This window comes from Lates calcarifer, linkage group LG10, assembly GCF_001640805.2.
Source record: "Lates calcarifer isolate ASB-BC8 linkage group LG10, TLL_Latcal_v3, whole genome shotgun sequence".
In the NCBI taxonomy this organism is placed as follows: domain Eukaryota; kingdom Metazoa; phylum Chordata; class Actinopteri; family Centropomidae; genus Lates; species Lates calcarifer.
Genome location: NC_066842.1, coordinates 27151377 through 27273924, shown reverse-complemented (window position 1 = coordinate 27273924; position 122548 = coordinate 27151377). Strand labels below are relative to the sequence as shown.

Here is a 122548-nt window from a genome sequence, read left to right as displayed (position 1 = left end):
TCTATTTTCTCTTTCTTCTCAATATCACAGTCAAGCATCACTGTGACAGTCTGAATGGCATATTAATCTAAAACACACCCTAACCATGGAGAAAGCCTTTTAAAAAGTCACATTTGAGATGGCTACAGTTAATGTATTTTGTCATTAGGTGTAAGGCTGAGTAAGTTTTGGATTTTCCTTACCATTCTGAGGCGCTGTAGTTTACAAATATCACAGTAGCAATTTCTACTACCATGTCTGGCACCAACTCTCACACCAAATTTAACATTACTTACACAAATTGTCTTGCTAATTCTAATGTGTGTTAAACACTGAGTGAACCTCTTGACTCTGCCAGCATGATTTACAATGATGAGCCTGCAGCCAAGTGATTCACAGTTTGGAGGAGCTGCCTGTTAAGTGGTTACTGTCACGAAATGTCATAACATACAATTCATTAAAAGGTTGCATCTTTAATGTTAATCTTTGGTTTATATTTGAATTGCTAATCAGGCCTTTAATTTCTTGCCCAGCTCCAATGAAAACTAGCTTGTAATGTGGAGCCTCATCTTGAGGCTGATGTGATACTGGTGGAAGTAAAAGAGGATGTTGTATTTTCGTCAGCCTGGATGTCAAATCACTGTGAGCTGGAAGGATTAAGTTACAATCGGTCGGAGTGTTGTACGAACATGATCTCCCTGCTCTGGTTTGCCTCAGTCTTGTCTTACTGCTGTCAATACAGACCACTGTGGAGGTCTGAATTAGGTTAGAGTGACAGTCATCAATAGATCTTGTACACTATAAACTATTGACCTGTGTGGCTCCATGTATTCAAATAGGGTTTGGTATTACTTAGTGTGTGAGAAATGTATCTTCCAAATGAGGAGGAGTTTCCCCCAAGGGACCAGGGCCGGGTCCTGGTAATATCAGTAGACATATGCTAAATCTTTCTGACAACCAGCTGTCATGGAGCCTGTAAAAGCTTAAACTATTCACCATGTTAACACTCCACTCAGGGTACTGTAGTCCTCTCAAGGTCAAGTCCTGCCTCAAGACAGTCTTTCTGTTGTTTCAGCTATGTCTCACTCTATTTCTTATTTCAGCCAAATGAAACTGAAAGCTGAACTTTACACATTATATTTTATCACCACATAAATCATCCCCTAATGCCCCAGACTGTGATCAACAACACAGACAACTACCAAGTTAGCACTGTATGTCATATCTTTCTGCACTTACAAAGGTGGAATATATTTGACATCACCCCAGGAACTACAGTAATATGGAGCTCAACAGGAAAAATACTCACAAAACCCAGGTCCTAGCAGAGGATAGATAGATAGATAGAACATGCAGGTTATAGCATGCAGAAATCACTACAATCTGTTAGGGCAATTTCAACACCTTAGACTCCACATTTCTACCACCATTTCTACATTTCGACTCTACTGTGGAATGTGAGATACTGTAAACTGCCAAAAATCAGTGGATCCAGAACATGTGGCATTCAATTTGACAGTGAAAAGTAAAATGAGACTTCTATCAGTGAATCAATAGGGCAGTGCATGCTGCAGTGCATGCTACTTCATGTAACTGTAATTGCATGATCAGCACTCAGTCGTAATGAGCCTGAATTACTTAAGCCACATTTGAAGAACGGGGTCCATGTAAGAAAAAAAGATGAAGGAAAATGGCCCATGGTAAAGAAGGGTCTGAAGTTTGAGATGAAGGAAACGTTATGTACATGTAGAAGGAATTGTTAAATGCATCCCACAGTGAAGTCAGTCTGAAAGGAAACTGGGGAAAAGTCTGGTTTTTCTTCCCTGAATTCCCAATTACCTTGAGGTGAGAGTTTGTGAGTGGGGGGCATCAGGGCTTCAGTTTCATCTGCTTTTATATCTGTCTGTGCTGTCCTCAGCATCAAAAGAGATCCAGCAGCAGCAGAGCAGAACAGACCTCTGTTCTTTGAGAAGGCACAGAGGTCTTGCTGAGAAGAAAGAGAATAGGATGTGACTAGTGAGCTATTACAGCATCACTGAAGGGTCCAGGAAAGGTAGATGGAGAGAGGGCCACAATAGGACAGCCTCAGCAGGACACAAAGACATACACCGCAGAGTATGTCAGTCTGGAAATGAGCTTTCATCCTGCATTCAGATTTCCCAAGTTATTTAAAGGGAAATAACACTTTTACGCTGAGCGACAGGCACACTTCTATACAAACAATCTCTCTTTTGCATGATTTTGTAGTCAAGCCTGGTTAAATGAAAATATCTTAAAGATTATCACCTCTCAAGGCTAATTACTGTTATTAAAATTACTTTCTTGAATTATTTGGCTGATTACATGATTTTTTTTAATTCACAGAATAAATTGTATTGGCCAAGTGTATGTATGTTTATATGTTCAGTAAAGAATCCGACCCTGGCACAAAATTCTACAAGGATACAAAATGCAGACATACAGCTAAACAAGATATGCAGTATACAAATATGAACAAACAAAAGCTAAATCTATATCTATATACAACTTACATTGGTACGATATATACATGTTGGGGTAAAAGTAGCACAAATGTACATAACAGAGCAAAGAATGAATAAATAATGAATGAATGAATAAATATTGTGTGGATAATGAGTTACTGTATATAGAGAGGAGGTATGATTTAACTCTATGTGAGTGTGATGCATGAGAAAAGAAACTTCTTGAATCTGCCTGCAGTGTTCAGAGTCTACAAAAAGGGAGAAGCTGGAACTGTTTATGTCCAGGAGTGAGGGGTTTGTAGTGATTAACTCTGCTGTTTCCTGTTTTGAGAGGTGTACTGTACCACCAGACCATGATACAGTAAATGTGTAGGGACCAGACTCAATAACTGCTGTGTTGTAATTCTAGCAATGCAACTCCATGAATAGCAATTGGCCTTTCAGTTAGTTGGCCAATACCGTTGGTCAGTATAAAATGCCTCAACAGTAATTGCTGTTGAGATATTTAGTGTATAGTTAATGTTTTAAATATTTTATTTGGTCAGACTGAAAGTGTGCACCAGCTGAACTGCCACTAATAAGTTGAAACTGGGTTGAAGCTGTCAGCTGATGAATGTTTACAACAGACAGTATGGGTCAGAATTTTGCTCTTCACTCTTTGACCCAAGTCTTAAGACTCAAGTTTGTTAAATATATCTTGAATCAAAAAGATGACAGGTGAGGCACACCTGAGGTCTCCTCAGGTAGCTCCTAAATGTGAAGCTAAAATTCTAACTCTTGCTGGGTTCCTGTGATTATTATGTCATGAAATGAAGAAGCTCCAGCAGCTGTAGTTTGATTATACTCCTTGTGCTTCCCTGCTGGCCTAAAGCAGCGCTCTCTGAAAATTATCACTCACCTATACACATCATTAGCATTTAGAGAGGCTGGGATCATCCTGGGATCCACATCAACACACACACACTTGAAATCCATTAGAGGTCTTAAGACTCTCACAGTCACACACAAAAGCAGAAACAGGAAAAACAGCAGAAATTTCAGATTAAGATTCTATTTCTGTTGGATGACGAGCATATGTCACAGTAGTTTCTTTCAGTCCCCTCCTTCATTTTCTGAACTTACCTCCCCTCTGTCTTCCATCTCTGTAAGATGGAAATGCAGAAATAAAACATCAACAGTATCCAATTTCTGAGGATTTTCTCATTACGACATCAACAGTCTTCATGTTGCCCTATTCTTCACCTCACCCTCCAGGTCTTGTTCCCTCATCCATGTCTTCCTCCCCATGTCTCTCAGCCCGGTATTCCATTTGCAACTTGCATGTATGGCACAGCACCATCTGATTAGTCAAATTATTTGACTAATCAGGTTGATCAATTGGACCAACTAGATTTTAGAAAAACAACTACATAAACCTCATATTAAAAACAGGATGTCAGACTGAATGACTAACTTAAGCAACCTAACTAAACTAGATATTTTCATTTCACTCTAAACTGCATCAATACTATTCAAATGAGTGATTATTATTTACTTACTGTTATTTCTCTCCAGATGTACTTTAAAGTTTATGTCACTATTCTGCTCCTGCATTTTGTGTATATGAAACATGCTTTATTAGTAAAGTACATTAACATTATTTTAAACTTTAAAAATGTTAAATCTCCATGATGACAACATATAAATGATCACATTATCAAGTTCAAAATCAAGATTTTAGAGAGCAAGAAGCAGTCCGGAGTTTGATCATTGAGCTCTCTTTCAGCTAATGGTCATTGCAATCAAACAAAGCAAAACATCAAGTCATTTTACTTGGTTAGTATATTTGATCACAGAGCTAATCGGCTGTCCTCTCCACTAAAGCCAGCAGATGATTAGCACCACTCTGTCACCCACTGCTATTAATAATATGTGCAAATTACACTTAATCACTCATCATTTAGGTCATCTTCAAATGGAGCCTGCACGCCAACCATCTAAACACATTACATTGTGACATGGCAATTATGTGTTATTTGCTAAGAGAAGGTATAATGGCTGCCTCTCTTTATGGGGACATCTCTCTGTGCTTCTTATCATCTACTATCTAATACACTGTCTGTGTTCTTCCTTTAAACTGAGACAAGCAGCTGTGCTTTCCAAGACTTTTGTTTGGGAGACAAATTCAAACTTTGTTATAGACCAACATCTATTTTTGCAACAACTAACTAACTAACTAACAAAAATGGAATCCTAAAACACTCGTCTGGGATATTTGAGGGGGAAAGAAAAACATTTTAGTATTTGTGGAAAAGCAAACAGCTTTTAGGTTTGTTCACAAGATGTCACCTTTCATGTCTCTGGAGTATCTCCAGAATTTATTCACAGTATTATGAACCCTTAAGTGGTATTCCCCTTTTAACCCCCTCTCCCTTTTCCCATTGTTGTTTATTTTTGTCCCTCACCGCTCAACGTGCGTCACAACCAGTAATTTAGCCCTATATAACAACCAAAAACATTCATTAGGTGACTCATATGCACAGACACATGCACACACTCAAGTAGGGGTCCTATACAATCAGTCCTCAGGAGACCTATTTGTTTTATCAAGGTGCCTTCATTTATTTGCCTTGCACTATCTTCACATTTTTCTTCATCTACTTATTATTTCTTTTATGTTTGTCTTGATGATATACATCATATTATAAGCTTTTTTGCACATATTTTTTATATTTTTTTTTTTTTTTTGTTTATATAATCATTCAATATTATCTGTTATTAATCATAGGGCGCTTTCCAAGACTGTGAGATTGATTATTGCTCTGAGCTGGAGAAGAAGATTCAAGGATACATTTGTAAATGTTGGGGACAGATTTTTCAAGCAGCGTCAGCTGAACCATCTTATATTTTATAATGTATGCACTGTATCTATTTTTTTTTTTTTTTTTTTTTTTGGAACTGATAGTTCAAAGTATGAAATCTTAAAAGAAAATAAAATTTATGACTGCACTTACTACAATTTCTCTCCATATCAACAAATTCCATGTATGTTAACCAACAGTGAATGTATCCAACAAATATTGTGTGTGAATGCAAAGTCTGATGTATCTATCAAACTATAAAAGACACATTCATGAGCTATACTGTTGCACTGATTGACATATTCTGTCACACTAGTTTGTTTCCATTCATTCCCACATACAGAACATTCAGTGGCAACCAGTCAGGCTGGGGATGAAAAGGCTTTAACACAGGTTTGAGAGTGGCTTCTCAGGCAGCTGTGTGAGCCTTACAGTGAGCGCTGTGCTCATTATTTGAACTTAAATGGAGAAAGCCAAAGCCAGACTGGACATATATAAATATACCCGACTGTACTTGAAGGTGAGGTGAGAGTCAGTGGACAATAGACTGGCAGAATCAACAAAGAAGAAGAAATGCTGGCAACACACACAGTTTGAAACATCACACAGCACACACATAGGCATATTTTTTAAACATACATACAGAAGCATTGATGAGGTGATGAGGTGCAGCTGATGAGATGAACCCTAGGTACGCAGAGATGAGACTGTGTCCAGCATCTCTCCCTGTTTACTACATTAGGCACTACATTTTACCCACCACCATTTTATTTGAGTGTCCCAGTTCTGAGTGTGAATTTTATGCTATATTTACAGCCCTCAAAAGTTCAAACAATGGAATGGAAAAAATACTGTCTGCTCACATCCTCACAATACAACAGGTCATATTTTATAGAAGCAAAAGCCACTGAGGCAGCCGAGTGGACAGGTGAGGAAGATGATGAACAAGCAGAGAGAGTACTGTGACTGCGTCACTCTGACAAGTCTTGGATAAAGTTTGTCTGTGTGAATTCAGTCACTGCTCCTGTACATAAGAGGCCTTCAGAGAGTCTTATCATTTAATTTGACTTCTATATTATACTAGAAGATAGAGTTTCAGTCTGTTGCCATGGCAAATTATGACACATTTAAATGAATGACATAATATTGATAGACAGAATTAATCAGTAACAATTTCAATGAAATATGTGTAGAAGCAACTTTTTATAATTCGTTGAGTATGACTATTGACTATTTTGGGGGTTTTGTTGGTCAGACAAAACAACACATTTGATGGCATCACCCTTTGCACCAGGAAATTGCGATGGTCATTTTAAACTCTTTTCTGATGATATATACGCTCCAAACATTTTAATTACGCAACAACTAACGGACACGAAAATATAATTCATTTGTAATTTTTACGAATTAGGAAAATAACTAACAACACTAGTAATGTATGTGAGATAATATCTTTGTAAGCAGATATGTAGATGAAACTGTTTGTTTTGAGTGTATTTGTGTCTAACTCCAGTCTCCAGAGGCCCCATCAAGGCTCAGAGCTAATTTAACCAAACAGCACCCTCTGCTGGTCAGGTGGCTTTTCTAAACTCTATACAAAACGTCCGTAGAGCCATAGTTCTAGCCATAGTAGTTGGGACATCCACAGCCAGCTGGTTCTTAAATGCAGTAGATTAGGTTGATTGTAAAGATTACTTCAGTTACTTGTCACACTCAGTACATTGATTAGCACAGCTTTGTCTCATTAGGAGTAATGACAAAACAGTGCACAAAACAAACAGCATCAGCCACTGCCTTCTGCTTTTTTTCACATTGCCACTGGGTCATGAATGATGACCTTTATAGTAAGATAACTGAAAGGGTGTACAGGTCTATAAATGCATATCATAACTGACATGTCTTTATATTGTATCTGTGGATAATACATATGTTTAGAATGATCCTCACCCCCCATGGGTCCTGTATCTGATCTTATACCCTCTGCTTTGATTTTTTCCTGATCATAGTCTTTAGCATCCACTTCTGAATACTGATTCATAATAGACTGATGATCTGAAATGAGGGAAATCAGTTACGTTCTAACATGTTTACTTGAGTGTTGTTGCAGTTATCAGCAGTCACCCTGATCAATATTTGTACATGTAAGTTATTTTAAAAACATGTACTGGAAGGTATGACAAAATTATAAGATATCAGCTGTATGTGACTTTCATTTCATAAAGCCTTTTTAAGGGCAAAACCTCTATATTTCACTGTATTTACAAGGGAGGTAAAGCAATGCTTTAACTTTGTTTGTTTTGTTTTCATTAAGGCAAAAGTTTTAATAACTTGTATTTTGTTTAAGATCTTTATATGAAATGCTACTCCCTCCTTGCCCAAAATCGATCACAATCCAACACATCTAAACTTCTGAAAATCCTTCCCCTATCTAAAAATAATTTATTTTCTCTACTTAACAAATGTATATAAGGGTCAAAGCACCAATAACAGGAAACTATATATTTCTGTCTGAATATAATTTACTCTGGACCCTTTCACAGTTCTTTTTCTTCGTCATTTCAACGGCTTAACTTTCTCAACTTGTATATAATAAGGAAACCATATTGAATTGTAACCTACAAGCACAGAGTTTGTCACTGTGCATCCTCCATGTGTTATAAATAAAGTTGGTTTAAAAAACGCCTAGTGTTCTCTTTTCTTAATTCCTTATCAACTCTCCTTCACATCTTTCCTTGACTTCATGACGTTTTCCATCGAGGTCAAGGAAAAGTTGTTAGAAAGGGAATTTTCTTTACGACTATACGACCGCAGCCTTTGATTTTGGCGCGCGTGCAGAACGGATTGTGCTTCCGGGTGAGGATCGGGCGCCTACAGAGCCAACGCGCTATTAGACATTTTGACCCGTCGAGCTCGCCGTCGCTACAGGAAGTCACATTGTATCCATCGTTTGATTGTTTCCAGACAAGCTACCAAAGTACCGTGTTTCATACATTTCACACACTAAATTTGTTTGTATCTATCACAGAATTGAAAGAGCAGCATTTCAGTGTTGATTTTATATGTAAGGAGGCATTTGTAGCCAGTTCGGGTGACGTCTGACGCTGTAAAAACAGTACATAAGCTGGAAGGAAACATACGGGCGCATTGTAGCCCTGTTTCATATTCATACTTCAATATCAGTCTGAAGCTTCATCTAAAATGATGAACTATTCTGACTACGACTCTGACGGCTATTCGTCTAATGAAGACGCAGACTACGTCCCATCAGGTAAAGGCTGGATTCACCTGGCTCTGTGTTGAATGCAGCAAGTATCGAAAACCAGTTAGAATATCGCCCGAAAGGTTCTATTAACGTAGTTGGTTTAATCATGTGTTGTAGTCAACGTTAATATCGTTGCGCGAACCTTGCATGATAGGCTATAGGTGTAAAATATTCATCATTTACACACGTCCTCATTTATGTGGAGAGACAATTAAGAAAACGATAACTCCAAGTCTGCTGGCAGTTGGCCTTTAATTAAGAATCATCAAGCAGAATTTAGGCTACTATAACACATTTCTGCTTTCTTTAATTGGTTCCTTAATGTCATTTAGTTTATTACTGGTTACAGGACTGTGCTCACAGATTGCCAGGTTAACGTCTCCTTGGCCAGTTCACTCACCTGTCATCTGTGATAAATTTACATGTGATTTACCACCAAATCTTGAAAATCTGGTCAGATTCATAAGTTGTTTGGGGTTTAAGTAAAGTGAAGGTTGATGGACTACATTATATCAAGAGATGTTTAATCTTAGAGTAGGTCTATTAGAAACACCACTGAAAATAGAGCAGCACAACACCTATCATGTTAGCACTAAAACATGAAATTGAATTGAACGGTTCTTTGATATTCTAAAAAAAATCCAGAACATAACAGACATAATAAATGTAAACTTAATGGCTGAACAGTTGGATTGTATTAGACTGTACAGATGAACCAAGGTCTGTCTCTGTCACTCACACAGCCTCATTTAAATGGCCTTACTTTCAACTCTGGGTTCATCAGTGGGACCAGCCACACTGCATTTTGTTGGGACAGGTCCAGGATTCCCTGCAGTTCTCCCAGTGAAACTGCACAAGACACATGTTGCTTTCACACATGCCCCCCCACACTTTCAGGGCCTTTGGCAATGATCCATCTGTACATTCACCACTCAGCAGACAGAATGCCAAATGCACTCTGACTGCCAACTATTTTGTATCTGTGTGCGTATACACAATGTAATGAAGTGACCACAGAGTATACCTTCCCTGGTTGTTTGTTAAATGTGCTTTTCTCCATCATAATGACAGATTATAAGGTCAAGGTAAAGTCCATAAGCCTGATATACCAAAGTGAAACCTGTGTACCTGGTGCTGGTTGAAACAGGTATTATACTCTACTGATATGTCACTGTATGATGAATGTGTGCAAAACCTCCACTAATCAAATTGATGTTGAAAGTCAGCTGTGTCAAACAAAAGCCTGCATAACTATATTTTGTTAGCTTTAGTTTAGATCATCGCACCACAGAATGATTTTTCTGAAATTCAGTAAATTTGACAGTCGATATCTGTATTTTCTATGTATTCACATTCTTTTTATTTCTTCTGCTTCCTGCTCTTTCTCCTTAGATGATAATCTCAGTGAGGATGACATTAATGAGTGTGAAAAGGAAGACCCTCTGCACGAGGATGACGATGTGCCACATCCTGATAATGTCAGCAAGAAGAAGAGAAAGAAGAAGGACATCGGTATGAGGTGAGAGGGTCTGACAGAGAGGACAGGGTCTCTCAGCACGGGGCCAATGAAGCAAAATCAGGATTTCTGGGCTCCTCTGAGGCTGTCGAGAGTTTCAGCATTTTTAACCTTTCACTACAATGTTAGTTTTGGAAAACTTCTAACACAGAATTCTGAGCTGGAACCCACATTGAATCACAGCTAATTTCTGAGATACTTTTAATACTCTTGATATCAAATCATTCATTCATTCATTATCTATACCACTTATCTGTTATGGGTCGATGGGGGGGCTAGAGCCTATCCTGGAAAGAACCCACTTAGGCACAGGGAGACCATGCAGAATCCACACAGAAAAGCACTGGCCTAGAACGGTCTGACTGAACTCTTGCGTGAGTACATGCAACATGTACACTGTGCTTCATATCAATATATTAATATTATCACATATATGTAATCATTTGGGAGCACGCTGCATGCTCTTTAAGGTAGGCCACAAAACAATGTCATACTGCTGGGCATCTTGACAGTTTTGCAACTGCAATAAGGTCATGGGCAGTTATGGAGGTTATGAAGGTCTGACAAAGTAGAACCATGAATCAGAAGCAGAAGCAGCTTTATTGGATGTTTACACATTCAAGGAAATCGACTCTGGTTTCATTGTTTTTTCCTAAACTCTTAAAATAAAAGATCTGTAAGAGAAATATGTGTTGATATAAATAGATAATAATGACATTTATTCACTGGTGTTCTTAAAAAATTTATAGAAAGAGGAAGAAAGGAGTATTGAAAATAGAGAAGGAAGAGAAGGATGGAGGTGAAAAAGAGGAGGCACAGCCACCACGGGAAGAGGAGGTAAAACCCACAGAGGTAGAGGAGGATGATGACGCAAGACAGAAGAAAAAATCAGATGACCTCTGGGCGAGTTTCCTGTCTGATGTTGGATCCAGACCCAAAGAATCCACACCTGCCTCACAGTCAAGTACAACACAGAAGGTAAATATGATTTAAACCCAAATTTCTGATTAAAGATGGTGCCGTGATTTAAAACTTATTCCCCAAACCATAAGTTTTAATGGTGCTTTCAGGTGATCAACCCATAGTGTCAAAATGAAGATTTAACAGGGAACAATGTTCTAAACCTCAACATATGGAGGGTAAAACCCAAACATACAAAATAGTTGTCTGGTTGTTGGACCCACATTCATCTGACCTCTTTGGATACACGTTTACAGTGCATTCAGAAAGTATTCAGACCCCTTCATCAGTCTACACTCAATAGCCCATAATGATAAAACAAAAACAGTATTTTGAAATTCTTTGCAAATTCATTAAAAAGGAAAAGCTGAAATATGACATTGACATACATATTCAGACCCTTTAGTGTCACACTTTTAATTTAGTTCAGGTTCATCCCATTTCTCTTGGTCGTCATTGAAATGTTTCTACACCTTGACTGGAGTCCACCTGTGGTAAAGTCAATTGATTGAATTTTGAAAGGCACACACCTGTCTATATAACACACACAGCTGACAATGCATATCAGAGCCAAAACCAAGCCATGAGGTCAAAGGAAATGCCTGCAGAACTCAGAGACAGGGTTGTGTCAAGGCACAGATCTGGGGAAGGCTACAAAAAAACTCTGCTGCTTTGAAGGTTCCTAAGAGCACAGTGGGCTCTATGATTCTGAAATGGAAGAAGTTTGGAATAACCAGGATTCTTCCTAGAGGTGAGCAATGGGGGGAGACGGCCTTGGTGACAGAGATGACGAAGATTGCCAAAAAGCACCTAAAGGCCCTGCAGACTCTCTGGTCTGATGAAACCAAAATTAAACCGTTTGCCCTCAGTTGTAAAAATCATTTCTGGGGGAAACCATGATGCTTAGAATTGGCTGTGCCTTTCCAAATCATGTCCAATAAGTTGAATTTACTGCAGGACGGACTCCTCAGTTAAATTTCCAGTGTCATAGCAAAGGGTCTGAATACTTGCATCAAATTGATAATTCAGTTTTTCCCTTTTTAATAGATTTGCAAAAAAATCTAAAATGTGAAAAAGTAAAAACACACAGTGTTTTCTGTGTTTGTCATTTTTTTCTGTCTCAGTCAGACTGAATCTTTTGTTTTTGTCCTCAGGCTGATTCCTCAGTGTTGAAAGTCTCTCCTTTAAGAACAGAAACGAAAGCACCAGAACCCGCTAAAGTCACCATCACTAAGGTTTTTGACTTCGCTGGAGAAGAAGTTAGGTATGCCTCTGAATCATCCCCACAAAGTTTGGCTCCCGGTAAAAAAGATTTGTTCTTAGGAACCACAAAGCAGGTCAATAATAAAATCAGAGCTTTTAAGCTCACAGTGAAGCTGCAACATTGAGAGATAGATTAGATAAACATTACAGTTAATAAGAACATTTATTCATGTTGACCTGAGTTACTAACACTCTGTTAATATAAGCCTTTTTTCATCCTTCCCTGCAGTCCCCTTACCACAACATAAATGAATAATTGTATTATATTGTATTGATCACATGTGAATTAATGTACCATTTTTGCATTGACCAGTAGGTGGTGACACACACACACACACACACACATATTCAGTCTGGATGAGTGAACCCCATGAAATACAGGATGAGGCAGTGCTCAGGCTTTACTCAGACAGTTTTGTTAGTGGCACATTTAGCTCTCAAGTTTTAAAGATAGATAATTCAGCTGATCAAAGTTGATGCATATGGATGACGCATATATATATATCCATCTGCTCCTGCAATTTCAGGGTTATTATTCATCTTGAACGAATAAAAGTAGCATAACTTTTACAACAGGTGCAATAACCCAGTCATGATTGGACCATATCGCCATTCCGTCTTCTTATATTGTGACAGGATATTCTGGATGTTTGTATCATGGTTTTCAGTCTCAGTTTCAGAATTGTTATTGCCTTATTAGGCAATAACACGATCCAGGATGAATTCTTTTCACTTTAAAGAACCCTTTAAAATCCCTTCTTTTGTGCCAGCCTCAGGACAGATTTTATAAACTTTCATGGTCTAAGAAAACAGCAAAATCATTCTGTCCAGCATTTAGGTTCATGTCGGGTGGAATGAACATTTTAATGTTCTAATTTAGATTTAAAATCAGTCTCAGCAGCATGTTTGAACTTGTAGGCCAGACCTTTACAACTGATCCTACATTGTAAGCAGTAATACTGTGCTGTAATTATGTATAGCTGACAATGTGAATGGTTTCATGAGCCCCTGGGACAGAGTGAGTTTGCAGTCATATCATAACAAAACCCAAGTAATTATCACAGCTCATGGCATTTCTTCAATAAAAGCTGCACAAATAGCTGAGTGTTTCCCATAAAAACAGTATAATTGTCACTGTGTAAGATGAACATCTTGTATATCACACAGACAGCCACACCCCTGCAGCCAGAAAAGATGCTAGTTATATGGAACAAGTAATGTCTCCTCCTAAGTGTTAGCATGTGACTGGGTTTTATTCAGAAACTAAATATGATCCTGGGTATAATTCATCTGTTTGATTATGCATGAAGCTGTGTGCTCTGTAATTACACCAGCATAAAATTAGTACATGGATGATGGCTGTAGTCAGTCCCCAGAGCCACAATAAATGCTACTGGCTCTAATGTGTGATGTCTGAACATATATTTTTCAGTGAAGTTGGTTAATGGCTCCAAACACTACAACAGTATTTCACATAGTACCTAGACGTCCATCACCTGAGCCTGGTGTTTTGTCTTTTCATTTTTTCTTTTCTTTTTGGAACTCAATATCTTCTCTTCCTGAGACGAGACTCTGTTTTTCAAAATACTATTCCTCATCATCTACAAAGCTGTGTGCTCCGTGTAATTATGGCTGCATATAATTAGCATACATAACAGCGAAAGCCTTTCAGCCCTCATGATGGTGATTGTGGAGTCTGTGCAGTGCTGATGTTCCCAGAGGATGCAGTGGTTTTTCCTCATATAGTCCTCCTATCTAACCCCACAGTGAGATCATGGACAGATGTTGTTCTCTTACTGTGTGTGTGTGTGTGTGCGCGCGCGCGCATGTGCACTTGCATGCACAGGCGCATGCGCATCATTTATTCTTTTTAACACAAAGGCTTAGATGCATTGGGCTGCAGCTGTGTAGATTTGGTGTATGTTGGCTTCTGGATTAAAAACTGTGACAGATATACACTGACATGCACTTTATTAGAAACACCTGTACACCTGCTTATTCATGCAAGTATCTAATCACCAATGCAATGTATAAAATGATACAGATACAGTTAAGGAGCTTCACTTAATGTTCTCATCAAATGTCAGATTGCAGAAAAATGTGATCTCAAGGCTTTGACCTTGACCTTGGTTAGTACCAGACAAGGTGGTTTGAGGATTTTCATGCACAACAGCCTCTAGAGTTTATTCACGTTGCTTCCAAAAACTAAAAAAAAAAAAATCCATTGAGCAGCAGTTCTCACTCCATCACTGACATTAGTTAGATGTGACTCATCCTGGTAATTTACTTGGTGTAGTAAAGTACTGTATCACTAACTTCCAGGCATATTCAAACTGTGCATCCATAAGAAGATTCTTATTGCTCATTATAAGGATTACAAACATTAAAGGAACTCTTGAGGAAAATTAGGCAAAGAGTAGACGTGTGCTGTGGGCCTCCAGATACATAATGGTGGGAATATGCTGGATATGTTTTCTTTTACCAAAATTCAATATTAAGAAGTCATTGCATTGGGAGGAGGTTAGTTACACAAGAGGCTAGTTCACACAAGAGGCTGGTTTTCTTGTCTTGTTTGAACCCAGTTGTTGTTTCTTTTATCCAGAAGTGTTCCACAACCGGTTTTAACCCAAACCACCATCTCAACCACCAAACTGAGACCATTCCACGACTTTAATGGTGTGTTAATTACTGTTACATTGACAACAAAGCTCCTGTATGCCTGTCACTGGTTCAGTCCTATGGGTCATATCTGAGAGTACAAACAACCTCTATGGTTACTAAGGCTAGAGAACTTAACAAGGAAGATGGCCTCACCAGAAGTCTGGTTCCTCGCAAGGTTTCTGCCTCTTAAAAAGGAAGTTTTTCCTTTCCACTGTTGCCTAGTGCTTGGTCATGGTGGGAATTAGTGATAGACCGATATGTTTTTTTCAGGGCAGATACCGATTATTACATTTTTTTTTTTATCTTAGACAATAGACATCTTTGTTTTAAATTTCTGACAAAAAGTGCAGGGAGCTCCCAGGCTCAGCAGCATGTCTTATAAAGTTAAATGAAAACTTAAACAATAATAGCTCCTAAAGTTTTCTACAGTAAATTTTTCCAAAATTTCAATACAACTGAAATGTTATTTTATCTTTCACTTATCTTTGTTTTAAGTTCAAACAAAAACAAAAAGTGCAGGGAGTTCCCAGGGTCAGCAGCATCTCTTATAAAGTTAACTGAAATTTTAAATAAATAAATAAATAGCTTTCTGAAGTTTTATAAAGTAAATAAAACAAAGTTAAATAAAATTTGCACAGAAATGTGAGTCTTAAATCAATTAGTAGTCCCAGTTGAGAAGCACCAGATTGTGGTGCAAAAAGCAGAGTTTGTTCAGCGTGTGTGAGCACTGTGACATGCACCAGCTTTCACTGCTGATTGGCTGTTACCCATGCCGTGGCTGTGTGTGTAACCAATCAGATGGTGCTATGGATGGGACAATGCTGGAGACAGAGTAGTGACTGCAGACAGAGAGGCGCAGCTGCATCAGAGCCAAAATAACCCAGTTTTAAATTGATCTCTTGTCGGCCGTCGGATTAAAAAAAAAAGGCTGATGCCGATATGCGTCAAAATGCCGAATATCGGCGCCGATAATGAGTCGGCCGAAAATCAGTCTATCCCTAGTGGGAATCATTGGGTCTCTCTCTACTATAATATAAAGACGACAGCCTAGACCTCTTCTATATGAAAAGTGCCACGAGATAACTTTTGTTGTGATTTGGTTTGCGACTTCACCTCCACCACTTGCTCTGCAGTAAGCACTGCAGAAAGCTTTAATGGTGTGTTAATTACTGTTACGTTTTTCATCGTAAACTGTAGTAAATCTTCCATCCATGTGCTGTTATCTTTCCATACAGAGTTTAGAGCACTGTGTATCTGTTTCCCTTCGTCAGGGTGAACAAAGAGGTGTCAGCAGACTCCAGGGAAGCTAAGACTTATCTGAAGAGCCTAAACACTGAACAGGAGGTGAATGAAGATGAAGTGAGGAGGTCATCACCCAGTCCACCACCTCTTCCTTGCTCCAGGTACACACACACACTGTCGCAAATTACATTCACTTCCACATCAACATATACACATGAGGATTACAGTGATATGTCGGTCAGCAAATATATGCCACTGCAGTCTGTCTTGTGGTGACAGGTGTGTGTGTGTGTGTTATGTAGGGAAATTATTTTTGTACTTGAGCTTCCATTCAGACATCAATTTCATGGAATTTCCTTTCATATGAGTGTGTGTGTGTGTGTGTGTGTTTTCCCCTGTCTTTTAATACCTTTTGTTACCATGGCAATAAATCATTTGGGATGTGCGCATCTTCCCTCCAAAATCCCAGACAGGAAACAGGAAATCATCTGCCAACAGACAGGAAGTACAGTGTGTCCACAAGCTATTTCCTATTTATCTCAGTCCAGTGTGTGAGTGTGCATGTACATGAGTGCATATGTGCATGTTTGTGTATGTGTGTTTGTGAAGAAGGGACACCCAGCACAACAGGAAAGAGTCATCAGCACCACTCCCTCATTAACTTTGTGTATACACACACACACACACACACACATACAGATAGAGCTTGTGAACTCAGTGTTTGTTTGTTGCGGATTGAGATGATAGTTCAGCTGGTATGTAATGTCACAATAGCAGTGGTTTGTTTACTACAGTACAGAGGGAGGGGTCTAACAGCACATCGTAGTTCAAAGTTTGACTGTGGACTGAAAATGTAGGGATCAGAGTAGAACATCTTCCTTACAGTGTTAAAATTATATAATATTTATGTGGTATAGTATTAAAGTCATTCAGTTGTTGCTAAACTAAATGTACATACAGAATCAGAAGTTTTTTCTATATCCTGTGACCCAACATTAAAAGAAATAGTTTGACTTTGGGAAATACTTATTTCTTCCATTGAAATGTTTTACTAAGATCAGTCTGATGTCTGTATTAAGGATAGAGCTGGAGTGAGCACAGACTGGAGACAGGGAGAGACAGCTTGCTTGGCTCTGTCTGAACTTCAAAAATACATATACCAAAACCTCTGAAGGTTAGTAATTAGCTCATACCTCTTGTCTAATCCATATACCAACAGATATGTAAAAATGTCAGGTTGTGATTTTATGGGGAGTTAAACAGTGTAACAATTTCTTAGCTAACAACACCTGGGTGCTGAATGTGTGCAGTTCCTGAAGTCTTGTCATAAAACTTAGGTTGCCAGGTTTGGTACCACTGTGTCTGTGCAGAGACCAAAAGCTGCGCTCACTGAATGTAACTGGCAACCTGTGCTACAGATGGAGACACTACACATAAGTACTGGGCGACAGTAATTTTCCCATGGTGGGCTGCTGCCACAAATTGTATATTGCGGAAACATTGCAGACATAAAGTTGGCATCTTGGTCATAGCTCAGTTATGAAATTCCACTGCACCAGTGTCTCTCCTACCGGGCTGCTGACAGTGTTGTCAGTCGCTGTTAACTCGCCATAACACCTGTACTTTCTGCTTTAGTTGTGCACATTTCTGCGACAGGCATTACATGCAGCTTTCTCACCTGACACCAGAGCTGAGAGTTTCTGAGGGGCCAACAGAAATGATTCATACTGCCCTGCCTTAAACTGTCTGGTGGTGCTCTGCCTTTCACTTCCATCACTTCTCTACCTCCATGACAGTTAGTTTTGTGGTCCTTTCATTTTAAGACAAGACTTGAATGAAAAGTTTACAGCAGCTAAAAAGAAAAGTGTAATGAGTTGTTGACAGACATTTTGTGCGTTGAATCAGGGCCTTCTGGACAGATGCACTGAATTGTCGACTTTTAGCCCTACTAAAATGGTTAACTGTTCCTTTAATATAATATTCAGCCCCATGTAGAACTTAATGTTGCTCCTAACACAAACATTTTCATCAAATATTTGTGACATAATGTTGCATGACACAGGACTTCAATAAAAGAAACTGAAAATGTTTTAACTGAAACTGACAGTTTCTCAATGCAGTATGATATATAACAGAAGCCACTTGTGCTACCTAAGGTTGCAAAAAATTCTAACGTATAAATGCATTAATAGTGCAGATGAAAAGTCTCAGCTGTGGCTGAAGTGGAAGCTCGCACTTAAGTTATTGGTCTATTCATGGACAGGAAGGAAATCACAGCCTGCACAATGACATGGCTTAGCGAGCACACACACACACGCACACGCACACACACACACACACACACACACACTCACACACTCACACACTCCAGCAGCTGGCTTGGCTGTGTGTGGTGAAGCACTCAGGATACAGCACAGAACAGGAAAGAGATGAAAAGATGGAGAGCTGAGATGTGTGGTGATTGGGGGAGTTTTCACTGGATACTATATATCTGACAGAATCATAAAAATTAGCTTGAGCATATTTGAGTTGTCCCTCTTCAAAGCAGTATTAAAATACTCTAAACAAGTCTGGAATTTGGCCCTTTGGTCGAGCTTCATTGCATGAGCAAACCAAACATCAACACGCTGCAATTTAAATGCATTAATGTGAGGTTCTCATGGCTGTATGTAATTGTGGAATACCAAAATGACTGGTGTTTAAATGGTTCACAGTAATTAACAACGTCTGTGTCCAGTCATGCAGCAGTAAATGAAAAGCTTGGTCTGCTGTGGTCTCTAGTGGAACATCATTATGCTTTCACAGAATGATTTATAGCTTTGTCTTTAAAAGAAACTCTCCTCAAACTATATAAATCACTTCACTTAAGAACTTACTAACTTGTGTATGCTATAGAATTTATATCATAAAATGACCAGTGATGTGTGAGACCAGTGGTGATATGAGAATAAAAATGTGATGATGTGCGGCTGAAAAACAAGCAGATAATAATAACAATTAGATAACACACAAAAAACCATTCTGAGCAGCAAAAATATTTTGCCTTTTCTTCTTCTTTCTTGTAATAAAAAAATTGCACTGTAGTACTAAACAGACCTGTTCCTTATTGTTGTGACATTTAAACCCCATCTCATTATAAAAGCAGTATGTGAAAGGACAGTGAGCGAGAAATTAGCCCACTTGACTGATTGCATTTACTCTTGTTTGTCCTGTGTGTGTGTGTGTGTGTGTGAGAGAGACATTACATCAGCAGCTTGTCATACCAGCCTCTCCACAGAGTGGAACTCCATATAAACAGAATCATTAATCATGTGCTCATCCTCTTAATATCTTTAATGATTGCTGAGTCGGTTGTGTGCCTTAAAATGCCTTACTGTTACGGTGTATATCTACACTTGGCAGTGTCAGGTTTTGTGGAGATTGGAATTTATGTGCTTATTTTTGTCCATGTGCTTAAACCAAAACCCATGGCAGCTAAATGATTAGGCAAGTTTATTTGTATAGAACATTTGGCACTTGACAGATTTAAAGTTAGTCATAGCAAGTCTAATATTTTCTGGCAGTTTGTTCCAGCTCTGTGGTGCAGAGTAACTTAATGCTGCTATGTTAAGTTTCCACTCTGGTGTGATTTTTTTTTGGGAAGAACTGGGGAAAAGTCCGTCACATTAATCAAATTTGTTCCTCCAAGTCCTGACTGGTAAGGCTGAACAATATATGGAAAAAATTATATTATGATAATTCTGACAGATCCATATTGCAATTGCAATATGAGTCATGCATTTAGTCGAAATTATTGAATTTAATTTTACCTGAACTGACTGACTGGGGTCTGTACCAAACAAGCATGTTCCCTAACATCTGGAGAATATGATTTGTAGGCCAGGGCATCTCTGTGAACACCACAACACTTCATTTATGATGGTATGTTGTGACACATTTTATCAAAAAATTGCAATTTGAATATTACACTTAGCCTTGATGAAATTTCTAGATATTATGATTAATTGTTTAATTGTTTTTTGTCCTACTTCCTGGACACGACTCCTCTGATTCTTGCTGTTTGTAAGATGATATATTGTAGACTTTGATTTAACAAGGCTGATAACGTTTAACTAAGATTATATGGAGTCCAAGATTACACCAAGATGTCTGACTTGGTTGTTGGTTTTCACAGACAGAGAGTCAATATGGGTGCCAACTCCAAGCCTTCCTACTTTTGTGCCAAAGATAAGTATCTCAGTTTTGTCTGCATTTAGCTGGAGAAAGTTCCAAAACTCAGAGTTAAGAAGAGATGTCTCTGTACTGTGGTGGGGCTGAAATCCAGATCGAAGTTTATCAAAGTAGCCATTCATTTGAGATCAAAAAGTTACTTAGTTGCTTATAGACAACTTTTTAAATTATTTCACCCACAAAGGGGAGGTTTTACATCGGGCTGTAGTTTGTTATCACAGAGGTGTTCAGGCTACTCCTTCTCAGGAGAGGCTTGATGACTGCAGTTTTCAAGGCTTCAGAAAAATTACTTGATGGCAGAGATGCTCCATGTTAGATTTGCGGAGAAGTGGATTAAGAGCAGAGGAGAAAATATAGTGCAGAAAATGATCAGGTAGCTCTAGGCCAAAATGTATAACTCAAATAGTAGAGGGGCTCATAATCATTGCTTACGATGCTGCACTTCTGCTGCTCTTGAAGGAAAAAAACGTGTCTCTTTATTTGCAACATGCCATAATAGCAACAACACACACAGGCCAATATGTCGTACCCATAATGGAAATAGCTCAGTGCAACGCTAGTGTCAACAATATTAAAATATGCATATACAACACACAACATGTGCACAGGCACATTATATCATAGCATCAGTAGCTTAAATAAGCAAATAAAAGCAAATAAAGCTCAGTCTGTACCTGGTGGGGGAGGGAGGCGGCTACAGGTACAGGGTGACACTTTCCTCACCAATGTCCTCAATGTCCTGATTCTTCAGATCCTGTCTGCAGTTCATATGAGAAAATGGCTCATGAGATGTACAATGATTAAAAGCTTTCTGTCTGAATTTGCTGCCTGTTGATCTCATTAAGATTGTGTTAAACTTAAGTTGCTTAGCAGTGAGACTCCTATCAAACCTGCCACGCAGTGTATTTTGATTTTGAGGCTGTAATGCTCAGCAGTTAGTGCCTAAACTTGCTGCTATCTAGCTACAGGTTTTCTGGGAGAAATGTTGCATGAAATTAGTTCTGATTGTTTCCCAACAAAAATATGCTGTACAACTGAAAGAGAATGTCACCCAGCAACTGTAACACACCTGCCTCCTTACAAGAGACTGAGTTACTCCAACAAAACTAAAGCAATCTCTGACTGTTATGCTGTGACTTTTCTAATATATTACTGATGGCGTACTGTGACAGTGGAGAGGCTTTGAGGTGAACTCATACATTTTCATTACTGCTCTCTTTACCTGCACTTTGCAGTGCCTGCCTGCTGTGTACAGTGCTTGGTGAAGGTAGTTTGCTACAGAAATAGCTGATGCCGCATCACATCTCTGTCTCACACAAAATATAATTCCATGTTTTTCATACTTGTTCACTGTGATGAAGGCATTAGTGATGTGGCTACTGTTGATACTGTATGCATTCAAATGGTTATTGTTTTGTTCATGTGATATTTAAGTGGTAATTTGACTGAGAAGACCAGGCTGAGTACAACAGTACAGACCCTTCATCATAAAGTTTCTGCCATGTGTAGGGGAGACATGCTTCAGCACCTGTAGTGTGTCACCTTAAGTTTGAGTCCTTAGTGTGTCACCTAAAAGTTCCGTCCCTTGTATTTGCAGTGCTAAGCGGCCATCAGGCATGTCGAGCATCCTGAGTCGTATCGGGGGAAAGAAACAGAAGATGAGCACGCTGGAAAAGTCAAAGATGGACTGGGACGCTTTTAAATCAGAGGAGGGCATCACGGAGGAGCTGGCCATCCACAACAGAGGCAAAGAGGGGTAAGAGACTGTTAGTGTGTGCCACAGCATCATAAGGTCTTTCACTAAATTCTAAAACATTTCAGGCAGTAATACAATAACTGGACAGTCCAGCATTCAGATTTGCTGGAGTTTGGATGTCAGCCCTGTTAACAATAGTAATTATTCTGCATCATATCCATCAAATGAGATCAGTAGAGCGTCTACAGTTACTCTGCTGGTCACTGTCTGCATTCCACTAGCTGGGGAAAGCTACCAATACCTACCAGGGAAAACAAAAGCGGCATGCTCTTTCTGTTTTGGTTGTGCAGTGACAAACGTCCTTTGAGCCATAAATTGATCCTTAAATTCACACAGGGTGGCAGACAGTACATAGTGAAAGAAAGGCTTGTAGGGAACCAACTTAAACTTCAGTGGTGACATTATTCTACAGCCATTACATTGTGCACTCACTGTTCATAGTGATTAGTTATGCTTATTGTCACTTTAAATTAAGAGAGAGAAGATTGTCTCTGTATTATTATCCCCAACAGGCATGTGCAGTCACTAAATATGATGGACAAATGACACATGGTGGACATTGGATAAGCTACTGCTAATATGTGATGGACTGTGAAGGGTGTGACTGGATTTTATCAGTGTTTGTGTCCATATCTGACACATGTACCAAGAAAGTCTATTGTCAGATGTTACATTCTGTAGAAGTTTTCCATATTATACAAAATCACACCAGATTTTGATGCCTGTGCATGTTTGTACTTTATTTTTATAGTGCATGTGCATCATGTATAGTGTTCGATCAAAATGCGCCTCTCAGTCAGGGCTGCTTGCTTGGCCTGCGTTAATCCAGCTTGCAGCTTTGTGGTCAGTTGGTCTCATTTGTTACTGCTGGAGTTCACTGCTCCACTCGCTACACTCTAATAGCGTCTGGTGATGGTGTAGAAAGTGCCAATGCAGTCACGTTCCGCCTTTCTTAAAACTCTGGCATGTGCTGTAAATTGTCTAGATGTTGCACTGCTCTCATACTGTATTTCTGCCTTGTTTGTAGCTTTCTCTAAAACCGTTCAGCTAGAACAGTCTACAGTGCACTGCTTTGGGTCCTCAGCAATACATCTGTGAAGTTTGAAGTCGATGGGATGAGCGATTGTCGAGAAAATGGAAATACTGACTGACAGACAGACAAAGATCCGCTTATTCATAGTTCGATCATTTCTATCAAAATGGCCTGTTAATTTGCTCTGCAAAATGGTGACAATTCCATCCTACATTACATTTTTTGTAAAGTCAGTAATCACAAAATGCTTACATGGATCAGCCATAGTGCGCAGGCCCAGTAGAGTTTTTAATTATGAAGAAGTAGCAGCTGGAAAGTATTGAGTGTAAATGGAGAGAAACATATAAGCAGGAATCATACTTCAGTCAGGATGGATGGAGAGAGGGAGCCAATGGAAGACTGGCTACCCCAGGGAAATAATATGGGTCTGCTGTACGTACTCTGTTAGCTCCTTCATTGTCATTCTGTGCCACACACACACACACACACACACACACACAGGCTCTGATACCATAGTTAACATGCACTAACTTCCAACCAAGCAGAAGGATGGGAGCTAATTTAAAAACACTCAGACACAACAGGGACTCAAATCATTCTACTCACAAACACACACATGCACACACACACACACACACACACACACACACACACACACACACACACACACACACACACACTGCAGGAAAAGCTGTGTAACTGCTTCCTGTGCTGAAGTGGAAAATGCAGAGAGAGATGTGGTTTAGTGGTGGGAAAATAAGTGTGCCCTTGCGTGTGTGTATGTGTTTGTGTGTGTGTGTGTGTGTGTGTGTGTGTGAGGGAGAGAAAGAGAGAGAGATGAACACATTGCTTCTGTACTCTTCGTCCTTAGTTGTGTTTTCAGTGTGTGCTTGTACTTGATGATAAAAGTAGGACTAATGTTCTCTCCCTCTCTCTGGGTTTAGGTATGTGGAGCGGAAGAACTTCTTGGAGCGAGTCGACCACCGCCAGTTTGAGTTAGAAAAAGCAGTGCGCATGAGCAACATGAAATGATGACACAGACTGACAGCGCACGCACACGTGCGTGCACACACACACACACACAGAGTGGAACAGATGTTTAGATTGCCTGTTTCTTGCTTTTTCTCTCTCTAATGACAGAGTTGCTATTTCCTCAGTAAAGAGAGCTCAGACTGGTGCTGTGGCTTGAGTCTATTTCAGGATGGGGGTATTAATAGGCTGAGTTTGTGTAATGGTTATGTGTTGAATGTTCTGTCCTTCCATTGCTGTAAGAACCAATTAGATTTTCAAATCTTCACACTGAGGGCATTTTTGGGAAGTGAGGCGATTCATGCCTGTCCTACTTCCTCAATGGGCTGATTTAGGACCAGGCTTTAGGGTTAAAGAACAGTTTGGTTTTTATTACAGCTTTTGTCTTATTTTTGTATTGTCCAGTATTTCTATTCATAATTATAATATCATACTCATTAATTTCATTGCTGAAATCTTGGAACCTGGTGGCGTCACTAAAAAGAAAGATGAGTGGTCAAGAAACACAAGCTGTCAGTCTACAACAATAAGATCCAAGCTGAAATAAATCAGAAGATCAGATCATATGTTTATACAGGGTAGATATGGATAGGTCTAAGGATAACTTCCACTTTTATTAACACAGAAACACAAGATTCTCAGATAGCTGAAGCATAATAAAAGGTTGTGTTCAAGCTATTGCATATAAATAATTTAACTTTTTATTTAACTTGCAAAATTATGCCTGCTCTCTCAGTTTCCACAGTTTTTGTTTAGCAATATGAAGAAGACCACAACCACAGCTGCTGAGGTGATCCAAAATTTGAAAGTGAATTGATTCAAGTTGCTAAATTTATCCAATGAGCTCTACAAAGCTCAACGTCATTCATCCCACATCTGGCTGCATGGCAACAGACTTCAAGGCTCTCTGATGTTTCTTACCTCAATCGCAACATGGTGCTCTTATCCAGTGTTGTACCTGATACTGTTGGAAACATCACAGGACACTGACAGCTGACACTGGCCCGTCCCTCAGGTGTTTTTTTTTGTCCTAGTTATGAACACACATGGGGACAAAGACAGAAGAGGAGTGAGGAGAGGATCAATGCATTGGAAGAGAGACCAGAGGGATATTTGATTTACTGATACAATTCTCTGTTTTTTCATGTACATATTAAATATCCAATAAACACAAACGGATCGTTTTAAGTCTGCTGTTGATTTATTTGTGTTTGCTGAGATGTCAAGGAGTTTATTTTCTGTTTATGAAGATCCTCAACATCTATCATCATTCCTCCATCACCCTGTTGTAATTCCACTGCACTAATCACCTGCTTTGTTTTCTTATAACTTTAGCACCAGCAGTATTTTAGTAACATCACATTCTTGCAAGTAAAGGGCCTGAGATTTTTAGAGTAATTTGTAACACTGTAGTTTCCCATTTAAACTTCTGAACATAAAAATATTAAATTCAATTTAATACATTTATTTAGGTAAGTGCACCTTTAACTCAAGGTCTATTTACTAGCTTTTTCTAGTTTTCAACAGTCTCAATCAAATTGAAGTTGGCTCAGTCACCCTTGATATGGCTCTGTTTTCATCACATGAGCAAACTGCAATTTCACAGCAGATGTAGTTGAAAGCATGAGGAAAACCTGTTGGACCGTGCTTATTTTTGAACTACTCATGACATCGGGACTGAATATTTACAGTCAAATATGATTCTTTGTCAGATTAATGAGATAAAACCTTGAGCCCAAGCCCAAATCTTGTGAAGTTCTCTTGTAGACAGTATTTATATTCAGCAAGCAAACAAGTTAAATGCATGCTCTTCCTCATAAACCATCTGCAAAGCCATTCATTTTTTTAAAGTACGTTTTGAACCCTGCATTGTTTACATTCTTGTGTGTTTATGTTCACCCTCATATGCAAAAAACTATGATCTGCTTATTACAACATGGTCCAAAATTTCACAGAATACCTTTAACCATCTGTGTAGTAAATCCTGAGCTTTTCATCAACATTGCGTATGAATCTGTTCCCTTTGGTGGCTGGAAAAGATGGTAAAATGTTGTGTGCATGTTGAATAAAGCAGATCAGTCTGAAGACAGGGCTGCTTCTGACAGTTGCCTAAAAACAGCATGTGATTCACTACTAAAGTCTCCTTTCCTCACAGATAGTGGGGTTTTATGGCATTAGGGTGACAGGAGATTATCCTCACACATGTTCACACACAGCTTATCATGGCTGAAGGTGTGTGTGTGTGTGTTGCCATAATTTTATTCTTGTCAGGATGGAGGAGTTTGAAACATTTACATCATCATGGGACACTTCAGTTGAAAGGTCTCAGCACAGGCAGTTCACTGTAACGTCCACAGACGACCAGTGCTGTTTGAGGGAATCTCTAAAGATGATGAAATCAATCATTCAGATGCATTTTGTCAGATGTGGACCAGATTAGACTGAACTAAAGGGATATCAGCCATGTACATCAACAAACATGTATGCAGCCTCAGTCTCTCATGTTTTATTTTATTTACATGATAGCCTGAGGGTTGATCATTTTAACATGAAGCTGGTACTGTTATTATTTATAGACACGTGATATCTTAACCATCTCTAAATCTCTGTGTGCTCTGTAGCAGCTCAGTGGAGCAGGGATTTGAGTCTCATTAAAACTGCCAGTCATAAGGGATATCTTTTATTCTGCATACATTGGACAATTTCGCTGATACAGGGTAAAAGACATGCATTACAGTAAAAAATGTATCTCATTATATATGACATCATCTTGTGTGTTTTATAGGGACACATTGAAGTCTGGATCTCACCTTTTGGGCAGAGCTGAGGTGGTCAGAACAAACTTCTTTTTTTAATCATAGGACAAACTAAGTGAAAAACATAAAAAACAACAGCAGCTGCATTTTACTGACCCAATCTAAAGAGAGGCACACATATTGCCATTGTCTAAAGCTCCAGTGTTGTACACATTCACATATATGCATATAAGAGTGTTGCTGACCATCCCTAGCCAGATGTGGGTGTGCATGTGTGACATGGCAGTGTGTGAGGTGTGTGGGTGAAAATAGCTGCAGGGACAGTCAGGGTTCATTTGTACCACACATTATTCTAACAATTTATTCATTCCATCTATTCCAATCAGTATAATAAACCAAGATTTGAAGCAGCTGTCATGGTGCTTCAGGTGTGTTTATGAATAACAAAACTTTGATTTGTGTCAGTGTCGCTGTGACACTGACATGATCAAATCTGGGCCTCATTGTTAAAATGAGCAGAAACATGCAGGGTGTTCTGATAATAATTGCACAAACTCAGATTAGGGAGTGAGTGAGAAAATATGACATATTTATACTGCAGTGAAATGGCACTACATTCACTGTAGACGCTATTCTAGGCAAATTAACATTACAGCTAACCATTTTGCAAATCATGTTGCTGTTTTTTTTAGAAATTACAAAAATGTAACTTTTACTAAATTGAATCAACATATCAGGGTTTATTTGTGTTCCTTGAATTTTTATGTTTAAATTATTTCTAATGAAAGACAAACAAGATGTCATAGGGTGGTATAGAGTATACAGTACAGTACAGTAATAACTGTACAGTGAAACATACAGTAAAGTGTATGTTGAATTCTGCAGAGGATTTGCAAAACAGTTGTCTGCAGGCTATCACAGTAAGATGAACCAGAGTGTAAGTAGTAGATTTGTAGTAGATATGCTAAGACATGCAAAACTACAATATGGTCCTTTAAAGGCTTGTTCCCAAAAATTTCCCTGGAGGTGCCATTCTGTGGATTTTTAAGTGCGTTTAAAATGGTAGGAATTACACGTCCTTGTAGTGAGACGGTCCCTTTAAGGCTGGACTGGCTCGTCCCTGAAGAAGGACGGCAGCAGACAGCGGCAGAGGCGGTGCAGTCCTCCTGTTCACGCAGACCTGTCAACATAACGGTGAAAGCCGCTTGACCTCCCGAATCACCGCTGCTTCGTTTACTGGCTTTTTACTGAAGCACCGCCGAAGGAGTGAGAGAAGGAAACCGTGACAGAAGAGAGGAGTGGCGGAGGGAGCGGGAGGGCAGTGGACGGAGGAGAGACAGCCGGGTGTGCTGGACACTCGGGCGGCCGCACTGCTGCTGTGTTGCCGTAAAACCCTCTTTTGCTGCAGACACATTTTCTAACACTCCCAGTCCAAATTCAGCGAAACCCCGACCTCTTTCTACAGCTGGAAGTTTGCTTTTCCTGTAGAGTTCACCATGGTGTGGATGATGGAGGACTGACACTTTAGGAGACGTGAAGAAAATCTCGTTCTGTTGGAAAAGTAGCATCTGGAAAGAAGACCACCGTGTGTGTTAAAGCCAGGAGACAGGGAGAGTGACAGCGCCAGCAAAATGTCTGTCCCTGTAAGTATGCCAGCCCTGAGGCTCACCAAATGCTTTTACACCCTGTGTGCTTTGTCTGTCTATCAGTGTTTGTTAGCTTTTTACACACAATTCCTCAACATGCTAGAGCAAGACTTGAGGCGCTGAATCAATTGACAGCTCATTTTTAATCCAGCACACACCCAGTTCTACACCGAGCAGCACTTCCATTATTAAAATGCCAACTTTCACAACTGCTGGTCGCCAGCTTGTCACTAAAACATCCAGCCACTGAGTGGTGTAAACCAGCTCTAAAATAAACATTACAGTAGAATAAAGTGCTAATCATGGTTTGTCACAAATTAGATTTGCCGAAGGGACCCACTCACTGAAATGGGTACCAGCTAGCTACTGTGCAGCTCTGCTCATTAGTAAACGAGCATTAATGTGGCAGTTTAGTGAGAGCTCTTTGGTTTGAAGCCACATACCCGGTCTGTAGTGACATAGCTATTCTCGGCAGGCCTGGCCTGTCAACACATTTAGACAGCTGATGTTACTGCTTATGTGTGTTCAAGGGGTGGATTATTATCTATGTTGCTTGGCTCCTGCTGTTGGAAATGGTCTTGATGGAGCTTGTTGTGTTGTCCTTTATCACATTCCTGAGGAGGTGTTTCACAAACTCTGCCTGAAGGGTATAATGGGTGTGTGTGTGTGTGTGTGTGGCTGTTTGTCAGCCTTGCAAACACCTTTTTTTTAATTGAGAATGGGAATGCACAAAATTGATAGTGTACATCACATCTGATAGCTGATGATTTCCACAGTCCTTGTGGTTAGTAATAATAGTACACTTCATTTCATTGTCAGGGGACCATATGTCTAGTTTGCTAGTTTACCTGTTGTGCTGTAACTGTCATGCTTTAATGCACACACAGCTGTGCACTCCATAAAACACTGCCTTATTATGTCCTGATTCATTGGTAATACCACAGTTTTTCCATTGGGATTTCACAATGAATTCTGCACATTTGCTCCTGTATTTTTTTGTTCTGTGGGCTTTTAAAGCTTTTTGTTGCTGTTGTTATTCCTTTGTAAAAGGAAATATTTTCCTTTCATTCACTGCCAGTTTGTAGGAAATGTACAGAAATATAGGTATCACCTAGGTACACTTAGGTAGTTATAAGATTATATATCCACCAAGGCTTACACACTTGAAAAGGACAAGTGAATCATCCACATATGAAACATATACTCAGCATTCTGATTTAGCATACTTTGACTATTAATGTCTCTACACTGGTAAGCTTACCAAAACATTAACATGACTGTTACAACTGTGCTACACGTGCAGTTTGTCATCCTTTGATTTCATCCTACAAAGCATCAGCTCCCCAGACAGAGTGGTGAAACCAGTGATCACTGTTAATTAATGTGTTAAGCATTTTTTTTTTCATGTAGACATTAAGGCTTAAACAGTTATGTTTTGAGGGTGTGGACTGACAGCTATTGCAGTCAACTGTGATGGTTGCTGCTCCCTTGTCTTTGACAGAAAGCAAACAAACCCAGGCTTCAGACTGCCTTTCAGAAGCTTATGGTGGATGCTACAGTTACAAAGTTGTTCCACAGGCTTTGAGACCTTCACAAGAATTAATCTGCATTTTATCAGAACAGTAACTCCTGCACTGTAGCAAGTTTGAATGGTCAAATATTAACACAATCCTTAACAGCTGTTTAACAGAGAGGACCTATACATGTGGCTCCTCTGCATGGCTGTCGTCTCTAGTAATGTATATCAGTTGCTGTGTGAAGAGGTTTCCAGCTACTAAGGTGCAGAGGTGGTGGCTGCTGTTCAACTTCTCACTGTGGCAGGATGTGCTCTGATTTGCTAAACTTGGCATTCACACATGGACCTGCTGCCTCCTGCTATTTGACAAGACACGCTGGAGATTCAGATCTGTGTGTGTGCATGTCATGCATGTGTGTGCATGTCACAGAGGGGGGTGGGGGGGTGGTGGAGGGATTGTGTAACACAAAGGCAGAAACTGTGATGATGAAAGTGATGCACTCAAAGTGTATTGGATGCATGTATTGTCTGTATGTGTGTGTGTGTGTGTGTGTGTGTGTGTGTTCACTAAAAAGAAGACAGGCAGGGGATTCTTTTTCAGTCAGCTCCCATCTTAGAGGAAGCCAGACAGGCAGACAGACTGGCAGCAGGCTGCACAATCTCCTCAGCGGGGAGGACACAAGTAGGTCTGCATTCTCTAAAGTAGTTTGAAAGTAAATATGGTACCAAATGTTCAACTGGGTGCCTCTCAAAATATTTTTTTTTTAAATCCCAGTAGAAAAGTTCACTTTTCAGGATAACCTCAGTCAACCTGAGTCAAATGTATCCAATAAGTCCTTCAAATCTCAGACCCTGATTTCAATTCAGCATCAGTTGAATGGCAATAGAATGGGAAACATGCTGATTGGTCTTTGAATAGGCCAAGAAATACTGAGGATACCCTATTAAAGCTTTTTAGATCTGATAGTATTCACTGATTGCTTCCTGTTCTGAGATATCTTTTATAGAAAGCCTCGGCATAATTGTATATTAAAGCTTCTGGTTCTGCAGAAATGACTAATGTTTTTCAGCTATGCCAGCAGTATGGCTCAGTGAATGCCAGTGTTGATTAGGTTGGCTGATTGGTCGGTCTACCACCTTGGTCCAAACTGAAATATCACTATTATATGGAGTTCTTTTTCAAAGACATTCACTGTGATTTGATGTTGGTGATTTCTTTAGTGCCACAAGCAGGTCAAGGTTCTCACATATCCTTTGTTATACATATACTAGATGAATGATGAATGACAATGGAGACCTGAAGTCATGACATCATGTGCTCTGTTGCAGTAGCTTCACAAACTCAATGCAATCTCTCATTCAGCATATCTTTCATTGGCTTTCCTGAAAAAAAGGAAGCATGTTCCTGGGGTTTTCTTTCCATATTCTAAAACAAATCAACATCCACTGCAGATGTTGTTACTAGAAACTGAAAACCTTTTTTAAATGATTACTTTGTAACCACTTTGAAAACTACAGCTTCCATGATAAAAAATTTGAATGTATTTAAGTAATTGCAACTTTGGTTCATCCATATCCATAAAACTCAGCATAAAAATGATATTTTCAAAAAAGCTGCACTTTCGCATAGGACTGCCTACTGATTGGTCCTGTCCAGTGAAATGCCATTGGTAGTTTGCTATTTATATGTTAATGTTACATTATTTCAGAATAGTGATTGTATGAGTAAATTTAAGGCTGTTAATGATTCATATCTGTAAATGTTAGTCTCCCAAACAGGATTTCATGGTGGTGATAGTGTTGGCTCAGCAGCGTGTTGCCATGGATACAGAGAAATAATGCAAAGTGTTTACCCACCTGAGAGGTAGTGGGGTCACTGCTAGTGTGTGTGTGTGCGTATGCTCTGTGTATTTGCTGTGTGAGTTGGAGAAAGGGTTTACATTGTGCAGTCTGTTTGACTTTGCTCCAATTGTTCTCATGTACTTCTCAGTTATTATTGTTATTGACATCATTACTGACATCATCACACCTGCAGTATCAGCCAGTGACTTCCTAGTTTCCACAGCAACCAATCCCATGATCCATCCTACCTGGTCAATGTTGCTTTCTCTCCCCTGACACACACGCTGATCTCTCTTTTTCACAGCCATGCTTTCCATGACGTACATGAGCATGGCAGGTCAGTTCCTAGACAACGTGTGTACGTGTGTTTGAGAGTTAACTAAGCATGGCTTGATGTGCTGATCCCACTAGAAAAAAAACAGGACATGTTTGAATTTCAGACTGGGATGTGTCTCTGTTTGATTTCTCTGCTTCTGTGTGGAACAAAACCTGCCAGACTGTGGCTGGAGGCACTTCTGCTGTGTGTTATTCTTCACACACACACACACACACACGTGTATACTGTAGCAGCAGAGAGCAGGGATGGGTCAGATATATATAGAATTTGAGGAGAGTAGCCTGATTTTCACAAGCTCAGAACACGATACAAAGTGTTTGTACATCCACGCACAGACATTTATTAATGTGCGTACATAATACACTTTAGACTTTGGTAGCTTTGACACATGATGCTCATTTTCATCTTATCATCTATGTTTTGTTTTATATTTTAGGGCAATGAATATTATTGATTAATATGTCAAATATTTCTTAATTGAACAATTGTTAAGTTTAGGATGGGCATTTAAAAAAAATCAGACATTGTATAATTTTCTTAATCCCATGGTGATGTTATTCACATTCACATGTCTTGTTTGATCTAAACATCAGTCCAAAACCCAGATATCCAGCAGATATCCAGGTTATACACATTTCACACATATAATGAGATTCACAGACAGAAAAATTCTCAATTATAGTTAGTATTCAAAAACAGTGTACATTTAAATGTAGTGTGTAAAAATCCTATATCTTATCTAATCTTCTTATCGCATCAAATTAGTTTTATCTTTCAGCATTTACAAGTAGCTGAATTTATAAATCATAAGACTCAAAGCTTTAATTAAGACCTTTAATAAACTCATATCTAATAGTGCCTGCTTATTGCTGTTCACAAACCTGTAGCTCCAATCTTAAAATGAGATTAGCAGCACAGGATATTAAATATAGTTTAAATATGTATGTGACAGTTTGGAATAACAGCTGTAGCATACTGAGTTATTTTTCACAAGCTGCTTAGACCAAATACTCAGCACTGTTAACATGATCAGTTTAAGTTATTGACATGACAAAATCATCAAAGTGAAACTGGGAAATTCCAATTCCTGAAACTGATGTGACATGATCAGCTGATCTTTTTACAGTTTTGTTGGACTGTCATAACATGTAATCTACTTTACCCTGCAGAGTGCAGACACAGGGATGTAGAAAGCCCTTTTCAAAAAGTTTTCTAAAAATTTCATTTTGGCCCATCGTTAGCTTTCTTTAATTTTAGGCTTTAATTTATTTTAAGTAATAACAATGTTTGTGGTTTAAACAGCTGATAATTGAATGTTTCCCTAAAAGATTAAATAAGACATCTGTCAGCTTTGAAGCCTCGCTTTTGCCAAAAAAGAATTGAATCCAACACAGAATTGGGTATTAGAAGTCGTGTGCGTTAATCATAGATGCAAAAGCATAGTAACAGTAGCACAAGTGATGGAGAGTCATAAAGGCTAAGGGGTGATTCAGTAATGTCAGTTACACTTCAGTATCTCTGTAAAGTTTGCAACCATCAGCTGATGGGGAAAGTAAACTGCTAACAGCTAAAACTGAACTGAGCAAAACTCAGCTCGGCTTTTCATTTGTAACAGAATCAGTGTGCTAATTCTTCTTTCAAGAGTTACATAGTCTCATTTTGATGCAAGTATAAATGAAATATTTTCACTGTCTTGGATGTATAGAGAAATTAAATATAAATAGTATAATAAGGTCTGTATTATCTCATGCTGAAAAAAAAAACAACTAAAACCTCCATACCGCCAAAAAACCTTTTAGAACATTTTATTACAAATGGACATCAAACTAGTATTGTGTACTGATAGCTGAGCCCAAATACTGAGCAGTGTAGAGAACACTGTGTTAGATGACAGGGAGAGGAGGTTAGAGTTAAGTGCTTGTCATGCTGACTGTGTGTTTTCTCCTGTTTGCCTCCTCCATGTTTGTGTGATCTCTAAATGGACACATAACCTCTGTTTTAAAATTTAATGAAGGCTGATGTATTCTCACTGTCATGCATGCATACATGATACAGGTGTGTGTGTGTGTGTGTGTGTGTGTGTGTGTGTGTATGTGTGTGTGTTTCTGCACCCAGTCCTTTGTGCATCTCACCCTATAAATGCATGCATGGCATATACATAAATACATACCTGAGTGTGTGTGTGTGTGTGTTTATTAATGCTAGCTGATGGTGGTTATTTACAATGCTAATTGTGTGTATAACATACATGTTATTTGTGTGTTTGCCCTCATCTGAAGCAGACTGAGTCAGGCATTTGTCCTTATTAATTCCTTTTACCGCCCTCCCCTCACATCCACACGCACATGCCACCCTGTAGTAGGATAGGTGGGGTTTCCTAAGGCTGTGTACAGGGACTGCTTGGTCAGTGCAGTACTAGTGGTATTTGTGTATGTGTGTGCACACAATATTAATCATCACTGCTATGAGAGCTCTTTCTCTAATCCGAAATGCATGTGCGTGCACACACACACACACACACACACACACCCATACACACCTTGCATCTCAATTTCCTCCTGCTCTCCACATTCTCGGCAGGGAGTTGCTAGGGGCAACAGGAGGGTCTGCTGAGTGTGACTGTCACATATAAGGAGCTGTGTGTGTCTGTGTTGTGATATAAGAACAGGTAGGTGTGAGACACAGAAATATTAATCTTGTACGAGAGCAGCATGAGAGACATGTTACTGGAGGCTGCAGTGAAATGCTGTCATCAGGATTCCATCAGTCCCTGTGGTTTATTGGCCACTGAAATCAGCTGCAGTTTTGTGGTAAAATGGTTCCAAAAACTCTTGACCCCTATACAAAACATACTGGTTCAGAAGAAACAGTAGAGAAAACAAAAGGAACATTTTTGTTTTCATGTCATATGTCATTTCTCTGATAATTTGTATTTATCACAATTTGTTTTTTTTTTTTTTTTTGTTGTTGTGCTATTCTTATCAGTAATAACAAAATTACATCACTAAAAATAGGTCCAATGAGTAAAAAAGAAAATGAAGCAAGCAAAACAAGCAAACAAACAGTAGATCTGACAGGTAGGAAACACACCAAACTCATTTCTGTAGAGTTGTGCAGTGAGGGATCATTAGTAACCACTGTGTTAAGTTTCAATTTGACCTTCATAGTGGTTTAGATGTGCTGTGTGACCTGCCTGATCAGCAGTGTTAGCATAAACTCAAGTTGTAATAAATCAGTCTTAACCTTTAGGAACCCAAACTCAGGAATTGACCTGTCAAAGGTCAGTACTAAAGCCACAACAGTTTTTTTTTTACTGAAAGGTTTTACATGCGAAATCGGCTACAGCACCATTGAGTTTGCATGATCACCTTTGACTGAAAAGGAGTTGTCTTTTGTGGACAGGACATGACAGCATCCACACACATACTACATATTTATAACATCATGTCCAGCTTAGATAAACTCCATCCTCTTGAGAGAATAAGATGCAGGAATAAGGGCTTCTCTTTTATCTCCCTTGGTGAAATTGCTGCACTGCAAAGACATGATGTTGCTGTCAACAGCATATGATTGGTTGACATTATGAAAGCTTCTTAGTTGACAACCATCGATTTCTGTGACTAAAACAACAGCTGTCACCAGCAGGTTTTATCAGTTGGAGCTAATCATCATCAATTCAATGAGTTGGCCTGACTAGAAAATAAAATTAATGTTTTTTGTCTAGTGCTGGTTTGTGTATGACACGTTAAAATAGACTTTTTGAGATAGAGAATGGACTGTACCATATCTACATGTCAGAAAATTCTAATAATTTCATTTTAATATTTTGTAGCACACTAGATTATGTTTGATATTTTAGATTATCTTCATGAATGTGACCTGCTGCCAAAGAATACATGTTTATTGTCTGCAATGCATAAGCGGTGACTTTTACAGGTAGTCAGGAGGAGCCTACAGGCGGAGCCTACTACAGCCAACCTACCAACTATCCTCCAGCCCACAAACCACTATCTTAATGCACAACTAAATTCTTCAATTCAGTTTTCAATTTCCAGTCTTTTTCTAAAAGCTGCTCCATACTAAAGCCTAACTCCTCAATCAAGGTGATTGATAAAACAACTTAAACTGATTTCAGATGATACATCATAGGGTAATTTGCTTGTTTACTTGTAATCGCTATCTCTTAAAGCAACACTATATGTAATTATATCTTAAAATAACAGCTTCAGAATCATTTTGATGGTACACTGACTTGTAATACAGGGAGTCGTTCCTCTGTCATTCCCACTCTGCTTCCTGAATGCATGTCCTTATACTGGGTAACCTTGGTGGGTGAGTATGATGTCCTGTGAGAAGTGCATAACTGAGTGATAGTCAGCAGTTTAAGCTGTTGGGCCTAGCAAGTTCAAGAGTAATACTGAACTTCTAAATGGAGATTGGTGTGTTTGCTTCAGTATCAGCACTTCTGGCTCTGGAAGCTGGGGATCATGAGGAATATACACTGGCTGTGCTGCAGTTCAGTGAGTGGCACTAAGCAGTTGGTGCTCTGGTCAAGTGACTGATAGGCTTTGTTTACTGTACATGAAAACTGCTTTACCACTCGGACTCTGATCTCATGACTGCAGAGGCTACTGTTGCTCACCAAAGTCGCATTTTGTTGCTTTAACGTAACAAAATGTACGCTCAATCCGTGGCTAGTTATAGCTCAGCTCAAGTCAAAAAATTGCAAGTTCCTCCTCTACTTGACCCCAGCCTGTGTCAATGAGACAAAGCTACGCTCATGAAAACGACAGAAACGATAAGCACATCAGCTGGTAGTCAGCCTAGCTTCCAGAAACACCAGTGTACTGCGGTCAAAATAGGTAGTAAGTAAGGACAGATATTGCTTCCACTTTGTTATCACTCTAATTGATGTCTGTTTAAGCTTTAACTGGTCAAACACTGCTTGCCTTACTTGTCCTGAAGGTCCACCACTGACTGTCTGAGAATGTGAGCGTGGAAATTTGTGGCTGTTATATGTTTTATGCATAAATGTGTGTTCTGCACAAATTTAATCACAAAAACAGATGGAGGGAAATGTATGTATCCAGCAAAGTGGAATGCAGCAGTTATACCCCAACCCCTCAACCCCACTGTTTGACTATTTGAATGTGTAAAACATATTCCACTGAGTAGCTGTGCTGATGAACTGCTGCAGTCTACAGTTCTCTGTTAGTTCTGTTAAACAGAAGTAGTGGAATACATGCAGAACAAGAGCAGAGTATAAAAACAGAGGTATAAAAGTGCAGGTGAAGAGCTGTCAGTGTTATCAGCCCATTTCACACATTGTCGCATCTGTGTGAACTGTCTGTCTGTTAAACCAGTGTCAGCTGCAGTGTGAGAGCTGACTGTTGCAGTTAGCTGAGCACACCTCGGTGGTCAGCTTCAGTCAGCACAGCAGAACACACGCTGCGCTTCAGAATATTCATTTCTTAGTTTATAATCTTAACAGATGCTTTGTGTATTTGTGTTTATCTGAGACTTAATGTGTCCTGAAACATCTTCAGTAGAGTACCACAGGCAACAGAGCTTCCACAAGGCTCAGTTGAGGGCTCCCTCATCCTCTAGACGAGGATGCTTTGTGCTGTGGTAAACTTTCCCCTAATATAACAACAACCAGCTTAGCTTCTCATTCTCCTCTTCATACACTCAGGTGGATGTATGCATCACTGCTTGACTTGCTGATATCTGTTGGTACATGACAAAATTTTAACCTGTACAAGCCTGAGGTTGTGTTCCTTCAGGACGTAATTTAGTGGAGCAGGTATGACATTTTTGTCTGCCAGCCAGGAAGTTAGCATCACCCTGGTTCCTTCGACTAAAAGCAAATGAGATTTTTTCTCTGACTTTTGGATTATTGCAGAGAATAAGCTCTGTGACCAATAAAAGTTTATGATACATTTTGTTCAGTAAAATAATTTCACAGATGAACACCACTTTTATGATTTTTGAAGCCTAAATACAATCACCAGAAGTAAAAAGATAATGTTAGGCTATAAATAGTAGCATGACTTCAATGTCATCATCACTCAACTTCCAAGTTGTAATTTAATTTAGTATGCTGACCTCCTCTACAAAAGTCTTTCTTTCTAAAAAGTTAGTGATCGTTTGCAGGAGCTTGAATATAAACACAACAAGGCTGTAAAGAAGGACTGGTTTCATATGCGGTGTTATGATGTTGACAATATTTTCATTTGCTACTTGTTAGCAAGCATCTTTTTTAAGACACATAAAACCTTTTAAAAATCACAAGTGGGGTATCTTCTGGTGTATGACATGAAAATGTCTCGAGCCTGTGTTAAAACCACAGACCTTATTTCAGCCATCTAACCACAAACCTGCTCAAAAAGCCCATTGACTTTGAAGGAACCAGAGGTGCTAAAATGCTAACTGATTTCTGGGTTTTAGGACTCATTCCTGCACCACTCTGCAGGAGCCTGTGCTAGCCTGTCATCAGCGTTGACAGTACTATCTGATACAACTCAAACAGCACTGAACCTATGGTCACCTGGACATAGCCACGTCACGTTCACATCTGAATGATAGTGATGCTGTGCTGATTGGTCACCACTTTCATTTACACAACACGCATCAACATCATATTGTTATTGGATTTTTAAAAAATCTTAAATACTGTTATCAGTACTATTCTTAAAATTTTAAAACCCCTTATCCATTAGGCTTTAATTTGAGTTACAGAATGAGCCTTCAAACTCACAGTAGGAACCTTGTTTTTACTGTATATAATACAGTGTGCTTGTTGTGATATTGTGTCATTATCTGTGCCTCCATTAGCCTTAAATGGTTTAGTATTGATTAGACAGAACTTTATTGATGGATGGACATGTAGGCTATATGTAGAGTCAAATACCCTGAAACTGCAGTCTGCTTTCTCTGAAATCTACAGTCCTTATCAGGAGACACTGTCTACTGTCAGTCTCACTGCATTCTCTCGCTCTTTCTCTCTTGCTCTGTGTGTGTGTGTGTGTGTGTTATTAGTTAAGCATTATCCACTATATGTGAATCATTTTGCCCTTTAGTGGCACAGCTATACATCTCATTACTTTCATTGCTGTTCAGTTGTACTACTGCAGCTTTGAGTATGGAAGACAAGTCTAAATGTTGGCAGTGGTCATGTGATCATGCTAGAACACAATGAGCTTGTTTTGTTGAAGGAATAGTTATTTTGGGGGAAAAAAAACCCCATCTGGTTTGTGGTCTTATCCAGATGTGAATATTGATATCAGCTTCATCTCTGCGTGTCCATTACAGCAATGTCTTTAGCCTAGCTTAGCACAAAGACAGGAAGCAGTGGGAAACTGCTAGCCTGGCCCATTCATAGTGAACTGGCACTGACAAAACAACACTCGCAAAACCCTGCTAGCAAATAACAGTTGTTTTGTGCAATGAGGCAATTTATAATATTGAGTGTTCCATTAAATGCAGCTTTAGTGTGTATGCATGTGTGTGTGTGTGTGTGTGTGTGTGTGTTTGTGAGTGTACTCTTTACTTTACTGACATTCATTTAAAAAGGTTTCTTGTGTATTCACATTTTAATAGCATCTCCTCTGATTTACACTTTAATTATTTTTAAAGCAAACACCTGAGACACAGAGATCTGTTAATGAATCCTTCTGTAAATAAGGGAAATTGACCAAATAAATGAAATGTATGCATAAGGGCTAGGTGATTGTGAAAAAGTGGTAGAGTGGTGATCTTTGCTCATGTCTCTGTTCCTTCTTTGTTCTACTTGACCATCTGTCTGCCCTTCACCTCTTCATTACTCCTCTGCAGGCTTTAATCCTTCTGTCTGATTGTCCATCAACAATGGACATGTCCCTCTGCCTGTAAATTAGACTTTGGTATCATCTTAACATCCTTTCCTCTATCTTCTATCTTTCCCTTCTTTCTGCTCTTCCAATGCAGCCCACAGTGTCTACATAAACACAGAAAAAATTCAATGTGGCATGTGGAGCAGTATCAGTTCGACTCTTGATTCAGTTTCATCAGATAAACAACAGAATTTATCCTGGCGCCTTAAATTTTGTCTACAGCTCAACAAGTGAGCAGCACTGTTGTTTCCTTAAAGATAAAATGGTCTAAATTGTGAACAAATTTCTGTGCACATTTCACATTGTCTGCCCAGTGTAATAGTAGTGTTGCGCTTAATTTAGCAACAGCTTGATAACAGCGCATGCTTACATGAAACATACTTTCTCATACGTTACGTCAAGACAGAAGCATGTGCAGAAATGAATCTGGTCAAATCATCTACATGGTACAGTTTTTCTTTTGATCGGTTTATGAAAAGGTTGACATTTCAGGATTATTCTGATTGAAGTGTTTAGATTGTGCTTTTTTTTCTTTGGGCTTTTGAACTGATTATAATCAATTAGAATAAGCTGAATTACTACACATTTGAACTTTAAATTTATTTTGATTTATTATGTTATATGATTTTTTCTCTGTCCCTTCTCTCACGTAAGCCTTGTCTAGTGTTGTATGACAAACTGCTGGTCACTTTTGGTTCAGGGAAATTGTGATGTGTATTTTTCTCTATTCTCTGACATTTTGATAGACTGAACAATTATTCAAGCAATCAGAAAAATAATCAAAAGACTAATCAATAACAAAAATAAGTGTTGATCAAAGTCCTAATCCCATCTTTCATACTGCAAAACCTGGTCTTGCTCTCTCCTTGAATCACTGAATACCTCCATTTATCCAGCCATTTTCCCTCCCTCAATCCATCCTCCTTCAGGCAGACACGCCTCTTCCCAGTTTGTCTACGTTTGGCCTCTGGCCTCTGTCATGATGGGGTCTACATCAGGCCTGATTGGATGATTTACACACTGTGGAGAGGCAGCAGAGGAAGAAGGAGAGAGGGGAGGGGCAGGAGAACGAAATGGAAGGACGGAATGAGAGGGGGATAATGAAATGGTAAATGCATAGAGGAGAAAGGCAAAGACAGTGAGAGATTAATGATGTGAAGAGGTAGATATTACTGTGCCCAGACTGAGAGATGGAGGGCTTGATGTAATTTCCCCTGCAGATACTTTTTCACTCACCTTTCACTACTTCCCTTTTACTTCGCTCCTGCATTACGCGTTTCCATCTTTCAATTCAATCATCTTTCATTTGTGTCTCCTGTCCTCCCTCTTCTTCATATCTCACATCTTAGCAGTCGCCATCACATGTCAAAATCAAATGATGTGTGAGTTCTGACTGACGAGCTATGCCAGAGATTGGAATTTTGTTTTTGTAAAATGGTATTAAGTTTCAATTAACCTAAATTTCATGAAACGAAATGATATTTCCTCTCTTGCCATGGTATCATTCCATGCAGATATACAGGTGAATTAGGGGTTAACTGCTGTGTTACTCTGTGTTATTCACAGCCCTTTTTCAAAGATTTAAATAGGTCTGGTTTGCTTAGTAACATTGTTTATGCCAAGTAAAGAAACAATCAACCAAACTAAAACCACCAGGTTTACTGCTCCCAGATTTTCTGTGCCGACACAAAATGACATTGATGCAAAACATCTCAGTGAACACTTGTTGTGGTTCAACAACTGCATTTTATTGGAGGTGCTGACGTGCAAAATTGCACATTATGATCAGGTATTTCAGTCATTGATAACATTGATTTGATATTATGTAACTGCATGAACACATGTAACAAAGACATCACATAATGACTTCCTACCAGATATAGTTGCAGTGGACACTGGCTCGCTAAAAGTGCAAAATAAACACACAGCTGGCAGACTGAATGGTTTATAAGAGGGCTGTTTAAAGTCAGCAGGGTCACACATCCTAGTTAGTAGAGAATAGTGTCATTTAATGAGGACTTAACCCAGACATGAGCCTGCATGTATAGACCTACAGGAGTACAGGTCCAGCTGCTGTAAATCCTTCTTGTCACAGAAACAAACGTTGGAACATGTCGAGTCCAGTGACGCAACAGTGAAATCTGAATCTGTGAACACAGTCTTTTCATTTGTACCTGGAGTATCAACTGTGTCTGAGTACTCTCAAATATATTGTTGGATGTAGAATTGTTGTGAAATCAGTTTACCTTCTTCTGTACTGTGATACACAGCATGTCAACTTCAATAGAGTTCATTCGAAGGAAACTGAGGTATTTACAGAGGTATCCCAGTGTTGTTTCGACATGATCTTATATAAACGCACTCAGCTCCTGTAATTCAAAGACTGCACTGGTGGCTTTAAGGCTTCAGCTGAAAACACAGCTCCCATCTGAGGTGACTGTGCAAGACATGGCTGACATGCTGGTTAAGGAGAGCAAACTGAGAATGCAGCTCTGGGCATTTGAATTGGAAGACTTTGATGAGGCTGATGCCAAGCTCCTTCTCGAGCTGGTGTGGGAGGTGAACACCAGAGTGTAAGTGAGAAACATTAAGTTTGAGGCTGGTTGACTCACGAGAGGCCATGCTTGTCTTGTTACAGGAAAAGGTGAGGCAGATGTTCCCTCCAATCACTTTGAGGAGGAGTGTGAAGTGCACAGTTCATTTTTGACCATGAAAACAGCAGGTGACAGAAGTCTCTACAGTCCTCGGTGCACTGATACTGTAGCTTTAATGCAGCACATCTCAAACGAAAACATCTCTTGTACCTCACTGCTACATCTAAAGGCCTCAGTCAGCTCTGTGCTACAGTCAGTGAAGCAGCTGGCAAGCAGTGGCTGCTCCCATGGGACAAAATGGTGCTGAGACCTCTGTTACACAGCTCTGAGCTCCCAGCTGACTGTGTGTGAGTGTGTTAGAGAGGCAGACAGTGGACTCCTGAGCCCTGCTGTCTGTACTACACAGACAGAGGAACAGATCACTGGGTATTTTTTGTATTTTTACTGCAGGCACACAGGCATGCAGCCAGCTATCCTACTACTGTCTGTGTCTTCCATACTCTGTCAGTCTGTCTGTGTTATGCCAGTGTGTTGTATATCACTTCATTTCAAGAAAACAGGAGCTAGTAAAGAGTAAGGGTTCAAATTAAGTAAAGGGGTAACATTTTGTAAAAATGGGGTAGCATTGTCCTGCATTCTAATGATAACACATACTAATTACATTTCTATTGTAGGCTCATACTACAATTTTTGAAGGAATATGTTGAAATTGTATGTTTACTGTACACTTTTACACATTTTAAATTAGTTAGTAGTTATTTTGGATAAAAATATGTATATTACGTACAATGTATTTGTGCATTCCTCCCAACCCAAGATGTGCTATACTACTCTTCTTGATAGACACTTGTGTGTCTCAGCTATTCAGTTTGGCTGAAAATCTGTCAGCTAATGTACTTTGTTGTCACGTACTCCCTTCCAGATTCATCCAAGAAGGGTTGCACACTTTCAGACATCTTGCCTGTGGTGTCAGGTAGCTTGATGAAGTGAAAGAACAAAAATGTATCGTTGAATAATTGTATTAATGTTAAAATTTGTCATACGAGATATCTGCATCTCTAATTGCATAATCAAAAGATGCAAATAAAAAGGACACAATAGTGTGTTGTATTATGTTTTGAGTTTTAGTTTTTAACACCGTGTGTAGGACTGGATGACACATAATGTGCTCATATTAGACATGTTTACACATCTTGTTTTAGTATTCCTGGGCTAGCCTGGGTGTGGGAATCTTCACAACATAACTTTATCAGCGTTAATATCAATACTTTAAAAGTGTCTATATGGATCCACCACATGGTGTTAATGTACCTCTTTTTTGAGTTTGCCCTAGGTGAATTTGGATGTGGTTAGCTTTCTAAGGTAAGATGATTGTGTTAAACCACATCAGGAAAAGTATTACAAAAAAAAAAAAATATTACATTTATGCTCAGAATTCACCTTTTTTTTCACCTTTTTGCCAAAATGGCAAGGCTTTAATCGATGGTTTATCAGTAATCACTCATGATGTCACAGTCAGGTCACATTTCACACAAACCAGAATTAAATTAACTCAAGATGCAGTGAGATTTGTAAAATTGTCATCAAGTAGAAATTTAACTGAGCTCAATAAAACAATATGAGACAGAAAATCCAACACTAAGGCCACATCTTGTGATAAGGGTCATGAGTACAAATTTGAGTTACAAAACAAATATCACTGAACTTATTATGTTGAAGTATCTGAGCTGCCTGTAGAAGAGATGTCTTTTGGATCCAATTTGAGGTGCTGTGGACTAAAGGTGAAAAAGCTAAATGTCTGGCCTGAATGTGTGGATGTTGTCTGGTATTATTATATCAGACATTACATTTAGAAGACATGCTGGACAAGTTTAAGGTCAGAAATTGATTATTGCAGTTTTTAAGCAGCGGTCACAGGGAGTCAGTCACAGACCTTATCTATCTACCAGTGTGTGTTCTCTCAGAGGGCAGTGTAACATCAAATGAGCTGAACACCTCCCCATCCCCTCCACCTTTATCTCTCTGTCAAAAGCAATCTGTCCATCTCTCTTCACCTCCCTGTAAATAGTTCCTTTACTTCCTCCCTCTCATTTCCCCTCCCTCAATTCCCAGCATCCCTCTCTCATCAGCTCTCATCCCTCTAGCCCTCTCTCCGTCTGTATCCCCATCACCTATCCAGCCCTCCACATCTTTCTACTGCACCACTCTTATCCCACACATATTCCATCTATTCCTCCCCTCCCGCCCCATCTCAATTCAATCATACTTATACACACACACAACACACAAACACACACACACACATACATACACTGCTCAGTGGTGTGGAATGGCCTTTGTGAGGAGTAAATTGCTTGGCCTCTCAGTTCACAACCAATTCACAGGATGGCAGCTGGGCAGATTAAACTCACAGCTCCCATAGTGTGTGTGTGTGTGTGTGTGTGTGTGTGTATCACTGACCACCCAAGCTGCAGTCACCTTAATGTCTGTTTGTGTGTGCATCTCTCTCTCTCTGTGTAACAGTTGTTTCAGCTCAGAAGATGCTTCCATTAATAGAAAGTGAGTAGCAACATGGAGAGGAGATGGAAATGGAAGTCCCTCCAAGTCATTAAAACAATGCACTGCAGAAACTAGTTTTCACCCTATATAGTTTATTTTGACTCAGCCCCCCTGTATGTTGTCCTGCTGCTGGAAGCACTCACCAGAGCATCAACTGTAGATTATCATCACTGAGAATAGTCCCCAACAAATGCATCGTTTCGTCCTGTTTGAGTAATGTTTGAATTAAAAAAAAACTACAGTGACCAGCTGTTTAAAATTTCTGAGCTAATACATCTTCAGAATCAATGGGATTGGAACTGAGAGACATGCGTACACACACACACAGGGTACAGACATCATAAAGTATTGAGAAATGGACTAACACAATGTTGGATTTAGTGTTTTTATTCTCATGTTGGCCAAAATCTCTGGTTTAGGGCTTTACCTCCAGATAAGTCGTTTTCATTATCTGGATAAACCCTTGGCTTGTTAACAATCTGCCTGAGTTTGATGTAGTGATGTTGAAAGTTGAAACATACTGAACCTGATCCTTTAATATTACAATATGGTTTACAGAATAATACACTACTGCCTAGCATTAAGTTGACTATTGTCATTTTTTATTAACGTGCATGTTTTACTTTGAACTTTAGAGTCAGTCAGATGTGGTGTCAGACATTACAAGACTGGAATGAGATTTGCTGATTGGATAGAAGTGGATATTTCTTTATTGCTTCTTGCAACTAGTGGTGTTGGTCCAGCCTTTCTCAGCTTATGCTTCATCAAACACAGTTCACAAAACCTGTGGGGTAAATTAATACTCAGTCAGTGGCAGTGTGCCAGAGTAGGTGTAGCAGATACATGCATCACTTTGAGAAGTACTCTCAGTTGAAAAGAAATGATTTATACTGCCTGTGCTTTTGCAGCACTAACACTTGGGGTCCTCTTTATCCTGCATCATGCATCACTGCCTTCTGCAAAGCATCTCTTGTTTGGGAGGAAGACAATTTGGGAAATAGTTCCAAAACAACTCTGTTGTCTGAGTGTGAGTGTGTGAAGTGTCTAAATTACAGCCATTTACTCAGACTGTCTTTCTTTTTGCATTATCTGTTCATCATGATCACACTGTGTGTGTGTGAGAGAGAGAGAGAGAGAGAGAGAGAGAGAATGTGTCAGAACCTCTGCTAGGAGTCACACTGACGTAGAAGCTCTGCCTCTCTCAGAGCAGGAGTTCACAGTTATCTTTGAGGTTCATGTAACAGCTCAGAGAAGTTCTCTTTTTAAGGGAATAACATTAAAGTTTTATTACACTATAATCTGTGAAATACAAATAATAATTATTTATTGATAAATTATTATAAATTAAAATTCAAAACTAAAAGTGCATACATAAATAAGAAATTTGGAATTTTGTAGTCTCCCTGAATAGCAATATAAGAACATTTGTATCACAGTTTTGGTCTCTGTTTCAGAATTACACCCCTGCAATATATAGAGAATGACATGATGGTGTTAGCCACAGGTACTTTTTATGGCTTATATTGGGCAGCCAGGTTCACTCTAGCACATACACCGTTTGATCACAACATCAAGGATAGGGAAACCACAGTACAAACAATATTGTATCACAATAAGATGGGACCATGTACAGTCCTGCAGTAAGTTCTCCGTTCATGAACGTTACAATGATCAGTTCTTCTTGTAACTTTTTAAGACAGGTGTTGACTCATCTGTATGGTCATTTTGCAGAATGTTGTTTTTACTGCTGTTGCATTGTATTGTGTTACATGGACAGGTGTTTCTCTTATTTTGTCAGAATCATGTCTCTGTAGAATGTGATACACTTCAGTAAAACCACAAACTACTATAATCATGGACATTTGTCTGGATATTATTTAATATCCTGGCCATACATTTTTTATCCAGATAATACCTTTAAAGAAGCTTCTTATACTGTGTATTTCAGTGCCTCTCTGAATGCACAGCTCTGCAGCTGTCCTAGAGTAAACACTGGAGGAGGCAGCATGATTCTCCTGGTTCTCCTCAACACAAGAACCACACATGTCACTCTGAAAATATCTCACCCTGATCTAAGTAAAATTAAACTGGTCTGGTTTTTATGGTCCAGTCCTATTAAGTTCAAAACTGGACCTTGCCTGGGTCAGATTGCCCAAGCTCTAGATGTGATTTCTGCGTAAATAGAGCTCATCTGTGCAGCTCATGTTGGCAAGCCTTGGCTGAACATTTGGCAAACATGTCCATGTGCTTAATTAATTCATGCCATCTGCAAGAGTACATGAAATATGTTTTGAGGTACAATCCATGCATGGCTTTGAAAGGCAAAGCAGATATTTCTGTTTGTAGACATCCAATTTTCATGCATATATTTAAAAGTCTGGGCTCAAATAATACACACTTTGTGTCATTGCGGTACAAATGGAATGCAACATTAACTTGACATTCATAACATTTATTTGATCTAACAAAATGTTAAGTAAACACACATCAACACAACCCTCTGAAGGCAATTCATTTGACCTCATGGCTTGATTTTGGCTCTGATATGCATTGTCAGCTGTGAGACCATATATAGACACAAAAATTTCTGAAATTCTGTTTTTGAGTTGTCGTTATGGGGTTGATTGAAGAAGGTTTTTTTTTTTTATTATTTTAGCATAAGGCTGCATTCCCCTTTAATATCTTGTGTATTAGGTCATTGTGAGTAGTTATGATCAATGAGCATGACTGTGTCTGTGTCAGTATTAGATTTTTAAATGTTTTTTTTTTTTTTTTTTTTTTTTTGCCAGTTGAGTTTTTGATTTGTCAGATCTGACACTCCTGTTTATTATATCAACAGTTTGTCAGGTGATTTTTACATAAAATTGACCATATTGTGGCATACTGTGTTTTGATATTACAATATGAAATGACATGTTCTGTGATAGATGATTTTATCCATATTGCCTGCTGTGTATGGACTAGTTGAGATTCCTCAGTAAGCCCTGTTTCTGGGACCTGTGTGGCCAGAAGCTTCGTTTTGAGCCACACTGAGCAGGAGGGCAATGGAGACAACATCAGTAGCATTTCTGCTGAGTGAAGCTTTTAACAGAGATTTCTGCTGACTGCTGAAGAGCACTGCACATCAGCTTCAGATGGTACATTCATTAGAACGTGTGTGTGTGTGGGTGTGTGCTATATGTGCGTAACAATGGACAGTGAGAGAGAGGAAGACATAAAAAGAGGGCGTACGCTGATAGAATGATGACTTCAAGAGAATACACTGAGTCAGCGTACTGGCAAACATTTTTTCTGCATAATTTTCCTCACACCAAACACACACACACACACATAGTCAGAATCATTCCCAGTTGATATTTTGATATATTTTTAGCTTCTTGTAAAATTATGTGATGCTTTAAGTAATGTTTCCAAACACTTCTTAAAGAACAGATCTACATGCTGTAATATACAGCTGGAACTAAATTGAATTGGACTATTTAAGGGAATTTGATACTGTATTCCATCCATTCGTTTTTGTCCTCTTATCCGGGATCAGTGGTCTCAGGCTAAGCAGGGAATTTCAGACACCTTTTTCCCCAGCAACGCTTTCCTGCTCCTCCTTGGGGGATCCCAAGACATTCCCAGGCCAGATGGGTATATAATCCCTCCAGTGAGTTCTGGGTCTACTCTGGGGGTCTCCTCCTGCTTGGGCGTGCCCAGATAACCTCCAGAGAAAGGCACCCAGGAAGCATCCTAATCAGATGCCTGAAGCACCTCAGCTCCTTTCGACTCCGAGCACCTCATTCTATCTCCAAGGCTGAGCCCAGACACCCTATGGAGGAAACTCATTTCGGCCACTTGTATTGATCTGATTCTTGTGGTCACTATCAAAAACTCATGACCATAGGTGAGGGTTGGAAAGCAGATCGACTGGTAAATCAAGAGCTTTGCCTTCAATCTTGGTGGAGTCTAACACCCACTGAAAACATGTTTGACTTTGTGCAGAGTACAAAGTATCAATTATATCAAGTACAGAGAACTGTCATATTCACTCTGATCTTGGAGATCAACTCTTGCAGTGTGAATTTTATTAAGATTTCTCAATATATACAATATACACTTCCCATATCAGCAAAACAAAATAAGACCCACCAAACAAATGAAACTATCATCATATCTAATCAGCGTAGATTAAATATGTTAAATGTAGATCAACAGGAACATATGTCATATATAATAAATTATACTTATCCTCTCCATCAAATACTCCCATCTTTTGTCCTTCACCAACTGAAACTTCAATTACAATACCATCCTTTAGATTCTGACCGCTCAGGTGTTATATTCTAGGAGGCATTTTCATCCACCTGTCCTTCATTCTAAGAAAAAACGAACAAAAAAACACAAGTTAACCAAACCAAAAACAGAAAACGACAAAAAACCAAAACCTTGAATCAAGTTTAAGTATAAAAGCCACAGTTTTTATACACTTATTGTGGGTTTTTTTATGCACATCTTTTCCATGTTCACATAATAATACTTTTTTTGAGTGTAGAAGTGTAGGTGGATTTCCAGTGTTTGACCATCATCTTCTTTTTGATTTCTTTTTCATTGATGAAAAAAAAAAAACAACTCACTGTATCTGGTAACACATCTTGAAATATACAAATTGATGGATTGCATTAAGATTTCATCCCGAATGCCTCTGATAATGTTCTATATCAAACCAAATCTTCCAATTTTTTCTAAAGGCCCAAAATGTGTGTATCAGTGAATCTGTAATCCCACATTTACACACTTCCCTGATATATTTGATCATAGTCATTAATTTTACCTCTTGTAGAGTAGGTTCTATACATGTGCAGAGTGGAGACTTCCTGACCACCACATGGTTACGTAATGTAGCCCTGCCTCTCTCCCAATGGCAGCTTGGATTGGCTCCAGCCATATGTGAAGGAGGAGTTGTCCACCCAAAACATGGTGTTTAGCTGCTTCTCAAGCTCCTGGCTTAAAAAATCATACTGCTCTGCCTTGATAGCCTACACAGCCTAGGCAAATACTCAAAGTGATTTCTTATAGTCAACCACAAAGTTAGCCTCTTCTAAACTCTTAGCTAGCATAGTAAACAGAGGGTTTAAGTCCTGCCCCACTCTTCAGCCATCTTTAGGAGTGAATTTCTGCTTTATTTATCTATCATACTTGCTACTGTACATGCTAGAAAATATCTGACCCCTTGCTATTTTTACCAACATAACACTGCTGCTCTATTTTTAACTAAAACTGTAGCTCCCATGAGCATACTTTAGTCGCTGGTGATGTGAGAGAGCTTTTGGTTGGTACTGAAATGAAGATAATCTTTCTAACTGTAAGGAAATAACAGTCTGCATGACTTCCTCACTTAAAGAAAATTAGTTGAATCTTTAGCTTTAATCAGCACCAAATTCACTTCAATTTTCTTCACATCAAGCTGTCTTCTCATGCATTTATACTGTGCGTCACTAAAACACTCATTTACTGGAGTTCTGGGGAAAAAGCATACTTTAAAAATGTTAACAGCAAGACAGGATTGTGTGAAAAGAGTTAAAAATTAGAATGCAGATTTGAATAGGAAACACTGTAGTGGTTTCAGTAGCTGTTGTAGCTACTATCCAGGGAAGACTATTTCCTTATCAAGCTGTTTAGATCTGTTAGAAGGTCCGCTGGGAAACAGTCAATGTGCACTGATCACAACACACAGGAAACGGAGCATTCCTTTGGCCAGACAGAGGGGGAAGTGGGACACAAGCCAGACTGCATTGTGTGTGTATGTGTGTCTGTGTGTATGTGTGTGCAGAGAGAGGTGAGGAGAAAAAATAAGACAGGCCAGACTATGCACCCTTCTGCTGTGTGTACGTTTAGTTCTGTGCATTTGTCCATCGCTCAAACACACTCTTGACCTCGCTGGAGGAGTGTAACAGTGATATTAGGTCAGAATTATTCCAGCTCACATTACAGTAGTATCCCACGAGGCCTTATGTGAGAAGAGGCCGGATTCCTTAAGCTGTTGTAACTTCAAAATAGATCCTTTGCCCCATTTATACTGTAGTTTTAGATCATACGTACTCACACAGTGGTGGAGGACTGAAGCAAAGATGAGGCTTAATCATCAGTGATGTCAGTCGCTCTGTCTGATCCACAGTCAAATTCTGTATCTCATCAACTACTGGCCAGATGTCATGACATTTAGTACAGATACTCATGTTCCCCAGAGGCTGAATCCTGATGATTTTCATGGCCCTGACCTTTCTCAGGTCAAAATGTCAACTTTGCACACAGGCTGAATTGCTATTATAAATGCAATGGATGTTTGTGGTCCCCAGAGGATGAAGACTGTTGACTGTAATGATCATATGCCCTTTACTACAGCACATCTCAGATACAAAATAAATACAAAAATATTTTAATCTAATTGACAGATTGGTATGAATTCTACCTTATCTCATTAATGTTTTCAGGGAATGACTATTCCCGAACAACAAATGTTGGGCATTGTGATGATTCTGACATTGTAGCCACAGTTGGAATTGAAGGAAGTGCAGCATTAAAGCTACATTACTTAGTTTTTCACTACCTGGGCATAACAGAAAAATCTGAATACACAACATTTACATATCATCTTATAGGATTGATATGGTGAACTTTTTAGGAAAATTTGTTTGTGTCTGACTGATGAATGTCTCCATATAGCTTGGGTTCGAGGAAAATATCTGGCTTTTTAGCTGTTAAATACTCCACTATGTTCACCAGCTAGTCTCTTAACTGTGTCTGTGTGCTGTTTGCCACTGAGCACGTCGTGTACAGCGGCTTCATCAGAACTGTTTCACTGAAATCGGCTGCCTGCTGAGGTTGTAATGATGACAGAGCTGAGACACAGTCAGCAAGAGCTAGAGGACCAAAGCACAGCTGAAAGACTCTAAAAAGCTCTGCAGAGTTGGTAATTATTCTCTGTGTGTTTATCTGTAAGACACCTTTCACATTACAGTCATTTAATTCATTCAATTCAATGTTCATATAATCTAAAATTGATGAGTGCAGCTTGGATGACAGTAGTTTATGCTGTAAATCTGTTTCAATAGTGAGACCCTGCAACGGTTAGGTGTCAGTGTATTTTTGAAAGATAAAAAGAACCTCTAATCTTCTCTTCTGAGCTTCCTCTTTTCATTCTTCGATTCAGCATTCAGTTTTCTTCCAGTCTACTGAACCAGCATGAGGACAGGAACCCGCCAAAACCATCCAGTGTTGATGTGTTGAATGTGGTGATATTATAGGCATTAAGATATTACTGAAAAAATGTAATTAAGCAGAAATAAGTAGTATTAAATGTCATCAGCAGTAACTGTAAAGAGAAGCATTTAGCTAATAGCTTAAATTGACTGTAATGGCCAAAGAATCCTAACAGCTTCTTGTTTATAGCGTGGATGAATTGAATATGTAGATGTAAGTGAATGAACAGTATCTAAGATGATAAAGCATTACCGCTCTTTATTTGCTCTTCTTTCCCTCCGGTCCATTGGAATAATGTAGGTCAGTCATGTTACTGTGTGCTTCATCCAGACTGACATGTTGTTTACTCCTCCCTGTCTCCCTTCCTTCCTTCAATTGACTTATTCTAAGTTTTAGCTATTTATTTCTGTTAGTCAGTGAGTGTGAAAGAATTGTACACACAGTAAATGTAACAAATACCATTTAGATTACAGGGTAAACAAAATTATTTTTGATAGTATAAAGTGCTTCTTGGACTGCATATAGCTGTGAACCATAATGAATACTCAAAATGAAACAGGAGTAGGTGGAGGATAATACCATAGTGTTTATAGTGTAGATTAACTTAAATGTAAAGAAATATAGAATGAAAAATATCAGCTAAGCTATCTGTGCTCACTGGCTAAACTGCACCATCATCCTGTTTACATCATCCAAGGCATGATGGGACTAGTCCTGCTCTGAACCACACCCAGACACATTCACTCACAATGTGTTCCAGCCTTTAGAAGCAGCAGTACTGATGGTTCAAGCAGAAATAGCTAGAAGTCTCTAAATATATCCATCCCATTACAAAATGAAAAAACATTGGAGTGACTAAAATCTGTGAAAATGAAATATTAGTCTGTCAGTTTTTCAAATGTGGATCAATTTCTGGCAGAACTAGGGCTCTGAATGTCCCATTGACGGGGTTCGTACCTGGACCACTGACCTTCACATCTGTGCATTCACATATAGATGTTTGTGGTGTGCTGAAATACAACTTTTAAAAAATAAACACTCCTGGAATGTCAATAGCATCACTGGTATGCAAATTTATGTGTGTGTGTGTGTGTGTGTGTGTGTTGCACCTTTGACATCAAGTTGACAACAGAGCAAAGGTCAGACTGCCACCCAAGGTCATTAGAAATGATCCTTCGGGAACCATGAATTTTCCAAGCCAAACTTCATTATAACCTGTCCCTTAGTCAAAATACCCCAGTGAAACATCAGAAGATTATTATGATTGCAGCTCAGACAGTTGTGAGGCTGATGGTGAATGCATCTGTAATCCATATAAGTCTCTTCTAATCTACATACTATGTGGATTAAAGAGCAGTTAATAGGAACTGCTGATCAGGCATTTTTGGAGAGAAATGTCAGTGATGGAGCTTTAAAACTCATCTGTCAATTCTTAATATCAGCTCTGAAGCTAACAGGCACCAGGGGTGAAAACCCTAAACTGAGGCTGAGATGGTCTTTTCTGTGGTGTTGTCTGAAATTTCTGGTATTCCGTCAGCATGCAGCAGAAAGTGCAGAACATGGCCGAGTGTTGTGCTGGTCTATATTAAGGCTGCATGCTAATTAGCCTACTCCACTTCTGATGGCCTATAAAAAGACATTAAACCCTCTGGAGAACTTTGAGAGACTGATCTGTCCTCCTGCTTTGCCTCTGCAATGTGATGATGTAAACGGATCTGTGTATTTACTGGAGTTAGACTTCCAGTAGGCTTTAGGTTACACAAAAAGGATGAGCTGTTAGATGGGCTGTGGCATTCAAACAATGATCAGTTGATATTAAGAGCCCAAAGTGTGCCAAGAAAACACTCCCCACACCATTAAACCACCAGCAGCCTTCTCTGTTGACACAAGGCACGTTGGGTCCATGGATTCATGCTGTTTGATTCCAGATTCTGACCCTGCCTCAGCAGAAATCCAGATTCATCAGACCAGGCTACGTCTTTCCAATCGTCAGCTGTCCAGTTCTGGTGAGCCTGTGTCCACTGCAGCTTCAGATTTCGGCTGACAGGAGTGGAACCTGACGTGGTCTTCTGCTGTTGTAGTCCATCTACAAAGTTGGATGTGTTGTACATTCTCAGATGCTTTTCTGCTCATCACAGTTGTAAAGAATAGTTACCGAATGAGTTACTGTAGCTTTTTGTTAGCTTGAACCAGTCTGACCACTCTCCCCTGACCTCTCAGAACTGCTGCTCACTAGATGTTTTTTTTTGTTGTTGTTTTTGGCAGTACTCTTGAGTAAACTCTAGAGACTGATGTGAATGAAAATGTCAGGAGATCAGCAGTTTCAGAAATACTCAAGCCAAACTGACATCAATAAACATGCAATGGTCAAAGTCACTGAGGTCACATTACTTCCACATTCTGATGCTTGATGTGAACATTAATTGAAGCTCCTTACCTACATCTGCGGGAGGTACACTGCTGCCACATGAATCGCTGATTGGGTAGTTGCATGAATACGCTAAGAGCTCAGTGAGTGTATCTATCCTTTTGTACATTGAACTGTTCTCATGCCTTTATGTTGACCTGTTCATCATTTCTCCTGAACCTGCAGTCTTGTCAGGTTGGAGGGTTGCTGAAAGTACTTATTGCTGTTTTTTTTTTTTTTTTTTTTTTTTTAAAAGAAGCTTATTATGCATTCTTATGTTAAATCTAATTCATTCTAATATAGGTCATGCTCTGCGCACAGACAGTCAGTGTAGTGTTAATAGATGCAGTGAATATGTTACAGTAAATCTGTCCACACACCGTGTATTCCCCATTGCATCAGGTGAATATATTTCAGCTGAACCAGCGTTTCAGTGTGTTGGAACCACAGCAAGCGTGTGTGTCTGCTTTGTTAGCTCCTCCCTGGTTGCATATGTGTGAGTTTGTGTCTGGACATGCAGGTGCAAATGTGCATTTCTGCTTAACCTATGTTTTGTATGAAGAGGTGTGTGCTGTGGAACTGCAAGTGCGTGTGTGTGTGTGTGTGTGTGTGTGTGTCCCTTTTATATGTGTTATCAGCAAATCTAGATCAGTCCAGACTGATTCACTGGCCCTTCAGGCTTGGTTGCCATAGTAACTCCCTCTGTGTGTGTGTGTGTGTGTGAGGGAGATAAGGCAAGATTTCAAATGACATATGATATGAAACTCATTCCGTCAAACACCGTCCTTGTCACCATGAAACAATATATTGTAGAACACGTAAACGTGAAGAAAAGACTTGTTTTCCCTGTGTGCTTTCTCTGCTCATCTGTGTGTTGTGTATCCTGTGGTCCTTCTCTGTCCTCTAGGTATTCTGTAGAATGTTTGACTGCCTGCAGGGGGCACCACAGGTAGAGGTAGGTCTTACAGCATGGAGTGGAGTAGTAACACCTGTACTCTGCACCAAACATCTGATCTAATAAGTCATTTGATGTGTGGAGCTGGAACAGAACCTGACTGAGAGGAGTGATGTTTGAACAGACTGCTACCGAGTTCAGTGACTAACAGGATTTATGTTTTGCACAAGTGTCATGATCTTCATCATTGTGGTACAGTGTGCTGCATTTTGACTCTGTGCCACATGATGTTCATTAATAGTCAATCTGTAGTGATTTTACCTTAAAAAATAAGGAAATTAGAACTGGAGCAGCAGTTTAGTCAGCCTGTGACCCTAACACAGAAAAAATATGGCATGTTTTTAATTTGAGTTTTCTTTTTAGGTTGGTGATCCCAGATAACATGTTTTTATTTAAGAACACAAGTTGATCAAAAGTATAAATAAGTATAAATAAACTGTCAAACATTTTCCATCCACACAGCAGGCATACTAGTGTTTTAGCAAACAGTCATTATAATGAAGCAATCCAGCCTAACTACTTATTAAATGTGGTTCACACTGTGACTTAACTGCAAGCCATGTGCAATGGTGAATAGTAACATCACCACTGAAAGACACTAGTTCATGTGTGCATACTGTATATGTGAATTATTGCTGTGTGTATCTGTTAAACTCTACATATACACATGTAAAATACCTTAAGCTTGGTCCATCTGTTCTATGCTGCCAAAGATGTGCAGTAGCTGTAATTTTCTTTTCAGTTATTTTTAAATATCATAATGTTTTATAAATTTTAGGCTTCAGCAGTTAAGAACATTATAATATTCAAAACTCAGAAATATTTAGGGCTTAGTATATGACAACCAGGTGGATTTTAAATCCAACAAAGCATGTTTTTCAATACTCAGCTGGCACAGTTTTATAATTCCCATGTTGAGAATGAAGTGCTTCAATGTTTAGTGCAATGTTTAGTGCAGCTTCTGGAGAGAAAGGATACGCAGTCAGAACTAGTAAGCTTATCTTGCTCTGCACCAAACCAACTACCATTATCAGCACTACCATTTGTGGGGCCAAAAGTGTGATGTACCATATGGACAGTACAAAAACATATCACACAAATACCCAAAATATATAACAGCAGTGGTTTATGTAAACAAGATGATGTTATGGGGGTTATGGGTAGCAATAAGTCACAGATTGGTACAAATCATGATAATGTGATGGGTAAGTCTAAGTTCTGATGGGAAGGTGGGTTCAAAACAAAATACTGGACACATTTTACACACAGTATATAAAAGGGGGTATAAAATAAAACCACCAGGCGTACGTCTCTGAACCACAGCCTGGCATAATCACTTAAGACATGTTCTGGCCTTTAGAAGCAGCAGTATGGATGGTTCTAGGGGAAATAAGAGAGCTAGAAGTAGAAGTATATGAAGTGGTATAACAGCAATATTTGCTTTTGTAATAGCAGAACTTTACTTAAGTTCTTTTAGTGCTGATTCAAATGTACTGGCTGCACAAAGAGAGACAGCTCACGACATAGATGGAGTGGCAATAGAGTGTGAGACAGAAAGGTGAATAGGTCTGTGCTTGACGCATCCCATAGGCTGTGTGCGTGATGTTCCCTACAGTGGCTGTCATTTTACTTCACTGTCAAAGAGCTGATTGTCTGACACAGTAGAGCAAAGTGTTGCCTCTGGCATGACTGATTCTCCGTTGTGTCAGTCTGTGAGAATGTGGAATATGCTTTTTGAAGCTTCTAGACATAGTTCAGTATAATTAGTATTAGGGCTGCCATTGGTTAAAACATTTACAATATACTTTTTGTAACTTTTTGGTACTTTTACAAGAAAGTATTGAGGTTTGATACCATGTCATAATCACTGCCATCAAATATTGACCTCCAGTTACATGTAAGTAATGCTGTGTCATTCAGACCTCCTTCCATCAGAGTTGGACTAATAACTGCCTGAAACATCAAGACAGTGTGAATTTAGTGTGTATCTCTCTATACTAGGTAGCCAGTGTGTTTTGTCTTCTTTATTTTGCGCTGACAGGATGGCATCATGCCACAGTTTTATGATAATGGCCCAGACAGTGCTGAATGGCTGTTACTGTGCAGTGAATAGGGATGCATTCACAGTGTGCAGTCCCATATTGCAGCTGCAGATTATAGCCGATAAAAAGACTGTTGACCTCTAGGATGGAGGCATGCTGAAACTCAACTGCAGAAGCCTTTTGTATAAAAGCTCCTGAATGATTTTACTTTCATGTTTCAATCATCATAGCAATATTTGTTTATTTCAGTTTCTACTGTTTGATTTTGTGTAACTGTCAGTTCTGCTCTGGGCCTTCTTGTTGTTCAACTTCTGCTTTGAGGGCTACATGGTGTGTGGTGTATGTATGGTATTTCTGTCTGTAGTGTCATTTAATCCACCAGTCATGTCATTTTTTGTGCCTGGCCTGACCTCTGACCTCAGTCAAGTTGTGATATCACACTTACAGAGGGACCGTCCAGATCCCGTTCTCGCTCTTTAGCCCTTTCCATACAGAGATCCCGCTATACTGTCCTTAAGAAGACCCATCATTATGCTGTCTTTGCTTGTTTACACTGAACCAAAGTCAGTATAATGGCACACCAGTGTGCGCTTTTAGATAGCACACCAGCATTATGGAATCAGAGGCGTGACATGTAACACATCAGTGTGTGCGTCTGCACACTTTGGAACTGATATTAAAATGCGATCAAATTCTGGATCCCAGAAGCTTGTCTTCTCTGAAGATGAACTGTAGATAGCAGTAGTATGTGTACTGTGCTCTGTCATTTCTCTTCTGTCAACATAATGTTAGTAACTAATGCAATTTCAAAAACTGATTTTGGACTCTGTGAATTGATTTAGAATTCTATAAGAATTGTAACTTTTATGTGAATCATTTTTCCCCCCAACCCTTCGAAAATAGAACAGATGCATAAAAGATGCTTCAGATTTGTTCTGTGTGTGTGGAACTGCTGTCGTGTCCCACAGTGATGTATTATGGCAAAATATGGGAGGTAATGCTGTACATATATTTAATGCTCATTATTTTCAGTTTTTACTGTTTTTCACTAAGATGTACCAAGATTTTCTAAAAAGAGCAGATCACTGCACAGTAATCAGTGTGTTGCATCAGCACTGCTCAGAAAATGCATCTGGTTTTAGACAGTGAAAAGAAAAATGGAGAGAAAATTCAAATGAGCTGCTGATCACAAACTGTAGCAGGAGCTGCCCTCCCAACCATGATAACACACACACACACACACACACACACACACACTCACTCACATACACACTATGTGTTCGACCTCCTGAGGGCATTAGCTAGATTCCCAAACAGGACCTAACAATACAGTCCCAGTATTAAAAATCACTGACTCAACACGTGCACAATCACAGGAAATGAATTTCATATCTGGACACATACCAATCCTATTATGTTTCTCAGCCTGTGTGTGTGTGTGTGTGTGTGTTGTGCCATTTTGTATCAATACAATGATCCTTTTGTCCTGTCACTGCTGCTTGCTGGAGAATTAAAAATCACTGCCCCAATGTTTGGCCTAATGTATTAGCACCAAATGTCACAGTCATTAGAATTTCTGTGAAACAAGTGCACAGCTCTGCCTGTATGTGCTGAATGGGAATCACTTCACAGTTGTCAAGCGAAAACCTTGTATTTGCAAAATCTCAGCTTTACAAGCATAACAGCCTTGTTTCATTTCCTCTGACTTTATATTTGAGGTGTTAGCGAACGGGTTGTGAGAGCCTATGGGGTTGGAATGGTCATTAGTCTAAGGAGATATCAGTGGTTATTATCTGAAAGCATGAACAACACAAAAATCCGACATACAAGGATTTCACCCAAGAGCAGCCATTTGTATTTTTTGCTCAAGGCTGAGAGAGATCACTTACTGTTATAATACGCAGCCTAAATGATGAACACACAGTCCCTTGCGCACACACACTCTCCAAGCTCATCAATTAGTATGTGTCAGCCACTGGACCAGAGCAGAGAGCTGACAGGGGTTAATGAAGTTATTAACCATGTGTATGGAGGGAGAATGGAGGAAGAGTGAAATGACTGAAGATGGAGGAGAGGAGAGCAGAGGAGAGGAGATGCTCATCCACACACACTGTCAGTCATCTGATTCCACTTTTATTTAATATGAGATTTTAATCTGCACTTTAATGAAGAGCTGAGATGCAGAAGAAAAAGAGGAATTCATTTTAGTCAGGCAAGTGACTTACTGCCACTATGTGCAAGATCTGACAGTTTCCAGTTTAGCAGCCTCACAGCGGTCAACATGAAGGACACAGTAGCCCATTCAGCAGCACAGTGATTATAATTAAACAGATAAACAGTAAGGAAAAACAAATAGGATATCATACTCATAGAAAAAGAAATACAACTTTGTACGTATTAATGCAATTAATCATTTAATGCAGTAAATCATAACTATGAAGTTACTATAGAACACCTGATTCAAAATGATGGTATTAGTAATGACTGTGTATGTCATAATACATCACATCACATAATACCAATATTTTGATTTACATTTTAAAAATTGTTCTGCTTTTCACTTGTCAAATTAAGAACAGTTACCAAAATCTTGTTGCCAAGATTTTGAATTATTATGTTGTGAAATGTGAGTCATGCTTGTTCTATACATATGTTTTTTTTTCTGATTTACCATGTTAAATCCAAAAGGAACAGATTTCATGTTTGACAAAAATGTAGCACATAACAACAGATGATGGTAATATATAGCAGATTTTCTTTGGCATTCTATCTAAGAAAGAATAACATTTTCATTTTCCCATGAGCATCCTATTTTACATTCGTAGACTATTCCTTTCCAGTCAAAACCAGTACAATCACAGTGTGACTAAAAAACTACAAAAACCAAGAGTGCGTGGTGCACTTTTGGTGGGTGGTTGGCAGGAGCATGGTGTTTCAGGTGCTGGTGAGATGATGGAGCCATGAAGAGCAGACACCAAGACACTGCACAGTGGTTTGTTATACTGTGAGACAGTATTTACAGCTCTGGTCTGTTATTAATCACAGCATTCATTTTAACTTCCTCCTCACTGATCAGCAGGTAAACAGCAGAATTTCCTTTTTACACAGTAATCTACCAGGAATGTGTTTTTGGGTGAATTTGATTGGCTGGGTCTTCTCTGACGACATCACACTGTATTATAGCAGGAGCTGAGTCAGGATTAACTTTTTGGCTAGATGACTGCCTTTTGTTTTCTGGAGCACTCCCACTGCATCAATGCAGTGGTCTCAACAAGATGAATTAGAGTGCTGTATTTTTTAATGTAGTGCTGATGTTGATCTCAACATGGCCTTAGTCAGACATTTGATAATCCAATACTGTAACATGTAGAAAAAAAACATGGGTAATGTGATTTTACATGCACATGTGTAAAAGATAATTAGATAATTTGAAAACCTGATCATATACCTGAACAAGAAATTGTCTTTCACCAGGAGAAATCTAGTTGGACAAAGCAGAAATCCGAGTTCTTGTGTATATGATGATTTATAAATCAGATTACTCTAGAAAAGCAACAGTCAAGTGGCTATTTAAAGCACTGTGTGTAACTGACGGTGTCAAAGCTAATTTAAATGTGCTTATCAATCTGAAGGCGCAGCTCAAAACTGAGAATCTTCATCATCATTGTTATGTTATTGTTTATGACACTGGAGTTACAGAAGTTATCCATAATCCACATGACTCTATTATCCTTTTAGTGTGCAGTAACAGTCAGAATTGAATGGGTTTCACAAGGTGCTTCTTCATTGTTCAATCTGTACAAAGATGGCAGCCAGAAATCATAGCTCCTTGGTTGTCCATTTTCCATCTTTGTTTAAGTCCAGGATTGAGGACGCACCTTATAAACACATTCAGATTTGAATTCAGTGGACAGCAGAGGGAGCACTGTAGTTTTAGATAATCTTACCTTTACAAACACAGAAACGTTTTGAAATGAGTGGCATTGCTGAGCCAGAGCTACAGTATGGACATCCTTTAGCTAAACTGAGAGTGAAGTGTTCATGAAGCCACTTCCCCAGCAGAGATCATTACCATATTCAGATTCACATTGACCTACATCTCTTAATCCTCAATGACTGCTTTCTGTTTTTTGTGTGTATGTGTGTGTGTGTGTGTGTGTGTGGCATTCACTTGCCATTTGTAGATCAGTGTAACAGAGGCTGTTGTTACTGAGTGTGGCGGTCAGAGAGGGCAGTGCCCAGGTCATGGGGGGCGAAGTGTGTGTGTAGGTGTGTGGAATGCTCTGTTGGATAGCTGGCATCAGACACAATGTAACAACTGTTCTTCAAATATTAGAGAAGAGGCATGGAGGAGCTGAGGAGTCTATGGCCATATTTGGACATCCTAAATTTAATACAGGCCAAGCCACTAGTAGATAAAACCAGGCTTTATTTAATGAATTTATCTTTATTCTTGCTCATAAATTCATTTCAAATGGTGATAATAGTTGTATAATAAAAATCCAAACTGAGCAGAAATAGCAAATAGAGAGAGTGTCAGAGACCACAATAAGCTCAGAAAATCCAGGAGGACTTCAGAAAAACTTCCTTTCCTTTTATCTTTTATCTCCTTATATCTACACTGAAGCAAGACACACAGTACCTACATTGGTCTGATTGTGATTTGCATGCCACCAGTACTCAGGTTAAATTGGACCGAATCAGCTCTTTTATTATTACATTTGCTACATTGTTGTCCAAAAACTATAAAAAATGCATCAAAGAGCCACACTGTCGCACCGAGTGACATGTTCTTTCATTACCATGAACACACACACTGTAGTGTATTTTGACTTAGTCCCGTATTTAAACTGTCCTGAAACTAAACATGATTGTAAAGACTGTACATGGAGCTGAGAGCCACAGAGAAAATGGAGAAGATAGAAAGTACTGAGATGGAATTGGACATGGGATTTTTGACTATAAGAAAATACAAAATAACACCAGACTTATTATTCAAAAGAATTTTAACATTCCATTCACTGTTTTGTTCAGTTTTTGCCTTTTCTTGGCTCACATTTTCAGTTTAAATATTAATGATACAGTAGAGTAATTGGTTATTGATGGTTCATTGTGTTCTCACAGGATTTGGTTGTTGCCTGTAGTGACACAATCCTAATCAGCTGACCAGTGTGTATTCTTCATATTACCAGTCATTCAGTATAGGATTTTTCTGACTATCGTGTAGTTTTTGCAGTCATCCAATCTGTTCCTAGATCGTCTGTACACCATTCACTCCACAGCACCAAACACCACAGCATCACCCTTGCCTCAGTGGCCCTGGAAAAACGCTGACTCAGTGTAGATGAAAGGCCAAAGTAAGGGGAAGACTTGTAAAACTGATCTATATTATGGCAGGGTGGCTTCAGAAGCTTCAGAAGTCAGTTGATGTTTCATAAAGTCAGAAATTTCCCCCAACAGGACAAACAAGAAAATAAACAAGCCCCACATACAGAGGCAGATGTTGCAAAACTCTTCCACTGTCCTGTGGACGACCCCTTAGAAAGTAGGGTTATGACCTGCTGTGTCTGTGTGTGTGTGTGTCTGTGTGTGTGTGTGTGTAGGTCAGAGATAAGTGCTGATATTGACGTTTGATGATGTTGTTTGTTCTGTGTCTCTTGTCTGGGTGTCATTAAGTCATGAACTCCCATCTCCTGATACAGCAGCCCAACAGCTTCTTCACATGAAACCAGATTTTGCATAACATCAGTCATTTAAGTCTGTGTAACATTGCTAGTTTTATCTATTTGTTGAAGTGGCTTGTTGTCATTCAGACAAGGGAGACATTTATACTACTAATTAATGTTATACTAAGTTTTGGATGTATGGAAAGTTTGGTATGGAAAGAGCCACAGTTCTCACGCTACATTGCACAATATTTGGCACCTGTTGCTAGAAATGCATCCATGTACTTGGAATGAAAATTTCAGATTGAACTGTTGGTCAGATTATTATTGTGGTGGTTGTTGTGATTATTTTAAAACTATTTTGTCCCAGTTGCACTATGAGGAAATAGTTTTTATGGACTTATCTGATCCGAGAAGAATCTCCTCTGTAACAGCTGTAAATAGTTTCTTTTAGTTGAGGCTTGAGGTAATACATTTCTTACAGTGATGCTCAAAGCTGGAACAAGACTAGATTGAATTTCTCTGCATGTTTCACCTTTTGCTGCTTCAGCCTTTACGTTAATCTGACGGCATTCAGGTCAGACTTGTGTCACGTGGGAAGTGTTACAGAAACGTTACTGGTTGGACATAGGAAGATCATTTGTGACTTTGTTGTGACCAGGCTGCTTATTCCAACACGATTAGATTCAGATTAACATGAAGTGGGGCATGTTGGAAGGGGCTGTATTTAGAGTATTTATATGCAGCTTTTGCTTGTAGACTTTTAAATTTGCATTTGCACTGATTCTCTTTTGTAAGTGTCTGTTCATATTAGAGATGACTGACTGAGCTGCATCTTGTCAGGTGGACACGGTTCAAAAGCATATGAAGCACTTTTAACCTGTAAAATGCTTAATGCTTAAGTTATCCTTAAAATTAAAAAGATATACATACACACACATTCTACATCAGCTTTTTCCAACATTCCATTTAAGTTCTACTGTGTGATACTGTGTTCAAATCTAAAGGCCAAGAAAACATATTTTTTAGGATGTTTGTGGGACAGTTTGAGGTCCTGTTGGAAATGTGACCGCTGCATTTGAGGAGGCAGGGGATCCTTTGGCCCAGAGCAGCCTCCGACAGCCTGTGTGATTGCAATGCCTGTATTCACAGTGCATAAGCTCAGAAAAATCGACCTTGCTTTATCGTCATGTAGTATTCATGTTCTATGTTAAAAAAACAGCAAAAAAAAATGTACATGCAAATTAATTAAAATATTAATATATATATATGTATATAAAACGCTCTTAGTGTTAAAAGGCCTTAAGGTGTCATATTTTCTATGTCTTGTTCACCATTTTGTAAACATTTTCCCAAAACTTTATAACAAAACAAATACTTAATACAAGTGGTGGATTCCACAAATTATGCTTCCATGGTTCATTGCATGCCAGGTCTTATTTTTGTAGTTTTGTCTGTGATGTGTAATAACATTGCAATAATTTAATAGCTGTTTGAGTACAGCAACATCACTAAAAAGACTGACATGGCAGAGACACAGACTATGATTGAATTTCTCTGCATAGTTTACACCAGTTTTAGCTGCTTCAGCCTTTACGTTACGCATAGAGACCAGTCAATTATTTATGAAAAAAAGGAATAGCAACTAACAACTAGGTAAAGTTATACAATTCCTAGTACAGTGGTATTCAAACACTGTCAGTCCTTTTTTTTGGTATTCTCTGCAGAATTCTTTGATTTTAACATTCATCAATAAGGACGGATAGAGAAAAATCAAAGCCTTTCAGGGAAAAGGTGGCAGATTCCACATAATAATGTTTTAACTGTAACATGAAGAAAGAGCTAACACGCTCTAAACACCAAACCAAACATTGTCTGTTGACTGTAGCTTCAGGTTAGTCACCAGCTCTCTAAGGCAGGTTGACAAAGGAACAGCAATCTTGAGTTTAAAGAACATGTGATGAGGTAATGATGCCTCATGCTCATGTGCAGTTTACTGTATGAGTGAGTCTCAGCAGCATTTCAAAGTAATGACAGTCTCTCACAGCCAGGGGGACACAGAGAGAGACGTAGGGGTGGGGAGGGTGGGGGGGTGACAGTAGAAGGGCAAAGCTTATTTGCATGAGAAGAGCTCCTCGGGCCAATGGCCAGACTGGATAGAGGGAATATCAGGATCCAACAGGAAGTGACGTGTCAGGTTACACACTCCTCCCTCTTTTCCTCGGGCAAGAGAGAGAGAGGGAGAGAGGGAGAGGGAGACCAAGTGAGAAAGAGGGGCGAGGGGGGTAGAAGTAAATGGGCCAAGCAGCAGTCTCATTCTTGCTGTGTGAGATCACAGAGCGGCAGAATGTGTCGGGATCTGCTTGACTACTGAAAACAAGACCGAACAAGACAGAAGGAGAGACACAGAGAGGAAAAGGTGGGAGGACAGAGGGACACAGGAAGGAAGAAAGGAAGGAAGGAAGGAGGGTGGAAGGGGAGACTTGGAGGAGTTTTGGGACCTTTTGGGATCTACTCGCACAGGATCTAGTCAGCACAGTGTCTCGCAGGGGCTGAGCTACAGCCCTGCCCCGGAGTTACCACATTCACCTCTCTGCAGCAGGGACAAAATGAACTATCTGGTGAGTGTGTGTGTTTGTGTGTGTGTGTGTGTGTGTGTGTGTGTGTGAGAGATTTCAGTGCGTGCATGAAACATCACTGCCTCAGTGGCACTTTGGCTTTTTTAACAATTCTGTCCTTCTTTTGGTGTTCATCTATTCCTTCATCCCCTGTGGTTAAGTACGTGTGTGTATGAGTGCTTTAGCAGGACCTGCTATACCCCAGCTGTGCACAGACTGAGTAGGGAGGGGGGAGAAGTAGTGAGGGAGACTAGAGTATGAAGAAAGGAAAATGTGAAGGGGGAGGAGAGGGGAACTGGAGTTAACATTTTCTCAGTGGATTCCTACCTTTTGTTGGATCTCAGTGGGGATTGTGTGTGTTTGTGTGTGTGTGTGTGTCTGTGTGTGTGTGTGTTTGGGGTAAAGGGTTTAAAGTCAGTACACACTGGTTGAGGAGGCTTCACTGCTCTGTAATGGAATGTGCAGCAACAAAAAGGACAAAGTCACTGAAAATTCCTCCCGCTCCTCGTAGAGTGGTCAGAATAAAACGCTGGATATCTACAGTATTGTTTTGTTTTGAGGGGAAAGAGTTTGTAAGTTAAAGACACTGAAAGACTTTTTTGTCAGGCCGTTGAATATAACAAAAATGGAAAATATATGCTGTAAGAAATAGGTAAAACGTACAAAACAACTTGTGAACAGAGAAAAATAAAGCAGAAATTTCCCAAAACTTTCCCAGGCTGCACTTCTGAATACGCTGATAAGAATTTAGTAAAAGTTTGTCACTTGATGCCTGTAATCCTCTTGAGAGCTTTCCTTATGGAGTCCTAGGGATACACAGTGCGTGTTTTCTTTTAAACTTTCTTCCTTGAATGCATCACTGCACTGCAGAATCAGAGCACACAGCAGATTGCCGTCGTCCTAAACCACATTTAGCTGTTTGGTTTTTCTCTGCTTTCTGCTTGTTGCTCTCCAGCATTCAAACATAAGCCTCAGTGGACTATAGAGGGAGAATTAGGAAGGTTTATGGCTACGGGAAGGACGAAGGCAAGAAAGAAAGAAAGTAAGAAAGGAAGAAAAAAGAAAGAGAGAGAGAAAGAAAGAGAGAGAGAGAAGGAGCGAGGCAGAGCCATGGTCTGTTTTTCTGCTGACTCAGAGGAAAGTGGAGAGAAATGAAGGTTTTATGGCCAGAGGACAGAGGGAGGCGATCAGTCAGCTGAAAGAGAAAAATGCTTCAGTAAAACATGAGCGGAGGGAGAAGGAGAGCAGAAAGAGTGGCCGGACAAGATGATATGTGCAAGTATTGAATATGACATTGATTAAGTTAAACAGAGAGAGATTGGGGGGGGGGAGTAAATGGTTTGTGAGGAGGGAGAGAAAAGTAGTTAGAATGGAAGGAAAAGAGGAGGAAAGATAGAAAGACAAAGAAACTGGCAGTAACAGTCCTACCCTGCTATTGTTTGAAAGGTTTCTGCGTCAGTGTTGGCTCACTGCTCATGTCATACCACTGTGTGTGTGTGTGTGTGTGTGTGTGTGTTTGTGTGTTTGGGTTTACTACACAGTCAGGAACATGGCAGACAGTAAAGCACTGTGGAGCAGATCGCTGTGTGTGTAACGAGTAATTACACGCCAGTAATTAGTGTGTAATTAATATAAAATAACATTCCACTGTTGTGGAACTCAGAGATAGCCATGTCAAAGCTTCCCAATGACTGCACTGTCCTGCCATGTTGAGCTGGCTTGCTTGTGTGTCTATTCAGACATAATGTAAATTTTTCACTTATAGTGGAAGATAAATAGCTTAAATATAGAACTAAGTAAGACTGGAAGTGTTCATGGTTATATTTGTAGCCTCAAAAGCTCTTGCACCCAAGACAGAAATGAAAGAAAAGATCATTGATATATTTTTTTGTGCTGAGGAACAGTTAACAGGGCCAGGAAACAGAGTCGGCTTTAAATAGATGAAGAGGATTCCCTCCATGCCATGGAGGAGTGTGTGTGAGTGTGTGTCAGAGAGAGAATACCAGGTTCACACATTCATCAGAACAACCAGGTTTCCCTGACTCTAATGTGGTCCAGGCTAATTAAAACAAACTGCCTCTTAACCTGTCACATCCAGTAAATATTGAGAGAGGGGTTATCAGATGGAAGTGCAACACTCAGACTCCCCGCAGTTTGGAAGTATAAAGATGCTACAGTAGTATATTGCAATAGGATGGTGTATGTGGGATGGAGTCAAAATAAATTACAGTGGGTGTGCTCATGGTAAGAAAGGAACATGTCATCCAGTGCAACAGTGTGGCTCACTGGTTTAGTGTTTTTGGACTATAGAGCTCTGAGGCACAGGGGAATGAGGTATTATGTTAATCAGAGTGACAGGGTTTCCTGTTTGCATCATGGTCAGCCTACAGCATCTTCCAAACAGAGATCCTGCTTTTCAGCTCTGTGACTATCTCCACTGCTGGTTTAAAGGTAGGACAACTTAAAGAGTATAGTCTAGACCTGCTCTATATGAAAAGTACCTTGAGATAACTGTTGTTGTGAAGTAAAATTGACTTGACTTGACAACAATGTCCCCCAACCCATGTTCATACCTTTTGTACTGTACGGTAGAGAATGACGGCATTACATTCCCATCTTGAACAGACTGTGTAAAAGGGGCTTACACCACACCCTCATCAAAAACCCCATTCACCCAGCTGTCTCCTTCCCCTCATTGTTTTACATTTAGATCGTATTTGCATACAGGTCTGTGGGTCATGCCCTGCAATATAAATGTAAAGATATGAATGACAGTCTCAGTGTTGCAGTAAGAATTCTCTGTGGTCCTCATTGTGTCAGTACACATTTCATTCCCCATGTATTTCTCCTGACTCACTGACTGAGTCATGGAGGCCTAGCTTACAGCAGGAATTTCCCTGTCTCCAGCAGGACACACACACTTGAACACACACACCAGCTCAACATCTCCAGCCCCTTCACCACCCAGGGTGTTTTGGCCCCCGTGATTAGCTGCCCACCCCATATACCAAACCACACACACACACACACACAGCCATTGAACATGGTCGTCTTCACTGACCTCTGAGTTAAAGAACACACAGGTGTCGCCCATAAAGTCAGCCACTCACTGGAGCAGTGAATCAGAACACAAGCCAGCCAGTCAATAGATAGTCCGTAGGTTCTGCACTATATTCTCTCATCAAGACACCTTGAAAAGTGTATTTTCTCCCAGTGTGTATTTTAATTTAGTGTATTCAAGTGTATTTTTACCCGCCAGTTTGTCCCAGTAGCGTATGCACTACTGTGTGACTCATTCAAGCCAGTAAATGTGACTCAGTAGACAGAGTCACCTTTGACCCAGATACCATGTGGTTCTGGAACACTGCACTGAGCACCTGAAAAGGCTTTGGAGACACCGGAGACAGTTTTGGGTGTGACTGCTCACTTCAGTCACCTCAGTGATCACACAGCACAACTTCACAATATCTCTGCCTGATGGTCTTTATCATGTTAGATTCATACCTGTGTTCAGAGGGGGGACACCAGGGTTCAATCGTGTGTTTTGTTACAGACTGAGAAAGGGAAAGTAAAGATGATACAGGTAAATATGCATATGTATATGACTTTTTTGAAATGAACTTGAACAAAGCAAAGTAATGCAGGTTGACACCTGTGTAAATGTGCTGAAATTTGCACATACATGCTCAGCAGAACAGGCTGAGCCCCTCCTGTTGTACCCCTGTTCTTCAGCAGCTAACAGCACAACCTGACCCAGAATTTACTGCTCTGCCTGCTGAAGGTCTAGTGGACACCTCTACCTTGCCTAAACCAGAGCTTATTTTATCCAGTATGCTGTTTTTGAAAGATGTTAAAATAGAGAGAATAGTGTGGACATGGCCAAAACAGTGTCCTGTACCTCATGGTGCTCAGCCCAACAACAAAAATGGTCACAAAACAGCTCATGATGTATACATGTTTAAAGTAAAATTTCTCACTTTATGTTAAATATTGTAGCCTTTTTGCCTTTATGAGATGACTTTATGGTAGACAGAGGTGATGGGAAATCAGATGAGAGAAAGATTTGAACAGGGACGTTATATCTCCTCCAAAACATCAATGTGTGAAAACTGATAATTGTATTGTCTTGTCAAATTTCTTGAGTCTGTGAAATCTGCCAGATAAGTGACCACAGTCATTTAGGACACACATTCTGCAGTGTCTATAGGACACAGATCAGATCAGGACCAGTGCTGAAAAGACCAGGCTTTGTCCTGTTGTGGACTGACTCACACCACACATGAACCGCCCATTTGCGGGAATGTTCCCATGCAAATCAACATTCTTCAGTAGTCATCTCCCAGAACGTGAATAGACTGGATCAAATTGAATCTCTTCGTTCATTAACAAGTCAGGTTGTTTTCCAAGAATGTTTGATTGTGCTGTCTTTAAAATTAGCAGGGATGCTACAAATTACAGCTATTGATTTATCCAGAGATAAGCAGCACTGTGGCTCAGTTGTAAGCACTGTCAAGTCACAGCAAGAAAGCGTCCTGGCTCAAGAGTTTATCCTCTTTTTCATGTGCATGTCTTTCTACAGTCCAAAGACAGAGTATGAGAGTCATTATTAAAAACTGAAACAATTTTCCAAATTTTTTGCAAACAAAATGATCTCAAAGGCCTACTTGGCAGCTTTCTTATCATGTCCTTCTCATGTCCTGTTGAAAACTCAAGCAAAACTCTATGATATGCAACTGAAAGCCTTAAAAATCTTATCTGTTTAAGTACTGGCCCAATTAGACAGAAAAATCTACAGTTTTGAAGGAAATATCAGCTTTTATTTTATGGTTTGTATTTTTTGCAAATAAACAAAACTGGAAACACACATGGCAGATTCAGCAGGCTCATGATGCTACTGTGTAGGCCTTAAATAAAAAAGTCTGGTTCTGCAGCGATGTACATGCACATGTTCAGCACATGCATACCATAAAACAGCTTTGTGAACAGACTGCTTATGCATATTTAAAATTATGTGGTTTAGCCCATTAAACAGGTAAAAGCAGACTGAAAATAACATTTGGAACTTGATTCTGATGATTGTCAAGCTCAGTTATTGTACAACTGTGCAACCATCCTCCACATTTCAACTTAATCCTAACATGATGCATTTAGAGCATTTTAAGGTACAAAATGAAGTAACTCTGTATTATAGTGGTTAAATAAGACTAAAGCTTTTCTCATGTCTCAGAACTTAAATATGCAGCTTTTGCCATCGCCTTCAATATATATCTGTATATTTGCCCTTGTTTTTACAGTACAGTAGAGTACAGTTAGCTGACAAACAACAAGCTATGAATCATTGGATGTTTTTCCCCGATGTTCAGTGCTGAATCATAGAGTCAACACTGCAATTTCAGCTGCAGCTTTCTCAACAGATTTATGTGAGTGTCACAGTTCACCACTGTGGAGATTTATGCCCCTGTGGTTGTGAAACCATTTTAAAACAGACACCTTTAGTTTGTTGTTCTTAGCATTTCTGTAGAGATGTTGCATTACTAAATATTGATGCATTAAAGCTTTTCATGCGGCTTCATGCCCACTGTTGTTCTCAGCAGTGTGTTTTGAATGTTGTATTCCAATGTAAAGATGTAGGCTTCAACTCTTCATTATGAATATGTTTTGAGCAGAGAAATAAAGACTGTAATCTCTGTCACACACTCGCTCATACACACAGTGATCAGAGGGTGTGCCAGCAGATTTTAGCTCAAGTCTTTGCTACCTGTGTAAGTGCAGGTTTGTAAAGCTGTTAAACACAGGTGTGGGCTGCTCTGTGGACATACATTCAGTTCTGCACATAATAATTTCTAAAGGTGTTGGATCACATCCACAGTCCTTGATTTCTGAATCTTCACCCTGTAAATAGAATCTGATAGATTTACCAGCTAGCTTAACAGCTAACAGCTAAGAAAACAACAGTGACAACATTGCATAGAAATTATGAGTTCCTATTTTTTTATGACAGATTGAATTATGACATTAATTTTCTAACCTTCTCTGAAAGCTAACGACATGACAAACTAAAGTTACTCTTGTTGATTTAGGTACCTAGTGCTTGTTAATGCCAGGCTGTTTACTGTTTTAAAAGAATTCACAGAATAAAAAGTTGAACTTTTACACAAAAACAAAGTTTGTCACTGGTGTAAAAATTATTTCACTCTAATTTCAGCATTAGAAGAAACTGTTCTACTCATGGAGGATGTTTTGATTCTTCCTCCTCTGTTTTACGCTGCTCTGTGTGTGTGTCTGGCAGCTATTCATGAGGTCCTACTAGGGTTGTCTGTCAACAGGTTAAGCAACTCAGGCCACACCTACATGAGGCTATCCTTTGCTTGAGGCTACACAATCCCTGCTGTTGTTTCTGCTCTTAGTCATGGCCTCAGGGCAGGAATTCTTCAGCTGGGATCATCACTTGCTAAAGCAGCAGTCTTAACTAGCATTTAGCAGGGCACATAAAGCTGTGACTGTTTGGAAAACCCAGTCTTTGTTGTATTTTTGAGAACCAAAGGTTACAAATGGCAACTACTCAACTAGTCTGTCAAGTAATGAGGTTCGTTTATATAGCTCTATTTAGATATTGTATGTATTTGTTAGTCTGTGAAACTGCCATGTACTCCCTCCTTTCCTCCTCTTCATCTTCTGCATCTTCCATATACAAGCTGCAGCATCAATGTAAAAACAGCAAAAGCGTTCAGTTTGTCCATTCTAGGCTACTGTGTAAACATGGCAGCACAACATGGCGGACTCCATGGAAGAGGACCCGCTCCCCATGTAGATATAAATGAGTCATTCTAAGCCAATTAAAAACAGTCATTAGTTTTAGGTGATTATACACTATTAAAATATACTTGTGTATTGTATATTCTATTTCTTCCAATAGATCCCCATAAATGTTACACACTGGTCCTTTAACACTCCAGCTGTATATTAAAACAAAAATGTGACACATGGTTCTTCAACATTACAGCTCTCGCAGAGTAATAAGTATTATTATCTTTAAAATGATGGGTGACTAATATTCAAAGCCTTCTCAGTGTTGGGCCTGTTGTTAAAATCAGTGTCCTGCAGTAGTGTCATAGATGCTACGCTGGGTGGAGGATTCTTTCTCCTGTTGTACAAATCAGCCACGCACTCACAACTATTTCTCAAGAACAGTCTGACATGCCAAGACAGGAAAAGAAGGGGGTGGGGGTGGTGGGGGGACTGGACTGAAGGAGAAATAGAGGTAGGAAAAAAATGGAGGGTGGGAAAGAGAGAAGGGCAGAGGGAAGGAGTGAAGGAAACAAAGAAAGGGACAAGAGGATTGCTCGACTTTATCTGTTGGTTGCTCATCTTTAGGATGAAATGCAGCCATTTAAACTGTGTGTGTTTAAGTGTGTGTTGGTGTGTCTGTGTGTTGTGACACCTTTGGAATGTGAGGTAATAGCAGAGTTTGGTGTTTGTGTTTAGAGGCTCTGGAATGCTGTAGTAAGTGGGACTGTGTGTGTGAGTAGGTGCATGTGTGCATTTGTGAGGGGGGGGGAGCAGGCCCAGACTCGTTTCAGCAATAGCATAGATGTACACAGAAACACACACACTCCTTTGCTATGCAAAAATACTCACATTTTGTTCACAAAGACACAGTGTCAGGTCGAATCTGCAGGTCCTGGAATTCTAAAAGAATTCAAACAACTGTGTATTTGCACCCGAAAATCTTTTTGTCTCAACTGCAGTTATCAGATGAGTCACATATTTCATGTTTGCTCAACCAACTCAAAACTTTTTGAGCTGTTGTCCTTGTGTTTTCCATAGGCTTTATAGACCTCAGCTCTCATTAACAGGGTTCACTAATCACTGTCAGTGTCACAAATGGGCTGTTCTTGTTTTTCTTCTGTTCTTCTTTAAAATTGTTCTAAATGTTTTACAAGATAGTGCTATTCTGTTACAGAGCATTTTACAGAGGAGAATAATTTTTGAAAAATAATACTGAGGAAGAACATCTAATCTGTATTATCAGTATCAGATATTAGGAGACAAAATTCAGAGGAACTTGTAGAAATAATGGTCAAGTTTAAGACAAATCAGTCAACAGAAAATTAATAATTTTAAAGCAACTGACACAAAGTCACACTATGTACCTATGACTGTATTTCAAAATTTAAAAAAATATATTTGAGGAAAATTTAATTAGAGGACAAACCCCTTTTGATACATCATCTAATTTTCAAGGTGCTCCTCCTTATTTTGCAATGGAAATCTCTAAATATCCAAAAATACCAAATGTTTCTGAATTTTGGATAAATATGTCTTAAATAATGCATGAACTGAGAGTATTTTGATTAGATGGAGTAGTCCAGATATAAAAACAGGGCCTGAATGAATGAATATCGATATGAATGTATATATATATATATTATACACGTATGATATGTTCTTGTAAGACGGAGTGGAAAAGATTATTTTAGAACCCTTAAGGGTACCTTAAGCTATATGTTAAGGGGCTTAACCTGGACCAATTTGGATATTCAGTTAATTGTTTGAATCCCGTAACCAAGTGAAGATGCCAAATATTGTAGCTTCTCTGAGGTGCAAGGATTTGCTGCTTTGCTTTTTTATCATTGTAAACTGAAGATCTTTGTAGCTCTGCTAAAGAGTAAAAAGGTGAATGATACCGTTATCCTGGCTTGGGTCTTCAATGTATTTATTTTGTGATATGCATTTTTTTTGTTTCTAAAATACACATCAGGTCAGACATGCCATTCAAATGACAGTACCTGAGATGGACAAAACCAAGACAGAATTTGCATAGGGATGAAACAAAACCAAAACACAAAGTAAAGCGCACACACACATACACACACAGTTCCTCTCTTGTGCTGTCCTGTCATGTGGAGTCTTGTCCAGAGACAGTTTATGAATGTTTTACCACCATCCTTACACACAGACAAACACACACACACACACACACAGGGCCAATCTCCCCCACACTACTTGTATCTTAATGAGTGTTTTCTATCTTGTGTGTGGGGTGACAGAAACTCTTGCATGTTCTTGCCTTGCTCCTCAGTGTGTGTGTGTGTATGTGTAATGTGTGTTTGTGCAGTATTGAATATTTACCAGTATATACATATGTTTCCAGTTTCTAAAGTAGATTGATATTAGAATAAAATGGTTACCATTCTGGCTTTTGTGGGCAAACAGGTCAGTGACATGATTTCACCTTGATATGTGTGATTTGAGGCAGAGTGATGCCTCTCGCCAGATCAATGCAAATGGTTTGAACTGTGCTTTGACTTGAACATAGTATTTCATCTGCCTGCAGTTTTGCCTTGCTTGCTGCAGGGCCTGAGGATGGTCAAATCTTTTCTTTTTTTCTTTTTTCTCCTAAAAAACTACATGTCCACGTTTCTGGACATCTTTGGCCCCTGTCACCTGTTCGACTATATATGTGATGATGCTGGAAAATAAGAGTACAGTGTTATGTAGTGCACAAATGAAAACACGGTGAAAGAGGTCACTGATGCCGTGAAAGGCTGAAAGTTACAACGGGGCAGGGTTCAACATGTAGTCTGGCATGTCACAGCAGGAACTGAACACACTGTATATGCTAACACAGTGATCTGACAGTGACCATCTTGATAAACGTGTCATGTAGTCTTTCTCAGAGTGAGTGCCTGGAGGATGGCTCAGTGTCTTCAAATAATCATTCTACTGTAGTTAAAGCTGTTCTAATAGACAACCAGTACCTGACAAATTCTTCAAAGCAAACAAATCTCACAAGCACAAATATGGCCCTCAGGATACAGGTAATTTCTCCCCAGATTTTAACCCTGATTTTCCGTGATTAGCACAGGATAAGCCACACCACATTTCATCCTGAATCACACTTCTTCACCTCAGCTAGTCCCACTTTCCACTGCTTAGCTCCAGCTCATCCCAGATAGCCAGACTCACCGGATGAAACTTGGCTCACTAAACTTCACATTAGACTGCAAGGAGAACTGAGTGCCTTATTGCCTTATTGCAAGGGAGTTCAGAGATGGACAGAGCCGACAGATGACTAGAGAGAAGAAAGAGGGAGAGCAGAAATGAATCCATTCTGCCATTTCTCTGCAGAAATGGAGTGGATAGTGGATAGAATAATTGGAGAAAGAGACACACAGAGGAGTGCCTTTAAGTGCCTTATTTCTGTTTTACTTTCCACAGTGTGGTGAATAGGCATAGACAACCACACACACAGTCAGAGACACACTCAGAGACACACAAAACCTCTTGTGGCAGGTTTGTATTTGTCCCAAGGGGTCAAATAGCAGGCAAGAGACAAAGGACATAAAGCTATACACACACACACACACAGACACACACACTTACTCACACAGATGAGCAACCTGTCTATAGTGAGCTCGCTCCACCAGCTGTTCACATTACTTTCTCCTCAGTGAATATCTCTCTGTTTCTCCCTCTCTCTCTTCATTTTCTTTATAGCAGTTGCAGTTGCTGGATGTTCTGACAAAATTTGACAGAAAAAAACATCATGAAACCTGGTTTATTTTAGTCTTGATAATTAAAAAATTATCACACTAGTTGCAGTCCTTACATTGTAAATGCTGAAACTTCCATAGATTATTATCAGTCTAAAGATGTTATTAAACAATAGGTCATTTCTCTGACAGGTTTTCTAACAGTTGTCACAAACAATTCAATTCAGTTAAATTAGGTGATCCATCATAGTAAGCATGTCTGCTGTAACTGCTGTCACTTATGCTAATGGTTCATAATGTAATAATCAGCGGCTGGTTTGCAGTAATGTGCTAAAATGGGCTAAAAAGTCAGTGACATGGTCTTTTAAATAAAACAAAAACATTTCAGATCATTGTGAACTGAGCTAACAATAGCCTCTTATTTTTATTGTTATTATTTATTTATTTATTTATTTTGTAACAGCAGAAAACTAAAGTGGCCAATGTCTATGAAAAGGTTTGACAAAAGGTGTGATGATTGATCAGAATTGTGTTCAAGTGTTCATCTGGTGTTTTCATTAGAGAAAAAATAGCAAAATTCAGTTGTTAATAACATCAATTTTATAATATATAATTCTGTATTTCTCCAGCAGACATAGTTCATTCATCTGTCTCATCTATGCTAATTGCATGCATTGTGTATTAAAATGTTTTGCACCAAGTCCCTGTAGATGAGTTGAGATGAGAGGTTGACTGAAGTATGTGGTTGTTTTTCATCAGGCAGAGAAATCATACTATGCTCTGCTCACAGAAATTGCACAACAGCTGAATGCACCACTTGTAATAGAATATACTGCTTTGGGAGCATTTTAAATCATATGCTCAGTGCTTCACTTAACCTTTAGCCCTCTTTACCGTCTCTTCTGTCAGCTCTCTTTCATCCTCTGTCGCCTCCCTAACGAATGTCGCTGAAGTTTTGGTGTTGGTGGGCTGCAGTTGGTTGTCCTGGTAATGGTTGCCGTGGTAACGTCACATTGTTGGGGCCTGTTGCTGCTGGGATTTATACCAAGAGGTCTGGGTAATGTGATTAGCTCCCACTGTGTTCTCCACACTCCCAGACTGCCTCTGTGGAGTGGATGTACAAGTGTCTGCTTGATGATTTTCTCACGCTGATTAACGGACAAGGATGTTTGAGGGCTTGTAGCCATGTCTACACACAGCTGACTGGGTGTTTTAAAGGTTGAAACTATGGTTATAACCCTCCAAGAATTTAACTAATGTTTACTATTGGAATACACTACCTTTAAATTTGACCAAGTACATGGCAGAATATTAGGTTGTACATTTTCAAATCTAGACAATGAGTACTTTTCTACCTTTTTTATTGACTTATATTGGTCTGTTGGTCTGTCAAGCACTTTCTGGTCCAGAGAAAAATGTCTCAGTTGAGTTCATTCTTCCTCAGATGATCAGTACCCAGTACTGTTTTTTGGTGACTCCCTGCCATTTCTCTTGCCATCTTGGATGGTCTGCAAACTTTTCTTCTTGTATCTTCATCAGGACAAATTGTGTTGTCTTGTGTTGTCCGCAGTGTGACCTGAATGACCCACATTTCAGATCACAAACAAACGTGTCAACTGTAATTGACTCTTAATTGACACTTAGAATGCAGCTTTGCCTTGTGTTGCTGCTTGTGAATGGAACATTGAGCTGTGTCCTAAAGGTCTTCACAGATCTAAGTAGACCAGATAAATATGTTGGTTGGTTCCTGAAGCAAATAAGCATCTCCTCTCTTGACCTGATTAGACTGAAAATCATTTGGGCCTGGCCTGACTCAAGTTTTAGTTTGGGCCTTGGATACTGGAACCCTACTGTGTTAAATTAAAAGTCATGTAAAGTACATGTAATGTAAGACCTAAATGTAGCCGCAGTTCCAGTCTGACATTTACAGCTGATGTTCATGTCTTTTCAGCAAAGCATTCCTAATAAAACCCTGTTCTCCAGCCTCTGTGTAGTGTTTAGACAACGACAGTATGCTGTCCTTAAAATTAAAACTGAATTATTCCTGGATAATTAATCTCCTGTTAAGAATAAAAAACGATTGTTGTTGATGTTGGACAGGAGTTCAGGTGATTTCTTGTTTGAATCGACTAAATTAGAAGCTTAGACTCACAAAGGCACATCCTGGATTCAGTAACATGTCACGATGACATGACCTGACACTGACTGTACTGATGTTTCACTGGAGTAGCTGTTGATCTGCAGCAGCTGTTCAGCAGCAGTCAGAAATGAGAACATGCTCAGAATACTTTTGAAAGAAACTGCATCTGGAACCTTCCTGGAACCTGAAAACCTGTCAGTATCGTTGTTCAGTCATTCAGGTGAGGGATTTAGTCAGTGGTCAAAGAAATATTTAGCAAGAGAATCTCTCTCAGTCTCCTCTGTTTGTTGTGACAACATATTCAGATCCAACACACTGTGGGTTTGATGCTGACACACATGCTGCTGTAGAGAAACTGCTAAGAAGAAGAAATCACTGGGTTGAGTATTGTTTAAAATTTTCCATATTAGTGCCATCAATATCTAAATGATACTGTTTTTAGTACCTTACTTCAAGATGTATGAACCTGTTTTTCTTTATTTTTTGTCATTTAAGAAAAGAAGCTAAAAACTCTCCATACAAGAACATGTTTTAAATAAAATATAACCAAAAACAAATAATAACTTAAAGAATAAGTTAAGAAGACAATCTGATCAGACATTCAGTGTGAACCTCCATTTACTGGCAGTTTTCAATACTCAGTGCCACAGAGATATTATCAAAATACTTTAGAAGTTCAGTAATTTTATAATTTTACATCAAAAAGTCAATTTTAAGAATGCAATTTCCAAATTGCCAGACCCACACATAAGCTTTAAAAAGTTACTGAAGGTATACTCAGTGACTATCAATCTTGACAGCTGTTGCCATCAATAAATTAATGTCAGTTCTGTGAGCTAGCCAAACTGCAAATCAACAGCTAGGTAGTTGTTGAGTGAATGACTGGCAGCTGGTAGATAGTGAACTGTAGTTGGAATGTCCAAGTTAAATTTCTTAGGAGATAATTAGGATTTTAAAGCTTATCTCCATTAAAGAATTCAGAGCTGTGAAGCTAACGTTAGCACAGAAGCACTGTGTGTGTCCGATGTAACTTACTACCTAATTATTATGAAATAAATTATATATTATTGTAGTTTAAATTGTAGTTGTAACATGTACTATAAAACTCTATTTAAACCTATTAAAATATAACTGAAATGATTCTGAGTCATTATAAAACTAACCCGTTTTTATGGACTTATCAAACTTGAATGTTTGATTGGACAAACCCACAAACCCAAAAGGAATTCACAGAGACAGAAACAAAAAGAGCATGAGAATCTATTCAAGGAGATTTCAGACCTGAGGGTCAAGTCACTGACTCATCGTCCAATCAGGAGGGTGTGTGAATCATCTTCATTGCACTTCCTGTTTCTCTGGACACTGGAATGGATTTAAGATTGTTGTGTGTGCGTGAGTGTATGCGTTTTTGTGTGCCTGTCTGTGTGTGTGTGTGTGTGTGTGTGGGCACATATGTGAGAGAGAGTGACCCCAGTCTGTCCTCAGTAGCTGTGTTCATTTCTCTGCAGAGACTTAGCGAGAAAAAGAACAGAGAGCAGACAGAGAAGTGCATTCATCATCCACTCAGCACTCACACGAGAAACGGAGCTGGTGGCCAGCAGCTCTGGAGTGTGTGCACGTACTATACACACTCACTGATACTAGAGAAACCCAGAGGGAGAGTAACACGGAGAGATCAGGCACATACAGTATATTTGAATGAGTGTGTATCACTAACATCCATGTCAGAGTAACCAAGCTGCTGTAGTTGTTATTTGATAGAGGAAACAAATGATGATCCGACTAGTTATCTGTCCTGGCTGATGCTCCTGACAGTTACCTTACAACTGACAAATCTGGTTTGTAGTTGTCAATCAGGACTGGTACAGAATGGTAAGAAAAAAGTCAAGAGAAAATGTTTAAGTATTTTTCAAACTATATCAGTCAGAGTGAAAATATTTCTGTAAGCAACCAAAAGACCCCACGCAACACACTGGGACAGCAGCATGGAGAAATGGGAAATGGTTGTGAATAGCAAACGGCAGAAAATTAAATTTTCACAATGAATATGTTTTGAACATTAAACATTGTAAAGGTTCTATTCAAAGTTCTATTCACAGGCACCAGCTGACCTCATTCAAAATGTAATCACTCATATGATTGACCGTCCATTTTCTTCCAGACCTTAAAAAAGAGAGGGTCAGGGAAAATCTCTGTTTGTTTGTCACTGTAGCGTCACTTACACACAATCACAGTCCCAGTTGTATGTGGCTCCAGATATATTTAGACTGCGACAGTCAAACTCCTTCCCTCCACTGAGATTATGGAAAAGTTGTGTCCCTAATCAGTCTTGGTAATTGTAGCATTTCTGGTGATGACTTAATGTCTTTAGGTGGAGTTTGGCTTTTATGCTCTCCATCAAATATTCACTTTTTAACCATTGTTTGACAGTGGATTTACATTTCTTCATAACACCGTTAGCATCCACATCCTATAGACGGTGTTTCAAATGGAAATGTTTGCAAATGAAACTGTAACAGTTTTAAAAAGGAGATTTGTGATTTTTTCCTCATACAAGAAATACCATGGTTTGTTGTTTGTTGGGAATTTGGTCAACATGACACTTTAAATCAGTTGAAAATAAATGTTCATGTATATCAAAGAGTAAACTGACAGCAGCTTGAAAGCAGTGTTTCACTGACCTCTTTGGTTGAAAGTTTCAAGCAGCCTGTTGCCCTCTGTTGGGTGTAGTTGCTGGGCTGTGAGACACCTATAGTGTGTCATTTCATCCAGTGTATCTCTCCAAACCAGGAGACGGGACTTGTGCTTGGGGTTTGCCTACACTTCAAACCAACCCACAAAAGTCATATTGGCAGACATCCATCGGTTACAACACACTGCTACAATGCATGTGTTTTGACTGGGAACTCTCTGCACTCTGGGAAATGTAGTAAATTATTAAAGATCCTCTCCAGTGATGTAAGACTCTTCCTTGAAGAATTTGTTCAATCACCTTGTTAAAAATGTAAATTCCATCTTCTGTTCCCTCACTGAAGAATCCAGAATCTACAAGTTTGCAAATATTGCTCATTTCTAAACTTGGATAGATACACCCTACTTTCCTAGAATGTCCTTTCTCAGTGTTTGTGTTTTGGAGTTACATACTGGACCGTGATTGGCTCCAAACTAGTTGTGATGTCAGTTGTGAGTCCTGCTGGGGCACATGTATTTAGATTTAGATTGAGACTTAAAGTGAACACAGACAAACTTTCCTCCTTAAGCAGATGAATGTGCAGCAGGCTTCTAGTGTCAAACTTTGCACACATCAATCGGCACAGTGAAGCTCAAACATCCAAGTGTTAGAGCATCAGACAAACCCTTCTTGACTGGAGGGCAACTTTATGTAAAGTGCAGGTCAGGCTGAGGAAAAGTGGGTACTAGAAGAACTTTGGATCGCAAAGTAGCTGAAAAACACAGAGTAAGTGTGTCATGTATATTTTGTCTTCAAACTGGAATCCTTTGTGCATGTTAACACAGCAAGTAAATTAATTTGAGGAAGTGAAAATATTAGGTTCAAGTGTCTTTCTATGGCTCATCCTCGGCCTGCCCTAAACCATAACCTTTTAGTGCAGTGAAAGAAAAGTCCAGCTATAAATCTGGAAGCCAATTACGTGGCCTCATTTAGATGGGCTCTGCTTTGTGCTTAGGTTGGTGTGCATGTGTGTGTGTGTGTGTGTGTGTGTGTGGAGCTGGCATGGGGCCAGTACAGGCTGTACCAGTCTGTGATAGCTGGGGTGGGACTCAGACACAGAGGGAGGAGAGCGAGCTGAGGTCAGACGTGGACGACAAATATTGGTTTAGTTTGAAAGAGTTCCAGAGAGACTGAGGGGAGGTGTTTCTGTTTGCACGCTGGGTTTCAACACAGATGGAGTGTGTGTGTGTGTGTGTGTGTGTGTGTGTGTGTGTGTGTGTGTGGGGGGGGCAAGATTCAACCAAAATGGCGTTTGGAAGACATGATAGGGCTATTTTTTTTTTTTTAACTGAAACTGCCAGCTATATTTTTTGATTATGTGATTGAGTGTTACCATCATGAAGCATATGAAACCTGTTGACCTTACTATGAGTGTACTGCTGTTGATTGTGCTGTGTGTGTGTTTGCTGTTGGTGTGTGGGCAATGAATGGTGATAATATCTGCAAAACCTCAGCAAGCATGATCTCCACTCTGTTCACTAAATGTTGGAAAACTAGAAATCAGATGCTGTTTAAATGAATACATTCACACTTTTAAAACCATTAACTTCATGTTGGTGTGTCCAGATTCAACCCCAACTTTAGTCACGATCAAACAGAAACAGCAGTTCTTGCAGTCCTTGTACTTTGCCCTCTCTTTGGCAGCGTGGTAAATCTTATGTCATGTCACAGCATGTCATTTATGAAAATGAATTGTAATATGACTAGGTGCTGTAGCTGCCATCCTAATTATGTGCACAATTGTGGCTTAGATTGTTCTGTTTTTCTCACATACAAGGACACTCTCTCCATAGCCCACAGCACAAAGACATTTATCATAGCTGCTCTGTTCCAGTTCCATACTGCATATTCACACTGAGCAGGTTTTCAGCGTGTTCACACTGGAAAAGTATCAAAAATAAATATCTTGAGTATGCATTCTCAAAATGCTTTATTTTTGTGTGTGCTGCTGAGGGACACCATTGACTCATAATGTATTGCATGAAAAAGGAAGTGGAGCTACTCATAGCTGTAACATATTAAAACAAAAATGATGGTGGTGGACCCTGCAGTATTAATTCTTTTTTGAAAAAAAGATTTGTTATTGAGACAATAGAGCAGGTGACTCTGACAGGAGAGACCATGGTTTACATCCCATTTGGTACCAGCAGTGATTGTTGGTTTCTCTTAACAATAACCATAAAATTTCACTAATCCTGTAGTTTAGTCCCTACTAAACCTGACTAAACCTTAACCATGAAGGTGGCAGATCAGAAAATGTTCGTGTGTCATTTTAGAAATTACAACCAACCTGCTTAGTGGTGTGGTATGGGGAACTTAATGCATAATTTCCTGCCCAAAATGGTACAGTACTTTGATTTCATGCCTGACTCCTTAAGGGTTTAAAACATTTCATAATGATATGACATCCAAAATTTGTTTGTAAAGAATTGTGACCAAATTCTGAGTAGTAGTTTCCTAACTGAGTTATATAATTCTTACTGAAAAAACAGTACAATATGACAAGTAGTTTATAGTAAATGTGTTCTGCATTCTGCATTCTAGGAGTATGACACAGGAAACATGACAAAGTTATTCATCACACACACTCTGGTATGATGGTGCATATAATTTGTAAACTGTAAAAAAAACCAAAAAACATTATTTTTTGTGTCATCAGCCACAGGTTTCTCAACTGAACTACTGAAGCTTGGATTTAGTTTATGAAGCAGTCATTCATCCACTGCACTTGACAGCTTTTACAGGTTTTCACATAACGTGGCATTCCAAGATTTAAAAAAAAAAAACTTTCGGCCTGTAGGCTGCAGCAAATACATTTAAAGCAACTTTCTCACATTGCATGTGGGAAAACTAGGAGATTTATGGTTTCTATCCACTTCATTGTTAAATCAACTGTCAGACCTGGCTATTATGTTCACATATTTTGATTTATTTGCTGATTCCAAGTTCCTATATCTGTCATTCATAACATCTACCAGTACAGGGACGAACAAAAGCTATACAGAAGCAATTAGGACACAGTGCGCATGCCCTTATAACATGTATTTATATTGTAACAGTACAGACTGGAAACTTTGACAGACAGCTGTGAACCATCAAATAAGATGTTATGTCCTGTATTTTTGTCCTGTTTTCTGTGCAGATCTTTTCTTTCTACGCAACAACAAAGCAGAGTCATGTTTTCAATGTTTTATTAAAGCTTCTTCAACAGTAGATTTAAACATAAACAAAGTCAAGTATGTGCAGTGTATTTACATTTGGCCTTTGCTTCTCCTACAGAACGTGTTGGCCAAGGCGTTGTATGACAACGTGGCCGAGTCTCCGGATGAGCTGTCCTTCCGCAAGGGCGACATCATGACGGTGTTGGAGCGTGACACGCAGGGACTGGACGGCTGGTGGCTCTGCTCCCTCCACGGTCGCCAAGGCATCGTCCCTGGCAACCGTCTCAAGATCCTGGTTGGCATGTACGACAGCAAGCAGCAGCAGCAGGCCACACCTTCCACACCAGATCCAGCTGCTTCCTGCCCCCCCTCCCTGGTGCAGCGACCCCTCCCTTCTCAAAGCGCTTACGCCAAACCAACTACAGCTCCATCATCTGTTGCCATTGCTACGTCCTCCTCTGGGTTTGCCAACAAGCCTCTCCCCTCAGCTCAGTACACGTCCATGCACCCGGCCTACTCAACCCCCAGCCCCGCACAGCCCAACCCTGACTCTGTCTACATGATGCCCCCCTCCCACAACCCTAAACCAAGTCCCCAAAGTCTGTACCAGGTCCCCTCTGGCCCAGGTGTACCCACTCCACAGGCCCAACCAGGACCCCCCAGCAAGGCACCAGCTCTAGCCCAGAGACAGTACCAGCTGCCTGGACAGGACATCTACCAGGTGCCCCCCTCTTTAGGCCCAGGGCCAGGCCAGGGAGCAGCCCCGACCAGCGGCACAGGTGCTGGGCAGGATGTATACCAAGTGCCCCCCTCACTGGATAAGAGGAACTGGGAGAGCAGCAACAAACCACTGGGCAAGGTAAGGTAGATGTGAGGTGAGAGAAGCGAGGAAGAGCAACTAAGTAGGAACAAAAGAGATGAACTGGTACTGCAGAGAAATGCTAGTGGATGAATATATGCTCTTAGTTTTCAGAAACTGAAAGAAAGGAGAGGATGAAAGTAAGGCACCAAGAAGAAAAGCATTAAATGATATAACATTTAAAAAAGGGAGGAGGGGAATGAAGGTGAAAGAAATGGAAAGAGAATCTGTTGTTGATGTCAGTTTAAAGGTGAAAAATCTCTTGGCCTGAGCCATGGGTGTTTTTGTATCATGCACACACACGTACACATACACACTTCCTGCTATTGTCACGGCTGGTGTATATTTGTCAGAAACTCAAGGTTGCTCTTTGTCCTGAGTGATAAGGTTTCCAGTTATTAACTATTATCTGTGGTGGAATTCCAAACTTTTTTATTTTTCATTTTTTATTTCTGTAATGGTAATGGCTTTGTATCATTCAGCCATACAGTAGGTGTTGTTGTTTTTTTTTTTACATTAATGTTTCTGGCGGCTTTATTCAGACCAGGACCGTTATGGAAGGAAACTCGCAATATTTGGCGCCTGGTGCGCTGTGATGAGAGGTTCAGTGTTTTAAAGAAAGAAGGTTTTCTGTTTTCTCACAGTCTGAAAACTTGTTTTGCCATTGAAGTCTTGATTAATGATCATGGTGAGTGCAACAGACACTCGTCCCCGTCTAGTCTCCTGTGAATGTCTTGGTAAATATTCTCATTAAAGTCAGCAGTCCACTAATTTTGTGAGATCTTGTTGAACTCCTCAGTCTGTCAGCATTCAGTTCAGTCATAAAGGTGGTGCAGAAATGTTACTGAAGAAATGTTAACTGCTGTCATAACTTTTAAGTAAAAGTGACTCGGGTGTTTTTTTGGACTATTGACATCAGATTTATGTAGAGGTGCATGTCTGCAAAGGGCTTATGTGTTAAGTTGCGTGTAGAAATTAAAACAAAATTTTAAAATTAGAGAGTAGAATGTTAGAGCAGCTTTTTCCTTTATGAGTTAGATAAATCTTCATACTTGACATCACTGTCTGACACAACCTGCTGGGCAGTTTCATGAGACAGAAAAGCCAGAGAGAGATCCTGAGAGACAGAAAAGATAGACGGGGAAAGGACAGACAGAAACACTGACAGAATAGATAGTAGGCTCTGTACATGTGTGTGTGTTTGTGGACCAGTGAAATAATAAGATTGTTAATAATTCAGCTCTGATCTTGTGGTTGGATGAGTAAGCACTTTACTGCACCAGCAGGTGACAGGCTTTGTGTGTGTGTGTGTGTGTGTGTGTGTGTGTGTGTGTGTGTGCGCGCGCACATGTGTGTGAGTGTGTGGACCCTGGGGAAGCCCCTTCAGGCTTGTTGGGGTGCAGCCAGCCATATGTGTAAGCACCACTATGAGTCAGAGTGTTATGCTGTGTGTGTGTGTGTGTGTGTGCACACGTGTGTGTATTGGTGATGATGGTGATGTTGAGTACAGCTGCTCCCCTGCTTCTTAACACATAATCTCATCTGTGTTCCTCTGTCTGTCTTTAACTGCTTCATAATAAATTGATATGCAGGATCTAAAATGTAACAACTAGTGAGATGCTGTATAATACATTCAGTGGAACTGGTGTATTGTGTCCTCAGTGCCCTACTTCACTAAAATAGTACAGTGTTTCTCTCCAGTCTTTTTTGTGGGGAAATAACCTCTCCAATAGCATCATGGGACACTAAAGGTGGGTATAGGATCAGAGAATGCATTATCCATCAACTTGAAAAAACTACAATGTAGTTTTCTTTAGAGCAGCTACATATGAAGGTTGGAACAGAAAGTTGCTGGTTTTTCTGTAGCATTTTTCTGTATGTTGGAGATGTGAATGCTGAGCCATGCAATGAGCAACTGCAATTAGACCTTGCAATGAGCACATTAATGATTTTTTTTTTTTAAATAAGACAGCGTGGCATGGTTGTTGTTTACTTCGATGATATGTTGGTTGTGTGCTGCATAGAGTCTGCTGTGTGCTCATTGTTTTTGTACTACTCCCTCTTATATTATGTATTTAAACCTAATCCACTGGTAGCACTGGTTAGTGTTTGTCCATATGGTGTTGTGTAGATCAATCCACCAACCTTCTGATTAGTAAAAAAAAAAAAAAGCCTTCTGTTAGTTTGCTAGTGTAAAACCTTTAATAAGAAACAGTGCAGCTCCTGTTGTAGAAAAATCATGAAGAAACAGTGACGCTGACATCTATAGTAAGGATTCATCAGTCCAACCTTTTCTGCTGTTGATGCAGATGCCTCATCTAAAACTATTGCTGCTGTGAAACTGAAACTGTGGCCTTGACTTAATCAGTGCATACATTTTAGAGCAACACCTACAACGAAGCTATACATATCATGGATTGTTGACCTCGTTACTGATGGCTAATCCATTAAAGGTCAGATACCAGTTCACAGATCATAGCAGTGCATTCCTAATCCATATCTAAACACACTTGCATGAGGTGACAGGGTTCAGGGATGAGCCCATCAGGGGCTGGCCTCTCTGCTGGGCAGTGGAGAGCAATAACACAGCTATCCCCTTCTGTTAGGCAGCCTTATGCTAAAATTTGTTTTTAAAAAATCGATTTTTATCTACACTCCGTACATTCATAATGAGAAAACAGGATTTTAGAATGTTTTGCGAATTTAATAAAACAGGAAAAAACTAAATAACACATTGGCATAAGTATTCAGACCCTTTACTGTGACACTTAAAGTTTAGTTCAGGTTCCTCCTGTTTCTCTGGATCTCTGGAGTCCACCTAAATTCAGTGGACTGGACATGATTTTGAAAAGCACTCACCTGTCTATATAAGGTCTCACAGTTGACAGTGCATATCAGAGCAACTTGTCCCTCTGCCTCAAATACTCACTGGAGCACCAACCATAGATTAATCCACCTCTGAAAATAGCCCCCAACAAATGCACTATTTCCCCCTTTCTTTAGTAAATTACAGAGTATTTTTAAGTTATGAAACAATATGTTTGTGCAGTAACGGTTCACATATTTAGAAGAAATCAGTGGTCTTGCAGCTGAGAGCCACAGACAGGGTAGAGAAGTCAGAGAGTATTGTCACTATGAGTTTTTGTGTCTGCACTGTGTCACCATGAGACAAAAATACATGAATAATTCATGAATTGTCCTTAAAATCTTTTCTTGACTTGATGATGTTTTCCACCAAGGTCAAGGTTAAGTGGTTAGGAACTTGGGAAGGAGTGAGTTAACATTTTAGTTATATTTAGTACCAGACCCTTTTTTGTCAGTACAAGAGCAAAATGTGTGTGTGTGTGTGTGTGTGTGTGTATGTGTGTCACATGCTTTATGTATTTACCTTGCCAATGCCCTTCATTGTAATGGGTTGCTCTTATGCTCACTTACCTCCCCCTGCTTCCCTCTCTATACAAACACAAGCACAACTAAAAAGACCCACACACACACACACACACACACACACACTTAACTTTCCTCAGTTAGTGATTACGAGATAAGGCATTCCTGCTGAGACTCTCTCTCGCTCTCTCATTCTTTCACCCTCTCATCCACACATACACACATGGATGAGTAGTAATTGAAGAGTGGTGAAAACTGCAGTGTTTGTTTCAACATGGAGAGAGTATGATGGAGGAACTGAGCAGAGAGGCAGAGGGAACTACAGCTGCAGAGTCTCAGCTGCTGAGGAAGGCTCCAGCTCGGCTTTACACAGCAAATGCCCCTTTGTAAGACTATTCAGACAGACAGCAGCACACAGCAATTAGTTTGTCTTCCCGGACTTTCCTGTAAACATCAAACACACTTGACTGTCTACACCCTCCACAGACCAACAGAGGTGGTAACAAGTATAATGTGGGGGGAATTCCAAAGTGATTTCTTTATTGGTTCAACACAGAGAGGGCTTTGGACTATTTTTCAAATGGACTTGTTTTTTTTGTTTTTTTTTTACAAACAGGTGATTGATCCGTGCAGAGCCTAGCAGGCATCAGGAGGAAATCTGTATTTACTTCATGCAAATGAATTCATACCACCCAGTTAAACAATTGTGTGCATTAATTAACAGTTATTAGTTATCAGTTATTAGTTATTTTGTCTTTCCAGACTTTCCTGTTACACAGTATTGGCATTTGGCTTTAAACGTGATTCTTGAGCTCAGAAGAAGCAGTTTGATTAGCTCAAGGTCCACTTATAATTTTTTTCAGAGCTTTCAAATGAATCTCATGGTCTTCATCAGCATACTGACATGACTCAGTTATCATTATCTGTACAAAAAACTTTAGTCACATGATAACAGGTAGTTGTACTTAATATTGGGGAACTTGGTAACACCTAGCATTAGACATTCGCTTATATGAATGACCTTCTCCAGCCATCCACTGAGCCTGGATCAATGATAAAGGCCAGAAAAAGCTCATAAATGGACCCTGACTTCAGATATTTTTGTCAAGATATTATCAAGATTTTAACCTTTGCTTAAGGGATGTCAAAGATAACCAGGGCTAAATATGGAATTTTGGTTTCCAAGTATCAAGTATCAAAGGTGCATGAGTGTGTCTGTCAGGAGGTCAAGCAGTAGTGTCAGCTGACACAGCTGTCATCAAAGGCATTGAAGTGTTGGGAGGAGTGTATCAGTAGCCACGTGCCATAGCGACTCTCAGTTCTTAACACTCACACACACATAGGAACAGCTGAAGACAATCCGTGTGTGTGTGTGTGTGTTCCTAGTATTGACCCTGTATATTGGTCTAAGTCAGAGCAGAAAATGAGCCGCTGCAGGTAATCAAATGGATCCCACTGTGTGTGTGTGTGTGTGTGTGTGTGTGTGTGTGTGTGTGCCTGCCCTGTGGGGTCCATTTGATTACCTGCAACAGACTCATTTTCTGCTCTGGTAGTGTGTAAAGAGTGAAGAAGTGCGTGTCTGTGTGTGTGTGTCTGTGTTCCTGTGTGTCTGTGTCTGTGTGTGATGAAACTGTTTGTATGAAGGATCTGAAATGTCAGAGGCATGTGGGTGGGCTGTTTGTGTGTATGTGTCTCCTTATAGAGTCCTCCTGTTACACACACACACACACACACACACACAGAGCTGCATTATTTACGCCATTATGAGTGCCCTGAATAAGGTTTTGAATATGTAAGCATGTTTCTGTTTTTGAACCAGGGTATATGGACGTGTGTGTGTTTGTATATATGATCATAATGTCTCATTGTTTCAATAGGTACGGAAATCAATGATGGCAGCATCATCCCTTTGCTTTTTATTACTGTTTATTACGCTGCTCGGACCAGCTGCACAAAAAGTTGGTGTACTCAGAAAAACACGTTGAGTGCAGGGTTTTCTCTCTAGTTTGTATACACTCTCTTCTCATTGGGAACAATTGAATAAAGATGCTGACGGAAAAAAAAAAAACCCATGTGCCAATCCATCCAGTTAGTTGATTAAAATATTATTCTAATAAATAATTTAGTTCTTTTTAAACACAAGGTCTAAAATGATGAAGGTAATACTATAATATATTAAGTAATGCATTTATTATCTTAAACACAGACAGTGAAGTTTATTTTTAAAGTGTAGCGTTTCTATGACAACCTCTTGTGCACATCAGGGATGGATCCTTTCCAAAGTAACTGCTGTCCACATAAGAAAAAAAAACACTTATATTAAGATGTTTTTGTTTTTTAGTACAAAATCTTGGTTCTAGACAGCTGTGTGTCTTTGTGTGTGTGTGTGAGGCTACATACTGTGCCACATGCTGAGAGATTAACTGGAGACTAATGAAGTCAACACGCTGTCTGCACACTCCCGCATGTCTGTAGACATGACCATGCTCATATACAGACACACAGACAGCAGACTGAAGAAAGAATCATTTTTTGCTCATCCAGTCTCATTTCTTTGTCAGCTGGTTTGTTAGTTTGACAGACTGAGTGAAGGAAAAAGCAACACCCTATCAGTCATCAGATTAACCAAAAAAAAAAAAAAAGCTGAATTGAATATCTATACATAGCTTTAGTCAATGCTGTACAGTATATTTTACAGTAAATTTCTTTAGTTAGAGTTGGAATGTCTTTGTGAATTATTGATATTTTGTGTTGTATTGAGAACACAAAACATATAGTGAGGTGATTTGATGTATATTTTTTGTCACGCAGCACTGATTAATACATATGACAAGGAAGACAGACACACAGTGCAGCATAATGTCAACTCAACAGTCCCTAATATGTGTTGTAATTATTATGAAAATTGATACTTTCTTTTAGAGCACCATGGTCCTACAGCCCCGAGGTGAGTCAGTCCATCTGCACTTTGCCAGAATTGCCAGACAGCCAGTAAAGTATATACACATAGATAGCACACACACACACACACACACACACACTCTATCACAAACACACACACACGCACACACTAGTCATGCCATGTGGTGTTGGAATCCAGTTTAGTAGGGGGTAGAGTGTGTTGATGCTCTCATGGAGACATGCCCTCCCCTGCACTAATCTGTTAAGACCCCTGCACTGCCTCTTGGTGATTCCGTGCGTGTGTGTGTGTGTGTGTGTGTGTGTGTGTGTTGCCACATGCCCCACATAGCTGGCATGGTATTCACAGGCTGTGGTTCCAATTCTCTCTCATTCATTCTTTCTCCCTGTTGCTGCTCTGCTTTTGTTTTTACTTCTTTGTCTTGCTGCTTTGAGCTCATGATCAACAGTGTTACACATCACACATTACAAGTTTAAGCTACAGTGACTTAAGATAGCTATCACAGTAACCTTTCCAGACCTATATATCAGTGTTTGCACTAAATAATTAACAAGTCACACGGAATGCATTGTTTACCCATAAACATCTTTTCCTCACCTGACTATAGTATTATCTAGCCATGTAAATAATTCTGGTTTTCTCTGACATGTCCATCTCAGAGATTCCTTACCCAATAAAGCTGAATGAAACTATCTATTATAGTCAACCTCACTGTTTTAATTGGAACTACTTTCAACCAACCAAACATTCATAGTTATTGTCCCAGTGTAAAGTGATAGTGCAGACAGTGTTGTGTGGAGTCTGCTGAGTTACGGGGTTAGGTGGAAGCAGAAATCTCCAATATCTCAAGACCTGGACAAATAAAATTAAACTATCTGTGTGACTAGGTAGCAACAGAGGAAAGAAACTATGTTCTCTTTTTATTATTTCTGTAAGCCAACTCTAACATTTCATGTGCTTTCTTGTATTTGTCAGTGTTGGTTTGTGTTGTGGTGTGGGGAGATCAAATTTGAGACTATGTTCAGCTGTCAATCAGCCAACTACCTACAAGACTAGCTTGATCTCTTCTTAGAGGTTGCTAGTTCATTGTCTGACAAGAAGATTGTCAAACTCGTTGTGATCCTAGAATTGCTAAAAAATAAATAGATAATAATGAAAATTCACAATTCAAGATACAATCTTGGACATGGTAGCATTAAACTGTAGCATCAAAATAGTTGACAAGTCATACCAATAAAAAGCTGATAAGAATAACTACAATGCAAATTGGTGCATGTTGTACGCAAACAGTATGTTCCACTACACATACTGTATTTGTACATACAGGCGAATGTACTGTATACATTTGACAGTACAGAGTATATATCTATGCATGCATGTATTATTAAAATGAGATGGGTGTATACAGTATGGATGTATGTATGTTCATGTTTGTACTCATACATATGTAAGTTTATGTATATAAATGTATTTTATCCGTTCTCTTCTTTGAAGGTACATTTTTTCATATTGGTATTTTGTACTTTTTCCCCTCATATGTATAAAGGAAGAAATTTTTGGCTGTTGTAATAAACTATTACTCCAGTAATTCTTCACTATGAGTCCATGGCACACAGTAAGACAACAGAAACTGCACAAATGAATGATTTGCAAATACAGAGAACTGTAAGCACATGCTTACCAAATAATCTAAGTGTATCAGTAGAACAGAATCTTTTCTTGAGAAATGAAGCAGTTTGGCTGTTTACACAGGATCTAATGACCAGAGTTTTGGGACCACAGAGGTCATTGTCAAAGCCTCTCCACCCTCCTGACTGCTCTGTGGATCCCTCCACTAAAGCAGGCAGGAACAGAAAGCAGTGTGAGAGCACAGTATAGATCAGGATCTGAGGCAGCCATGTCCACCAGTTCAGACAAACCACCCAACCCTCCCACTGTAATTAGGCCTCTCTCTATTTTTACCCCCTTTTCTCTTTGAACTTCACATCTGTGCAGTAAAGATTTATTTTTCTTTTCATCAGTTAAGTGTTCTCTGGTGCAGCTGCATGTATAGAAAGTGTATTTTTCGCCATGTGTGGTTACAGTGGTCATTTTGAAGCTTGAAGATTGGGCATTTAAGAATGTGCTGTATTTACCACAAGACACTACAGAAGAGATTTCATCCTGCTTTTTGTTTCCAGACTAAAGCCCACACCCTGGTTTCTTGTTATCTGTCCTTTTCTCATCTGCATAAAGCAGAGAAAGAGAAAGAAGGCAAAGGAGCGGAAGAGAGGGAGAGGGTGGAGGGTGCTGCTGGGAAGGAGGGAGGGACATTGCTCGGAGCGAAGGTCATCTGTTGAACAATGACTTCTACTTGACGTAATCATATGCACAGAACAAAAGAGTGAACATCCCAGCTTGCGCCACACATGACCCTCTGTCATAGTGTGTGTGTGTGTGCGCACATTTGCGTGTAAAGGAATTCTCCTTCGCTGAATCCTCATAAACAAATGCGTTTGAAGGCATTTTATTGTCGGTAGGTCAGAGTAGCTGCAGCTTTTATGAGGCCACTGATTTATTCAGAGAACACGACACACACACAGTTTTCTTTAGTGGATATGTAGGTCAGTAAATCTGAAAGTATACAGCCGTCCTCCGGCCAGAATTCTGTGAGGATACATAAGAAACAAGGCTGTACAGAGATTTGATACAGTTGTGTGCTGGCTGTCATTCATTCCTGTTGAATGCTGAGAGAGCTGGTCTGTCTATTGAGCTTGTCAGAATTTAAGAATCAACAAGCAGTGATTAAGGTATTTTAGAGCCAGTCTGACATAGTTGCTGGACGCTGGTGTTACCCACGTTACAAATGCATGTAGGTGCATTTTTCATGCATGTTGAAAAATAGAAAGAGGAGGTAACATTGATCAACTGTGAATGGATGACAAGGATCCGCATGGAGTTAAGTTAATGTTGACCAAGGAAGAACAGCCATTGAAAGTAACCAAGAACAGAAAAGCAGTTTAAAAGAAGAGTGTCTCTTGAAATGACCCTAACTTAACTCAGTACTATGAAGTGCTGAAATCTGACACAAGACACCAAAAATAGAAAACTAGTTGAAGTGTATTATGAGGTATGTAAGGTACGCATACCACAAGAGATTACAAAACTAAACTGCCACATTGTTCAAATTGAGAATAACATTCTCATGTATAGACATGTGGATGATACAGACACTCTGCATCAACTCTTTCTGACATTAGCTTCATAGCTTCTGAGATACTGTACTGACCACACAGTACAAATGTTGTAATTTCCACCTGTCTGTTTCAGTGGTCAGAGTATACCTCTGTTTTTCTGACTGTATGATTACCTACACAGTTAGAAAATTGAGGGTTTGCAGCATTGCTGAATTCACATTAGTAAAATTTAGCCAGTACATTGGATGCTAAACAAGAAGTCAATAAAACTAACCAAGCTGAAAAGATGGCTCTCATCATTTTGGTCTCAATAGGACCAAAGTCAAAGCAGCTTCACACACACACACACAGACACATACACAAAATAGATATGAAGCACTTGTGTTAGTATGAAATGATGTTATTAATTAACAGTGGTGACCATCCCAGTTGACTCACTCACATACATGATGAGTAGTATGTCTCTCCACTGGTGACCACTGATCCATAGCCCTGATCTCCTAAAGGGATTAAAAGGCTCAGCAGGCTATTACTATTACTACACACACACACACACACACACACACACACACACACACACACACAGGTCCACTTAGCATTAGTGTGTAAGTGTGTCTATTCTCCAGGGTGCACACAGACAGGTGATCAATAACATAGGTTATCAATCAGACACAGAGCTGAGGGTGTGTGTGTGTGTGTGTGTGAGAGAGAGAGAGAGAGAGAGAGAAGGAGCGAGAGAGAGAGAGAGAGAGAGAGAGAGAGAGAGTCTACGGGACACATCTGGCACTTAGCCAAGTGTCGTCAATACTGTTGAAAGCTTTCTGACAATGAGGAAAGGGGTGTTTACATGAGTGTGTATGCGTGACTCAGACTGAGAATTAGAAAGGATTCAAGACAGAAATGTAAAATACACACTGTTTCTCAGATTTGAAAGAATTTGTTCTTTTTACAGTTGGTGGTGAAATTGTTCCTCGAGAAAATAAAAGATGTTCTAATTTGCCCTTGTGTGGAAAAGAACAGAGAGAATGTGTGATGAGGTGGGAGAGTTGAAGGCAGAGGGAGAGTGAGGAGGCAGAGGCAGATTAGTACAGACAGGTTGTCAGATGGATGGTTTTATCATTTGTCTCTGTCTGTCTCACACACAGCGTACCTCTGACAGCTGGGAAACTGAGCAAATATTATCAGAGAACTTCCATTAATCAGGCCTGGAGCTGAGTGTGATTAAATAATGATTTGACTTGATGATACAGACGGACGGACATGAGATGTTTGGTCTGATACTGATGATGACTAAAAACATTTATTATAAAGTCATATCTGTAAATGCATAGAATATTATAGAATACATTATAAAAGAATTTTGTTGTACATTCACATTGTACATTTTATAGCTCATATGATGAAATTTACAGTATAAAGTCTTTATACTTTGGCTGGTCTATTTAAGTTCATAGCATAGACCAAGGCTACATACCACACCGTTTATATAACAAGCTACTTTTTCTTTTTTTCTTGTTTTTCTGAAATTGATCTTGTTCTCCTTCTCTTATCCTTAGTCAGATGAGAAGATTAATAAAAGTTCCATCCCTCTGCCTCCAGCTGAGACATAGAGGACACATTTTACACAGCCCAGAAAATTTCCCCAAAAGAGCAGAAATGTGGTGTCAGTGGCATATACACTGCTCTTACCTAAAAATAAAAAATCTGTCGGTAAAAAAATTGTCAGTAATGAAGCAAAAGGAGAATCCAAATAAGTATGCAAAATTTCAATTTAGCATTCACTATAGCATAAACTACTGAGTATTTATATTGCAATGATGAATATGAGTGATTCAGAATGCAGCATTGGTGATTATAAGATAATAAGATACAATATTCCATCTCTAATTGGAGGCCTGGTTACATGAGCTTTTTGTCTGCAGGTGGTGCTGGTAATATCTGGTTTAATCAGGACATGGAAATGTTATGGCAGTCACAGGGAAGGGAGAGTAGAGAGAATGATGGAGGGATACTAAGAGATCCAGCTGTGATGGCTACTTTCGTTGTGTATGTGTTGTATACCACAGCTGTTGTGGTTTCCCAGGCTGGCTGGTTGACTTTACACTCAAACCATATAATACAGAGTTTAAACAGGCACACAATAGGACAGCCCAGTTCCCACGACAACTATGACAGGACCTCTGCTCTGTTTTTATTACTCTGTGTGTGTGTGTGTGTGTGTGTGTGTTTTAATAAGACTGAACAACCTTCAGTCTCTGCTCATTCAGTGTGAAGAGGCAATAAATTCTCATTCAAAGGTGAAGAAAGCTTTTTGTTTTGTTTTTTTTTACTTCAGAGTCTGATGAAAGAGACTTGGTGGCGCATAGTGACTCTTGCAGGTTGCCATGGTTACATAAACACAGGCCTGTTGACTTTTTTAAGAAGAGTGGACTACATGGAATAAAAAAGAGAGTTTCTCTGTTGATATGATTATCAGATGTTTCTGATAGGGTTGATATCCATCCTCTTGTCTTCCAACTGATGTTTGTACACAATAACACACTGTGGTGTGATTACAAATCTTATTTTTTTTATTCTTGTCGTAACTCTCGGCTTTGTTCCTGTGTCCAGGTGGTGGTTCCTACCCGGGTTGGACAGGTGTATGTGTACGACACCGGGAACGCAGACCAGGACGAGTATGACGTCCCACCCAGACATCAGCCTCCGACCCAGCAGGACATTTACGATGTGCCGCCTACCCGCCAGCAGTACAACACACAGGTCAGACTGCTCTTTGTGTGTGTGTATGTGTGTGTGTGTGTGTGTGTGTGTTAGAGAAAGAGAGAGAGACTGTGTCTGTGATTTTTTGGGACTGAATGTTCCACTCAACTTACTTTATATACATATATATATATATATATATATATATATATATATATATAATTTTTTTTTTTTTTTCAGTAGTTGAACTTACAAATAATTGATATACAGTAACCATGGTATCAAAAACTGTGTTGAATACTGATCAGAAAACATAAACTGATACCGTGAATTATGTTGCTTTGGATAAATGTAGGATTTTACGTTAGACTTAAGAATTAGAAGTTAAGCATTTTTCTATATTTATATGTGATGTGATGTGAAGGACTGTTGTGATAGTATTCCTGTGGTGTAAATGTGTAAATCAGCCACAACCAGTAACTGGTTTGTTTTCTTATCCATCAGTGTCTTGCACGACACAGACACACACAAGTATTGTCTGCAAAATATGAATGAATAATGTGATGTAATATTCAACCTCTCCCTCTCTAAATATTAGATTTATCTTTAGTGAAGGTCATCCATGACCAGCAGGTGGGATAGATACATCACTTTGTGTGTGTGTGTGTGCGTGTGTGTGTTTGTGTGTGCGTGTGCGTGTGTATGCGTGCTTTAAGTATGTGTGTAAGTGTGTTTCAGTCTTCAGGCCCTTTACATTTGATTCCACAGACATATACAGTATGTAGGTCAGTTTATTCTTATGTAACAGTGCACACACACACACACACACACACACACACACACAGGGACAAACTGCACGTAGAGGAGAATCTTGATGCTGACAAGCCAAAAAAGAAAGGTCACTCAAATACAACTGCTGCAATTTGAGAGCTAGAGTTGCAGGACGAAGAGAAAATGAGCTGCAGGAAGAGAAGGTGCACAGAAAGGAAAGACGTATGAAGAAAAACAAGATGACAATGAATGATGAGAAAAATGAAGGATGGGAAGATGAGGAAGAGCAGGAGGAAGATGTGTAGCTGTAATAACAGATGTAGCTGCTGGGCTTTTTTGAAGTCTGCAATCTGAAAGGTGAAGAATGAACGCACTGCAACACAAGGCACTTCATCAAAATGTCTGCTGTGTGGGAGATGGCTCATGGTAGATGGCTCTGACCATAACAAGCAATCACATACACTCACACACACACAGTACAGCTGTGTGGTACAGGGAGCTATTTAAAGAATACAGTGCATCACACTTACTGTGTGTCTATAGAGTATGACAGCAGACAGCAGAAATGTTTTCACTGGAACATCAGCTCTGTCTGAACTGTGGAACAGTAAAAATAGTTTTGTGATCAGTTTACAGTAAACCACTTTCCAGCTGCAGCACCACAACAGTCAGCCCGGTTTGTGTGAATGAAACTGAGCTGGTGGATTCAACATGAAGGGAGGTTAAATTGTGTAGGGGTTGTTCTCTGCCATACACTCCATTCCATTAATACCTGTACCTTCTTACTGTCTGAACAGAACAGGTTTATACACGTTGCTTATCATGGTGAACATTATGGAAGTTCTTGAAAATGAATCGAGACAGTGTTAACAGACAAGATAACCAAGTAGGAATGTATATTTTTGGTTAATGATGACCTGAAAGTGTAATTAAGGAGCAGGGCAGCTGATGTTGTTAGTGTTTGCGTAGTCCCAACCATGATTTCAGGACTTACCTATGTACATGCTTTTCATGTAGTGGTACAAATCCCAGGGTATCACACTGAGTGCAGAGATTACAGGAACCAGTCTTATGTGAAAAATGTTAAGTATCTCCAGGAACTTCTGGCATGGGGGCTGCTGAGTTAGTGTGCTCAGGAGGAAAGTGTGTCACCTTTCTCTTTGTGTTTTCTTCACACTGGCATGAGCATATAACATATTACATATAGTTTCTAAAACTATAAGTGTTGAGATGTAATGAATCTGAAAGTACAGAGTAGTACAGGTACTACTAGCATTTACATGTGTCGATCTGTTGGTTTACCTCTCTCTCTCTCTCTCTCTCTCTTCCTCTCCGTCTGTCTCGTATTGTTCCAGTATAACAGGCATGGAGGCGTAAATGCCCTAGTTGGAATGGAGTGGCATCCCAGCTGCTCCTGTACACACATATGTGCATCCGTGTGTGTGTGTGTGTGTGTGTATGCGTGTCGTGTGTGTGAGGTCATGTATCAGAGGCAGGAAATCATGCCAGTATGTGAGAGAGACATAAAGTAATGAGTGAAGAGAGGAGTTAACAAAGGGACGGGAAGGACTGAAGAGGCGAGTGTTAATAAATGGACACTCTCTCAGTATACTCACTGTCTCATGGAGGGTGGTCATGTGACCAAAACCGCACTTTCAGATTATCTGGATGGCTCCCTTCACCTCCTTTATCCTCCTCTCTGTTTCTTTCTCTGTTTCTCATCCTCTTTTCATACCTTTTGTTCTTTATTCCTTCTCCTTCCATGTATATCTTCCTCAGCCCCCTTACCTTCTCTGTATTGCCCTTTTTCTACTCCACCTCTTTCCTTCATCTTCCCCTGCCTCTCTCCTCACTCTATTCTCTTTTCTTCCCATTTCGCTGCTTCTTCTCTTCTTCTTCTCTTTCCATCCCTTTCTTCTTTTCCTGTTTTTCTTTCTTGCCTCCCTCTATTCCTCTTTCTCTCTCATTTTTGCCTCTTCATACCCTAGACAAAGCTAGGAGGTGCATTCAACCATTTAAAACCTTGCTTTTTTTACTGTGTGTGTGTGTGTGTGTAACTGAGGGTGTATTTTATAGTCTCTATGTGATAATCCCTTTGTACTCTTTACTTTCTTATTTGTCAGATTAGTTTGTAATAGTATAAACTAATGTACTCTTGGTGGACACTTGGATCTTAAAAACCTTTAAAGCACCCCTCACATGCAATCTCCTACTGAGAGCTGAGAAAAACTGCACTGGACTGGATCTGCAATTGAAGGTCCATCCTGTTAGACTCCATCTTCCAAGCTGTGTCTTTGTACTTCCCATCAGCTTTTTCATTTGCCAGATATATCTCAGCCAGACATGGGTGTGTCTTCTTGATGCTGTTGATGACAAGCACCCTCTCACATCTAAGTACTTCACTTAACAAAAGCCTGTCTCACAGACTGGTCTTTTTTTTTTCTTCTCTTTCAGTAGTTTTGTTATAAATAAATATCAAGTCTACATCAAGGTCTGCCTGTTCTTATGTCGCTGTAGTCTAGAGAGATCCCATTACTGCAGCTGTTTCTGAGATGTTTGAAATCATCACCACATCTGGCAACTACACTGAATCATTTACATCTCCCATCTTGCCCATTATACAGCAGTATAATGTTGAACACTTACTGCAGGATTTATGGAGTAGCTGGCTGCTGCCTTGACAGACAGGTGTGCCTCACAACGACCACTGAGTGACTGTGAATATGTGATATTCTCTCTGATATATCATGTCACTGCACTGATAGGTGTGTGTTCATATGTGTATGTGAATGTGGGTGTGTCTACAGTGTGGTGTGTATTCCAACATGTTGTAATTTCTCCCTTTCCCTTTGTTTTTAGGTGTATGACACGCCTCCCATGGTGGTGAAGGGGCCCTCTAGTGGTCAAGATATATATGACACCCCAGCAAGCACAGACAAGAACACGCAGCAGACAGTAAGGCTTTGGAAGTTTAAGATACGCAGCATGACAATCCTGTTACAGTTACAGTTGCTATATACAAACATAAGTGAGGCTGTAATTGTATAATAAAAATGAAACACTTAATGTTATACAGTATATTTATCTCCTGCTCTCTCTTTAGGTTTATGACTTCCCCCCATCTGTCAGTAAAGACGTTCCTGATGCTCAGCCAATCAGAGAGGAGACCTACGATGTACCACCCCACTTTGCCAAACTGAAGCCCCAAGTTCCCGTCCCTCCTGGCCAGTACCTGCACAACAACCTCAACGACGACGATGATGAGCCACCTATTCCAGAGGATGTGTACGATGTCCCACCCCCCATCCTTACTGACAAGCATTATCATGGAGACAGGAGCGGAGTCAGCCAGGCCCCCCAGGAGATCTACGACATCCCAGCCAGCCTGCGGACCGGAGGTCACCCCACCCAGGATGTCTACGACTTCCCCCGGGAACGAGAGGACAGAGGAGGAGAGAGGGGAGATCACTATGTCTACGATGTCCCACCACAGGTAGCAGATTTAAAGGGGCAGTCCCACATTTTGGGAAAGGTGTTTATTTACCTTTAAACCAAGCTCAGTTTCATCTCTGTGCATCCACTATAGAGATAGATCTAGTTTTAGTCAAGTCATTTTAGTTTAGTTTTTTCAGTGATGTCACCTACAAGTTAGCTGTCACCTAATAAGACTTTACAGTAATGTTCATTTATCTCTTGTTCTGTCCCCCACACTATCATTTAGTTTCTATTTGTTGATGTAAATTGTAATAATTTTTATTCAGGCTTTGTCTTCAGCACATACCTTACAGCCTAGATTTTTTTTAATGAAATAAACACTGCTAGCTTAACTCAAAAATAGGAAATGGGGGGAATCTGCAAGCTAAGCCTCTGTACATCCTGTCTTAATGCATGTGTCTCCATTATTTCAATGGTTATATGTGTTTTCCAGGTTGTGCGTGATGCCCAGTCCACCAGTGAGGAGCTGACCATGTCCTTCAAGCGGCTGTCTGCCTCAAGCACAGGAAGCACGCGGAGCAACCACTCTGCTTCATCCTTAGATATGGTCCCTGTCCGCGACACCTCCTCTTCCTCCTCACTTCCTGCACCTGGCCCAATTTCAGGGAAACCCCTCATCTTGGACCTGGAGCAGGCCATGGAGCGTCTGTCCCGCCTCCAGCAAGCCGTCGAGTCCAGTGTTTCCCTCATGATGTCATTCATCACAGGTAACTGGAGAAGCCCTGCTCACCTGGAAGGGAACCTCCCGGCCATTCATCAGGCGGCTGACCGGGTGCGCACCACTGTCCGAGACTTCCTAGAATTTGCCCGTGGGGCTGTAGCAAATGCCGCCCAGGCTACGGACCGCTCTCTGCAGACTAAACTGGGTCGTCAGGTGGGGAAGATGGAGGAAGTCTTCCAGAGTTTGGTTCGACACAGTCAGGGCTTAGACGGTATTTCCTGGTCACACACGGCGCTCTCAACACCACCAACAGGAGGAGATGACTTAGATCGACTAATCATGACGGCACGAGGCATCCCTGATGATGCCAAGCAGCTTGCCTCCTTTCTCCATGGTAATGCCTCACTTCTCTTCAAACGGACCAACCGGCAGCAGCAGCAGATGCCACTTCCTCCGATTCCAGGGGAGATCAGCGGTCACATGACAGGATCAGGAAGTGGGAGCTATCAGGGAGGGGAGAAGGTGAACATTCAGTCACGGCCCCTTCCCTCTCCACCAAAGTTTACAGCTGCGGAGGAAGAGGAAGGTGTGGACAGGCCATATGAAACCACAGAGGAAGGCTGGATGGAGGACTATGACTACGTACATCTACAGGTACACACACATAAACATACACACTTTTCTTTCTTTTTAGACATGTCTAGAAGTTCCTTGTCACTTACCAATTCATTGATCACATGATTTCAGTCAGGACACTCATATCAAGGTTTAAACCATTTATTGCAACATGAAACACGTTTCAGCTCGGCACTGTGTCTCTACTTACATGATCTTCTGCAACAAATCTGAGGAAGCCTGTCACAAACTGTCCCTGAGCTCCTAAACCTGTAATGGATTTCATCAAACAACTACACCCAGTGCTTATCACTGTTGAGGAGCAGTGTGCAGTTAGTGTGCAGAACTGGACTGTATACTGTATGAGGCAGGTCGCGGTCACATATTATATTATGAATGTTGATATACAGTATATGGAATACAGACAATATTGGTGTTTATTTTGGAACTTGATTCTGATTTAGTTGTGGTCACATCCTAGTCATTTGATTATTGTTAGTTTTAGTCAAACAAGTATTATTTTTGTATTTAATTTTGATGAAAATTGTAATATCTTTTCTTTATATTTTTTATGTTTTATTTATATACATTTTTTATTTTGTTTTAAATGTGGGGGAATAGTCAATTAATATTATGGGATACATGTGATTTTAAATCAGCTTCAGTGCCTGCCTACTACAGTGGTAGTTCCATACTATTTAGTCAGACCATTTTTTTTCCTGATATGTAGTTGAGCATGTATATGTGTGTGGTGTGTGTGTGTGTTTGAGGTTTGAGGCTATAGTTGTGGTTCTAGGGCCACACTGACGCTGCCTCACACACATACACACCTATCATAGCCATGATGAATGAGCACATGTGCCTTTGAGGAGTCAGCAACTTTTTTTTTTTACCAAGCTAGTAAATGTGTGTGTCAGCAAGGCTGAGCAATAAATGTATATATGAGGAGATACTTTAAGTCCCAGCAACTGATTTTGCTGTTTCCGTCTGTTGCCATTAGATGGAGACAGAGGATGTGTTTCAAATGAACCATGCAAGTGTGTACAGGTGGTGTAACTGCTGTGTGTCTGTATGTTGATGTGTTAGGGAAAGGAAGAGTTTGAGAAGAACCAAAGACAGTTGCTGGAGAAAGGCAACATCATCCGACACAACAAGACACAACTGGAACAGCAACAGGTACCTGTGTGTGTTTGTGTGTGTGAGAGAGTGAATGCAGATGGCAGTATAGGGCCGAATTACAGCTTAACCTGTGCTGATTAATACTTGGCCACCAGGGGACAAACAGACTCCACAACAAGCTGATACAGCTGTGACACATACACCTTATGAAGTTAAAAGCTGAAAGAGGCTGAGAAGCTGCATAGACCTGCAGGGCTTGACAGTGATTGTATATGATTGTTTCAGTTGTATATTTTTGAGCCTTTCACTGCTGTGTGTGGGAATGGTTTTACTAGTATGTGTTTTTATCTGTGTTAACCTGGTAAAGCAATCCCTCAGTTTTCTAGATTTTTTTATTTACAGGTTGCCCCAGCAAACTGAACCATGAGCAGCCTGAATGAGTTCTTATACACTGAAACAGAAACTGAGCTTGTCAGATATACAAGATTTTGCTCAAATGTATTTTAGAGTTATGGTTTAATTTGTGACCTGCACAACCTTACATAAATAAAACCTCAAGCACCAGTTTCTAGGGCTGCAGCTAATCTAGAGGTAATGTGTTTGAATAATCAATTAATTATTTAGTCTATAAAATGTCAAACCTAGAGAAAGATGCACATCAAAAAAAAGCTATAAATCCTGACATTTGAGAAGCTGAAACCAGAGATTGTTTGATAGTTTTGCTTCATAAATGACTGAAAACATTTAGGCACAGTGGATTATTAAAATTTTGCTTATTATTTATCAAACAATGACTAATTGACTTATTGTTGTAGCTTTACAAGTATTAACATTTAGTATTAAGTGTCTCCTTCCTTCTCTTCTCCCTCCAGATTAAACAGTTTGAGCGGCTAGAGCAGGAAGTCAGCCGGCCAATCAACAATGACATGACAGGCTGGGCCCCGTCCCCCCACCATCCTATGGCCAACCAGCTGGCCCAGAATGGCTCCGGAGGGCCCTCATCCTCCAAGCTGTGCCATGGCGACCGGCAGCTCCTCCTCTTCTACCAAGAGCAGTGTGAGCAGAACGTCACCACAGTGACCAATGCCATCGACGCCTTCTTCACCGCCGTCAACTCCAACCAGCCGCCCAAGATCTTTGTGGCACACAGCAAGTTCGTCATCCTCAGCGCACATAAGCTGGTGTTCATTGGCGACACGCTGTCGCGCCAGGCTAAGTCTCCTGAGGTGAGGGCGCGGGTGGCCCAGAGCAGCAACACCCTCTGCGAAAAACTCAAAGACATTGTGATAAGTACAAAGACGGCAGCGCTTCAGTATCCTTCCCCTGGAGCAGCCAGAGAGATGACTGAGAGGGTGAGGGAGCTGGCAGGGTATACGCAGCAGTTCAGGATGGTGCTGGGACAGCTGCTGGTGATGTAGGGGATGGGGGGGGGGTGAGTAAAAAAACAGTGACACAAACTGAGATGTCCCAGGAACATGGGGCAGCAAATCCTCCCTGTAACACAGGATGGACGACCCCGTACACCCCTGCAACATGGGGTGAGAGGACCTGGAGCCCCCTGGAGCACAAAGTGCTGCAGGAAACCCTGTACACCCTTTCAGTGTGAGGTTGGAGACCCCGTGTGCCTCGACAGAGTGAGGCTTTCCATTCCTTATGCTTGGAAACCCTGCGTGGCGCCGGTTCCTGGGGGTCTGAGACCCCATAGGGGACCCTGTCTGGGACTGGGGACACTGACCTCATGTTCATCGTTTGCTCCATCCCTACCTCGCCTTTCACTGGGACCATTCCTCTCTTATCCCTCCTTCCACTGCGTGCGTTTTATTCTAGACAAACTAAAAGGAACATTTAATCATCAGTGGGCTGGGCCAATGGTTGTAAAATAATCATTGTAAATATTTAAGTTACCTATTTAGTCAGAAACCAGAAAGAAAAAAGACTAAAGAACTTCCAGTATATAAATATAAATATATGGCTCTTTTTTGATGAAAAGATGAAAACAGCAAGTGTAGTTTTTAGACAATATCAGTAATTGTTATTATTATTGCTATACCGTATGATTATGGCTCTGATTCTTGATCCTTGTATCATTATTGTTATGGATGTGTAAATCCCAGATGATATGTATGGCTGTGTTGTAGTATGTCTATGCTCTTCACCATCCCTGACAAAGGCACACTTTCCAAGAAAACACTGGAGCACACACCCATCTTTAAACTTCACCTGATGACAGACTGACAGCTCTACATGTTACCATGTTGCCTCTGTGTTTGAGCAGTATGTTACCGTAGCATGTGGCTCAGTTATAAGTCCACAGTGATTTCAGTCCACCGGTGCAGTCGACACTGCTGCCAAAAGATGTCCACATAACTGTCCAGTTCCAGTACTGCAGTTATTAAAGATGATCTCAGTGCCATTTCAGTTGCTTTTTTGGAAAACTATACATAGGTTGTTTTGTAAGAGGCATGTATTAGAGAAAAAGAGTGTAAAAGGTTAAGGACAACAAATGAAATTAAACCTGCTTTTTCTTCTTTTCTCTGACACTTTGATATGGTTTTTGTTGCTGATGTTGATGTTATTGGGGTTTTTAAGTTTTGTTCGGTTTGTTTGTTTTTTGATGTTAAATGTGAATCATATAACAATCAACTGAAGATGCTTTTTGGGGCAGTGTCTATATTTCACTCTGAAAACCAGTGAAATATGGTTGGTCACCTACAGAGATGGGCATAAACTGGTGGATTTAAACAGGATTCCAGACGAATTACAACTTACAAAACTGAGGTTCATTTAAGACGATCAGACAGGTTCACAACAAACCAACTGCTTAGTCAGTTAAGAGAAAATTGTGAGCAGTAAACACCCAAAGTGTCCATTGTCAACATCCATCACCGGGGGTTCGATCCCCAGCTCCTCCAGTCCAAAGTATGCCAAAGTATCCTTGGGCAAGACACTGAACCCCAAAAATCGCCCCCGATGTGTCATCGGTGGAGGAATGTGTGTGTTAGAGAGCACCTACCATGTATAGAATAAGTGCTGTATGAATGTGTGTGTGAATGGATGAATGTGACATACAGCATGAAGGGCTTTGAGTGGTCGATGCGACTAGAAAATCGCTATTAAAGTACAGTCCATTTACCATTTATGGGGTTTCATAAGTGACAGCTCACAGGAGGAGCTCTATCTTCTATTAGTGTTGTTACAATACAGCACACAGGCCAGCTTTAGTAAACAACAAAATATCTGACCAAGGAGAAATGCTAAACAGTGCTAATCTGGTATTTTACCACCAACTATTAGCTTGCACTGTACTGAAATATTGACAAAGGTAATATACTAGAAAATAGTTGACACACTTGACCTTAAACCAACTGCTGTTAAAATGCTGAGAAAGTAAAACAAGATATTCTTTCATTCAGTGTTTTGATGATGGTGGTGGAGAAGGCTGCCTAACATGTTGGTCCAAAGGTGTTCAACTGGGTTGAGATCTGGTGACTGCAAAGGCCACGACATGATTCATGCTATTTTCATACCCATCAAACCATCCAGTGAGCCCTCATGTCCTATGGATGGGGCCACTGTCATCCAGAGGAATAAAACTAAATGAAGGGAATGTTAAATTGTCGTAAAAGGTCAGTGTGGTGTACAGAGGTGGTTACCACTGTGATAGTGAAGCTTACTGATGAGTGTTATATTGTGTGATTTCCATACGTGGCCTCTAGGGGGTAGTAATAGGTAAAGAGAGAGAGATTTCTGATATACAGAAGAATTCACTGTTTCCACTGAAGGAAATTCCAGAGTTGTTTGAATTTGATCTCAGTGCTCAGTGGCGTTTCCTGACACCTGACGTGACCTCTCTCTGGAATGGAACATGACTAAAGTCTGTCATTTTGAGAATGTGTTCAATGTTGTCTGTGCTGAGCAGTATACTGTTCCTTGCTGTACAGGTAGTTGCACATGGAAAAGAAAGACAAAACAGATCAAAGAAAACAATTAAAGACACTTTCACTCCATTATATTACCCAGCAGCCAGATTGTTAGATAAACAGATGTGCATTAGTATTCAGATCTGTTTATACATAGTGTATACATAATTCTAATGTTAAAAAGGTTTCTGATTGATTACAGATGTGATTTGATTCCTCAACATCTAAGCCATTTATTTCTGTGCTGAGTGAGTTACCTAACAGGCTTTTTGTGTCAGTCAGGTTTCTGAAACCATGGTGTGATGTTTACTTTCACACACACAAAACCAGGACACTCCAAAAACCTGATCTCTAACTGAGATGTATGCAAGCACTTGTATTCATTCAACCTTAAAAGCCAGGCTTTGAGTCTATCTTCATGCACTACTCACATGCCTATATGAATGTTGAAAGAATTTGTCCCTGTAATCATTCATCCTGTCCATTCTGATTGTGAAGTGATTACTTCCTAATGTGGCCACACTGTAAAAAAACAGAGGACAAAATGTGCAACAGTGATTTCTCAAGTTCAGCTGTGACTAATATGAGACCTCAGGAGTCTGAGTCTGTTGTACACAACAAACTTATGCACAATTACAACAGTGTATCCTTCAACACAGTCCAGCAAAGACATTTTCTGACTAAACACAGAGGGAAACTCATGCTAAAATTACTTTGACTTTTAAAGATACCCACTGTATTTGTCTACACAGACTGTGGCTCTTTTTCCTTTACAAAAGTCCAACTGAAGCTAAATGATTTAGCGAACTGGATTTCACTCCACAAAGAATTCATTTCATAGCCAGTGTAAACAGGAGGAGTGATTATAGCAACAGATAACTTTCAAATCAAAAACATGCATGTGATCACGTGAGTATTAAATATTAATACAGACATGGAAAAATCTGAAGCAATCCTTTCATGTCCTCAGATATGAAAGTCCACAAATTTAGTGCAATTCAAGTTTTCATTTTGCAGTTACAAAAACTCACACTGGCAGTTGTGTTTATAATTTAAATATGTACCTAACATTATATAAAATAATTATACCAGAGGATAGTAGATGTTATCAAATATTTATTTCAAAAAGTGACATGATGTTTTTCTTAATGTATTTTTCCTGTCATAGAGGCCAATAATAAGGCATTTTACAGTTAAAAAGGTGGATGTTACTGTGGCAGCACCATCCTGCTACACTGTCTTTGTATGCAGAAATCATCAGCTGGTCAGCCTGGAGTGACTGTTATGGTGACTGCTACCAGGGGATTGAGTTGCCCTCCCAGTCTAACAGCATCCCGCTGTCTTTATTGCAGAGTGATGACATCACACCAAGCATGCCATGTACACTGTCCTGGGTGGTCAAAGGAGCCTGGGGGAGACAACAAAAAACAAGCAAAGATGTGTCAGAAGAAATGAAAGGGGAAAATAATTTCATTATTCATCTTAAACCAGGGCCTACACAGGAGCATCATGATGAGAGGAATAGTGAAACTAACTATCAATGGCTAGTTATTGAGCTAAATGCTTATGTCACGGCTATGTTAACATGCTGATGTTTAGCACGTAATCATCATAACATCTTAATTTAGGTTGTTAGAATGCTAATATTTGCTACATAGACAAAAGCATAGGATGAATTAAAAATTTGACATAAATACAAATTAATGCACAAAATGTCATGCAAATCCATTCTATAGTTTCCATCTGAACCAAAGTGGTAGAGTGACAGACTGCTGCTAGCATGGCTAAAAACCTTAACCAACCCAACTTAGCAACCAGACTATGGACCTGTAGCTCATTATGTGATATACTGAATCTAATGGATACTAGTAGTGGAGGAAGTATTAACATCATTTAGTAAAGACAAAGTAACAACAGTACACTGTAAAATACTCCAAGAAAAAGCCTTGGATTGAAAATGTCACTCATAAAGTAAAAATCAGTAACATTAGCAAAATACTATTACTTGAAGTGTAAGTAAACTCTGTGAGTATTACCTTGCTAAGGGTAATGCAGTCTAATCGATCATTATAGATGCTGTAGCCTGCTGTGCTGCTGAGCTGCATTGTATTCTGCTGACAGGTATTCCTAATATTTTGTCCACCCCATTGTAATCAGTGACTGTAGGCTAAACAACAGACACGTCTCTTCGTATAGAACAATGAAGTTGCTGCAGTATATTGTTTGATCACTGATGAATTTTAGCAGCATTGTGTACCATTTTATGCTGATCTTATGTACCACTGAGTAATTTAATATAGAAAAATGTGTCATATTTTATGACCTGATGTTTGTATATCAGTCTTCAAAGTAACTGCAAACATCAGATAAATGTAGTGGAGTGAAATATTTCCTACTGAAATGTGGTGGAGTGGAGTGCCTAAAAACTGTACTTTCCATTGAAGTAAATGTATTTATTTACTTTCCACTACTGATAGATATATTTACAGAGCATGGTAAAGTTCATAAAAAGCTGCTGAAGTTACAAGTGTTATCTTTACTGTCATGGAATTAAAATATATATAGTATTTCTCTCTCTTTTCTCCATTGCCTCACCTCTTCTCCTCCCATCTCAGTGTGCACCCAGCCAGGGTGGATAGCTGTCACCAGTATGTTGTAGCTCTTGAAGTCCTCAGCTTGACAGCGAGTCAGCATGTTCAACGCTGCCTGGTGACCAACAGCAGACAGGACAGAGGCTTTGTTGTTCAAGAATTCAGCAATTTAACTATGACACTCAGTATATTATTCATCTTTAGTGTACTTTCTAGGAAACTGAAAGTTTAAGTTAATGTAAACACCTTGTCTGAAACAAAATAAAAGTTAGACATGGTGTTTTAGGGTTGATTCCAGAGTTGAGTCAACTCAATATATTTGACTTTTGTAGGTAAAGAAATTAACTCAGATTTATACATGAAAATAAAATGATTTTTTGTCTAAGCAGAATTGCTTCATGCATAAAGCCTTCACAAGAGTACCTGAATCATCACAGAAAAGCGCAGAGCACTGTGCATTGTGAGAGCAATGTAATCGATTTTGAACTTGTTCCTGGCAGTGTAAAGAACTCTATAAAACTGCTTTTTAGCCATCATGTAGGAAGATAAAATTCAAAGAAAACATTAATTAATAGTCATTAAATGAATAAATTAATAATCCCTAAAATCACTTGACACTCATGTTAAGGCATGTTATCAAAATGCTGTCTGTTCCCATCACGTTTTAATTAAATCAAAGCTCAGTTATTCTAACTTGGCTGGCTGGTATCTGTATGCATGTTTGCTAAGACACTTCAGTGGAATGACACCAACATTAATATAACTCAAAGTGCTTGTGTTAATTAATATGCATTGCGCCTTCTTAAATAAAATAGATTTAAACTTAAACTAAACTCTACCTCAGTATATTTCCAAGTTAAAATAAATGTTGAATGACTGACTGACTGACTGACTGAATGAACTGGAGCTGGAAATGACATCACTCCAGAACTGACAGTAGAAGAAGTCAGAAGTGTTTTTATTGTTGTTGCATGCTTGTTGTTGTTATTATTAGCAATACCAGTTGATAACAATGCATTACGTGGAATTTTACGAATACAAATGGCAACATATCCACACATAGAAGTTGGTACATTCCATTTTCCATTGGAAAATGGAATGTACCAATAGTCTTCCAGAGATATTGTGAGGGCACAACAGTATTAATTATCACTATATAATATAGGTAGCCTGTGATATTCAGATTTTATGCATCAGCTGTACCTTGCTGGTTCTGTAAGGATACATCTGTGCCACAGGGAAGGTCTCTGGACATTTCTCAATGGATGAGATGAGAGTGGAGATGTTGATAATAGCTGATCTCCTGCAGGACATTTTATCACCTGAGACAGAGTGAAACAGAGACAACGATGCCACTGAAAATTCTGGTTTGTATCATGACATAGGAATAACAACTAAATTATAATGCAATACTTTGTACATTGCAACGTGTGATAGAAATGACTGCATTTTTGTGCATTAATGAGTGTTTGTGCACAAATCACATCGATTCAAGCTGTTTTATGAAATCTGTTATTATTCTGTTGTCTAATCAGACGTAAGAGGGGACAGAGAATATTGATGAGACCATGGAAGTAATGGAGGTTTTTTAGGTTGATGTGTGTTGTTCTCCTGTGTATTTACTGCTTGAATATATCTGCTGTTGATGGATGTCAGAGGCTATTTTGATGACAAGGCTTTCCCTCTCTGTTAACTAATCTGGGTCTGTGTGTACTGGTGGCATAGAGGCAAACATAACTACATCCCAAACCAGTTCAATCTCTCAACAAACAAATGGCCATCAGTCTTATGTGATCATGGATTGTCTGTAGAGGTTAGCTGAAGGGCTAACTGTGGCCTTTGTGTGTGATAACCTCCATCTTTGGTCACCGTCTTAACATGAGTGAAATGTGTTGCTTTAGAGCTGTAACTTGTGAAAAGTCTTATGCCCAACCATGTGCTAGGTATTGTGCCAGTCAAGACTTTGCATGGTGACACACGACTGATCGGATTTCAACACATGAACTGATTGCATCATTTCAACATAAGCTTAACATACATTTCCATTGAAATGTGACTCAGAATGCTGGTTTCAAAGTCCAGAGTGCTGACCATTACACTATGGAATCAAGACAGAGCAGGTGCACCAGTCTAAGGAGTCAATATGTCGTCTCAACGCAGGTCCATTTCAGTCACCTTTGCAACATCACCTGCCTGACACTGTGAGGAGCTGTTCTTCTGACTTTCTAAGGTCCACCATCAGGTCTGCCTCTGTGTGCTTTGATAGCTACCTTCCAAACAGTCGACCTGTTTGACATCCTGTTGATGCTAGAGTGCAGACCATCTAACAGTTTTTCTCTCTCTGTTAGACATGACATTTTTTCTTGTACTGAAATAAAAACCTGGATATATACTTATATAGACAATCTGTGGGTTCTTGTCAGTGATATTGCCCAGGAGTCTCAGACCCGGTGTTTCCTACAGAGTCAAACCTACCTTCTTCCTTCTAAGACTACCACTATGGCCCTCTGTGTTACATTTGTCAATAAAGCTTTGAAATCTGAATGAAAACATTTCAGTCAGAAGGATTAGACATGTGGTGATATGTGATCAGTCATGTTTGGCAGAAAAGGCCAACTGGTCCTAAATAAACATATATGAACATCAAAACAACGTGATGGGGTCAGGTTATACTTCCCAGATTGTACACCTGCAGGAATATGATTGGATATTATGACTGTTACATTATGATTATATGATTATGATTGTTACAATAGCTGTGAATCATTATGAGCCATATAGAAAACATCTGTTGCCAATCAGCCAATACAAGCACAGCTGCAGTGCTGTGCTGAGCTAATGCTATGCTTCTTTGAATAATTTCAACGTCATTGGTGAAACCTGTATTCAGATCCTGTTGTAAAAGTAACAACAGTGTAAATATACTTACAGTCCTGCATTCAAAATTGAATTTAGGTACAGCATTTGAATAAATGTACTGAGATACTTTCACAGTTTCACGAAGTTCACAGTTCTTAGTTTTTTGTTTGTTTGTTTGTTTTTATTTATGTATTTATTTATTGCCATATTAAAGCCAAGCCATATCAGAAGTGTGTTACCAGCAGGTTTAGACCTCAGATCCACAGCACTGTGTTTATTCAGGGCACTGTGTTGCTCTGAAAGGAGGAATGTATGCAGCAATGTGTCCCTGCTGTAGCCTAGTTTTCTATTAACTGTTGGCTGTTTTTCTGCTCTACTATAGCTGTGTTGTGGTGTCAGTCAAACTCTGAGGTACAAATTCTAGTTCAACATGAAACAAAAGTTATTTACCCATGTCCTTTTCAGGTGAGTGCCTCTCTGCTGCTTTCTGGAGGAGAGGGAGACACATCTGAAGAGAGAGAGATGATAAATTACACAGTTTAAAGTTGTTGTGTAATTACACAGCTGACACTGATGGACAGTGCTGTGTGTGTGTGTGTGTGTGTGTGTGTGTGTGTGTACCTGCATCTGTGTATGTCTGTGTGAGAGAATATGACAAACCAACCTTTGCGAGGAGAAATGGTCCGACCACATTGGTTTCATACACCTCCATCATATCCTTTTTCCCGGTGGCAGACAGTGGTGCTGGTGAAGCTGGAGTATTGATAGCTGCATTGTTGATGAGGAGGTTCAACCCAACTGCCCCAACCTGCTTGCTCACAGCCTGGACAGTAGTCAGGATACTGTCCTCATCCAACATGTCTGCAGGTGGACATACACATACACCAATCTTAGTGATCGATATATCAGAGGTATCAAATTCTAGGGAGGTAAAATACAAGGATCTTGCTCTTGGATACCTGTGTTTGTCATTAATATCAAAAATGAAAAAGCTCAGGTTTCAGTTAAAGGAATACTTTGCAGGTTTGGTGTGTCGGATGACCATGACTGATGAATGCAATGCAACTTCTGCAGTACTTTAGTGTGCAAACATGCCGATTTACTTTAGTTTGTTATATTACAAGAGGGAGGACATCAAATCACACAAAACAAGAAAATATAACAATAACAAAATAAAATCTAAGATGTTTGTCCTTGTGGTCCTTGATACACTGTACAGATAGTGAAGATGCAGGAGTCAAGTGACCAGATGACATCATACTATACTAACAAAACTAAAACAGTAAATACCTCTGACATCATCAGTAAAATCACAGACTCAAGTCAAACATAAAGAATAAAATGAATAAAAATGAAAAAAGGAAGGTCACTTCTTTCTTTTCCTGGCACCACAGAACCTAATGGAGGAGACAGCAATGCTGGTACTGAACCTCACCAAGCACATGGCTGTAGACTGGTCTACATGAGTTCTACAAAGACAGTCTTTCAGACCCTCATTAAATATGCATACACCTTAACCCTGCAACTTGGACATATATTTAAGAGGTTTTGTGTTTTGGATTATGCATCTACTTAAAAACCCACTCAATATGGATTCATATCCCATGTTACATGTTACTAACTCAATATGTCCCCTTTCCTGTAGTATAGTGCTCTTCCGTCTCTCTCTCCTCTTCTGTCTCTTTCTGCAGGTATTTCTGCCTCTGGAGCTGTAGAGTCTGATCTGTGATGACTGATCTCCTGCTGCTCCTACAACTCCACTCAACACCTGCTGCTAGAATTAGAAATTACTTACACTGCTATTAGTTGTATTGCTGTGTTAGCAGCTAATACTTTAATTATCACTACTATCATTACTACTGCTGTATTACTGGCCTCACCTTACATGCTATGTTCTTCTTTCGCTATTCTCTACCCACTCTCCCCCCCCATCCCCCTCTCTCTCTCCTTCTTAACCCTGCCTCTACCTCTTAAAAGGAAGTTTTTCCTTGCCACTGTCGCCTAGTGCTTGCTCATGGTGGGATTTGTTGGGTCTCTCTCTGTAAATACCTATTTTAAAGAGTACGGTCTAGACCTGCTCTATATGAAAAGTGCCTTGAGATGACTGTTGTTGTGATATGGCGCTATATAAATAATAAATTGAATTGAATTGAATTAAAAACCAATGATAAAACCTTTTGCTGTATGAATCAGATACCAATAAAATGCTGACTGGTTGGTCTGGTTCTTTGAGCACAATGGAAGAAAACATGCACATGGGGAATAAAGAAATAGTGAACATTTTATATGAAAGGAGAAAAATTATACACAAATATTTTTGTAAAAACAAAATTGAAGTCAAGAAAAACAAAAACCCTAGCACCGAGTGGTGCAAAGGCCAATTTAAATCACTCTGTTTATTATTCTTAACGGAAATCAACCAAATTTTTGAGGGGCTAAAGTTACTCAAAACTCATGACGTTTTGTGTGTTAGATATTGTGAAAATATACCAAATTTCAACAAAGCAGCACCCACAGTAGGTTTCACCCACATGTACTTATGTAACATCCCAAGACTTACAGAATATCCTGTTGGAGCCATACCCTAAACCCCACAGGAAGTCACTCAGAAAATAAATAAGATCAGCTTCAAATTTGGTCAGTGCAATCTAAAGACCTGCCCTGCGATGGACTTCAATGAATGAATGAATGAATCTAAAGATCTTTACGCTGCTAAATTTGAAAGCATTTGAGTTATTGTTGAACAGTTTGTCTGTGGTGGCATGATGAATTTCAATGTGTCACCATAAAACAGGAAGTTGTTGTAACTCACATATCTGCCTCAAAATTCTAATGTTTGATAAGGATCCCAGTTTGAAGACATCTACACAGCCATAGCACCACCTACAGGCAACAGGAAATGACACATGTTCATACTCCCTCCAGTAGGGCAACCAGATCCACCTTAAATTTAGTCATTTGGCTACATTTGTCAAAATCAGTAAGACATTGATGATGCATGATTGTGAAAATTGTGGGTTTTCATTAAGGGATGTTTCACCATAGAACAGGAAGTTGTTGTAACTCAAATATACAATGCCTAGTTTGCCCAAAACTTGACATATTTCATGAGACTCCCAGCCTGAAAACATCAGCTAAAACCAGAACATAAGGATCTGCTTGAGAAAATAGTCATTTAACTTGATGGGTGTGCGTTTAAGTGTAAAACACCTTAACTTTTCTTTTTGAAAGTACCTGGATTATTTAATCATCGCATTTTAGGGGTGTCATTTGCAGATGAAAATAGGATATTAGTTTTATTGTACAGTAAAGTATCAGGATTTCTTTAAAGTATCAGGATTAGCATTGTTATTGCAAGTATTTGTTTGGGTCAAGTATTAAAATTGCACGTATAGAAGATGTTATCTTGTATGGGTGAGGACCATTTCAGTCAGTAAACTATTGTGTATCATGTTTTTAATGTAAGATGCCAGACATCTGTTGAGAATTTTGTGTGTAAAGAAGAAAATTAGTCATTTCAGGCTAAGTCATTGACTTTCTTTTTACTGAGAACACAGAGCAACTGTCCCATGTCCCAAGTATGGATTTATTTTGTTACTTTAGAAAGATAATATTTATTACATGAAATAAGATTGACATCAGTACTTTTGATGAAGTTGTGGGCACATATAAAATCTGACTTTGGCTGCCCCTGTCATCTATGGCCTCTCACTGAAGTTTAATGGAAATGTACATTCCCGTTCTGTAAGAATACATTTGAATGTCTACACAGATATATGTGGGTGAGTGGAGTTTACCTAGTTTGATCATCGTGATCTTTCCAGGATATTGAGCAGTGAGCTTTCTCAGGGCCTGGAGGGAACAGAGAGAAGAGGGAGACACAGACAGTCAAGGAAATGACAGATGATAAAGTGGATGGACAAAGACAGAGAGACTGAAAAAATAAACTGTTCTTTACTGCAGTATTCCATTATTTCTTCTCTCATTTTATAGTAGTAAACTTGATGGTCTGATTCCATTGGTCCATGCTGCTGTGTCCACAACATTTATAGTGAGTTGGTCCCTAACAGTAACAGAGATTTAGAATATACTGATCTAATTCAAGCAATTATGTTAAGCTGCAGACAAAAAACATGGCTGTGAGCACATGTTGAGCATATGTTGAACTTGTTGGGTAAGTTAAGGGACTAACCCTTAAAAATGTAAAAATGGCTCTGTCTTTAACAATGTATTGACCAAAACACTATGTAGTCATTTGGTACCAATTCAACTCTGTGTGAAGCACTTTTTAGTTCATCAACTATGAATTCCACTGTATACATTGCTGAACTATCAATGTGCATGCAAATGAATGCATCAGAAAAATGATGATTGACAGGGAATTTAATTTGTTTTCCTTACAAGGCTGTAATCTAAGAAGAATGACAGCATTAACTGTCTGAGAGAGTGGCCCAAAAGGACATCTGTTTACATTCAAGCAAAGCCCTCTAGCAGCCATAGTAATTTTGACAGGTCAAAGGGGGAAGTCAGGTAACAATATTATAGTGTGACAAAGTTCACATAGGGAGGTGGTTGGGCTATGTATCATTCTAAAGGACATGGACAAATGAAGTTTTTGTCTTTTAATGTGGAGGACTTGTTCCCTTCAATATCTGCTCCTAGGAACTTAAGCATGAATAATATTTATATGGTTGTTTAGGCAACTCTAGGCAATTGATTAAAATCATAAAAGGATAAGTCATGAGACAGGATCTGCTTACCTGTTCAATTATTAACCAAACTATGTTTAACCAAAGCATTTTGTAGCTTAACTCAGACCACCTCCCTGAAACTTCTGTGTGGCAACACTTCTACTGACCATAACCCAGGTAACAATAACATTTCCTCCAAAACATTTTGGCATAATCATTTAGAAGTAGATAAACAGAATTTTGTGTTGTTTTAATACACATTGCAAATAATAATAGTCCTTGACAGTGTCTTTGAGGAATCCTGCATTCAGTAGGATTTATAATGAAAATGTCTCTCTCATTCTCAAATCAAAGTAAAGTAAAAAAAAAAAAAAAAAAAAAAAAAACTTCTGCTTCAGCCAATCATCGGTCACCTGAGCCAAAACAGATTCTCATTGTAACACCCCGATCAGACAACTAATGGGCGTGTGTTATTAAAATCTGTAGAATGACTAATCACTAATAGAATAATCTTAATTTGACAGAAGGTGCAGTCATAACTTGTTCTCATACAGAAATTGCTCAAAGTGGTTAAATTAGCAGTTAAAACACATTTAAAAAAAGATTTCTCAGTAGTTATTTGGGGCACTCTTATTGATCAACAATTCAGTCAGCCCCATACAGATAGGTAAAGGTCATCAAGTGTATATTTAAGTCTTCCTCATATGCACAGGTGCAGGGTCCATAATTCATGGAAAAGCCATAAATCAGCTCATACACTCTTCTGTTAGTAGCAACATGTGTGTGTGTGTGTGTGTGTGTGTGTGTGTGTGTGTGTGTGTGTGTGTGTGTTAGCAGTGCGTCTGGAAACCATTCCAAGTAATCGTGTGTAACCGTCTCACCTCAGCCCTGGTTCCCTCAGGGTCTCTGCAGCAGGCATAGATGTGAGCCTCCTCTCTTGTCTTCTCTGCCAGTTGTTTGACCAGCTCCAAACCAATACCTCTGTTGCTGCCAGTCACCAAAATGTTGCCTTCCAGTTTCACTGACATGTTTAGCTGATCAACTGTCAAACCCCAGCTGCTGTCTGACTATCCTGTGACAGTGACTGAACATGTGTGAGAGCACAGTGCTGCAGTAATGTTAGTCCTGTGTGCGTCATGCACTCAATATAGGTGGGTACTGTACAAGAAGGCAGGAGTAAGTCTCTCACCTCTCTCTGTGTGTATTGACGTGTTTATATTATCACCTATTGCACATATAACACTAAACCTTTGGCCCACCTTTTCCTTTCATAAGCAGTTTTCTTACCAACGAATCAGCACCAGCCGTAAAGTCCCTCTTTGATTTGTAGTGATATTTTTTTTCCTTTCTGGAGTCCAGGACATGTATTTAAACCAAAAGCTGTCAGTTTATCTTGCCACATAATCAACCTTTCCTCATGAGTAAACAAATTATTTATTCTGACTTTGGCCTTTTAACAGTGTATGTTTAGTTACAAAACATACCAGGAATGTGGTGATTCAGAATATGCAACATACCTTTTTTTCCTCTTAGAGAGTAGTTAGATAATTAGTGAGTATGATTATGTCATCAGAATCTGTGGAAAGTGTGTGTTGCTGCAGAAAGATGAAGTTACCCCACTGCCAGAAACCAAATAATTCTGCCTCTTCCTGTCTTCAGGAGCACTGTGTTGACTGATGACAGCCAGACAGAATGTACTGAAGCCTTTCACAATCAGCCGGCTGCTGAAAAGCAAGCAACCTGTCTGAATGGTTGTTTGTCAGCACAGGAGTTGTATCTAAATGGTCTATTACGTGAGCAGTAAAATAGGCTGTAACTTATTTATTGAAAGTTGCACTAACTCATATTTTCATAGTAACAACGGATCAAATCAGTGTGTAATGTGTGAAGAATTGTTCACATTGACTGACCACTGAGAATTATCACCAAATCTACAGTCCTCCTCAGCTTTACATAGATTTTAGCCTCTTATTCTTTTGAGTTGACAGCCTGCATTTTTACCACTTTGGCTCAGTCTCAGCTTTCATCAACCTGGTTTTCAACAGCAGTGGGCAGCTGTTTTCAGAGAAAAGCCACTGTACACTACCTACTCAGCACCAAGTAGCAGACAGATTAGACAGTTAGAGATTAGCTGGTGAACATAGTTGAGCATTAGCAGCTGAGGAGACTTTTGTTTTTTCTCAGGAGTTGGAGGTGATCAAACTGAAGCTAATATGAGAGTGAATATTAAATGTATAGTTACCATGGGGACACAAACATGACCCTGAATGAATGCTGACATTGCTCTGTGTTTGGGAGATGTGTAAGTAGGCAACAGTTTGCAGCTGTAGGTCACTATCAGCATCATGAGGTGATAATATTTAAATATGTACATCATATTTCTGTTACACCCAAATTGCCAGAAAGTAAGATGTTGCAGGTTTGAATAATAAAAAATTATTAAACAGTTTTGAGTATGTGTTGAGTATTTGGGTAACCACACTATGTGACTGTCCACCTCTGCCAGGTCACAGTTCATGGATCTAAACCTCGCTCTGGATACCTGTAGTAGGGTATGGGAGTCCAATTTAAATGAACAAATAGGTCAGCACTCTTAACTTAGAGGACCTTTAGCATCATGGTTACAGTAGTAAACAAACAGTTAAGACTGTACAACAGTCGTGGATGCAAGAAACAAGATTCACATGGGGAAAAACACACTCCTGTGTGAAAGTCTATATTTTGTTGACCCATCCATCCACCTCAATCACCTCCTAACATTTTGCCATAATAAGCTGCTTGCACAAATTGTTTTTTGTTTTTGTTTTTTTTTGTTTTTTTGTAACAGGAGGACACCCTTTTTGGTATACTTCTTTTCCTATAACAGAGTGAAACCTCAAAGTTCCTCTTTTTCTGGCATCCACAGATAATATACATTTAATTTGGATGAGTTTTATCTTATTAGTGGAAACAGAATGGGTGAACATGCTTAGCCTTATTTAATTTTTATGAATGGTGATTTTGTCAGATGTCCTCTAACACCGACAAAGTACTTATTTCAAACTAAACTATGATCTTTCCCTGTAACTAAACAGTGTTCCTGTGGGTTGTATCAGAGGATAAACAACTCAATTTGGGTTCAGTTGATATAATTGAACTTTGAATTTTCAACTTGGCTTTAAACATGTCATCAGTTTAGGGTCATCATGATCTAAAACAGTGTCCTGCTATCAGAGTTGGAACAAAGAAACAGCTTACAGTGTAAGCAGAACATTGATCCTAGCTATGATTATAGGTATGATTGCCTTGGGTAATATTTTATTTCAACATATTAATATCTTGATATCACTGCAATAGTTTTCTTGTCTGACAAAATGAAGACTTCTAATTTACCTTTCATTCTTGTGCCAGAGAGTGCCTGAAGAGTTTCTCCTCTGTGACCAGTTCCCTGCTATGAGCTAACACTGCCACCTGCTGGCTGTTATATATATTTAACTACAATCAAGTTCATCTAGCAACAGGATTTCTTTTCTCAACTGTTTAATTGATAATATTCAGCAAGTCAGCATATATGTAACCTCTAACTGAATTCTAATTCATAATGCATCACATTTTCAATTACAGCAGTATATTGTTACCTGTCCTTTCTGTGACTGTCAGGCAGAGACGATGTTTGGTGACACTGAGGTGACATAGGTGGCACAAGTGACTTGAGACTAGTGTGACGGTCCACCTTTTAGCACAATAGTGACTGGAGCATAGTGGCAACACTGAAGCGGCTTCAGGTCAAGTCTCTGGCTGTCCTTGAGTGACCCAGCCAAAGTGCAGACTTAGCCCCTGTAGAACATCTGTGCAAAGACTAAAGTTTACTGATGCTTTCCCACTGAGACGATCTGCCAAGGAGAGTGGGGTGGAATGTCCAAATCCAGGTGTGCAAAGCTCATAGAGACTTAGCCAAGAAGACTCAAA

At 39.6% G+C, this 122548-nt stretch overlaps 3 protein-coding genes across 6 annotated transcripts; 2 read left to right on the top strand and 1 right to left on the bottom strand.

Moving 5' to 3' along the window:
• The first annotated feature begins 8188 nt into the window (after window positions 1-8188).
• cfdp1 (craniofacial development protein 1) lies at window positions 8189-25442 on the top strand. 2 transcript variants are annotated; one of them, XM_018678574.2, is made up of 7 exons: window positions 8192-8570; window positions 9957-10083; window positions 10830-11058; window positions 12195-12304; window positions 16236-16367; window positions 22034-22192; window positions 24170-25442. In XM_018678574.2, exons 1-7 carry the CDS (start codon window positions 8501-8503, stop codon window positions 24255-24257), a joined length of 915 nt encoding a protein of 304 aa, XP_018534090.1. In that variant the 5' UTR covers window positions 8192-8500; the 3' UTR covers window positions 24258-25442. The 2 variants fall into 2 exon arrangements, with proteins under 2 accessions (XP_050929617.1, XP_018534090.1); XM_051073660.1 differs by lacking the exon at window positions 24170-25442 and having other exon boundaries at window positions 8189-8570; window positions 20381-22117.
• A 2702-nt stretch (window positions 25443-28144) lies between these two features.
• On the top strand, window positions 28145-107077 carry bcar1 (BCAR1 scaffold protein, Cas family member). Of its 3 annotated transcripts, XM_051073658.1 has the most exons (9): window positions 28145-28653; window positions 55935-55982; window positions 84955-85695; window positions 97789-97938; window positions 101509-101604; window positions 101753-102142; window positions 102578-103459; window positions 104507-104596; window positions 105412-107077. In XM_051073658.1, the coding sequence occupies exons 1-9, from the start codon at window positions 28642-28644 to the stop codon at window positions 105955-105957; spliced, it is 2955 nt and encodes a 984-aa protein (XP_050929615.1). In that variant the 5' UTR covers window positions 28145-28641; the 3' UTR covers window positions 105958-107077. The 3 variants fall into 3 exon arrangements, with proteins under 3 accessions (XP_050929615.1, XP_018534092.1, XP_018534091.1); XM_018678576.2 differs by lacking the exon at window positions 55935-55982; XM_018678575.2 differs by lacking the exons at window positions 28145-28653; window positions 55935-55982 and adding an exon at window positions 65911-66311.
• A 2485-nt stretch (window positions 107078-109562) lies between these two features.
• Window positions 109563-119787, bottom strand: zgc:158868 (uncharacterized protein LOC791147 homolog). The gene is made up of 7 exons (XM_018678578.2): window positions 119482-119787; window positions 117707-117761; window positions 114574-114770; window positions 114360-114417; window positions 112254-112372; window positions 111055-111165; window positions 109563-109867 (listed from the first exon to the last, which is right to left on the bottom strand). Exons 1-7 carry the CDS (start codon window positions 119626-119628, stop codon window positions 109754-109756), a joined length of 801 nt encoding a protein of 266 aa, XP_018534094.1. The 5' UTR covers window positions 119629-119787; the 3' UTR covers window positions 109563-109753.
• Window positions 119788-122548: the final 2761 nt, after the last annotated feature.

Coding starts and splice junctions, on each gene's coding strand:
- cfdp1 (XM_018678574.2), top strand. CDS start 8,501: ATGATGAACTATTCTGACTACGACTCTGACGGCTATTCGTCTAATGAA. Junction 10,084..10,829: donor AAGAAGGACATCGGTATGAG/GTGAGAGGGTCT, acceptor AAAAATTTATAG/AAAGAGGAAGAAAGGAGTAT. Junction 12,305..16,235: donor TTCGCTGGAGAAGAAGTTAG/GTATGCCTCTGA, acceptor TCCCTTCGTCAG/GGTGAACAAAGAGGTGTCAG.
- bcar1 (XM_051073658.1), top strand. Junction 85,696..97,788: donor GCAACAAACCACTGGGCAAG/GTAAGGTAGATG, acceptor TCCTGTGTCCAG/GTGGTGGTTCCTACCCGGGT. Junction 104,597..105,411: donor CACAACTGGAACAGCAACAG/GTACCTGTGTGT, acceptor TTCTCCCTCCAG/ATTAAACAGTTTGAGCGGCT.
- zgc:158868 (XM_018678578.2), bottom strand. CDS start 119,628: ATGTCAGTGAAACTGGAAGGCAACATTTTGGTGACTGGCAGCAACAGA. Junction 114,418..114,573: donor GACCATTTCTCCTCGCAAAG/GTTGGTTTGTCA, acceptor CTCTCTCTTCAG/ATGTGTCTCCCTCTCCTCCA. Junction 112,373..114,359: donor CTCACCTGAAAAGGACATGG/GTAAATAACTTT, acceptor ACTCTGTCTCAG/GTGATAAAATGTCCTGCAGG.